Source organism: Vipera berus (genome assembly GCF_964194415.1).
Source record: "Vipera berus genome assembly, chromosome: 14".
In the NCBI taxonomy this organism is placed as follows: domain Eukaryota; kingdom Metazoa; phylum Chordata; class Lepidosauria; order Squamata; family Viperidae; genus Vipera; species Vipera berus.
In genome coordinates, this window is record NC_138217.1 from 10,552,817 (window position 1) to 10,689,834 (window position 137,018).

The 137,018-nt window shown below is 45.7% G+C and overlaps 1 protein-coding gene across 7 annotated transcripts; it reads left to right on the top strand.

The window, feature by feature from the left end:
• The first annotated feature begins 38,360 nt into the window (after positions 1–38,360).
• RBM19 (RNA binding motif protein 19) lies at positions 38,361–115,835 on the top strand. 7 transcript variants are annotated; one of them, XR_014027858.1, is made up of 26 exons: positions 38,361–38,538; positions 39,724–39,906; positions 40,386–40,517; positions 40,700–40,741; positions 41,418–41,598; positions 43,167–43,447; positions 43,961–44,041; positions 44,269–44,347; positions 45,106–45,177; positions 45,937–46,137; positions 46,800–46,930; positions 47,612–47,733; positions 49,485–49,581; positions 50,068–50,178; positions 50,940–51,140; positions 51,498–51,612; positions 51,833–51,969; positions 52,119–52,179; positions 53,038–53,117; positions 54,160–54,215; positions 55,178–55,294; positions 71,165–71,270; positions 77,567–77,687; positions 86,148–86,262; positions 94,157–94,511; positions 115,817–115,835. XR_014027858.1 is itself a non-coding variant. In XM_081338681.1 (25 exons), the coding sequence occupies exons 1-24, from the start codon at positions 38,503–38,505 to the stop codon at positions 86,237–86,239; spliced, it is 2,835 nt and encodes a 944-aa protein (XP_081194807.1). In that variant the 5' UTR covers positions 38,361–38,502; the 3' UTR covers positions 86,240–86,262; positions 94,157–97,208. The 7 variants fall into 7 exon arrangements, 3 of the variants coding, with proteins under 3 accessions (XP_081194807.1, XP_081194808.1, XP_081194809.1); XR_014027859.1 differs by lacking the exon at positions 115,817–115,835 and adding an exon at positions 102,894–103,060; XR_014027860.1 differs by lacking the exon at positions 115,817–115,835 and adding an exon at positions 98,372–100,939.
• Positions 115,836–137,018: the final 21,183 nt, after the last annotated feature.

Below are 137,018 nucleotides of genomic sequence, written 5' to 3' on the forward strand. Positions count from 1 at the left end.
TTGTGCTTTTCAATTTATCTCTGCCCGCAGAGAGACATCAGAGACAGACAGAAGACAGACAGGGAGATATTCTACCAGGGTCTGGAAATGAGTCAAGAAAAGGAGTAGAGTTACTGGTGTCTATGCATAAGCCAGGATGAAAACCACATTAAAATACTAGCTGCATTCTCTTGCGGTCGTAAGAAGGATATGCAGGCCAAACGAGAAGAGGCATGAAGAGGAATTCAACGTGATATTGTGAAGAAAGAAAGAAAGAAAAAAAGGCGGGACGCGAACAGAAGTTTTAGATATTAAAAAAGTGATTGAATGCAAACCCCAAAGACAAATTCACCCCTGGGTTTTGGGGCAAAAAAAATCTGGAAAAAGCAGAAACTGGAAGCACTAAAGCCAAACAGAAATTACCATTTAAAAAAAAAAACCAAAGCAGTCTAACAGTTTTGGATGAAAATAAAATAAAAAAAAATTCTGATCAACTGATCACAAAAGCCTGTATGAGAGAATTCGGCCTCTGTACATATGATGTCTAATCTAAGGAGGCATTGAGTGCTGTTCCTTGCCTCCTCATTAATCTGTGAGAATTAATTGGGGATTTTTTTAAAGAAACAATACAGGTAAGTCCTTGATTTACGACCACAATTGAGCCCAAAATGTGTGCTGCTAAGTGAGACATTTGTCGAGTCACTTTTGCCCCATTTTACGAAGCTTCTTGCCCTCTTTGGGGCAAGAAAAGTCACAAAATGGGGCAAAACTCACCGAAATGTCTCCCTTTAGAAACATACATTTGGGGGTCCGTTGTGGTCTCTACAAGTTTGAGTAAAAAGAAGGGCTGATTGGGGCAGCCGAGTCTCTTCGCTCTTCCTTGAAGGAATCGGAGCTCCTTTACCCAAAATCCAAGTAGGATGGTGTCTATTGGGGGGGGGGGTGAACGAGACAGCAAAAGAGGCAGGTTCCTTAATCTTCCCAGCTAAGTAAAATCATCTGCCTTGGCATCTTCACCAAAAGATGTACAGTTCACTGCCTTGTCAAGCCAGGATATTAAATTAAGCAATTTTCATCAGATAACCCATCTTCTGGTTCATGTAAAATGTCCAGCAAATCATTCAGCTCATAATTCAAGCTGACTGAAAGTGAGCTGTTAATCCATTTCACTTTGCAGATATGCCACTGCATGGCTGAGGGGGCCAGTTCAACCGGTGTGCATATCCTGCTGCAGCGCCGGTAGAGGTTCCTTGGGCATTGCCTCTCCCCTGATCCTTTGATTTTCCTTCTCTCCAGGTCTAGCAGCAACACTGGGTTTGCTCTAGATGGGTTGTGTGATGACCCCCATCCTGGTCTTCTGAAGAACACAAGAACACTCCCGTGTTTCAAAGATGATTTCTTAATCAAATCTACAGTGTATTTTTTTAAGAAAGAGATTGGACAACTTGGTCTGAACAGTCTCCTTCAAAGTCCCGTCCAGCTCTACTTTGACTGACTGATTGATTGATTGATTGATTGATTGATTGCACTCTTTCTAGAGTCTAAATATCTTTTTTATATGGTGGCAGCCAAAACTGGATTTCATATTCCAAGTGTGGTCTTCTCAAGGTCCTTATAGAGCAGTACTAACGCTTCACGTGATTTGATTCTAATCCCTCTCTTGCTGCAGCCTAGGATTACGTGGGCTTTTTCGGCACAGTATGGGACAAGTCGCCACAGCCAATTCGTCTCGGCCAACTCGCCACGGGAAAACTCGTCGTGGGACAATTCAACGATTCAGTTTAGTTATTTAGAATAATTTCTCAACATTATTGTAATTTTTTTTTGTCGTTCCCATTTCATTTTGTCCCTGACATCCTTTCTTTCGAGGTTCTATTCCATTATTTCTTCAATATTAGTATAATTCTGGTCTCGCGGCGACTTGTTCTATCTACGGCAAGTTGTGCACCACACTGCTGGCTCATATTTAAGTGACTGTCCACCAGGAATGCAAGATCCCTCTTGTACCTGCATTGTCCAGTTTTGTTTTTACAATTTGTAAATTGCAAACATGGGGTCTCGAAGACGGCTGTGAATTTGCTAGCTTCATTGGCGGGAAGGGTGGCTTTAGTTCTTTGGTAGGCTTACTTTTCCAAACGCTTCTTCCTCCCCCAATCATGCTGCTGAATTTTAAGGATTTAGCAACTCTAACACACACACACACACACACAGAGAGAGAGAGAGAGAGAGAGAGAGAGAGAGAGAGAAAGCTTGCTTATGACTCCTGCTTTGATTCTGTCTTCTGCGTTCTTTGCCATTTATGCTCTCCAACCTAGGTGACTGCAATGAAATATAGTAATCTGTTGCTGAAACCTTCTGTTGTGTAAAACTTCACAGGGAATTATGTTATCTATACAATTTTCTTGTTTCGCCATCCTTGCTTTCCTCTTTTTCCCCTCTGGTGTCCTTTCTTCGTTCTGCTCAACAGAAGAAAGGCATAGACGTGGACTCACATCCATGGTTTGTTACGCATAAGGCCCCACGACCACACATCATAAATACACGTTTGAGAAAGGAGAACCGCTTAGTGCTCAATGGCTGGCAAGTTTTGAGTCTTTCCAAGCAGTCGTGGGTTTGATGTGCTTCTTTGAGCTAAGCCTTCCTCTGGAGCAGCATTTGCCTCTAAATTCTTTCCAGCTGTGAAGTCGGGGAGAAGCCCTGATAAGCTTTTTCCCCAGTGTGGGAATGAAACATTTACCAGAGGTAGCTGCCGAATGCCCGACTCCATTCATTTCGAAGCATATGGAACATATTGTGGTCTGCGAAGGATATATTTTAAGAATTCCTCCTGTATCTTCTCAAGGCCTGGCATGCTGCAGGTGTCAGCAAAGGTTGCCGAACATCTTGGCTTCCTTTAATCGTAAGGATGGGGAGGGGGGGGAGAGTTCATGAGACCCAAAAGAATCCAGGCAAAGATCCCACCCGTGTTTGGAGATCAGGGGTCTCAGCACAGCTTCTGTAAAAGTTGAGGATCTTAAGTGAAGCTGGGTGCGCTTAACAAGACCGTGCTTGCTTAACGACCAATACAAAAACAAGATTGTAAAACTGAGTGAAGTCTTGTGATGACCCACTTAATGACAATCAAGGCTCAATTATACTCTTTAAGTTGAGGACTAAGGAGATATTTCCTAACAGGGAGAACACTTAACCCGGGGAACAGCTTGCCTCCAGAGGTTGTGGGTGGTCCATCACTTTTAAGAAAAGACTGGACAGCCATTTGTTTGAAATGGTATCTTCTGGTTGAGCAAGGGGTTGGACTAGAAGGCCTCCAAGGGCCCTTCCAACTCTGATGATGATGACTATTTGTAAAAGCGAAGGAACTCTAAAGGAGCTAATTCAACCTACTCCAATTTAACATTTTTCTCTTGACGTTCTCCTTCACACAGACAGCAGAACAGTTCATATGTAAGATGGACACTTTGGTACATTTTTGATGAGCTATCTGCACCTGAGGCAGAACAACAAGCACTGGACGGAAACTCATCAAAGAAAGAAGCAACCTAGAAATAAAGGAGAAATTTCCTGACAATTAGAACAATTATTCAGTGGAACAACTTGCCTTCAGAAGTTGTGGGTGCTCCAACGCTGGAGGTTTTTAAGAAGAGATTGGACAATTATTTGTATGAAACGGTATAGTTTCCTGCTTGAGCAGGGGGTGGGACTAGAAGACCACCAAGGTCCCTTCCAACTCTGTGATTCTGTTAATCAAATTCCTACCACTTCCTACGTTCTTGAGAAATAAGAAGGAGCGAGAACATTGGACACCCGAGTCACTCAACCGGGATAAGTTCTGCCTTGACAGAGATCCTGTCTACAAATCCTTCCCAGTACAATTTCACACAAAGTGGACTTTTAGAAGACTCTTCTTCCAAGAGTTATGCAAGATAAGCATTTGTGCTGGGCATCAATACTTTCCATCTTTAATTACTTTTTTTTAAAAAAAAATAGATTTTGATAGGCTTGAATCGCTCAGCATGAAGCTGCTATGATTTCTGCTGCCTTTCCCAGCAAGGCCTGGAGAGAGGTTTGATGCAGACAAAGCCAACCACGGTGGTCTCCTAGGAACAAGGACACCTGGTGCGTTTTGACAGGGAAGAGGCTATTTTGATGCTAAGGACATAATGTTTGCCTGCTTCTGCATTTGGCTGAGTGGGGATGAACAGCAACCAGGCGCAAGTTACCAACGGGGAAGGTTTCAGTCTTGACCGGCTGCCACAAGTGCTTGGATCAATAAGTCAATCCATTATTGCTTCTCCGGGGTCAGAAGTCAGCTTGGTCCATCTCCTCTGGTCTACCTAAGTGCAGAAGAGATGAGCTGGAAAAAAAATCTGAAGGCCAACTCAACGGAGAGAGCAGGTTGCTGAAATGTTCACATCCCGCTTTCTCCCAAGCTGGTTGATGTTGGCTCAGTGGGAAAAGGAACCATGATGGGAAAAAAGGGGGGGGGGTTGATAGTTTCACACACAACCACACAGGAGTTAGAGGGATGACTATGATTTGTGAACCCAGAATACACAGAGTTAAGTTAGTAATACGGTTGTTAAGTGAATCTGGCTTCCCCATGGACTTTGCTTGTCAGAAGATCTCAAGAGGGGATCACGTGACCCCGGGACACAGCAACCGTCGCAAGTACATGCCAGTTGCCAAGCATCCTAATTTTGATCACGTGACCATGGGGATGCTGCAATGGGTCGTAAATATGAAAACCAGCCCTAAGTTGCTTTTTTCAATGATGTGGCAACTTCGAACGATCACTAAACGAATGGTTGTAAGCCACGGACTACCTGCATTTGAGAGAGAGAGAGAGGGAGAGGGAGAGGGAGAGGGAGAGAGAGAGAGAGAGAGAGAGAGAGAGAGAGAGAGAGAGAGAGAGAGAGAAATAATTTAGTGATAAGAGGTCCTTGGATTTTATTCTCATGATGCTTAAGTAACAGAACAACATAATAATAAGAGTTGGAAGGGCCTTGGAGGTCTTCTAGTTCAATCCCCCTATCAAGCAGGAGATCCTATAGCATTCCAGAGTAGTGGCTGTCCAGTTTCTTCTTAAAAGCCAACAGTGATGGAGCACCCACAACTTCTGGAGGCAAGCCGTTCCACTGATTAATTGTTCTCACTGTTAGGAAAATTCTCCTTATTTCTAGGTTGCATCTTCCCTTGATGCGTTTCCATCCATTGTCTCTTGTCCTGCCTTCTGGTGCTTTGGAGAAGAGGTTGACCTCCTCTTCTTTGTGGCAGCCCCTCAAATATTGAAAGTCCCCCTCTACCATGTCTCCCCTAGTCCTTCTCTCCACTAGACTAGATTTACCCAATTTCAGCAACCTTTCTTCATAAGTTTGTCTAATCATCTTCGTTGCTTTTTTTTTCTGCACTTTTTCCAAACTCACAGTGTTCTGTGACGTGGAGGTGAAAGACCTGCTCCCTTTTATTAGAAGACAGACAGAAAAGGTGAAGGAAGAGCAACATCCATGGAGTCACGTTAGCAAATCCCGTATTGATCTTCCTAAGTGGAGGAAAGAAAACCTGGTGCATTTAAGCCAGGGAAGGGCGAGCGAGCGCATCCACTTTTTGGCCAACATGGTTTTCAATTCCTCCCTTGAGCCTCATGGCCATCGAACCACTCAAGGTAGGAGAGCCATGTTCTTCGATAAATCAATGCAGCTGTCGGCCTGAATTTCACAGGTCTGAACACGAATCACTTGCAACTGTGCTAAGAGAGGGGATATTCACAGCGCGTGCAACATCCAGCGTGGAAATCAAAAATTGGCTCGATGGCTGAGACACCACGGATGGAAGTGTCGGTCCCTGGCCATCCTGGGTTGGGTAGAAATCAGATGTTTGCCTTGCACATTTTGGGGGAAGACACAAATGAGAGTTTGCCTCTCCCCCAAAATGTGCAAGGTGCACATTGGAATTCTACCCAACCCAAGATTTGGAGTGCTTTTCATCTGAAATAGGTGTATGGAGCTTGCAAGGGAAAGCGGGAACAAGTGTGTTTGTCACTGACTTTTTTTTTCCCAGCGTGATCTTGCCAGGCATTTTGTGTCCTGCCAATGCAGTTTTTTTTCCGTTTCTGTCCCCCAGGAGAAATTCTCAGGCTGAGGAACGGTCATGACAAATGAAATTGGAGCAAAACCGTCAACAAATTTCAGCCAGCCCAAATGGCGGTTCACGAAACAGCTGAGACTTCTAAATAATAATAATAATAATGATGATAACCCAAACCGCGCCAGACTGAGCTGGGTTTAAACGATGCAGGCATACGAGGAAATGAAAAAGACTGGGAAGAATCCAAAATAGCACTTTCTGGCACCAAAACGATAACAGGGTGGCATCAGATGGACCTCACTGTTGGGACATGTTCCACATTATTTTAATTGCCTTCCAGGGGCCAAATTTTTCCTACATTGGCTTAAAGGTCTATACAATTTATGATACCTTTTCCTTGGCTGCTTGGGAACAAGCCTTGAGCCTTCAGCTGAAGAGCCATAATTGGAATGAATAAATAAACAGAAAATAAATAAATAAATATAACCTCCATATAAATGCGTTCTGAATAATAAATAAGGTTAGAAATCATTTCTATGAGTTTAGCACCAGCTGTAAAAGTAAAAGGGAAATTGAACCTGACTATGGTGATTTCTTAGAAGCAATGTAGAAGGGGCTTGCCAGTGCCTGCTTCTGGGCTGTTTTTCAACTTTAGCCCTGAGATTACCTTGTGGTCTCCTTTCCGATGTCTAAATCTCAGTTTAAGAATCATGTCGAACTCATCTGCCAAAGATCTTTTTCTAAAGCCAGCTATTGTTTAGAACCATTCCCCCATTTGCTGGCAAATATTGTTACTCTTTAGGGAGCATTGGCTGGACCAAGCTACAAAATAGTCCTCGCCTTACGACTAAAACTGGGACCAGAATTTCCGTTCTTAAGCAAGGCAGTTTTTAAGGGAGTCATGCCTGATTTCACGATCTTGGTTGTTAAACGGATCATTGCATTTGCGAAGGGAAGTACACCGTCGTTAAGCAAAACCAGCTTCCCTCATTGACTTTGCTTGTCGGAAGTCGGCTAGGAAGGTTGCCAATGGGGACCACGTGACCCTTGGAGCCCGCGACCGTCGTAAATACAGGTCGGTTTGCCAAGCAACTAAATTTTGATCATGTGACCCTGGGGATGTTGTGATAGCTGTAAATGAGAGGACCAGTCATAAGTCATTTTTCTCGGTGCTGCTGTAACTTTGAACAGAACAGCTGTAAGCCAGTCAAAGACTACCTGTAAATACACAGCCACAATTGTTTCAATAGGCTCTAACAAACAGCTCCCCCTGGTGGATGCAATTGAACAGGAATTCAGGTCTTTGAACACGACAACCTGGGCAGTTGTTTTTTTCCAAAAGCTTAAATTAAAATGTAATTTTCCCATATTTCAAATTAGCTGTTGGCTGTTTCATGACCAGCTTAAACTAAACTCCGGTCCAAATTGGAGAATTTGCTCATTCCTCAGCCACCCTTTTAAGAGCAGACAATTTTCATCTAAAGCTAAAATGGAAATACAGTACAGCTCCATTTCTCCCCTCCCCCATTCTACCCTAAAATAATTCTTTGAAGATTGCATGCAGGCACCAAAAGATTAAAAAGAGCTCCCCCACCACCACCCATTTCACCCATGCTTCTGTTTTCCCCCATATCATAAAGGTCAGACTGTGGTTTTTATATACAGGTAGTCCTGTACCTTTACCTTTAATTGGCGAAAGGAAGTTCAAAAGGATCGTACAGGTTGGAAAGATGCAGAAGACAGACAAGGGCTAATATGATGATGATGATAAAAAACTATTTATAAATAATTCTTTGCTCCGTTCAGAAAAAAAAACGCCTTCTGTAACTATTAGGTAATTTTGCAGGCAATTTAAACCCCAGCAAAACGGGGGTCTTTAAATAGCTAACTTTCCCTTTTTGCTTCCAAGGGACCTGGTGTTTATACGTGACAGCAAAGTCAAAATGTACACAGAAGAGACAGCTTATATAAATCAAACGGGATCCGCTCCACACCAGGCTGTGCAGATTTTAAGGTGGTGTATCTGAAGCCTTCACCGATGTGGCCTGATCTGAAGGACCTTGGACTTTTTCTTTTGAGGATCCAAGGCATTTTCGATTACGTCCATTGCAGTGGTTAAAAACATGCCAGGAGCCGATTTCTCCTTACTGTTCCTGCTCTAATTCCTCTCACACTAGAAACTTGGGATTTCAGAGGGAGCTTTTCACATGAATGACAATGAACTTAAATGTGCTTCATGCTTAGGAAGGGTCAATGGGAGATAGCTTATTTTTTACAGGGGGACAAAGTTCACAGATGACATCTTTGGAATATATAATGGAGGGTATATACAGGTAGCCCTTGAATTACGACCGCAGTGGGGGCCAGGATTTCCACTGCTAAAAATGGTTGTTAAGTAAGTTATACTATATGTGATTCTGTAACGGCAACTTTGGATGTTGTTATCATTATCGCGATCATCGTCAAGTTCAAACAACTCGATCGACACATGAAGTGTTCAAAGGAATCCTCCCTCTGGCTCGGTCAGTCTATTTTAGACCATCGAAATCTAAGTTTGTATACCACCCAACTCCCAACGGCTCTGGGCAGTTGGGATCAAGCCTTCTACGCATTGGCTAAATTTTAGATGTGGGATCTACTTCCCAGAAAATAATCCACGTGTTATCGCCTTCCTTTTCTTCTTTTCCTTTTTCGCCCCTCTTCTCTGCACACCTCCCTCCCTTCTTTATTCTTTTCTTCCTTGCCTGCCTCCTCTTGACACTGTTATAGGCTGCCTTACCTTCCTTATATTGATAAAATAAGTTCCCAACCGGCCTCCATTTGAGATACTCCAGGCACGGTTTAGGTCAACGTACACAATTTTAAATTCTATGGATTCAAAGAAGATTTTGCATGATTTATGGGCCAGCCCTTTGCAGTGCTTGGGAAGCAAAAAAAAAAAAAAACAACAGCTTCAGAGAGAAAGTCTTCCAGCTTGCAGCAAATAAAAAAAAAGCAGAAAATATTTATTTCCTTTTGGTCTTAGTTCTACAAATGATCAGCCCCTCCCACTAACAATGGGATTTGCTGTTACAACTACAACAATCTCAACTCTCTGGTGCAAAGATCATGAGAAGCTTTCAACCCCCGCTGAGCAAATGCAGAGTCTAGTAGACCAATGGGACTTTTGCAAAAGGATGTTCACAGGTAGACCTCTTTGTAGACCCAAAGGTGCTTTTTTTTAAAAGGCAACTGGATTTTCCTGGTTTTGTCTTTGAAAACATTTTGCTTCTCATCCAATAAGCTTCTTCAGTTGTGAACTGATGAAGACGACTTCTTCTTCTTCTTCTTCTTCTTCTTCTTCTTCTTCTTCTTCTTCTTCTTCTTCTTCTTCTTCTTCTTCCTCCTCCTCCTCCTCCTCCTCCTCCTCCTAAGATGGAAGCAAAGCAATGGCATTGGGTTCTTCTTCTTCTTCTTCTTCTTCTTCTTCTTCTTCTTCTTCTTCTTCTTCCTCCTCCTCCTCCTCCTCCTCCTCCTCCTCCTCCTCCTCCTCCTCCTCCTCCTCCTCCTCCTAAGATGGAAGCAAAGCAATGGCATTGGGTTCTTCTTCTTCTTCTTCTTCTTCTTCTTCTTCTTCTTCTTCTTCTTCTTCTTCTTCTTCTTCTTCTTCTTCTTCTTCTTCTTCTTCTTCTTCTTCTTCTTCCTTCTCCTCCTCTTGGAGAATTGGGGGAGTGAGCTTGAATTTCAACAGTTCCATGTTGGACTTCAGGAAGAATTCTTCTCCTCCTCCTCCTTCTCTCTTCCTCCCTCCCTCCCCTCCCCCCAAATTAGGTACTTGTGTTGAGGAAGGCAGACGGGTGGCAGAATCCATGATGTAAAGCTTGTCAGAATGATCATTTTTAGACCATTTCCTCCCTGTCCCAGGCTTGGATGTCTGGTCTTGAATCTCAACTGCTTTGGGGATGGGGAGACAAGACAGACAGACCCCAATGACTCATCTCACCCAACCCAGCAGCTTCGTGAACTGAGATAGCGCTGGGAAATCGGTTTCTCTTCATTAAAGGGAGAGAGGTTGAAAGTATAGAGATAACTGGTAATCTTTCAAAATAAACAGTTCGTATTTGCTCAGACCCAGCCGAGAACCGCTAAGGCCGGTACAGGGGTGTCCTCGCAGGAGGTGGGGTAGGGGGATGCAAGTTGATGGAAGGGTTATTCTTGTAATATTGCATTCCCAGGAACAAAGGGGGTAAGTTGGGGGGGGGGAGGAGGGACAACGTTAGAAAAGAAAGATTAATGGCACGGCTGAAATTGATGAAGTTGAACCATGGGTCCTATCACTGCATAAGCATTTCCTTTTGCAGTCGCAGAGTGTCCTGGTTGAGGAAGGGAAGGAATGAAAAGCCGGAGGGTTAATTTCCAGGAACGAAAATTGGCCATCAAGCCACACCCTCTACACTTTCAATGCAGGTGGGATAAAACATAGAATGGAAGGGACCCTCCGAGGTCTTCTAGTTCAACCCCCTGCTCAAAGCCGGAGAAACCTCCTTTCAACAGTTCCAAGAGGGCTCCACACCCATTTGCACTATTCAGCTGACCCTGAGGGCACGGCTAAACCTTTGCAGCATCCCCATGACCATGGGATCAAAATTCGGAGGGTCAGCTACTGCTTCACACTTATGACCAGTGCGGTGTCCCCGGGTCAGGTGACCCCTATTTCGTGACCTTTTGGCAAGCAAATCCACATTCACTCAGCAGCCAGGTTACTAACGTATCAACTGCAGGGATTCCCTTAACAAACGTGGCAAAAAAAAGGTCACAACAAGGGGCAAAACTTGGTAGACAAATGTCTCGCTTAACAACGGAAATGTTGGCCTCACTTGTGGTCGTAAGTTGAGGACCTAAGTCAGGCTAAGGCACCCCGAACTTGGGGGAAAAAAAAAGGTAGAGGGAGGGTGGCTGAGGCAGGATGCCGTCATTTAAGTAAGGAGAGCCTGCAGCCAGCAATAAAAATTAATTTTCCCCACTAATATATACAAAGCTTTTCCTTTGGAGACCGATGGCTTCAGATGATCAAAGCCTGTAAGTGGTACTTAGGCTATCAGTTTCACCCCCTTAATGCCTTTCTGTCAAAACAAACTGCTCCAAAAAGCTTTGAGGACGATCATGGAATTATAATGGTTCCTCACCTCTTGCAAAAAGAGGGGGGGAAAAAAACTCTTAAGTATTTGATAATATATACAGAAAGACCTATTAGACGAGAGGGTGTAATCGTACTTACGGCTCAAAGTAAACATTCTTAGGGCTGCAAGATAGAGACTTGATAGAAGCTGTGGGTTCAAATTCAGCCCTCCGCGGCTGGACAGAGAGAGACGTGGGTGTCACAGCTGTGCTTGCGGCGTTCCTTCAGAGCAGGCAGAAGGCATCTGGGAGAAGCAGAGGGAGAAATGGGTTTAGAAAGGATCGGAGCTTGAAACCCGAAACAGCTCGGTTTCATCTTATAGGGCTCTGAGAGTTGAAATGGATTTCTAGGAGGAAAGTGACTTTGAAACGGTCAAGTTGTTTCCACCTAATTTTCCCCTTGCACATGCTCTCTCATTCTGCAGGTGTTTCTATGATAGAAAGATGGAAAGAACAAAGGAAAAGGGAAAAAAGGAAGAAAAAAAGAAAAAGGAAGAAAAAGGAAGAGAAGGAAGGAAGGAAGGAAGGAAGGAAGGAAAGAAAAAGAAGAAAGAAAGAAAGAAAGAAAGAAAGAAAGAAAGAAAGAAAGAAAGAAAGAGAGAAAGAAAGAAAGAAAGAAAGAAGAAGGAAAGAAAGAAAAGGGAAAAGAGGTGAGGGAATGAGGGATGAAGAAATAAATAAATGAATAGAGAGAGAAAGAGAGAAAGAGAAAAAAGAGGGAAGGAGGGAGGGAGAGAAGGAAGGAAGGAAAGAAAGAAAGAAAGAAAGAAAGAAAGAAAGAAAGAAAGAAAGAAAGAAAGAAGGAAGGAAGAAAGAAAGAAAGAAAGAAAGAAAGAAAGAAAGAAAGAAAGAAAGAAAGAAAGAAAGAAAGAAAGAGAAAGAAAGAAAGGGGAAGGAGTTAGCAAAAGAGTTAAGTGAATTCAGCTTCCCCATTGATTTGTTTGTCGGAAGGTCGCAAAATGTGATCACATGAGCCTGGGACACTGCAACCGTCATCAATATAAGTCAGTTGCTAAGCATCTGAATTTTGATCACCATGGGGAAGCTACAATGGTCGTAAGTGCGAAAAACAGTCATTGAAGTCAGTTTTTTCAGTGCCGTTGGACCTTTGAGCGGTCACTAAACGAATTGTTGTAAGTTGAGGACTACCTGTATTTGAGAAGTGTGGCCATCAGACCTTTCCTGGAGAATACCGCATAACAGACCTACAAAAGCAGGGGGCTGGGCTAGAAGGCCTCTAAGGTCCCTTCCAACTCTGTTATTCTGTTCTGTTCAGATTCCCAGCAACTTCAACCTGATCATAACCAAGTCAGTTGACTCAGCTCATGGCGATTAGAGAGATCCAATTGCTGCTCTCAAGCTGGAGCAGCCTACAGATATCACCACAAGCTGGAGGATTGAAGAAAACAACCAAGGGGAAGCTGGGGGCTTTCTGTCGTCTCTTGATGGACTTGGCAGCTTTGTGTCGCAACTGTCAAGTTGTCATCTTGATCTGCAAAAATTCACAAGCGTGGAAGGAGATGTGCGGATTTGCCATGGGCTAAAAGGCTTGGAATAATAAGGCAAGGAGCACCATTAGAAAGGAGAAAATATTATACTGAATGTCCTCTTCACCATCTCCTCCCCTTCGGAAGGAAGGAAGGAAGGAAGGAAGGAAGGAAGGAAGGAAGGAAGGAAGGAAGGAAGGAAGGAAGGAAGGAAGGAAGGAAAGAAAAATGGAGATGTTCCTCTGGGAAGAACAGGGCAACTTTGAAGCCTATCTTGAATACTGGCTGATCATGAGAAATGGGCCCATGGGAAAATGTATTCACCCTTCCCCATTCTCAAGGGAATCTCTTCCAATTCTTTGCACCCACCCCCTACACACACACACACACACACACACACACACACACACACACACACACCCCTGGGTAGATACTTTGGCTTCAGATGCTTGGTTTTATCAGCCTCTTGATGACCTCTAACCTTGTACCAGAAATGCAATGGCTGGGTCATGTCTTGGCTAATCTCTACCGCTGTGATTCGGAGACAAAAAGACCCTTTCTCTAACGCAATCCTGACAGCCAGGTTTCGATTTGGGAAATGTAGGGTTAAGCCAGTTCATCCACATGCCGAATAACTGGGAATTATTCTCCCTATCGCTCTGAAAACCATCACAGATTACAGCAAGAGAGAGGTTTGCCCAGGGATCCCGTCCCCCAGGGAACATCAGACAGATAGCAATGACAGCAGCCTTCTTCGAGAGATGGATGAAGTTGCCAGTTTTGCTTTCCCTCAACATCCTTCTCTTTCTTTCTTTTTCTTTCTTTCTTCCTTCCTTCCTTCCTTTCTTTCTTCCTTCCTTCCTTTCTCTCTTTCTTCCTTCCTTTCTTTCTCTCTTCCTTCCTTTCTTTCTTTCTCTTTCTTTCTCTTCCTTCCTTCCTTTCTTTCTCTCTTTCTTCCTTCCTTCCTTTCTCTCTTTCTTCCTTTCTTTCTCTCTCTCTTCTTTCCTTCCTTCCTTCCTTCCTTCCTTCCTTCCTTCCTTCCTTCCTTCCTTCCTTCCTCAACCTTAAACTCATTTTGACCCCTTTCGGCATCGGTTTGCACACATTTTGTCCTAAAAATCCAAAGGTACATCGCAACACTTCTTGTGCATTTTTCTCATGTCTTCGTTTGCAAACAATAATGTTACAAGTTACATTTGGAATTTGAGACAAAAATTGTGCCAAGAAAGCTTCCCTGTGGCCCTGCAATTGGGGCGTGTGTGTGCACGCGCACTTTTCCAGGATGCTCTCACGTTTATATTCCTCTTTTGTTAGAGAACCCCCCCACTCCAATATTTGGAAAAGTGTGACAGGAAAAGGTTGTGGCCGATGGGTTAAAATGTAGAACCCAGAGGCATGAATTGTGAAGTTGGCCTTCTTGTCAACTTAATCCGTTGAAACCCGACCAGTTTCTCAAGACACCATAACTAGTTAAACAAGAAAACTATGCTTGGTTAAAAATAGCAAGAGCAACAGCACGTAGACTTATATACCGCTCCATAGTGCTTTACAGTCCTGTCTAAGTGATTTATGGTGTCAGCATATTGCCCCCCCATATGGGTCCTCATTTTACCAACTTTAGAAGGATGGAGTCAACCTTGAGCCCATCGGGATCGAACTCCTGGCAGAGCAAAGTTTGCCTGCAATTCTGCATTCTAACCACTGTGCCACCAGGGCGCAGTTAACCCCCATTTACACAGGTTTATTGTGTGCAAAGAGCTGGACCTTCTCTACATAGTCTACCTTACAGGATTTCAGTCTCAAAAGATGTCATAGTTATTGCATTTCTACACTTCCAGAGTTTCCACCTACCAAGTCCTTAAAGGTATCTTGGAGACGTTATGATTGCCTTCAGTCTGCATGAATGGATGGATGGATGGTTGACCATGGATGCATGCATGGATAGATGCACGGGTGGCTATTTTGCTTCTCTTGCATGCAAGCACACCATCAACTTTATTATTTGCCGTCCTCAAATCCCCGAGCTCCCAGTGGCAACAATTCTGTCCCAGTGTTATGCAGAGACCAACCATCCTACTTGGATTTGTGATACAGCCTCAGGAATTTGCCTTATTTTTTTCCTGGTCTCATCCTAATGAACAACAGACTTCTAGCAGCCCAGATGGAACTCCACTTCCATCTGGGAAATCCAGGAACAGAATGTTCCTGTCTCCCAAACACCCTCAGTAATTTTTCCTTTGTGTTTCTACCTAGAAAGAACATTTCATTTGTCTGAAGGGCAAAAAAGCACGTTGGCAACTGAGGTGAAAATGTTGGCACAGCAGCAGCTGTCCTCCTCTCCTTCCTCCTCCTCTGTCGGCTTTCCATCTCATCCATCTTTGCCCAGCACACTGTGTGGGATCCCCTTCCTAATTAACCCTTCATTCAACTGCCCAGAGGATCATCTTCACGTGGGGTGGAACTCAGACAGGACCCATCCCTTCTGGGCGTGTGTGGTCTTGTCACCTGGGGAGGAAGACAAGGGCAAAGTTGTATTTGTCTATCTCCTCCTTGGGCGGTCAGCAGTGATAACCATAACAACTCCAGGAAGGTCATTTGTTCTTCTGGAGATGGAAGGTTAGAAGGCTGTGCTTTGAAATGGGTTGTTCCAGGGAGACAAATGTTTGCTGGGGCTGGAAGGCAGTGACAGGGCCGACACCCACAGCATCAGTTCTGGAGACCTTATGAAATCAAAGAAGCGAGTCAAGGTTAGGTTTGGACTTCGCTGTGGGGGGGGGAGGAGAAGAAGCTTTCAGCTTGACGTGGACATCCCAGGGATTGGGAGAAATACGATCTGTGTAAAGGGATCCTTTTCCAGCAAGCTCTGTATTCGCACAACACACTTCATGAGATCTGCTGTTGCACAGCTAAGTTTGCTGAGTGATTGTGCCTTGTGTGTTAGCGTCTGAGTAACTTCGTGTATTGTGCCAACTCAGCAATGGGCCACCTAGATGAAATGTATTCTACAGATGGGGCCCTTGTCTGCTTCATGGGGCAATAAAGCAGGTAAAAAACCATGGAAGAGAAGACTCGGACTTTCCTCTTGGTGTGACCTTGGCAGGTGCTCAATGGTACAGTCACGCTAGAATGTGGCTGAGAAACCCGGAGGGTTCTTCTGCCCATCCCTGATATTTAGTCACAAATAACCGGTCAACCTTCTGCTCAAGAAGCTGCTCTGATGGTCTTGAAATTGAAACCACTTTGTGAATGGCATTGATTATGCAAAGGGAATTATCACATTGAACTGGGACTGTACACAACTTTGAAAAAGCAAATTTAATTGGCTGGCTTTGATGCTGCAAAGTGTCAGACTGAATCAGCTTGATTTCCAAATTATCAGATCAGACCGAAGTGACCTTCTGAACAAAAACAATCATTTCGGTTGGAATGGAGTTGAGGGAGGGAGGGAGGAAGAAGGAAGGAAGGAAGGGGCATATAATTGACTCTCCTATGCTAGAAACATAGCTGATTGGCTGGCAGCAGCAGTCCCATGGGGCGATGAATCTATACCTCAACACCAAGTTGCAAAACCTTGTTCTCCTAACTAACAGCAACTTGATGAACTAGCTAAATCTCATCCAAACGTTGACCATGTGGCTGGGAAATTCCATAAATCAACTACCTACTGTGTGCAAGCCCATCCTGTAGCTCTCTGAATCTCCTACTGTACTAAGCGTTTTTGTTGGATGTCAGAATGACCCAGATATCTAGCAGGACCAGCAAAGTGGGGGAAGGGGTGACCCTGAGAAGGAGAAGCCTTGCCGTAGCTCTACTTGGAATCCAGTGAGTGGCTATGAATTTATGAGAGCTTTTCACCCAATGACAGCCCACCGCTATGTATAGATGTCTACTTGAAAGAGTTAATTCCCTAGGCAGCCAGCTAAATAGTCAATGGCCCAATAAATTATGCCCCGGATTAATGAGACACAGTCATCATTAGTCACGCCTCATCGGCTGCTTAAAGTTCCTCACAAGAGTTTTATCTCTGGTGCTTCTGTCTGCTGGGTAGCCATATTTCATGGTCTGAAAACAGATGACCCCCGAGGGTCACCCAACTGAAAGCCCCATTCAACAGCTCTGCAAATATCTCAGCATGAAGGAGAAAGGTTGAGGTCAAAACAACAGGGAGATATAGTCAGCAGCTCAGCTGGACCCATGCTGGACTAGACAAGTCCACATGCTTAAGTGACCAAGACCTCTTCCTTCCTCTTGGAATCATCGGAGGCTAGACCAAGTCGGGGAGAGTTTGGGCTTAATTAGATTAGGATATCAGCATTGTCCTTGTACAACACAAGCAGATTCCTCGTCAGAGTACGGGTATACATACAGAATAGCAGTGTTGGAAGGGACCTTGGAGGTCTTCTAGTCCAAATGTCCAATCTCTTCTTAAAAACCTCCAGTATTGGAGAACTCACAACTTCTGAAGGCAAGCCGTTCTGTTGATTTAATTGTTCTTGCTGTCGTGAAATTTCTCCTTAGTTTTAGATTGGATCTCTCTTTAATGATCTTCCATCTCTTACTTTGCTTTGGAGAATAGGTTGACCCCGTCTTCTCTGTGGCAACCCTATAGATATTGGAAGGCTGCTATCATGTCACCCCTGGTCCTTCTCTTTATCAGAGTAGACATACACAGTTACTGCCAGCGTTCACCATATGTTTTAGTCTCCAGACCCCTAATCATCTTTCCTGGTCTTCTCTTCACTCTTTCTAAAGTCTCAACAACTTTTTTGGGGTATTATGGTGACCAAAACTGGATTCAGTATACATCTATCAGCCCTGAAAATGACTCTTTTAAAAAAATCCCATTTATATCCCGCCCTTCTCCGAAAACTCAGGACTTTTGGTGCAGTAGAAGTGATAGCATAAAGCAGGGGTCTTCAAACTTGGCCCTTTTATGACTTGTGGACTTCAACTCCCAGAATTCCTCAGCCAGGCATGAAGACCCCTGGCATAAAGCCTCAATTTTTTTTTACTTTGTACTTTTATTGTATATAATAATATATACTGGCCATTGCCATAAGAACAAACTCATCAGCAAAGCCCAAAATCAAAGTTTCATTTTTTTCCACCTCAAGCCCAAAGTCCAAAAATGGTTTCCACGTAGAAACAAAATTGTGTTCTTTTCTTTAATCAAAACAGTCAATTTAGCCATCTCTGCTAACTCCATCAACTTTTGCAGCCATTCGTCCATTCTGGGAATCAAAAGTGTCCTTCCATTCTTGTGCATGATCTTGCTGCCGTCAAGTATATGACATCAAAATTCTTTTTTTAAAAAAAGCAAAATCTTTATCCATTAAACCTAAAAGAAAAGTCTCTGGTTTTATATTTATTTTAAGAATCTTCTGTATCACGATGTGAATCCTGCTCCGATATTTCTTGCTTTGTTGCCTGTCTACCATAGATGATAAAAAGCTTCTTCTTTATGTTTACATTCCCAACATTCATTTGAGATACCTTTGTATATTTTTGACGGCTCATCCAGTGTGAGATACCAATGATACAGCATCCTGTAGAAGTTTTCCTTTCAATTATAATTTAATGTAAATTTTAGACATTTCATCCATGTATTCTCCCATTGTTGAAGCAGTATATTAAATCCAAAGTTCTTTGCCCACTGAATCAAACAACGGTTTACATACCCATTCTATTCGGTTTCTTGAGGTTCAAATCTCTCCAGGTCTTTGAGCTGAAGATCCTTCCCCCACCCCCAGCAAACTCTAAGCAGAAGTTCTTGCAGACAGTTTTTGTTCGTGAACCTGCCTTTTCTCCGGTACGGTAAATCATAAGCTCTCCAAACTGACTTTTACAGGGCGGGAGTGGAAAGGAGTCAGAGAGACTCCAACAGAAATTACATTCTAATAATGCAGTTGGAAGGAGCTCATTTTTCAATGGCTATTTTTATTTGTGCCTTGGCTGCATGGGAAATTTTAATATAAAGAGATTGGGATATCTGATCCGCCCAGGGCCTTTTTTAATTACAGTTCGGTTGGGCTGCTTAATGCCTCCTCTCCATTGCAAACAGGTGTGGTGTGCTTTTCGCTGGACAGCTGCCACAGAGAATGCCTCGACAGATGTGCAGTGTGGCCTCTCGGAGCTGAGATGTGTGGATCTGTTCCACTGCAAACCATTAATCTGGACCATTGATCCGATAGGATTTCACCATTCAGATTGATCCGGAAAATTACTGGATCTGCTCTGATGTGGGAACTTACTTGTAAGGCTTTTAGGATTTTAAAGTTTTATGGCTGCTGTGAGTGGTCCAGAGTTGTGCTCTTACGATGAGCCGCCACACGGGTCTTTTAAATAAGATTAAAAATAAAATAAAACCACAGCATCCCATTGGAATCAGCTTTTGTGGCGTGGATGAAACCATTTCAAATGAAGGAATTTTATTGGAATCTTCTGAGTTGATTGGATGATTTGACGCAAAGGATCGCTCTGTTTTTCAAAGCCGAATTGATTCAGAGATTGAACAAACTGCAATGAAACTGAACATTCACACTGAATCGCTGGGCAGATTGTCATCTCTAGAAGAAAAAGAAAGGAAGGAAGGAAGGAAGGAAGGAAGGAAGGAAGGAAGGAAGGAAGGAAGGAAGGAAGGAAGGAAGGAAGGAAGGAACGAGATAAATTATTCTGCTACTCTGTAATCTGTAATCTTTGGAGAATCTCTACTGCGTCTTTGATCAAAAAAGGGCAGAGGACCTCCAAACTCTCAAACTATTACTTCACCTCCATCCAGAATTTGTCACCAATTGGTCCCATGTTCTTGTAAAACATCCCTCTCATGGAGAGAGACTTGATTTGTGAGGCTCCATCAGCCTCAGCTGGATACAAGAAGAGGAATGGCAGAATGCCAAATGCTGCCATCTAGAAGACCTCAGTGGTGCCACAATGTCTCTTCCAGGAAGCTGGGCCCTGTAACCTTGAACCAGAGAGAATGGAAAAGAAGATTGCAAGTGGCGAGCAAATGAATATTTTTCACGTGATCCTCATCAGAAAACTGTCCAAGCCTGGGACAATGACCAGATCTTCTTTGTTGTAATGCTGACAGCCGTTTCAGACTTATCATCCCAGCACTATATTAAGGAACCGAGATTAAACTGCTCTTCATTAGGGCAACATCTGTTGGGAATCAGCCAGGAACAGTTATGGCAAGCAAGCCAAGCATATTTTCCTTTCTTCTCTCCCTTCCTCCCAGGGAACGTAGCTTTGAATAGCAAATCTTGGGGGCTCAGTTTCCATCCAGTTTTGGTTATCATATTATATAAAAAAAAGAGGTTGAGACTCTGGAAAGAGTGCAGAAAAGAACAACAAAGATGATTAAGGGGCTGAAAGCTAAAACATATAAAGAACAGTTGTTGGAATTGGGTGTGTCTAGCCTAGGGAAAAGAAGGACTAGGGATGACATGATAGCAGCCTTCCAATACCTCAGGGGCTGCCCCAAAGAAGAGGGAGTCAAGCTATTCTCCAAAGCGCCTGAAGGCAGGACAAGAAGCAACGGATGGAAACTAGTCAAGGAGAGAAGCAACCTAGAACTAAGGAGAAACTTCCTGACAGTCAGAACAATTAACCAGTGGAACAACCTGCCTCCAGAAGCGGTGAATGCTCCAACACTGGAAGTTTTTAAGAAGAGACTGGACAGCCATTTGTCTGAAATGGTATAGGGGTTCCTGCCTGAGCAGGGGGTTGGACTAGATGATCTCCAAGGTCCCTTTCAACTTTATTATTATTATTATTATTATTATTATTATTATTATTATTATTATTATTATTATTATTATTATTATTATTATTATTTATTAAGGAGTGGATGGAAACGTATCAAGGAGAGAAGCAACCTAGAACTAAGGAGAAATTTCGTGGTGGTGAGAACAATTAATCAGTGGAATGACTTGCTTTCCAGACGTTGTGGGTGCTCCATCACTGGAGGTTTTTAAGAAGAGATTGTACAGCCTTTATCTGGAATGAGGAGGGGCTTGGACCCCCAAAGCCCCTTGCAACTCTGTTATGCTTGTTCATTGTTTTATAGCCAGCATATCACTGGAAAGGTAACACCAATCTTTGAGAATACTGTTTTCCTCCCTTCCACAAAACCACAACTTATACACTGCTGCTGGAAAAGAATACAACCAAAATCAATGAGAACATCTGCTAGGCAACCTACCAAATAAACACAGCCTTTTAGCAATGTCTCCTGCCTCTCGGCCTTGTAATTTGAAATAATTTTCTCCTGTTCCTTCTTGAGAAACTTATGGAGCTTCACCAAATGATCTTATAACAGGAAAGAGATAAAACTAAAAATACAACAGGAAAGGGATCCTTGTAAAATATATAACCAACAAGCTATATTTTCCACTGTTATTTCACATAAATCTGACACGGCCTTTGGCTTCCAGAAATAAATACATAACTTGGAGGTTATTGAAGAATATGTTGCTAAAACATTGTTATTAGTGCATTAATAAAACATTGATGCACAGGAAGTAAGTTTTGGCTGTGATCTCAGCAGGTCAGTCCTTCACTTTCCTGAGGGGTGTCTTTGTGTTTTGTATCTGTCTGTTTGTCTGTCTGTCTGTCTCTCTCTCTCTCTCTCTCTTTCTCTCTCTCTGTGTGTGTATAAACTATAGAAAATCTGAGTCACCAATAGTGGGGGGAAAGATCAATGAGATACCTTTGTATATTTTTGACAGCTCAGGCAGGAAACCCTATCCCATTTCAGACAAATAAAAGTCCAGTCTCTTCTTAAAAACTTCCAGTGTTGGAGCATTCACCACTTCTGGAGGCAGGTTGTTCCACTGGTTATTTGTCCTCACTGTCAGGAAGTTTCTCCTTAGTTCTAGGTTGCTTCTCTCCTTGACTGGTTTTCATCCGTTGCTTCTTGTCCTGCCTTCGGGTGCTTTGGAGAATAGCTTGACTCCCTCTTCTTTGGGGCAGCCCCTGAGATATTGGAAGACTGCTATCATGTCACCCCTCACCCTTCTCTTCGTTAAACTACACATACCCAATTCCAGCAACCGTTCCCTCTATGTTTTATGCACCGAATCTTCTATAAAGGATGTCCATAGTCTCATAAGAGCCCACCTCTCCGCAGCAAAGGAATTATGGTTCTTAGACTTAATGAATAAAATGAATTAATTATGCTGCCCATGCGCTGTGCAGATATTAAATATCCACAAAGAAGCACCAGCTCTCAACCTCTCCAACAAATGATTCTTACTGCGCTGTAGCTATTCGACATGCTTACAAACTAGAAACCTCTCCACCCATAAAGGAGAATATTTGTAGCTCGGGGTTGAAATGAGGGCTTTACACGGTTCTTTTTTCATTAGCTCCAGACAACATGCTTAAACTATGATGTGCTTTTCCTGCTTTGGATTTTGCAGTTGTGCGAACACCACCGCTATGTTTATGATTTGGTATACACGTAGAGTTCTGCAGGCATAGCTCTAGCCATTTGTTTTTCCAGTAAACTATGCTTGCAGAAGAGAACCGGTTGTGTGCAGTGGTTTAAAGGCACCAGGTTAGAAACTGGGAAGCCGTGAGTTCTAGTCTCGTCATAGGACTTGAAAGCCGGCTGGGTGACTTTGGACCAACCACCAGAAGACAATGAGTTCTAGTCCCACCTTAGGTGAGAAAACTGGCTGGGTGACTTTGGGACAATCACCAGGAGACGGTGAGTTCTAGTTCCACATTAGGCATGAAAGCCGGCTGGGTGACTTTGGGATAATCACCAGGAGACGGCGAGTTCTAGTCCTGCCTTAAGCACAAAGCTAACTGGGTGATGTCAGAGAAGAGCAGACCCCTTCTAAAGATTTCACCGAGAAAACTGTAAGGACTGGGCCAGGCAGTTGTCAGTAGTCAAGACTGACTTGAAAGCAACAACAAATAAAATTACACAAACCATGCCTTAGCACGTTGTGTGAACACAGCCCTTCCCTTCTCTCAGCCTAACTCTACACTTCACTTTCCTTGTGAATACGAAATTGGGCAGAGGGAGAAATCAAATTTTACCTCCAGCTCTTTTCAGGAATGCAGGACAAACATTTAACAGCTAACGCAGCGAAATGTGCAGATAGGTGAGCTATTTCTAAGATATAAGATATAAATAACTCTGGCTGTGCAATTTTTATCCTCCTGTAAGGCTGAGTCTCAGAACCCAACCCCAGCAAAGTTATAGTCTCTTAGTCGAAAGCATGGAGCTTGCATGTATTTGTGAGTACGCAAAAACAACAGGCGTGGCTGTCATCTGATCTGATCTGTCATCTGATTTTCAAATCTGCCAGCTTTACATTTCCCCTCAATGTATTTTTTTTCTTCCTTCCTTCCTTCCTTCCTTCCTTCCTTCCTTCCTTCCTTCCTTCCTTCCTTCCTTCCTTCCTTCCTTCCTTCCTTTTACATATTGCAAACTTCCTTCCTTCCCCTTCCTTCCTTCCCCTTCTCCTTCCTTCCTTCCTTCCTTCACATATTACAAATTGCCTTCCTTCCCCTTCCCTCCCCCCTCCTTCCTTCCTTTATATATTGCAAACTTCCTTTCTTCCCCTTCCCCATCCCTCGCTCCCTCCCTCCCTCCCTCCCTTCCTTCCTTCCTTCCTTGACATCCTGCAAAATCACCAACACTGTGAACCTGACACTCGAGCAGCCCGCCACTTAGCTGTACACCTTGGCCGGCCGCCCCCCCCCTTCCCAGCGCCATTCCTCCCCTTCCTTTTCAACAACTCTGTTGCCTGCCTCCCCGTCAGCCCAATTGTCTTGGCACACAGGAAGGCACTTTTTTCCCAGCCCTCTAATCTAACATCCCCAGTGGGAATGTTTACAGCAAACTGCCACTTGAAACATCTTATCAAAGCCTTCTTGTATCTCCTGCCACTCAGGGGGCTGATATTCTCTCAGCTGATCCATTTGGAGGGGAGGAGAAGATGGGTGTTTGCAGGGCCAACCCAGGCTTTGAGACAGAGGAGAGAAAGCAGAGACTGCTTGGGCACATTTTGGAAGCACACTAGGATCCGTTTCGCAATTTGCCTTCTGCAGGAACAAGAACAGTGCACCGCTCTGAAGTCCAGATTTGGGACTTGACTGAGAGTCCAGTTACAAAATACAAAAGAATGAACTTGTTGGGCCACTGAGAATGATTTTTCACTTGGCACTGAGAGTCTTTCTTAAGTTATGAAGAGGCTCGCTCTGATTCCATCTTACATCTAGACCAGGGGGTCTCCAAATCTGGCAACGTGAAGATTTGTGGACCTCAGTTCCCAGGATTCCCCAGACAGCTGTGTCTACAAGTCTTACCTGGTCTAGACAGAGAGAAAAAATCCATTAGAATATGAGAACAGAGCTGGAAGGGACCTGGGAGGTCTTCTAGTCCAGCCCCTGCTTAAGCAGGAGAACCTATACCATCTCAGACAAATGACTGTCTAACCTATTTTTAAAAATCTCCAGTGATGGAGCGCCCACGATTTCTGTTCCACTAATTGTCTTCATTGTAAGGAAGTTCCTCCTTAATTCCAGGTTGCTTCTCTCTTTGATCAGTTTCCAACCGTTGTTTCTTGTCCTGCCCTCTGGTGCTTTGGTGAACAAATGACCCCCGCTTCTTTGTGGCAGCCCCTCAAATACTGGAACACTGCTATCATGTCCCCCCTATTTCTTCTTTTCTCTAGACTAGCCAAACCCAAGTCCCGCAGCCGTTCTTCATATGTTTTAGTCTCCAGGCCTTGGATCATCTTAGTTGCTCTTCTCTGAATTTTTTCCCAAACTCTCAACATCTTTTTTGTGCTATGGTGACCAAAATTGGCTGTAGTATTCCAGGTGTGGTCTTACTAGGGTTTTATAAAGTGGTACTAATGCCTCACGTGATCTTGATTCTATGCCTCTGTTTATACAACCCTGGAGGTCGTACAATCAATCCAGAGTTCTCACTTGAGACACAGATGATCAGGCTGAAATGTTCATATTTTTAACCCAAGTTGAGAAGTCTCAGCTTCCTTGAGAGGGCCTTAATGTGGAAGGGAGGAAGAGGATCACACACACACACACACACACACACACACACACACACACACACACACAGTCTTCTTCTTCTTCTTCTTCTTCTTCTTCTTCTTCTTCTTCTTCTTCTTCTTCTTCTTCTTCTTCTCCTTTTCTTCCTCCTCTTCTTCTTCTTCTTCCTCCTCCTCCTCCTCCTCTTCTCCGCAAACCCCACTCCCTTCTAGCACTGATGATGCTACCTAGTTGGGTAATGAAATGTCTGCAAGAAAACAACCAAGCTCAGAGAGCACCAAGAACTCCTTAGTCCCTAACCTTCTCCATTGAAACTATGATTCTGCAAGTCACCATATTAGCTGGTAAGAACATTAGCTTAATATCAAATTCATTTCTTCTTTGCAGCAAGAGTTGCGACAGAGTTCTGTTCAGGTTCTTCCTGGGAAATTTTTATATCTTCAACACTGCTTAGTTTCAGATGGAAGGGAAGGCTAGAGAACATTGAGTCCATATGCCTGAGCAATGCTACAGGTGACCTGGCTTAACTAAGCCCATGTGGTGATTTAGTGTGTGGGGGAGACCTCTAGTGTCTTCTGGTCATAGTGCAAGGAGGAAAGTTAAATGCCCACGCAAGGTATCTATGGAGATTCTCAGTCCTCCAGGTCATGGTTTTCCCAAAGGTGCTTCTTCAAGAGGCAACTGGACTTCCTTCGTTTTTCCTGGAAGACATTTTGCTTCTCATTTAAGAAGCTTCTTCAGTTCTGACTTAGCGGTGAAAGGAAATCAGGCCACCAAAGAATAAAGTGGAGGGGCACCCTCCGGAGCACAAAACAACTCAAGAGATATAATGCAAAATCAGAAGATGGCAAGAGTTGGACACATCTGAATGGATAACATCATCTTCATCATCATCACCATCAATGTTCAGGCTGAGGAACTCAGCACCTGGGTAGCCAAAATGTCAGAGGACTAGATGATCTCCAAAGTCCCTTCCAACTGTTATTCTGCCGGGATCATTTGGCTGCTCAGGTGTAAGCCCCGTTGACTTTAGAAGGGCTGACTTGGGAGGAAATGGTGCCCAGAGCAAAGTTGTCCATCTGTGAAGGGCTGAGTCTCCTTGAGCCCAAGCATGTGCAGAAACTCTCCCAGAGTTCATATGCTTAACCGGTTGGCGGAGATGTTAATCAAGGATGGCATTCCCCTCCCTTAATAAGATGTGACAGTGGCTCCAGCTTTTTAAGATGGAATTAGCAAAGAATGGATCTTCCTGGAGTTTGTCTCTGGTGCGTCTTGCTCCAAGCCTCTCAGTTGCTCGGGAGGTTAAAGGCCATCTCCTGGCTACCAACGAGTTTTCCAGCTAAGCCAACTTTTGCCCTAACTTAGAACATCAAGGCTCATTTAGGCAATTCTCTTCAGAGGGAACACGGGGCTGGGGAATCACATCAACAAGTGCTTGCTAAACTCTGAATAACCTTAACCCTTTCAAATGTGGCTGCCGGGTTGCCATTTTAAAATGTCAGAAGTGGAGGGAGGATTTCTAAACACCCAAGCCTTCGCTGTATTAACTCCATGTCATTAACTCAGTGGAATGTAAAATCACATTAAATCAAAGTTCTTCTCTCTCTCCATGGTTTTGCCCTGGCTCTACCCAGGACGCCACCCAACTAGGGGCTTTGTCTTGCCGCCACCCCCCCCCAAAAGAAAATATTGTGCTTTCCTGATATAAATTCTGAGAACATTAAAAATTAGCTCAAAGGCTGTACAAATCAATCTAGGAAGAGACTGAAGGGTGCAGTTCATTGCTCCTTCTTAATTTGATCTTCCCTGGTGGATTTTCCATCATAATTTCATGCAAAGGGAACCGTCATAAACATGAGTCAGTTGCCAAGAGTCCAAATTTTGACCACGGGGATGCTGCAACGGTAGCAATTGTGAAAAAGGTCATCAAGTCTTTTTTTTTCCAGTGCCCTAACTTTGATCGGTCACTAAATGAATCATTGTAAGCCGAGGAAGGAGTATTTCCAAGGTTTGGTCCAAAAATTAGAACATAAAACCTTGAATTAGAGGGCTGCAAAGGACCTTGAAGGTCTTCTGCTCCAACCCCCTCCACAAGCAAGGAGGCCTTACACCATCAATGTGAAGAAGTCAGGGTGTCAAAATGTTAAGAGGGTGGCCACACAAGTTCTGCCTGCTTTTTAACAAATGGGCAGAGCTTCAATTGCAGCTTCGTGGTCGCCATCTTCAGATTTTGGACTACACTCTGTAGATACCCTTAAACGTCAGAAAAGGCAGCTGCCACTTTCAACGTTTTGACCTTCGGTACCAAGAGGACTAGAATTTTACATATTTTGAGAGGGAAGGAAATCACTTGAGTGGACCTGCTGGAGTCTGTCCGTTTCCCCTCCTTCTCTTGCAGACTTCAGTTTATTTGCTTCCATTCCCCATCCCTGTCTAGGCCTGATGAAGATGGATTGGCAAAAGAGAAAGCAGTTCTGGGACACTTCATTAATAGTGCAAGTTCTCCCCTGTCCAGGAATGCCTCTGCAAGCCACAGCCAAATGGGAAGAAGAGCAGAGAGCAGAGAGCAGTTGGAGCAGTTTCTCTCCTTCCTATATCTGAAGATAAACTGATGCAGTTCCTAATTTTGGACAGACATACAAATGGAATTATCCTCTGACAGGCACTGAAAAAGCAATGCATCTTGTGCATGTTTTAAACAACCGGGAAGATTCCATATCTAGTAATACTAAGGAATAAAAATGCCAAGTCTAGTTTATATAGCTGGCTGACTGTGCAACCAACCACCATCATGGAGCCCCGGTGGCGCAGTGATTAGCATGCAGTATTGCAGGCTAACTCTGCCCACTGCCAAGAGTTCGATCCTGATCAGCTCAAGATTGACTCAGCCTTCCATCCTTCCGAGGTTGGTAAAATGAGGACCCAGATTGTTGGGGTCAATACGCTGGCTACTCCAGGAAGGACTCAATAGCGGACAAAAATGCTAAATCCAATCTAAACATCTGGCTGACAAGGCAACAAATCATAATATCAAACAGATACAATCAAGGCCGGAATTGAAAACTCATCAAATCGAATGATTCAAAGTGAAGATTGTGCAAAGAAGCAGAAGAAACAGTAGATCATATATATTCAACTTGTACAAGATTGCCCAGATGGATGATAAAAAAAATGATTTAACACAGTCAGAGGAAGAGGAGGAGAGGGGAAGGGGGAGTAGGAATAGGAAGAGAAGGGGAAGGAGGAGGAGGAGGAGGAGGAGGAGGAGGAGGAGGAGGAGGAGGATGGAGAAGGAAAAAAACCCAGAAAGGACGGCTCAGCCAGGTTTGTCAAGCCATGCACAAAGCTGCAGAAAGCTCACTTGGGAATCAAGATTGTTTTAACCATCCATCTTTACTTGTGAAAGTACAACCTACCAAGACTCAGGAGATGCTCCAGGATGCAACTGCTCCGGGTTTTACTTTCTGTTAGGCTTTAAATCACTTCGTCAGGTTGCTGCCTGATCCTCTTGCTCCGCTAGTAAGACTTTTCCTTCATCTCAACTTCCTGAACGTTTCTCAGAGAGATTGTGATCTTTTGTTTCCCCACTGCTTTTTTATTTAACAGAATGTTATTTTTTTTGCTGCCCGGCTACCGCCTTCAAGCAGGGAGTGGTACCCAGTGTAACTTGGAAGCTTCTGGAAATCGATGTAATTATCCTAACTCAAGAAAACCAGACCTCTTTCTCTCCCGAAACGTTGTTCCAATTAACTGCACCTTTCAGAGTTTGTTCTCACTGGTTTATTGTTCAGGAAATTTCACCAACCTGGAACTAAGGAGGAATTTCCTGACAGCTAGAAACAATTAACCAGAGGAACGACTTGCCTCCAGAAATTGTGGGTGTTCCAACCCTGGAGGTTTTCAAGAAGAGGCTGGACAACCATTTTGACTAGACCTCCAAGGTCCCATCCAATTCTGTTATTCTGTTACTTTATTCTATTATTCTATTAGAGCCTCATTGAGGTTGACTTTGACCCTGGTGGTTTCCTAGAGAGATCCAAATAGGTTTTTGGCAGCAGCGTAGAAGCCATTTCCCATGGTTTTGTTCTGGCCTGCTATTTTCAACCAATCCATCAGAATAAAACTGGATGGGAGGTTGGGAGGTCTTCTAGTCCAACCCCACCCTTCCCCCCCCCAGCTCAAGCCCTATACCTTTTTTATACCCCGCACCCCTAGAGCGCTTCTGATAATATTCTCGCACCCCTTGCAAAAGTTTGAGATGACGAAGGCAGCGAATAATGCACCCGACACGATAATTTTGAAACCCCAAGTTTTTGCACCCCCTCGATTTCGCACACACCCCCCTCCCTCGAATATCCTCTCGCGCTCCCGGTTGGGAAACCCCTGCCCGGTGCCATTTCAAACAGGTGGCTGCCCAGTCTCTTCTTTAAAAAAACCTCCAGGGTTGGAGCACCAGATTGTTGGGGGCAATAAGCTGACTTTGTAAAAATGCCGCTGGGGGGGGGGCGGGCGCGAAAGCCCTAATAATAAGCAGGCATATACATAGAACGAAGGCTATTGCTAAGCACATCGATTTGCGCTTCTTACAGGGAGTGCAGAATTATTAGGCAAATGAGTATTTTGACCACATCATCCTCTTTATGCATGTTGTCTTACTCCAAGCTGTATAGGCTCAAAAGCCTACTACCAATTAAGCATATTAGGTGATGTGCATCTCTGTAATGAGAAGGGGTGTGGTCTAATGACATCAACACCCTGTATCAGGTGTGCATAATTATTAGGCAACTTCCTTTCCTTTGGCAAAATGGGTCAAAAGAAGGACTTGACAGGCTCAGAAAAGTCAAAAATAGTGAGATATCTTGCAGAGGGATGCAGCACTCTTAAAATTGCAAAGCTTCTGAAGCGTGATCATCGAACAATCAAGCGTTTCATTCAAAATAGTCAACAGGGTCGCAAGAAGCGTGTGGAGAAACCAAGGCGCAAAATAACTGCCCATGAACTGAGAAAAGTCAAGCGTGCAGCTGCCAAGATGCCACTTGCCACCAGTTTGGCCATATTTCAGAGCTGCAACATCACTGGAGTGCCCAAAAGCACAAGGTGTGCAATACTCAGAGACATGGCCAAGGTAAGAAAGGCTGAAAGACGACCACCACTGAACAAGACACACAAGCTGAAACGTCAAGACTGGGCCAAGAAATATCTCAAGACTGATTTTTCTAAGGTTTTATGGACTGATGAAATGAGAGTGAGTCTTGATGGGCCAGATCGATGGGCCCGTGGCTGGATTGGTAAAGGGCAGAGAGCTCCAGTCCGACTCAGACGCCAGCAAGGTGGAGGTGGAGTACTGGTTTGGGCTGGTATCATCAAAGATGAGCTTGTGGGGCCTTTTCGGGTTGAGGATGGAGTCAAGCTCAACTCCCAGTCCTACTGCCAGTTTCTGAAAGACACCTTCTTCAAGCAGTGGTACAGGAAGAAGTCTGCATCCTTCAAGAAAAACATGATTTTCATGCAGGACAATGCTCCATCACACGCGTCCAAGTACTCCACAGCGTGGCTGGCAAGAAAGGGTATAAAAGAAGAAAATCTAATGACATGGCCTCCTTGTTCACCTGATCTGAACCCCATTGAGAACCTGTGGTCCATCATCAAATGTGAGATTTACAAGGAGGGAAAACAGTACACCTCTCTGAACAGTGTCTGGGAGGCTGTGGTTGCTGCTGCACGCAATGTTGATGGTGAACAGATCAAAACACTGACAGAATCCATGGATGGCAGGCTTTTGAGTGTCCTTGCAAAGAAAGGTGGCTATATTGGTCACTTATTTGTTTTTGTTATGTTTTTGAATGTCAGAAATGTATATTTGTGAATGTTGAGATGTTATATTGGTTTCACTGGTAAAAATAAATAATTGAAATGGGTATATATTTGTTTTTTGTTAAGTTGCCTAATAATTATGCACAGTAATAGTCACCTGCACACACAGATATCCCCCTAAAATAGCTATAACTAAAAACAAACTAAAAACTACTTCCAAAAATATTCAGCTTTGATATTAATGAGTTTTTTGGGTTCATTGAGAACATGGTTGTTGTTCAATAATAAAATTAATCCTCAAAAATACAACTTGCCTAATAATTCTGCACTCCCTGTAGATTGTAAGCCGCCCTGAGTCTTCGGAGAAGGGCGGGATATAAATGGGATTAAAATAAAATAAAATATAAATAAATAAAACTTCTGGTGGCAAGTTGTCCCACTGGCCAATTCTTCTGCCTTTGTCTGTTTAGGAAATCTCTCCTTAGTTCTGGGTTGCTTCTCTCCTTGGATTAGTTTCTGGTCCTGCCTTTGGCTGCTTTGGAGAAGAGTTTGACCACCACCACCCTTCTTCACCCTTCAGCCTCATTGTTGGGGGCAATTAAGCTGACTTTGTAATAATGCTGCTTGGGGGGGGGAAAGCCCTAATAAGCAGGCATATACATAGAATGAAGGCTACTGCTAAGCTTGTAAGCCGCCCTGAGTCTTCGGAGAAGGGCGGGATATAAATGGAATCAAAATAAATAAATAAAAAATTTCTGCCTAGCTTCTGGATCCAGGCAAAGCCGGCTAGTTGCTATCTGGGCCGCAGTGCCCCCCCCCCACCCCGTTCCAAACTAAACCAGTTCCTTTAGAAAATAGGGGCTTCTTTTCAGCCTGAGGGAGAAGGGCGGTATACAAATAAAATAAATAAATAATAAATAAATAATAAAAGATTTGAACTCGGTAGCGGGAGCCGTGGGGTTGTGCAATGAGCCAGGATAGGCGGTTAGGCAGGGGTCTTCAATCCTTGGCAACTTTAAGACTCGTGGACTTCAACTCCCAGAATTCCTCAGCCAGCTTTGCTGGCTGAGGAATTCTGGGAGTTGAAGTCCACAAGTCTTACAAGTTGCCAAGGGTGTGGAGACCACCTCCGGGTTATGGGAGAGCGCAGGCGCCTTCGTGAGGCAATCTGCGCTCTGATTGGTCGCTGTGCGCGTGGAGGAGGAGGAGTTTCCCTTTGCTTTCCCGCCTTTTTCTGCTCCGCGCCCGCTGCGTGCTCTGGGATTTACCTCACGAGGCTCTCGTTTGCCTATCTTGTTGGATGTGTGGATGTGTGTACCCACACACCCACAAACACACAGAGGGACACACTTATCTTGTTGGATGTATGTGTGTATGTGCGTGTGTATACAAGACCTATGAAGCTGAGGCTTGAATCCATAGCTTGGTTCTGTAAGGCCTAAGCAGCCAAGAACCGAGCTATAGATTCAATCCATAGCTCGGTTCTGCAAGTCCTATGGAGCCGAGAGCCGAGCCATGGATTGAATCCATAGCTTGGTTCTGTAAGGCCTAAGCAGCCGAGGACCGAGCTATAGATTCAATCCATAGCTCGGTTCTGCAAGTCCTATGGAGCTGAGAGCCGAGCCATGGATTGAATCCATAGCTTGGTTCTGTAAGGCCTAAGCAGCTGAGGACCGAGCTGTAGATTCAATCCATAGCTCGGTTCTGCAAGACTTATGTAGCTGAGAGCCGAGCCATGGATTGAATCCATAGCTTGGTTCTGTAAGGCCTAAGCAGCCGAGGACCGAGCTATAGATTGAAGGAGAATTTATATATGCGTATATACAGACGTATACATATTTTCTTCGATGTATATGTGTGTGTATGCGTGTACACATATTTGATATGTGTGTATGCACATACATATACATATAAACACATCCATATCTTGCTTGATGTATTTGTATGTATACACACACATACATGCATACATATAGCTTGATGTATATGCATGTATGCGTATGTGTGTGTGTAAAATATATTTATATAACAGAACAAGTTTGTCTCAGCCTCTCTGACTTCATTTGGACCCCTGGCATTTGGGCTTCTCCGTGTTGACCCGTGCGTCTTGCCCTATTCGTCTGATGGTCCTTCTGCAGCAAAGGCCATCGATCAAGTCGAAATGCAGACAGAAGAGATCCTTTGCGTTTTAGGATGGAATCAGAGTAATGGATGAGAAACTCGGTGCTTGTGTTAGTTTTGGCTCAGACACCGAATTTCATAGGAAACTACGAACTCCAGCCTAGCCAGAGAGGAGTCAGATGGAAATAAATGTTTAAAGCTTCCAGCCTGACACATTCAGGGCATAGGATGGTAGTTGAAGCTTCTGTTAGTGGAATTCAACAAGGAAGGATTAGCGGACTTGAAAAATACCATCAGTCCTTCATGAAAATGAAGACTGCGAAGGGACAATTTATCATGTTTGGTGGACGTATAATAAAGCCAAGACATTTTTGGATGCAAATACACTCACTTATTCAGAAGATTTTTTAAAGATTAAAGTACAACTGAAAGCAGAGGCTTTTCTTTGTGGATTAATGACAGACAGACAGCTGGGGGAAAAAAGTCATGGAACTGTTTTTGTTAATTACAGCAAGATTATTATGTGCATCACAGTGGAAAGGTTGGATTTTTTTTCCCACAATAGAGGAATGATTGATGAAGATGATGGGACTTGGACATAATTCCTTGATTTTAAAAAAAACCCGACAATATCTACATTTATTGCTGACTGGAAAGCTCTTATAGACTTTTTGCATGAAACTGAAAAAAAATGAACTGATGATTTGTGGATTGGAGGATTAAGAAAAAATAGATAATAAAAAGAGAGTTTTTCTTTTTGGAATCAGTAAGAGATTCTACCTCAAAGGGCTGGCACTAGGATAGGTCCCTGATATCTTAGTTCGCATTCCTTTCTCGTTTCTTTTTGGAGCAGAACCTACTCCAACTCAGTTATTTGCCCTGCCCTTAAAGGTACCCAGATCTTGTACCACAACCTGGTGGTACAACTTTTACCTTGGCACAGTTACCCTCCTTGACTCTTGAAAAAGTGTCTCTCTTGTGTGCGTTTTGAACTGCAAAATCCTAGGACTCAGATTTTATTCCCATAATTAATGAGAGGCAAACCTTCCCCTTGCCTTTATCTTTTAAATATGTTTCTCTTCCTTTTTTTTTAAAAAAAAATGCCATATTTCTTTTAACTCTGATTATGGATGAGTTTGGGTCTTGCAGGGCAACCAGTTCACCATCCATCAACTTAATCTCACAAAGTCTGTTTTTTTTAAAAAAAAAAAAAATGGGCATCCTTCACAGGTTTCAAAGCTGTGAGTCAGCCCCTCCCCCAGCTTTTCTAAGGAAGGCAGAGATAGAAAGAAGGAGAAAGAAAGAAAGAAAGAAAGAAGGAAGGAAAGAGAAAGGGAGGAAAAGATGCAGCCTTTGGGACTTCATGCATTTTATCCATGAAGGCTCCTTTATTTGATAGAGGTATTCCTCGACTTACGATCACAGCTGAGGCCAAAAATTTGTGTTGCTAAGTGGAAAAAAAATTGCCAAGTGAGTTTTGCTCCATTTTAACAACTTTTCTTACCACATTTGTTAAGTGAATCTGCCTTCCCCATTGACTTTCCTTGTCCTGATAGAGCTTCCCTGCTTGAGCAGGGGTTGGACTAGAAGACCTCCAAGGTTCCTTCCAACTCTGTGATCCTGTTATTCAGATTCTACACCCGCCCCCCCCTTTCCTTCCCCCTTCTTCTCTGAAGTGTGACTTCGTGCCCAGCTGATGCAACTTGACTTCTCATGACCGTGAGGAGACTTGGGACCACCATCCTGACCTCCAGGAGGACCTCAGGTGGCTTCAGAAGAAAGTTGTGAAAAAATATCCACTGGCCAATTCGCATGTCTTCTGCAGCCCTGCTGGGCACCCGCTTGCTGGAGTAACAACAGTTCAAGGCAAGATGGTGTCGCCCTCAGAAATTGTTGTGTAAATTGGCCAGTTGTCTCCTTTGCCTAATGTTGACAATGTCTCTTCATTTTCTCAGGCAGGCGTCTTCGTTATTTCTGCAGATCTTTTCAGGTCGAGGCGTGTGTGTGTGTGTTTGTGTGTGTGTGTGTGTGTGTCTGGAGATAAACAAAAGTGATAGAATTACTTCTCACACTTTCTCAGTGCTTCACCTCTGTGCAGTGATGACTGGAAGCAGAGATATAATGCTCATAAAAATAAAGGGAACACTTAAACAACACAATGTACTGTATTTAATAGTAGGATGTCTTATTTTCTGTTCCCTTTATTTTTTTGAGCAGTATATTTGCAACAGGAATCTAATAAATAAATAAATAAATAATGTTGCAAATAACGTGCCATTGAGATTCTCTCTGGCACAGGGCTGAAGATGCCTAGCCCAGCTCCCAGGAGGCTGTGAGTTCCGCTCTTCCCTTAGGCACGAATACCAGTTGGGGGATACAACCGGGTCCCTCTCTCCCTCAGTCCGAGGAAGGCATTTTTGCAAAGGACCCCTGAACTGGGAACCCCGTTTCTCTCCCTTCTCCGTTAGCTGAGTTTGGAGACTGGAGGCGGGGGGGGGGGGAGCAAGAAAAGGAAGACGTGGCTAAGCTTCGGATGGACCCCCTCCTCCCTCCCTCCCTCCCTGTCCCCCTCCCCCACTCAATCAGGCTGTCAGAGGGCTCCAACCTTTGATCAGAGGGCTGGTCTCTGCCGCGCTGGCAAGCCCAGATGTGGGTTTGATCAAAGGCAGCTGTTCCCTGGACTATCCCCAGAGCCCATTCAGGCTCAAGTAGAGAAGGAATCCAGAAGGAAGGAAGAGTACCAGGAGAGTGGGAAGGATCAGGATACCGTCTCTTCTCCAGGCACCTTTCGCGGTGGAGATGCTTGATCCATGCTGGCTAGCTGGATTATTTGTTTGTCTGTTTAGTTAGTATCCTGCCCTTGGTTATTTTTACAAATCGCTCAAGAGGTCGAATATATTCAGCATACAGAGGGGGCCAGGCTGTTCACCAAAGCACCAGAGGGAAGGACGAGAAACAAGGGTTGGAAGCTGATCAAGGAGAGAAGCAACCTGGAACTAAGGAGAAGCTTCCCGACAGGGAGGACAATCAACCAGTGGAACAGCTTGCCACCAGAAATTGTGGGCACTCCATCGCTGGAGGTTTTTAAGAAGAGACTAGACATTCACCTGTCTGAGACGGTTCTCCTGCTTGAGCAGGGGGCTGGACTAGAAGACCTCCAGGGTCCCTTCCAGATTCTATTCTATTCTATTCTATTCTATTCTATTCTATTCTATTCTATTCTATTCTATTCTATTCTATTCTATTCTATACCTTCCTCCTCCTCCTTTCTCCATAACAACAATCCTGTGAGGTGAGTTGGATGGAGCAAGAATGACTAGGGCACTAGGCCAAAATCACCCAACCAGCTTTCATGACTAAGGCAGGACTAGAACTCCCAGTCTCCTGGTGATTGGCCCGAAGTCACCCAAGTGGCTTTCGTGCGTAAGACAGGACTAGAACTCATGGTCTCCTTGCTTTCTAAGCTGGTGCATTAACCAGCAGACCAAACTGGCTGTTATGGAATTCATTTTTGGATTCTTCCAACTACTAGGCTAACTATCACCTGGTTAAGACAGACGTGGTTAGAAGGTGGTTTTTCTGTCTGACGGGGGGGGGGGGGCTCCAGCCATTGCTCTTCCTTGTGGTATATAAACCATTGTCGGCCTTGGGTATCCCCCAACTCATAAATCATGGCTTAATGCGATGTGCCAGACCAATCGCCAAGGGCCAGCAGGAAGGATGTCCCAGCTGGCGTGACCACCCCCTCCCTGCCGTGCCATCCGCAGGAGACCCGCCGGAGCGACTTTGTGTCTTTGGGTCTCTTGTCGTGGGGCTGCAGGCATCCCATAATATTATTTCCTCGCCAGGTGACCTCTGCCCCCCTGGGTTTTGCCATCGTATGTCCAGCTCATTAGATAAGCCAGATGCTTAATGTCACTTGGCAGGTTGATCTGAACGGGACGGGTGGGAGAAAGTCTCTTGTTAGGTAGCATTAGCGGGCTCCAGTTCTTCCCACCACCGTCCTGCCTGCCCGCCCTGGGTTTCTTTTCTTCTTTTTTTTAAAGGTTTTCATTCGATTCAGCCATGGGTTAGACTGCCCCTCTCGCCACAGGGAGGCTGGGCAGCAAACCGAAGATTCCAACCAAAAGGAAGCCACAAGACAATTAATAAACAAATAAAAACAACTAGAAGTGTTCAGAAGAAGAAATGAAAACCATTCTAGGTTTATAATTCAGAAGAAGAAAATGGAGACAAACTCACCAGGAGGAGGAGGAGGAGGAGGAGGAGGAGGAGGAGGAGGTGGAAGAGACGAAGAAGAAGAAGAAGAAGAAAGAGGAGGAAGAAATGAAGAAAGAAAAGAAGGAAGAGGAAGAAGAAGAAGAAGAAAGAGGAGGAGGAGGAGGTTTTAATAGTTATTTTATTAAAGATTATAATTACCCTGGCAGAAATTAATAAAACAAAAAAGGATCAAAAGGAAAAGTCAAAGATACAGAAAAACCAAGAAAAGGGGGGGAGGGAAATAGAAAGAAAAGAAAGCAAAATAAGAATGTAGTAAAAAAGTATATGACGAAATGAGTTTCCATCTTCATCCCAGCCAATATAAACAATGTTAGTATCTTCTCACCTTCTCTTAAAATACAAGAAATAATCTCTCCTTCCCACAATCCATCTCTTATCTCTACAGAAAGCCTTAAAGCCTTGTTTGCTGCAGTCCCGCTCAGCCAAAGTCCATTAGGGTTATCAGAGATAGCAAAATATCTCTTTTTAACTTTGATTAAATAAGCCAACTTAATAATAGAAAACTCTTCCTCACTTCCTCCAGAAGTATAGTAGTGCAGCTCAGGATGAGACTTGGTCGAACCTTTTCCAGCTAATACTTCTTATTAAAAGGCATCAGCTTTGGCGAGCACCAGCCCACGAGACAGGTCTACAGTTTCATTTCAATAATTCTTAAATATTTTGCCAGTGAATAGATTAGAGTAATGCAACTGGAAAAAAAAAGCCACCTTCTGTTTCAAAACTCTTTAAGAGACATGGGACAAAGCAGATCTGGCAATGGAAACGGCCATTTGCCTGAAATGGTATAAGGTTTCCTGCCTGAGCAGGGGGTTGGACTAGATGACCTCCAAGGTCCCTTCCAACTTTATTATTATTATTACTATTAAGTCGAGGACTACCTATAAAACCATGGTTGAACAAAAGTAAGGCTTATCGTGAATCCGCTCTTTTTTGTTGGGTGTCAGGAGCAAAAAAAAATAATAATCATTTTTTTTCCTTGATACTTTTGCTGTAAGAGCCTTATAACTACCGGTAGAGATTCTCGTCCTCTGCCGCCCCCTACTGACCATTTTCAGAATCCTCGAATTAACTCAAGCTACCTGTGCGCATGCCTTGAACAAGTGCTTCGGGCAAAGGACCCGGGCAAAGAGGAAGACGGAGATACAGATGCCTACTGCCGGTTCCCATTCGAACCCGTTTAACGCTTCCAAAGAACATATATATAGATGAAGGGGAGTTTTTATTTTTTTAATTTTTTTTCTAAACTGTAGAAAACGGCTGAAATCCCACGCACAGAGGGGGAAAAAAGCGAGGCCCCCTCAAACTTTTTGCCCCAATCCCCGCATTGAGAACCGGAAGAATCTATAGAAAGCTTCTTTATCGCTCTCTTCCTCTTTGCACATACAAGCACCCGGACGCCTTGAAACAGCTACGAGGAGGCGCTTCTCCGGGCGCGCAGGCGCAGAAGGGCCTTGGAGTCACATGATCTGGCGGCGCGGAGAAAATGGCGGCGCCCGGGCTGAGGCGTGTTTAGCGGGCTCGGCGTTTTCCTGAAGCGGATGCCGGCATGTCGCGGCTGATTGTGAAGAATCTGCCCAACGGGGTGAGAAAGGCGGTGACGAGGGGGTTGCGGTGCGTGTAGAAACCGTTGTTTCTTTGGGCCAAGTCGCTAGGAGACTGGGAGTTCTAGTCCTGCCTGAGGCGTGAAAGCCGGACTGGGTGACTTTGGGCCAGTCACTAGGAGACTGGGAGTTCTAGTCCTGCCTGAGGCGTGAAAGCCGGGCCGGGTGACTTTGGGCCAGTCACTAGGAGACTGGGAGTTCTAGTCCTGCCTGAGGTGTGAAAGCCGGGCTGGGTGACTTTGGGGCAGTCACTAGGAGACTGGGAGTTCTAGTCCAGCCTGAGGCATGAAAGCCAGGCTGGGTGACCTTGGGCCAGTCACTAGGAGACTGGGAGTTCTAGTCCTGCCTGAGGCGTGAAAGCTGGGCTTCATGATTTTGGGCCAGTCACTAAGAGACTGGGAGTTCTAGTCCTGCCTGAGGCGTGAAAGCCGGGCTGGGTGACTTTGGGGCAGTCACTAGGAGACTGGGAGTTCTAGTTCTGCCTGAGGCGTGAAAGCCGGGCTGGGTGACTTTGGGGCAGTCACTAAGAGACTGGGAGTTCTAGTCCTGCCTGAGGTGTGAAAGCCGGGCTGGGTGACTTTGGGGTAGTCACTAGGAGACTGGGAGTTCTAGTCCTGCCTGAGGCGTGAAAGTCGGGCTGGGTGACTTTGGGCCAATCCCTCTCTCTCTCTGCCCTAAGAAGGCAGCCATGTCAAACCACTGCAACTTTACCAAGAGAAGTGCAGGGATTTGTGCAGGCAGTCACCAAGAATTGGACAGGATTGGAAAGATAATAATAATACAAAAGCAACTTGAGAGCAAGTTAGATCTGGTGGTTAAGGCACCCAAGCTTGAAACCGGGAGACTGTGAGTTTTAGTTCCGCCCTGGGGGGGGGGTGAAGTCAGCTGGGTGACTTTGGGGCCGTCCCTCACTCTCAGCCCTAGGATGGAAGCAATAACAAACCGCTTCTGAAAAATATTGTCGAAAAAACTGCAGACCTGCCCAGGCAGCCCCTGAGAATCAGACACCATTGAACCAGAAAAAAAAACCAACAACAACACCCAACTGACTGTGGTAGAAAATGCTTCATCCAGGAGATGACAAGAGGAGGTGACCATGTAACGCGATTCACGTTAGCTTTCTTAGCTCTGCTCCCATGACTTGATTGTGATTGCTTCTCCTACAGATCAAGGAAGAACGCTTTCGCCACCTCTTCGCCGCCTTTGGGACGCTGACCGATTGCTGCTTGAAATTCACCAAGGATGGCAAATTCCGCAAATTTGGCTTTATTGGCTTTCAGTCGGAAGAAGACGCCAAAACCGCCCAGTCTCATTTCAACAAAAGCTTCATAGACACATCCAGAGTCACGGTGAACCATATCTGAAATTTGTTTAGCCTTTGAGGTCGAACCAGCAATTCTGGACATTTTCAGGCTGGTGGGGGGTTTTCTAGGACTTCAAGGTGCAAAATAATGTTAATCCTTCGTCTGTTATTCAGAAACTACAGCATTTGGTTCATCGCTTGATGATGATCTAAGGCAGATGAAGGCACCGTATAATATCTTGATCTTCTGTATAAATTCACTTTCACGAAACGAGTGAGGTTTGGGTGGGCTTATTGTTTTTCTTTGAAAATGTCTCACTTCTCATCCAAGAAGCTTCTTCTGTTCTAACTCTTCTTCAGATAGAAATGAAGAAACTTCTTAGATGAAAAGTGAAACGTTTTCAAGGAAACCCCCACCCAATAAAGTCCAAATGTCACTTGAACAGCATCTTTCCACAACCCTGACTAGGATGACTGAGAATCTCCATAGTCAGCGGGCCTATAAATATCTTTTCCCCCCCCCAGGTTGAAGTATGTAAGTCTTTTGGGGATCCATCAAAGCCTAAAGCTTGGAGCAAACATTCGAATAAGCCCCAACTGTTAAAGGAAACGTCTAAAAAATCCACAAAGAATTCAGACCATGCAAAAATCAAACAAGTAAGAAAAAGAGATTTTTTTTCCCCCTGACAAGCTTTATTGCACGTCAAATTGCCTTTAGGTAAAGACTTTCAGCTATTCTACTTCCTTGTCTCTGCTTCAACCTAGTGACTTTTAAATCCATTTTAACTTTTACACGGAGCATGTGATGTTTTAAAACATTTTTTCCCTATGTTTCCTAGGATGGAACAAAGAAGCAAAACAAAATGGGACAATTGAAAGAGGTAAATCTGAATCTCTTGCATGGAGGATAGAGAGATATCCGTGAACGAAAAGAGTCGTTTTTTGTCAGCATTTGAATTAAGGAGGGGTTGGTGTTTTTTGGTGTTTTTTAGTGTTTTTTTTAACAAAAAACAACACAGGCATTTTGTTTTGGGAGTTAACCGAATTTGTAACATGACTTTTCATTGCTAGCTTATCCCTTTTGTACTTGCATGGATATGGTTGATTTTGCAACTTTTTTAATATGCTACTTTTTATTTTGCTGGCTTTGCTACTTAAATTCTTCTGTTGGTTTATTTTATGGCTCAACTTTCTATGTCACTCCATTCCTTGCATTGCAAAAAAAGGATAGAGAAAAAAAAATACTCGTCGTTTATTTTATTTGTATGCTGCTGAATCAAAAACGTTGGCAGCTAATGAGCAGTGTATTAGCAATTAATGTGGCTGCTCAAACCAGCCTCATTTAAACTTCTCCAAGATTTCTGGCACTGATGGAGATTTTTCTGAATCCTGAGATCCTTCAATTTTTTTCCCCTCATGTCCTTGAAATAACTGCATCCTGAAATAGGGGACATTGTCCTTCAAACTTTGCCCTTGGTGAAGGAATTGCCCCAAATATTGTGATTTTTTTTTAAAAAAACCATGATCCTTTCTAACCATGATCCTGTCTTTGGCCAGTTGGAAGGAGAAGCAGCATTTCAAGACTTCTTGGCAGTACATCAGAAAAGGTCCCAGGTTGCAACTTGGTCCAATGACACAAACATCCAAGACCCCTACCAGGCTGAGGTGGTTGAAGATTATCTGAACTTTGATTACGATGAGGATTCAAGCGAGGAGATGGATGCGGAGGTTCCTCAAAGTAATGGGCCCATTCTGGGGGTTTTTTTTGTGTGATATTTTATCAATAATTTCTTGAGCATTATCCCGAAGGTCCTTGTTCCAAAAGGCAAACGGACTCTCTCAGTGTTGTTCTTTGAAAACCTTTTGATTCTCGCCCAAGAAGCTTCTTCAGTTCCAACTCTCATTCATTCATCCATCCATTCATTCATTTAAACACAATTCAAAAGTACTTATTCAGCAAACGTGTTGCCTGAGTAATCCTTCAATACTACTACTACTACTACTACTACTACTACTACTACTACTACTACTACTAATAATAATAATAATAATAATAATAATAATAATAATAATTTGGAAGGGACCTTGGAGGTCATCTAGTCCAACCCCCTGCTCAGGCAGGAAACCTTATACCATTTCAGACAAATGAGTGTCCAGTCTCTTCTTAAAAATGTCCAGTGTTGGAGCATTCACCACCTCAATACAAATTGAGTTCCTATTCCCTTGTTCTTTTCTCCAGCCATCGATAACATAAGTGCTAAGTTTGAAAGTATCCCGTTTCTTCTTTTTCTTTCAACCTCCAAAGCGCAACTGGAGTTTCTTGGGTGTTTTGCTTTGAAAGCGTTTTGCTTCTCACCCAGGAAGCTTCTTCAGTTCCAGCTCTTCTTCAGCTAGAGCTGGAGGACCTTCTTGCATAAGAAGTGAAACGTTTACCAACCATTCCAAGGTTGGTAAAATGAGGACCCAGATTGTTGTGGGCAATATGCTGACATTGTGAACCACTCGGAGAGGGCTGTAAGTGTTGTGAAGCACTACACAAGTGCTATTGCTATATTTCGGGTCCCTTCCCCCTTTCCGCCTTAAAGCTGGATCCAACATCCGTCTGCGCCCCCCCTTTTTTGTACAAGTTTTATTTTTTAAATTTTACATTCAGATATTTGTGAAGCAATACGGTGGTTGGGTACAAAAGTAAACAATTGCAAATAACAAAATTATTTGTAAATAGCTCAAGGTGCATCAACAAAGATTCCCTCTCCAATTCCCTTAGTTTTGACATAATTGAATTAATACATTTCTAAGTGTGAGATAATCAATTAGAAGAATTTTCAATATATTTTCACTTATGCATATCCATATCCTGTCTGTGCCCTTTTAAAAAAGGTAAAGGTTCCCCTGCACATGCGTGCTAGTTGTTTCCAACTCTAGGGGCCGGTGCTCATCTCCATTTCAAAGCCGAAGAGCCAGCGCTTGTCCGAGGACGTCTCCGTGGTCCTGTGACCGGCATGACTAGACGCCAAAGGCGCACGGAACGGTGTTACCATCCCACCATAGTGGTCCCTATTTTTCTACTTGCATTTTTTACGTGCTTTCGAACTGCTAGGTTGGCAGAAGCTGGGACGAGTAACGCGCTCTCTCTGTTACGCGGCACTCGGGATTTGACCCGCCAAACTGCCGACCTGATTGACAAGCTCAGCGTCCTAACCCACTGAGCCACCGCGTCCCTTCTGCACCCTTTTAGTGACTTCCTAAGTCAAACGGGTCCGCCAGGCAACAGCTGATGCCTTTTTTTTTTGTTTCCCTCCCCAGATAAGGAGGAAAGCTCTCCAAGCAAGGCAGCAGTCCAGCAAGAACTCTCCGATATGGATTATCTGCGATCCAAAGTGGTGAGGGGCGATGAATCCTCGGCAGAGGAGAGCGAGGCCGAGGAGACGGACAGTGAGGCATCTGATGGAGGAGAGGAAGGACAGACGGAAGAGGAGACCATCTGTAAGCCAGGCGCTGCTTCTAACAAAAAGACTAAGCAGGCCGGCAAGGACGGTGTCCGGAATCTCTCTGCAGACACCAAGGCTACAAAAACGACATCGCAGGTACGTCCCAATGGAGGACGCAATCTGTGGTTCAGTTTAGCAGAAGAAGGCAGTTTTTTATACAGGCAGTTCTCGAGTTACGGCAACAATTGAGCCCAAAGTGTAAGTCGCTAAGTGAGAAAATGTGTTTAAAGCCCCATTTTATGGCTTTTCTCGCCCCACTCGTGAAGTGTATCCCTGCAGTTCTTAAATTAGCAACCCGGCCGTTAAACGCACCTAGCTTCCCCCATTTCACTGCTTGTCAGAAGGTCGCAAAAGTGGATCACGTGGGATACTGCAGCCGTCAGAAATGTGAAGAGTCGTCAAGCATCCGAACGTAAATCCCGTGACCCCGGGGATGCTGCAGCGGTCGTCTGTGTGAAAGAAAGAAAGAAACGGTCCTAAGTGACTTTTCCCAGCGCCGTTGTAACTCAGTGAACAGTTGCACGCCAAGAGCTGCCTGCACTACTACATTTCTGAGATTGCTCCAGTTAGAAATAAAAAATACAGATGTTTTTGTATGACTTCTTATAGGAAGACAGGACAGTTCCAGCCAAGGAGCCCACCACAGCATTCACGGTGAAGATGAGAGGTGCCCCATTCAACGTCACGGAGGTAAGCCAGCTTTTAACCCATTTAAAACTTGGTCTGCCAAAGGGGTAAAAAAAAAAAATCGCATCCTTCTTGGAGGGCATTAAACCTGGATTGCTGCTCCCTTCCAAATACATCAGAGTAGGAATCCGATGTCAGATATTGGAGGACTTTTTTCAAGACCACGGCGTCGTGAGTTGGCTCCAGAATTAACCGCTTTTTTCGTGCTTGTCTGTCTTTTATGGGTGCAGCAAAATGTGAAAGAGTTTTTTGTGCCCCTTCGGCCCCTGGCAATCCGGATTGCGAGGAACGCGCATGGGAACAAGACAGGTAAGAAACAATGGGATTTGGCACTGATGCCCTTGGATACACTGTTCTTGTTGCCTTTTGTTTGTTAATGAGAGTGGTTTGCATAGGTCCTAGGTAGGATGGCTTAGCCCCCAGCATTGTTTATGCTGCTTGCAAAGCCAAAAAGAGAGAATATTTTGGCGGGACACCCAAAATGGGAAATCTACAATAGGTAGACTCCTTAAAGGGAGTGGGCTAACACTGGACCATTGCAATGCATAGGGGAGCCTTTGCTTAAGATCATTTAGAGCAGTGTGTTTTCAAACTTGGCAACTTTAAAATATGTGGAGATCAAATTCCAGAATTCCCCAGCTCTTCGTACTCATTCTGGGTTTCTGAATAAAATTGCGGGTCTGTTATTTAGCATTATTGCACATTTAATATTAGCTTCATACAGCTTTCTGTACGATCCCATTTTGAAGTAGGTTACAAGTTCCTCCCTCCCTCCCTTCCTCCCTCCGTCCTTTCCTTCCTTCCTTCCTGTGTATACACACACACACACACACACACACACATATTGGAGATTTGTGTGTGTGTGAGAGAGAGAGAGAGAGAGAGAGAGAGAGAGAGAGAGAGAGAGAGAGAGAGAGAGAGAATGAATCTGAATGAAAAAGGAAAAACATGCTTGTAATCTTGACATCCTAAACTGTGTTTCAAATTGATTGGATGCTATTTCCTCCTTTCCAGCACTCTTTAAGTTATCTAAATAATAAACTATTAATAATTTTCAAATTTTGCAGGGTACGTATTTGTTGATTTTAACACTGAGGAAGAACTACAGAAAGCCCTAAAGAGGAATCGAGAATACATGGGTGAGTCTCCTTCATTTTTTGAACCAAGGAAAGGATCTTTGCGCTAAAAGTGGCTTTTTTCGTTCGCTTCTCGTACGAAGGCGGTGGAGGTGTTGTCTTTTTAAGCACGTATTTAAAACATAACACGCGAAACGTCTTACGTTTACCAACTATAAGGGCACAAAATTAGTTTTGGGAAGTAAAACTTGCCTCTTTTCGGGATGCCCATCTGAGGGCACCCCTGCCCCTGTTTACCAATTGTTTGGCGGGATTTTCTTCAGATTTTAAAACGGACTGGCATGGACGCTGTCTCAGCAGAAGAGCGTCTTTGTCCAGATTTTTCCAAAAAAGTCGCTAATGTTTTTTTCTGCGATGCAGGTCGTCCTTGTCTTAACAACAGTTCATTTAAGGACCGTTCAAAGTTGCAACAGCACTGAAAAAGTGACTTATGACAATTTTTCCCACTTAGGACGACCGTCACAGCAACCCGATGGTCATGCGATTAAAAATTCAGACACTTGTGCAACCGACTCATACTTACGACGGTTGCAGAGTCCCGTGTGTTTGTGACACGTGATCCCCTTTGGCGACCTTATGACAAGCCAAGTCAACAGGGGAAGCCAGATTACCTTCACAGCTGTGTGGCTAACTTAACAACTGGGGCAAGGAAGGTCGTAAAACGGGGCAAAAAAAAAAACCCCTAACAGATGTCTCACTTAACCAGAGAAATGTTGTGGTTGTGAGTCGAGGATTACCTGTGTTTTGCATTTTGCCTGGCAGGCGGCCGGTACATCGAGCTGTTTCCAGAAGAGAAGGGCGCTCGGGTGAAGCCCGCTGGGAAGGGGTCAGGCCAGGCCTGGCAGAGGACCAAAAAGGATGACGAGGAAGAAGAGGATCTTTCGGAGTCTGGGAGGCTGTTTGTGAGAAACCTTCCTTACACCTGCACAGAAGGAGAACTGGAGGCCATTTTTTCCAAATACGGTAAATTCTCCTCCTAGCTCTCCTTTTGTGGGGGGCGGAGCCTCTTTTCCAACATGCTGCTCCTAAAACGGGGAAGGTCCTCTTGGATTTCAACAGAGCTTAACGGCTTGACGGTCGAGGATTCATTACCAAAGTGAGTAACCGCCATGCTAATAAGGGGTGTGGGGTCTGCTGTAGTATATAAAATGAGAGCAAGGCCCACTCCCTTCAAGTACTGATGAGGTTACCTAGTTGGGTGATGAAAGGTCTGCAAGGAAACTACCAAACTCAGAGAGCAGCAAGGACCCCACAGTTTTCTTCCTCCTCCTCCTCCACCTCCTCCTCCTCCTCCTTTCCTCAAACCCCACTCCCTTCTAGCACTGCTGATCTTACTTATTTGGGTCATGAAATGTCTGCAAGAAGACCACCGAGCTCAGAGAGCACCAAAGACCCCACCGTCCTCCTCCTCCACTACGCAAACCCCACTGCCTTCTAGCACGGATAACGTTGCCTAGTTGGGTAATGAAACGTCGACAAGAAAACCCACCCAGCTCAGAGAGCGCCAAAGCTCCTCGCTGTTCAACCCTGAGCGACAAGTATTCTGTTCTATCAAAATGATTCTAGTGTTGCCTAACACCCCCCCCCCCCGCATCCTTTACCCAATGCCTCCTGTCATTCCACAGGCCCCGTCTCCGAGATCCACTTTCCTATTGACGGTCTCACCAAGAGGCCCAAAGGCTTTGCGTTTGTAACCTACATGTTTCCTGAGCATGCCGTGAAGGCTTTTGCAGAAGTGGATGGACAGGTTTTCCAGGTACGAACTGATCGGGGGGGGGGCGTCTCTTTGCCGTAGTTCTTACACAGCTGCTCCCAGGCGCTGGGAGTCTCAAAAGGGGACCACGTGACCCTGCAACCGTCACAAATGTGAGCCAGTTGCCAAGGGTCTGAATTTTGCTCACGTGTCCATGGGGACGCCGCAACCGTCGTAAATGTGAGCCAGTTGCCAAGGGTCTGAATTTTGCTCACGTGTCCATGGGGACGCCGCAACCGTCATAAATGTGAGCCAGTTGCCAAGGGTTTGAATTTTGATCACGTGTCCATGGGGACGCCACAACCGTCATAAATGTGAATCAGTTGCCAAGAGACTGAATTTTGATCACATGATCATGGGGATGCTGCAAAGGTCATAAAGGTGAAAAAAATGATCATACGTCACATTTTTCAGTGGGGCTGTAACTTTGTCACTAAACGGATTGTTGTAACACGACTAATTTTAGTCTGCTTTGATCTGGCAAGATTCTGTCTATAGGCGAGGAATGACCAAGAAAACTGCTCAGAAGAATCTCAGTGTGTCTTTCTTGGCTTTTGAAGCTTGACAGTTGGAGAGGTTTTCCAAGACTAGGGACGCAGGATAACTTTGCGCTTTTCCACTTGCTCTCTTTCCAGGATCGATACTTCAAATGTTCTTTTTGTCGTTCCCCCCCCCCGCTTTTAGGGTCGAATGTTGCACGTGTTGCCTTCCACCATCAAGAAGGAAGAAGCGGAGAGTTCAGATCCTGCGGGATCGTCTTCGTACAAGAAGCAAAAAGCGTCCAAGGATAAAGCCAACAGCCTGAGGTCTGTGCTTCCACAAGCTGTCTTCTTCTCTCTTTTTTTTCTTTACATCGAGAGTTTTCATATAACGGAAGACAAAGTGGGAGGAAAAATATACTTAAAAAGAGTAAGAAAAAAAAGTAAGGAAATGTTTAAACGACTTCTGATCCTCCTTTTCAATGGATAATGTGATTCAGGGTCAGCCTGTGGGTTCGGCAGTTGGGTCGGACGAATCAGAGGAGGAGGGGGGTGTTGAAGACCTTGCTGAGGGGGTTGAAGATCTTGCTGATGATAGCCCTCAGGCAGGCCCCTCCCACTTGGTCACCATGGAGACCCAGCTGTGTGAGCCTGACAGTGTGGATGAAGATGACCCACAGCTGGCCCTGTTCAAGGACGCCCGACGCAGGAGACAGTCAAGTAGGAGTAAACAGAGGAAGGCTGTGGGGCTTCTCGGAAGGAGGCAGAGAGAGGCCACGCCCTGAACTCTTTATAAAGGGAATGTTTGGGGAGGGCTGGTTTGCTGAAAGCAACCGCTCAGATAGTGTTTCAAAGCTCCTGTATCTCGGTTCGTGTCTTGTTTGTTTTTGTAGTAATAAATTTGGCAGACGTAATTCCAGCCTCTTGCCGTTTATAAAGGGGTTGCCTTTCTGCAGGGCCGGTAGCAGGCTGGTACAGAACAGATAATTGCAATCTTATCGTTCCCCCCTCCCTTTCAAATGTTTTGCAAATCTCCTGAAACGCCCCCCCCCCTCACTTAATAATAATAATCTCTAGATCCATCTGCTCATTTTTGTCTTCATTCAGCACGAAGCCCGTATAAGCTTTCTGCCCTTTCAAGACTTGTGTCTCTTCTCTGACCAAACAACAAGCACAAATCCTGAAAGACTGGAAATCTTAACACAGGTAGTCCCTCGGCTCAACGGCCACAATTCAGCCCCAAATGTCGGTCGAAACAGTTGTTAAAAAGTGAATTTTTGCACGATTTCCCAAGCTTTCTTTGCCACACTTGTTAAGCGAGTCACTGCAGTTGTTAAATTAGCGACAAGGTTGTTAAGAAGGTCACAAAAAGGGATCACGTGATTCCTGGACACTGTTACTGTCATGAACTGGTTGCCGAGCCTCTGAATTTCGATCACGTGATTATGGGGATGCTGTGACGTAAGTGTGAAAAACGGTCACAAGTTGCTTTTTTCAGTGCCGTCGCAACTATGAACAGTCACTAAATGAAATGGAAGTCGAGGACTATCAATAATAATAATAATAAAGTTGGAAGGGACCTCGGAGGTCATCTAGTCCAACCCCCTGCTCAGGCAGGAAACCCTATACCATTTCAGACAAATGGCTGTCCAGTCTCTTCTTAAAAACCTAAAACCTTTTTGCTGAACGAAGACCAAAACTGAAACTCATCAAAGAGAGAAGCAACCTAGAACTAAGGAGAAACTTCCTGACAGTTAGAACAATTAACCAGTGGAACAACCTGCCTCCAGAGGTGGTGAATGCTCCAACACTGGAGGTTTTTAAGAAGAGACTGGACAGCTGTTTGTCTGAAAGGGTATAGGGTTTCCTGTCTGAGCAGCGGGTTGGACTAGATGACCTCCAAGGTTCCCTTCCAACTTTACTATTATGATTATGATTATGATGACTGTCTTTTGTTTGTTCTCTGACCAAATTCTGCAAATGCTGACACGTCCGCCCTCAGTTCTTCCACTTCGGGAACATTTATTCTTCCCGTCCTCCCAAACCGCAGAACTCACAGGTGTTTCTCCTCCACCCAGCTCTCACAACTGGAACACCCTGTTCATGGGAACGAATGCCGTGGCAGACGCGGTTGCAGAGAAATACAACGCCACGAAAAGTCAAGTGCTGGATCACGTGAGGTTTTTTTTTCTTTCTCTTCATTTGTTTGTTTGTTTAAATGGATTTTGCCCTTACCATCTTCCAAGTCTAGGCTAAATATTTCCTCTTCCCCTAAATTCCAGGACTTTTCAAATTTGGCAACTTGAGTGTGGGTGGTTATCTGGGGAATTGCAGGTAATCCTCAACTTACAGTGCTGCTGAAAAACGTGATGTCAGTGCTGCAAACGTTGACAAGTTTTTGCACTGACAATATAAGAGACAGCCTGTTACTTTAATTGCTTCACTTGGGAGGGAGGAAATCACCCGGAGTTTGTGTTAAGATTGCAAAAGCCCGCGTACAGAATGGGAAGTGAAACCTCATATTGCAACAACCCTTCCTTGCACATAACAAGCATCGCAAGGTGCCCCCGTGGTGATAACAATTTGGGCACTTGGCAACCGATACGTATTTACGGCCCTAGGGATCTTGAGAACATCCTTTTTTCCCCCCTCTCTTCTCAGGAAGGCAAGGGAAGCGTGGCCGTGAGGGTGGCGCTTGGGGAAACCGAGCTTGTTCAAAACGTGCGCCGGTTCCTGCTCGAAAATGGAGTCAGTCTGGATTCCTTCAGCCAGGTAAGAGAGCCGTGGCTGTTCAAACCCTCATTCCTTCTCACGAAATCTGGGACATCATAGTGTTGAAACTCTCAGAAAAGAGAGTGTGATGGAGCAGGGGTCTGCAACCTTGACAACTTTTTAAGTCTTGTGGACTTCAGTTCCCAGAATACCTCAGCCAGCTGCTGGCTGAGGAATTCTGGGAGCTGAAGTCCACAAGTCTTAAAGGTTTCAAGGTTGCAGACCCCCGTGATAGAGCATGTTTTGTTAAAACATTCTTGTGCTTCCGAAGCTCCTTCTCTGCATCAACCTGGGAAAAAAACCAACCCATGATTTACGCTTTTGAAGATTAGAAAGAATAGATGATAAGAGAGGGAAGAAATACGATGTAGCTTTAGAGAGAGGTTAAAATACATAAAAATACACATCAAATCTATACGTGCCTATATCTGCTGCGAAGAATATCGAAAGGCACTTCCTGCTTGTTTTTTTCCCTCCATCTTGTTTCCTTTCACTTTTTTTTCCTTTTTCTCTGCTTTCTTTCTCTTTTTTTTCCTGTCCCGAGGTTCTGAAGGAAGGAAAGAAAGTTCTCCGTTTCTCTCGTTCTTTCTATTTGCGGGCAGCCCTTCCCGACAGGGAAGTGATCCAATCGGCAAACGCGCTTCCCTTTGGGCTGCCGACGCCTTTGCTTTCCTCGCCTTTTGGATGATCGTAGGGAAGCGGCTCTTCAAACACGCCGTTCGGTTTGCAAGGCGGGCTCTTTTTTCCCCCTTTTCTTCCAGGCTGCCGGAGAACGGAGCAAGACGGTGATTTTGGCGAAGAACTTGCCCGCTGCCACAAAGGCAGAGCAACTGGAGGAGGTGTTCCAGCCTTTCGGGAGCCTCGGGCGGGTCCTGCTTCCGGAAGGAGGCGTGACGGCTCTCGTGGAGTTCCTGGAACCCACAGAAGCGAAAAAGGCCTTTACCAAGTTAGCTTACTCCAAGGTAGGCTGGCAGCCAGGCCCGGCGGTTGGATCCCAGCGATCCTGCAGCGCGCTCCGATGCCCTACCCCAATGTTTCCTCAACCTCGGCAGCTTGGAAGACGTGCGGACTTCAACTCCCAGAATTCCCCAATTCTCCAGTTCTGGGAATTGGAGCCCACACATCTCCAAGCCGCCAAGACTGGGGGGGAAAAAACCCGTCCTACCCACTTTTCAACATTGATTTGGCTCCCTGCCTTCAACAGATCTTGGGGGACTTTTTGTCCTTGCACGGATTTGCGCTGAACGTTTTTTTTTCCCCTTCCCTTGCTGGCTTTAACTTCTCTGCACCGGTTTTCCTTTTTTTTCTTCCTTGCTCAGTTCCAGCATATCCCTCTCTACCTCGAATGGGCACCCATGGGGGTCTTTTCTGGTCCCGGGAGAAAAACAACAGAGGTGGAAGAGCAGAAGGAAGGCGAGGAACAAACCCAGAGAGGTATGTGCTTCAATAAACAACGTGTGCTTTGGGTTGATTTGTTTTGCTTAGTCATACAAGTTCTTCCTCTCTCTCCCGTTTTTCCAGCCGTCGGTGAAAATAAATTCCGTGTTTGAGAATTCTTCTTTTTCTTTGATCTTCCATGTCAACATTCTTGAAAGCCAAGCTGAGTCTAATGTATTTCCTCCCTTGGATTCACTCAGGTTTTGTTCTCTTGCAGGAGTTTCTGGGAAAAGTGATGCTCAGAAGGAAAGGGAGGAGGAGGAAGAAGAAGAAGAAGAAGAAGGAAGTCTTCCAGGCTGTACCATTTTCATAAAAAACCTCAACTTCAGCACTACAGAGGATACTCTGAAAGAGGTGATTTTTTGCCATTTCATGACTGCGCGATGGTCTGTGGGAAAGACCTTGGGAGATGGAATGAAGACAGGCTGCCAAGGGAAGGGTCAGGTAAGAGAGGACAGAGGAGAATAAAACTTAAAAGGGTGCTTATCTTTCTTCTTTCCCAGGTTTTTTCCAAAGCTGGCGTTGTGCGGAGTTGCACGGTCTCAAAGAAGAAAGATAAAGCCGGTGTGTATTTTTCTGAGTTTTTGTCCTTGGAGTTCTTTCGTGCCGTGGGTGTGTGTTAGACCTTAATCCCTGTAAGCCACCGTTGGTTGGCCTTGCAGGCTGTTCTCCTCTTACAATCGTTAATTTGACGACCGTTCAAAATTACAACGGCACTGGGGGAAAAAAGAAAAACCTGACTTACAACCAGTTCTTGCACTTACGGCCATTGTGGCGTTCCCCGCGAGCTGTTCTGTTCCAGCCTACGACCGGCCCTGTTGGATTGTCAGGGACAACCCCTTTTTATAAACAATAGGCTGGAACTAATCCAAGCATATTTATTTGCAAAAGCTAAACGAAAAAGTTCAAACAAAAGTTAAACAAATACAGACCAAGACTTTATCAGAAGCTCTTCAAACGGTTGCCTTCAGCAACCAGCACCTCCCACACCTTCCCCTTTTAAACAGCAGTCTCAAGGCGTGGCTTCTCATTGCCTTCTCCCGAGTTGCCTCATTGCTTTCCTCTGCTCAGTTCTGCTGGATTACCTCCTGCTCCTAGCGTCCCTGAACAGAGCCAGCTGTGGATCGTCTTCCTCCAATCTTTCAGGCTCACACAGCTGGGTCTGAGGAGGAACAAGACGGGAGGGGCCTGGCTGAGAGTTCTGCGGTGCATCAGAACCTTCCTCTGACACCAAAGGCTCTCCAAACCCCTCCTCCTCCTCTTCTTCAGAATTGTCCAACTCAGCTGCCGAATCCACAGGCTGACGCTGAATCACAACACAAGCAAAATTCAAGCGCTTGGCAACTTACAAGGCTGAGGGTCGGTCCCTAAGCTAGGGAAGGAAGTGTTTTAACGTTAATCAGCTTCCGGTGTTCCTCTTAGGCAACCTTCTCTCCATGGGGTTTGGATTTGTCGAGTACAAGAAGCCGGAATATGCCCAGAAAGCTATCAAGCAATTACAGGTAAGAGCACATAATGGTCTTTCGGGAATGACTTTGGGAGACAGGAGGAAGAGCCACAGCTTAAACAATTGTCGTGCAAAGGATGCCTTGGAAGTGTCCTGGTTCCGATAAATGAGATAAATGATGTCAGATGAGCTGGAGCAAGTAGCGGGAGCTCATCCTGTCACATGGTGCTTGGGTCTTGAACCCTGGCTGTCAGCTTTCCACAGCTGACGAGCTCAGAGTCTTTAACCATTGAGCCATTGCAACACACACACACACACACTCACACACACACACACACCCTTCGCTCTGCCTAGGCTATAGCAAATTCCTGGGAATCCTTATCCTACGCCAGGGGTAGGCAACCTCGGCTCTTTTATGACTCGTGGACTTCAACTCCCAGAATTCCTGAGTCACCATAGCTGACTCAGGAATTCTGGGAGTTGAAGTCCACGAGTCATAAAAGAGCCGAGGTTGCCTACTCCTCTCCTAGGCTATAGCAAATTCCTGGGCATCCTTATCATAGGCTATAGCAAATTCCTGGGCATTCACTTGGGCTTTATGTGCCTTTCAAGGTTTCTCCACGAGGCATCCTGAATAATGGACTGAAGTTGAGCTCACGGATGACCCCTTCCACCTCGGAATATTATTTAGCGTAGTAAACATTGATGATCTCATTCTTGCAGCCTCCTTTGCTCCCTTTTCATTGTCAGCTGGCAAGGACCAGCCCTCCTGAACTTGGTGTCCTCCAGCTGTGATGGATTTAAGTCTCATCGGCCACCAATGAACGGGGGACCTCCCAGCTAAGGGAGATTGATTGGTTGGACCCAACAGCCTTCCGGGTTGGGTCTAGTTGATCAGTCATCCACTTGGCCTTTCGCTTAACGGCTTCGCTTTCAAAAGCTTGTGCTGAAATCCTGCCCTCTAATTGGTTAGTCCTGCTTTCCCTCAAGGCGAGAGAGAAGCCGCTTCGGTGGTTGGTTCCACGGGGTACCCCTTGCAGCGTGAAAGGGAGGCTTCCAGTTGTCCCACTGCATCAGCCAAATTTGCTTTCTTTTAGGCTTGCTCCGTGGACGGCCATCAGCTGGAGGTGAAGATCTCTGAAAGAGCCACCAAGTAAGTTTTGGGAAGAGACGTCACTGGGTGGCCTGTTTTGGGAGAAACTCCATCCAAGCATCTGCTGCAGGGTGTAAATGCAACTAAATATTGGGAGGGTCAGAGACCAAGTTCCACCAAGACTTTGTCAGGGATGGAAGCAGCCTTTGTGGTCTCAGATAACTTGCCGGGTATGCGGGAAGACCTCGGGAGACTGGGCGGAGAGATGCTGCCAAGGGTACAATCAGAAAAGGGACAGCTTAGCCCACAGCTGGAAATGGATGGAGAAAGACACTCAGAAGGACACCGCCCCCCCCTCTTTCTAGTTTCTTGGACTGTAAAGGAGACGGGGAGGGATGTTGATGTCGGCCACGCATGATAAACCAGATGGGAATCGCAATCCGAAGAACTAATTCCACTTGATTGAAAAGCTATGTTGACAGAGGAGGTCCCTTGCAGACGTTTCATTAGCCAACTAGGTAACATCATCAGCGTGGCCTGGATGTCGCAATGTGAGGCGATGATGTGGTGTTATTGGTACCGGTAATGTTACCTAGTTGGGTAATGAAATGTCTGCAAGGAAGCAACCAAGCTTGGACCCCATCTGGAGGTACCCTACGTAGCATCTCTTAGTCTTCCTATCTCTCAAGGTACCATTTGCATGTGTGAGACAGAGACTTGTGTGAATCGTGCAATTACAATCTTCCTTTACAGTCCAATAAACTAGGAGGGGGGGTCTTTTCTGAGCCCCTCGCCCTGCCTGCCGTCCAGTTGCAGGCGATGCTGCCTCTTATCTGACTATTCCCAGATGTGAGAATGGTTGCTCCCCGGTGTTAGTCCTGTGTGCAATCCTCAATAGATCTCAGAGCCCCCCCCCCCCTGCTTAAGCTCAGATGCCAACGGACCTGGCTTCAACCTCATGCTTGGCTCAAGAAAACAGCCAGGCTGCATGGCCCTGATGCCCATCTCTCTCGGATCACCAGGTCCACAGTGGCAACCGCACGTAAGAAGCAAGTCGGCAAGAAGCAAGTGAATTCCAAGATTTTGGTGCGGAATATCCCCTTCCAGGCCACGGTGAAAGAGATCCGAGAACTTTTCAGGTAAGGGAAGAGGGCTGCCCCTGATACCCCAAGAATGGGATGTTATGAGGTCTTTGGTACTCTCTTGAGTTTGGTTATTTCATGACCCAGCCGGCTAGCGTTATCCTTGCTAGTGCTGATGATGGAAATAGTCTGCAAGAAAACAACCAAGCTCAAAGACTCATACCAAGGATCCCACAGTTCAACTACAAAGATTCCGTGGGTATCAGCAGCCAGAATTCTGGCCGTTGGAAGTCCACCCATCTTAAAAGTCGCCCAAGTTGGGGGGAAAAAAACTGCTTTAATTTTTCATCAAGTTACATAGTTACGATCAAGCCCTCAGGACAGAGGTCTTCAAGCTTGGCCCTGTTATATGACTTATGGACTTCAACTCCCAGAATTCTAGGAGTTGAAGTCCACAAGTCATAAAGGGGCCAAGTTTGAAGACACCCCCCCCCCCCCCGCCTTAGAATCTGATTTGCCAGCTGGGCTGTTTTTATCTAGCAACTGAAAATCTTGGTGGGATACCTCTCGTTTCTTCTTGGATCTGCAGGGGGCGCTCCTCAGCTTTGCAAAGGGAGGGAGGTGAGCCCTGGGTTGACTTAACCCAATAGAAGCGCTTTTGATAGAAATTGGTAGATACTTGAAGAGATGAAAAAGTCCAGTCGGGGGCCGAGTGGGAAAAATAGAAATAAAAAGATGCCTGCTGTGAGGATGCACGTTCTTTCATAGTCGTATGCAGGAGCGTTTTTTTCCTCCTTCTGCACAGGCCTTTGATCTTCAAACATCGCGTGCTTTCTCGAGCGTGCAAGCCGGTCCTACGAACACAGCACTTGTGCTGCTGAACTCGGGCTGAGAGTGTTGTGCGTAGAGGGGATATCCTGAATTTATTTATTTATTTGTTTAGATTTATATACCGCCCTTTTCCCGAGGGACTCAGGGCGGTTTACAGGGCAAATTAAAACAGTGCAATGTAGAAATTAAAATAAAATTAAATTAATAGCCCCAAAAGAGTTTAAAAATTAAAAATTTAATTTAAGACTTCTCTCCTCCTCTAAAAAGCTAGAGCAGGAGTGAGCACCTGTGGCCGCTTAGGTGGTAACCTTTGGAGAAAAGCGGAGCTGGAACTCGCCGTTTCCTAGTGATGGGCCCAAAGTCACCCAGCCAGCTTTCACGCCTAAAGCTGAACTGGAACTCACCAGCTCCCAGTTCTAGCCGGGAGCCTTCACCGCCAGACCCATTACCAGCTCTCCTTTTAACTTCCTTAAAATATCAGCTATTTCTACTGGATCTGCCTCTCCTCCTCCTGCTTATCCACTTCGGGCCTCATTTCCCCATCAGCAAAATGGGAATAACAGCCCCCTTTTTAGCTTCTTTCTCCACCAGCGACTCTTTTGTTTTTCTCAGGGATTATAAAAGTGTTTTCTCTGCATTGTAAATTCTAAGTAAATATTGCCAGTAGCCAGAGGAAAGGCTTGGTGTGTGTGTGTGCGTGTGTGTGTGTGTGTGTGTGTGTGTGTGTGTCTCCCCATTTCCTCACCTCCCTCTCTGCCCCCTAGTTTTGTATCTCATTTTCGCATTATCATCAAGTCCCCCTCCCCGGACCCCCTTTTCGAGGGCTATTTTGACAGCTTCTGTCGGCTGCCTGCCATCACCTCCTTATTGGCTGCGGGCACCTCTGGCATCGTGCTGAATGCAATTAGAATCTGATTAACAGCATAGAAGCAGAAGCAAAGGGGGTCTCTCTGCACCCCTCCCTCCACAAAGAACCAAAAAACAAAACACCCCCAGCAAAATTTTCTCTTTCCACTAAACTGTTTTGCTGGCCGGCGGGATTGTTTGTATTCCGCGGAGTCTCGGGGCCAACGGAGGAGTAAAACGCTTTGCTTGCCAATAACAAGCTGATTTTTTTTAAAAAAACAAAAAGACATACTCAGATTGAGTGGGAAACACAGCCGAGGAAGCTCATCAGCTGCCGGAGATGGCTTTCCTCTAAAGCTGTCTCTTTGCAATTTATACAGGCCTTCCTTGCAGACTCCAAAAATTCTGGCTGTAGTAACAACGTAGGCACCCCAGAACAGAGGTCCCCAACCTTTTGGGCACTGGGGACCGGTTCTGTGGAGAGAGGTTTTTCCGCAGACCGGAGGGTGCGTGGTTTCGTGTGCTGCCTGCATCCTGCGGATGGCGCTTTGTGCGGACCGGTTGCTAGCATGCCATGGCCTGGTACCGGTCCATGGCCCGGAGGTTGGGGATCCCTGCCCTAGAAGACAGATCCGAGTTCCCCTTTGTTTCTCCTTTACAAGTACTTTCCGTCAAGACAGCATTCCCAGGTCACGCTAAGCTAAGGATTGTTGAACAATGGTTTACTCAAAGGGCACGCAATTGTCTGGATGGGTAGGGCGTGCCAAGGGGATGTCAGCCGGGCGAGGCAAACCAGAACCAAAAAGCAGATGAACGAGTTCCATTTAATTGTAGTGCTACATTGGCAACACCTTGCCAGCCCTAAATTACAATTCCACCCTCTCCCCTTACTCACATGCCCCGGGACACTGCAACCATCCTAATTGGAGTCAGTTCCCAAGTATCTGAATTTAAATCACGTGATCTTGGGGGTGCTGCAACGGTCATTAAGTGTGAAAAACAGCCCTACCTGATTTTTTTTGGCAGTGCTGTTGTAACTTGGAGCTGTTGTAAAAAACGAGCAGTTGTAAAATTGAGGACCAGTCTGAAGTCACACAGGAGGATCTGTCTTACTCTTAAGCCACTTTTTTCAGTGCTGTTGTAAGTTCGACAATGCTTGTAAGCTGAGGACTGGGAAAGAGCGCTAAAACCAATCTACTGGTTCAGGATTAAGAGGCCGAGAAAAAATCTGTCATTTTGTTTTGTCTGTGAGGGAGGAAGAGAAATGGGGACTTCTCCAGCAGAGAGGAGTGGCAAATGTGAAGCGGATTCCTGAATTGCCCTTCCTTAATCCAGAATTTTCTGCAATTTCCTTGCGTTAAAAAGGTAAAGGTAAAGGTTCCCCCCGCACACGCGTGCTAGTCGTTTCCGACTCTAGGGGCCGGTGCTGAACTCCGTTTCAAAGCCGAAGAGCCAGCGCTTGTCCGAGGACGTCTCCGTGGTCACGTGGCCGGCATGACTAGACGCCAAAGGCGCACGGAGCACTGTTACCTTCCCACCGTAGTGGTCCCTATTTCTCTACTTCCATTTTTATGTGCTTTCGAACTGCTAGGTTGGCAGAAGCTGGGACAAGTAACAGGCGCTGACTGTTACGCGGCACTCGGGATTCGACCCGCCAAACTGCTGACCTTCTGATCGACAGGCTCAGCATCCTAACCCACTGAGCCACCGCGTCCCTTGCGTTAGGTAACCCCAATTTTGCGGACATTTATCAAACGTTCGCCAGAAAGAGGTTGGACTGTATTGTTTGCAAATGAGCATTGCACTTAAGCCAGAAACAGCAACAATGCACACTCGTTGCTGATTCTTCCCCCCCCCCCCCCGAAATTAATAACTGGAGCTTGCATGAAGGAAGGCTAGGAAAACAATTCATACCGTTTCGACCTGCAGCGATATTGTAAAGGAGAAAAAGAAGGAACGTTTGCCTAAATGTTGATTAAATTAGGAAAGCTGGCAGATTATTCTTGCATGGTCTTTTCAATGTATTTATTATTCAGACTTATAGCGTATTTCTATACTATATTTATAAATTATATTTATAATTTATATTCTGGGTCAGCTTATGACCAGGAAAACAAATATAAATGGAGCTAAAAAAAGAGAGCAAGGCAACCCTTTAAAACAGGAAACAATAGAATAGTATATTTAAAAAACCACCATAAGGTAAGATAAAACTCATAGCGAGTTCACACCAGTCGTCAAAAAGTTCAGCACAGCCCCTGCGCTGATTTCTTTAAATCACGGTATCAAGATGGTACATTTTGTTCTTTCCGAAGATTACACGTCTAAGAACATCACTGTGTGTGGGTTTTTTTTCCCCCTGGTTGCAAACGGTAAATGAGGAAGTCTTTGAAATGGCTGTTTAGCTCGAAAACAAGATTTTATTTTTTCCTTTCTCTCGAGATAGTTGAGGGGGTGGGGGAAATCTTTTGGCTTCTGTTCCCCTTTTAGCCTCTTGGGAATACTTTTTGATTTTTGAAGGGTCAGAAGAGTCGAGACAGGCACTCCTTCATTTCTAAAGAATTATTTATTTATTTTTTAATTCCAAGACTTCTTCATTTCTTGAACGGAGACCCTTAGTGAGATTTCCCTTCACCTTAGTGGATTTGCATTCATTTGATCTTCTCTGCAAATTCTACTTATTCTCCTCATTAAAGCAATTAATGGACTCTATGCCGTTTGGGGGAATTAGAGAAAGTCAACTTCAAAAGTCTAATAAGTTTGAGATTTAAAAATGTCTTTAAAAAAAAACACTCATTTTTTTTTAAATTCTTGAAGCCAGTTTGGTAACAGTATAATTTGAACCAAAGCAATGTATGTGTGATCAACATGGCACCTGTAGGATTTTCTGTAGTTTATTTCTCTTTCTTTAAAAAACAACAACCCAAAAAACTCTTTTTTCTGATGTTTTGTGCCTCCCTGAAGGGGTGGAAACATGGATGTTGAAGGAGTCTGTTTTCAAGGCACAAAAATCAGGAGGCAGCTTGATTCTCTTGCTCTCCTGTCTTAACCCAATGGGTTTCTAGACCAGGGGTCTTCAAACTTGGCCCTTTTATGACTTGTGGACTTCAACTCCCAGAATTCCTCAGCCAGCATCCACAAGTCATAAAAGGGCCAAGTTTGAAGACCCCTGATCTAGACTGTGGTGTGGCCCCAACCAGGTTGCAAACATGAAAGAGCAACTTTGAGCAATACTAGGAGTACACAAGGGACGCAGTGGCTCAGTGGGTTAGGACGCTGAGCTTGTCGATCAGAAGGTCGGCAGTTTGGCGGGTTGAATCCCGAGTGCCGCGTAGCAGAGTGAGCGCCTGTTACTCGTCCCAGCTTCTGCCAACCTAGCAGTTCGAAAGCAAGTAAAAATGCAAGTAGAAAAATAGGGACCACTCCGGTGGGAAGGTAACAGCACTTCGTGCGCCTTTGGCATCTAGTCACGCCGGCCACATGACCATGGAGACGTCCTCGGACAAGCGCTGGCTTTTCGGCTTTGAAACGGAGATGAGCACCGGCCCCTAGAGTCGGAAACGACTAGCACGCATGTGCGGGGGAACCTTTACCTTTACCTTTAGGAGTACACAAAGTCGGGGTGGTTTGATTCTCCTGCTCCTCTATTTGGACACTTCTGTGCCACCTGAGGGACAATTTTTCCAGCATCCCTGTAAGTTTAGGAATTGGGGTCAGTGAGACCCAACTCCCCATCAGAGAAGGTTGATTCCTTTATGTGAAGTCACCCAGTAAGCTTCTGCTGACCGTCTCCCTCATCCCCTCAGTGGCGAGCTTTCTTCTCCAAGAGCCAGCTCATAAAAGTAAAGGTAAAGGTTCCTCTGCACATGCGTGCTAGTCGTTTCCAACTCTAGGGGCCGGTGCTCATCTCCGTTTCAAAGCTGAAGAGCCAGCGCTTGTCCGAGGACGTCTCCGTGGTCATGTGGCTGGCATGACTAGACGCCAAAGGCGCACGGAACACTGTTACCTTCCCACCGTAGTGGTCCCTATTTTTCTACTTGCATTTTTACGTGCTTTCGAACTGCTAGGTTGGCAGAAGCTGGGATGAGTTAACAGGCACTCACTCTGTTACGCAGCACTCAGGATTCGACCTGCCAAACTGCCGACCTTCTGATCGACAAGCTCAGTGTCCTAACCCACTGAGCCACCGCTCAGTTATGCTCAATTACTGCAATGGTTGTAACACAGCAGCCACACCTTCCCAAATGTGTCATTCTCGTCTCTCCGGCTGCAGTGAGAAGCTGTCAACCAGGAACAATTGGAAGAGGGAGGACAATCGAGAAGCAAGACACTATGGTGCAGATCCATTTCAGCTCTTTTGAGCCTGGTCTTCACCAAGGGAAGTCTTGACAGATAGTCAGATAGTCCTCCATCTCTTCCTCTCTTTTTTTCTTCTTCCTTTTCTTTGGGTACGGAGAGAGATGGGATGAGACTGTGGAGTCCTTGATGCTCTCTGACCTTGTTGGTTTGCTTGCAGATGTTTTGTTACCGGATCCAATCTGTGTCAGTCACTGGGATCAGAGGTTTAGTTTTCTCAGCTTTTAGGCTGGAGCCCATCCTCAGGGAACTTCTCCCTACCAGAATCTGTGCTTTGGGCTATTCTGCGTGGAGTATTTGTGATGTCTGGTTGCGTGTGGCTTTTTAGTTGTTGATGGGGGTGTTGATGGCCGGTTATTAAATTAGCCATTGTTTTCTTGTGCTGCCAAGTCCTCACTCCTTAGTTCCCGATAAGCTTACCACTAGCACTCCTGTTGACTGACAAGGGGCCCGTTTGCCAGGCTTCAATGATTTCCCTGGCTGTTTTTGTACCTGCTCGGCCAACAATCTTAGTAGCTGCAAAATTGAACGTATGTCCTTGTTCATTGCAATGTGAGGCTGGTCTAGGCTGGCACATTTTTCCCAATTGAAACTACAGTTGAATCTGTCTACACGTTGTGAAATTAAAGAATGTTCATCGTGATGGCTAGTTGGTGTTCGTGGATGAGTTCTGCCCGTCTCCTGCCTTGTTTGTCCTACACAACGGTGGTTGAGGTCCTTACAGTTCAATGATGGTCATAAGCAACGTCAAAAGAGAATTAGCGTTGCCTTTTCTTAGCCACATTGCTGGCTCGGCTAGCATTTTTTTTTAATTTTCTTTATTGAGTGTCCCCCCCCAACCTCCCCCCATCTCCTTTTCCTGCTGCTCTAAGAAACTGGTCCCATTAACTAATCTGACTGACTGTTCATATTCCCGGTGAGTTGAAAAGAGACTCAAATCTACACTTCATTTACAAGACCCTCTGCTGTGCATGTTGCTAATGACCGTTCTAATTACGATACCTCGCCGCTGCCTTTTTTTAAAAAAAATCAAGACATTAAACCAATCCCACCTGCCTTGTGACATCTTGCTAAACCAGGAAGGTGTTACAGGGAAAAATCCGAAGCAGGTCAGGATTGGTGCAGAGCGGATGAGCGGGGGAATGAAGCTGGCGCTGTTAAAGCTGTGGCGGCTTTCTTGCCAATAGCGCCGTTCTTCCTGGGGTTCCCCCCCCACCTGTCATTTCTTTGGGGGTGGGGAGGCCTCTTGCAAACAGAGATCCGGCTTCTGTTGCTAGGGTGAGGATGGAGGCCTGATGTTTTTGAGGAATAAGTCCACCATAGAATGGAATGGAATGGAATGAAGAAAATATGGAATAGAATAGAATAGAATAGAATAGAATAGAATAGAATAGAATAGAATAGAATAGAATAGAATAGAATAGAATAGAATAGAATAGAATAGAATAGGGACTAGAAGAATAGAATAGAATAGAATAGAATAGAATAGAATAGAATAGAATAGAATAGAATAGAATAGAAAACAGAACAGAATAGAATAGAATAAGAAATAGAATAGAATAAGGAATGGAATGGAATAGAATAGAATAGAACAGAACAGAGAACAGAACAAAACAGAACAATTAGACTAGACTAGAGTAGAATAGAATAGAATAGAATAGAATAGAATAGAATAGAATAGAATAAGAAATAGAATAGAATAAGGAATAGAATAGAATAAGGAATGGAATGGAATGGAATAGAATAAAAGAAATAGAATAGAATAGGACTTTGGAGGCCTTCTAGTCCAGCCCCCCACTCAAGCAGGAGAACCTATACCATTTTAGATAAGTGACTGTCTTGCCTCTTCTTAAAAATCTCCAGGGATGGAGCACCCACGATTTCTGGAGGCAAAGCTGTTCCACTGGTTCATTGTCCTCACTGTCAGGGACTTTCTCCTTAATTCCAGGTTGCTTCTCTCTTTGATCAGTTTCCAACTATTCCTAGGTATTTCACGTTCCAGGAAAGCTGACAAAAAAAAAAGAAGAAGGTTTAAATTAGCTCTCAGTGATCAGCCCTGGCTGCTAGGAAGCTTGTAATGATGTCTTTAGCTTGAGTTACAAAACACACACACACACACACACACACACACACACACACACCCCGCTTTATTCTAACAGGATTAGCCATAGCAAAGTTGTTGGAAGCAAAAGGGGTGAGGTGAACTTCGTTAGTTCACCCTTCTTTTAAGGCAAGAGGGTGACCGACCATCCCTTAGAGACCCAGGCCCAAAGGATTGGGCCCAACCCTCCGGAGAGCAGGAAAACGGGAGTGATTATCTTCCCTGAATCATCCGTTTGGCGCAAAGCAGAACTGGCCGGGACTAGTTTGGAGAAAAATGCGATTTGGTGGCGACGGAGAGATAGCGGGAGAACTGTGGCAGGTTTTTCCTCTTCTCTCCCCCCCCCCCACCGCCCCCAACTAGCTCCAAGCACAAATTTGTCAGAGCTTTCTTGTTCAGACTTGTGTGATTTGAGAGGGTGTGGAAGGGGGGGGGGTGTTGTCTCCTTCTGAAGGTTTTCTTTGTCTGCAAGAAGCATATTGTAGAATAATTTGGGGGGGCTTCTTTCCTTCGCTCCTTCGCTCCTCTCTTTCCTTCTTCATCTTCTTCCTTCTCTTCTCCCTTTCTCCCTCCTTCCATCCCTTTTCTTTTTTACTTTATTCTTCATTTTCCTTCCTTCCTTCTCTTTCCCCTCCCTCCTTCTCTCTTTCCTTCATCTTCTTCCTTCTCTTTTCCTTCCTTCCTTCCTTCCTTCCTTCCTTCCTTCCTTCCTTCCTTCCTTCCTTCCTTCCTTCCTTCCTTCCTTCCTTCCTTCCTTCCTCTTCTTCCTTCCCTTTTCTTTTTTATTTCATTCTTCATCTTCCTTCCTTCCTCCCCTCCCTCCCTCTTTCTGCTTTAAAGTCACCTGAAAACCTTGCTATAATTGGGAAAGATTTAAAAGTGGATTTTCTTCCTCCTCTTAGCCCAGCCCTTTGGATTCCTGGACCCACAATGGGCCCACAGCTGGACCTCCTCAGTCCTTGCTTTACGACCAGCTGCTTAGCAGCCATTTGAAGTGACGACGGACTCCATAAACCCTACTTACAACCCAGTTTCCAAGTCCCAGGGTTGTCTCCCCAACTGCTGCTGTGGTCCTAGGACTGCATTGTGGGTGCTCAGCCTCCGGGCTGCACTGAGGGCCATTTGTGGCGCAACGGTTTTGCCAGAAACTCGTGTTTACTTCTGCTTTCCGGTAAAAAGCCAACCTGTAGCAAACCACGGTTTCCCTTTGCAACCCCAGCGTTCCCTTAATCACCGCTGGCTAAAAAGGTGTGTAAAAATCAGGTTAGTCACCTGATGACCCGTTTTACCATCATCCCAACAGGCTCAATTATGGCCGTAAGCCGAGGACTGCCTGCCTGCTTGCCTGCCTGGGTTGCGTGTATGTCGCAGGGTTCTCGCAAGGAAGCCAGTCGGCTCTTAGCAAAGGGAGGGAGGTGATAAGAAAACAGCCCAAAATCTCTGACTTCAAGGCTTGCTCGACCCGGAGCATCCTTCAGCGCTGAAGGAAGAAAGTAGCGGCGACACCCAAACCCATTTATTCCGTACGGTAGGGAGGAGAGAAAAAAAAAAGAGAGAGAACAATTTGCGATAGATGAAGACAATTTTCTGGCAGCGCAGAAGAGAAGGATTGAGTTTAAAGGAGGAGGGAGATGGAAAGATTCAAAGCTAAAATGGATCAGCTGTGGTTGTCCAGGTGATTGGAGAAAAGAGTTTAATCTGCTCAAACTCTGAATTAGATCTGGGCGAGGAGGGGGGAAAATGACCCCTCCCAAATGGTCAGTTTGATGTAGTGGTTAAGGCATCAGGCTGGAAACCTGGAGACTGTGAGTTCTAGTCCCACCCTAGCCAGGAAAGCCGGCTGGGTGACCTTGGGCCAATCACCAGGAGACTGTGAGTTCTAGTCCCGCCTTAGCCAGGAAAGCCGGCTGGGTGACTTTTGGGCCAATCACCAGGAGACTGTGAGTTCTAGTCCCGCCTTAGCCAGGAAAGCCGGCTGGGTGACCTTGGGCCAATCATCAGGAGACTGTGAGTTCTAGTACCTTCTTAGTCACGAGAGCCAGCTGGGTGACCAGGGGAATTAGCCCTGATTGATTAAATCGGGGGTCCCCAAACATGCATTATATAAAAATAACTTAATAAATGCTATTTTGATTAATAGTACCATGGATATTAATACTCTTGGAAGAGGTCAATACTGACCCCCCCCCCCTCCCGAACTATATCCTGTTTTTAGATAAACTGCCCTAGGGAAGATTAACCAAAACTCTACAAACATAGTACCAGGCGATTTTCTTTTAAATCTAGAAAAAAGGGGGAAATTGGACATTTTTTTCTCCTTGGGTCTTCCAGTTTTTGGACAAAGTCCTAATGTTTTCCATTTCTGGCTGCAATTGCTGGCTGATCCACTGGAATTAAATTGGATTAAGGGGTGTTGGGTTGGGTTGAGTTGGGTTGGGTTCAGTTCAGTTGAGTTGAGTTGGCAATCCATAGGGAATTCATCCAATCACTGATTTAATCCCTGATCTTGGTGGCTTCTTGCTGTTGCAACGGCCATCAAATTACTTTGGGACTGATGTGTGCAAAAGAGACAGAGATTAAGAAGATATTGTGGGTATTGGTGCTCTGGCCTACCTCTTTGTGTGCGTTGGCTTCTCTTCTATGGCTAATTACTGTTCTTGTTCCTGTTGCCGTCGGTGCATCCAACACAGAATGTTGCGTTATGTTGAACTGCACATAGGTTACAACTACTTGTCCTACCTAGATCCTTACGGAAAGATCGGGGAATCAGGAGGGCCCAATCCATGCAGAACTATCCAGCCCATTGAGTGCAAATTCAGATGCTAATCTTTTGGATCACCAAAAGATCAGCCACATGCCACAAGGGGAAGCTGTGTCTTTCAAAAAGCTGCGGAAGTACAAAGAGTTTGATGTTTCAGTGTCCTCCTGGAAAGCATGTTTTGGCTCGCCCCCCCCCTCCCGCTGGCATGAGCTTGTTCTCCCTGGGGAGAAGAGTCACAACCCCCTCCCCATTTATTCCTTTCGCGCGCGCGCACACACACACATCTGCATACAAATAGGGCTCTCGCACACTCGGGCCACTTGAGGCTGTTGGAGAGAAGCAGAATTCGTCTTGACGGATCCCATCAGGACATCCTGCCTCCCCATTCCTCCTCTTCCCCCTGCTCTCCCCACCACCACAGGCCCACCCTCCCCAACACACACACACACACACCCTCCCCAGACGCCCACGCGGAGCAAACCCCCATCCCGTGCCCCCATAACAAATTAGAAATGTGAGAACTCTCCTTGTTGATCAAAACATAAATTATTCTTCGCAGACAGGGCACCGTCGAGCTCCAGAGAGGGTAATTGGTGCCACCTCCGATTCCTTAAAAGGTGAATATCGTAATTGGAAAAGAGGTGTGAGAGGCTTGCTCGAGCTCGGAGAGAGGGGGGGCATGAAAGCGTTCATTTTCGCAGCTTGGGAGATGTCTATGGCCGTGTTATGGATTCTAATTATCAACACAGCGGGGAAGGGGGGGGCTTGCTCGTCCCAGGTCTGGGAGTCCTTAGTTACCCCATTGTTCTCTCTGACGTGTGGCTCAGCTGCTGAAGGGGGTGGGGGGTGGGGAAGCCTGTTGGAATTCTTGATTTGGGGTGGCTGGGGGCTTGGTGCCCCCATTGTTATTCATCCCCCAGCTGAGATATTTTTAAAATGACTGTGTCTTGATCCTAAGAACTGTGCAGCTTCCTCACGTAAGGCGTCTGGGTGGCGTACAATAACATCTTAAAGGCATAAAAAGCTTTCAGGTAGTCCTTGACTTATGACCAAGATTGGGCCCAAAGTAGTGAGCCCGCAGCACAGTCCTTCTCCTTCTCCTCCTCCTCTCTGCAAACCCCACTCCCGTCTAGCACTGATGATGTTACCTACTTGGGTGACGAAACGTCTACAAGAAAACAGCCAAGCTCGGAGAGCATCAAGGACCCCACAGTCCTCCTCCTCCTCCTCCTCCTCCTCCTCCCCCCTTCTACCACTGCAGACATTACTAGTTGGGTCATGAAATGCCTGCCAGAAAACCACCCAGCTCGGAGAGCACCAAGGACCCCTTAGCAAAGTTTTACAAGATCAGTAAGGGAATTGCTAAGAGCCACCAAGAAAAATTTGGTAGCAGGATATTAACGGTGTAGGTAGGCAGGGGGCCAGGAAAGAAAATGAGAGGAGAAGGATGTTTGAACTGGACACCTGTCAGGTGCCATTGTTTGACAAAGGGACAAAGGTTTCGCTGCTTTGAGCGTCAGGAGCCCCTGTGGTTTTTGCATCGCATCAGGGTTAGTTCAAAAAACTTTCCCAGTTGGCCTGTACGAATGCCTCCCTTTAGGGAGTGGAACATCCAGGTGCTAACATCCCAGTGCTTGTTCTCCTTTGGGCGAGGCACCTGAACAAGACACGATGGATGGGAACTGATCCGAGAGAGAACCAGGCTAGAAATAAGGAGAAATTCCCTGGTTGTGAGAACAGTGACTCAGTGACTTGCCTCCGGAAATGATGGGTGCTTCATCGCTGGAGGCTTTGGAGAAGAGGCCAGACAACCGTTTTTCTGAAATGGTGTAGACTCTCCTGCTGGAGGAGGGGGTTGGACTAGAAGACCTCCAAGCTCCCTCCCAACACTTTTATTCTGAGATGCACAGATTCCCATCAGCCTGGGTGAGCCTGAGAGTTGTGTCCACGCACCTGAGCTCTGTTGCGTCTCGAGGGCACCCTGGGTGCCAATCGAAAGTCGAAAGGGCAAGATGGAAAGCGCAGCTCCTAGCTGGGAGTGGGATGGGGGGTTATTTTAGTGAACAAGCAAACCCACTGCACGGGGTTGTTGTTTTGTGTGTGTGTGTGTGTGTGTGTGTGTCTTCCCTTTTCCTCCCCTTCCTGCAACGTTGCACAGGCCAGATTCCAGCTGGTTTCAGCTGATCTTTCAAGACGGCAACCTACGTCGGCTCCTCCGCTTCACTTTGTTTTGTGTTTGTGTGTGTGTGTGTGTGTGTGTGTGTGTGTCTGGTGACACCCTCTTGGGGAAAGGCGAACGGAGGCCACGAGGAGGGGGCGAGGGAGGGACTCCAAGGGGCGAGGCGTGTGGATTCATGTAGAGGCTTCATCATGTTCCACTTACCCGCCGCACCGCCCCGACGAAATTCAGCAGATGGATGCTTGGTCATGCCGGCAGCGCAGAGGGGTTAACTCCTTGGATTTAGCTCCTATCATTTCACGAGAGCGTTGACAACACTTTACCCTGTTTATTCCCAGATGTGCGTGCTCCGGCCCGGCAGTTTCCCCGAGCCCTGGGCTTTGGCAGGGTAGGGGGGTGGGGGTGGGGTAGGGAGAATGTCGGATAAAATAGTGCACCTTTCCGATCGGAGTGCACATCAAATATTCATGGTCTCCGATTTGCACATTGGGGTTGATAAATGGATCTGACGTGGACTTTGGGCGGGTGGGGGAAACAGCTGCTTCGCTGGGGAATCGGCAGAGGAATTGGGTCAGTTTCCCCTTCTTACAACTATAGAACAGAATGGGAATGGGAACTGAATAGAATAGAATAAGAAATAAATTAAGAAATAGAATAGAATAGCAGAATGGAATGGAATGGAATGGAATGGAATGGAATGGAATAGAATAGAATAGAATAGAATAGAATAGAATAGAATAGAATAGAATAGAATAGAATAGAAGTGAATGATTGTAGAATAGAATAGAATAAAATAAAATAGAATAGAATAGAATAGAATGGAATGGAATAGAATAGAATAGAATAGAATAGAATGGAATGGAATGGAATGGAATGGAATAGAATAGAATAGAGAATGGAATGGAACGGAACAGAACAGAACAGAACAGAACAGAACAGAATAGAATAGAATAGAGGATGGGATGGAGTGGAATGGAATGGAATAGAATATGGAATGGAATGGAGTGGAATAGAATAGAATAGAATAGAATAGAATAGAATAGAATAGAATAGAATAGAATAGAATAGAATAGAATAACAGAATGGAATAGAACAGAATAGAATAAGAAATAGTATAGAATAGAATAACAGAATGGAATGGAATAGAAATAGAAATGGAATAGAATAGAATAGAATAACAGAAAGAATAGAATAGAACATGTGGAATGGAACAGAACAGAACAGAATAAAAACTTTATTGTCGCTTTAAATGTACACTAATCAGCATACATTAAAATGAGATTTCGTTGCATTCAGCTCTCAAACGGTCACCACCTCCAACATTCACATCCATCAGTAGTTCTCGACGTACGACCATAATTGAGTCCCAGGTTTCTGTGGCTGAGCAAGACCGTGGTTAGGCGAGTGGCGCCCCATTCTTTGACCTCAAGTGCCAGGGTGGTTAGGCAAATCCCTGCGGTCCTTAAGCGAATCTTGGCTTCCCCCATTGACTTGGTTTGTCGGACGCCTTGGTGGGAAGGTCACTCTGTGGGCACAGGCCAGTTGCCACGTGCCAAGTCAATTTCGATCACGTGACCCTGGGGATGCTGCGACGGCCGTAAGTGTGAAAACTGGTCGTCAGTCGCTTTCTCATGGGGACTTTGAGTGGCCACTAAACGGATGGTTGTAAGTCGGGGGAGGGGGTGTCTCCTGTACATGAGTGCCTTTCTTCTCAAACAAAAAGGGGGGGAAAATGCAGCAGTGCTGACTTTGCAAGTTCCAGACAAGCCCTTTTGCTCCCGTCTCCCCAGAATGTAATGGCACAGGAAGGGCACGTTTGCTTCCTTTATGGTTCAGTGTGTTGTGCAAACGTAGAAAAAGTAGCTAATTCAGAGATCAGGTCAAGCATGTGTTGCAAACGGGGGAATTGTCACTTGTTCACTTGTCGTTTGTTCATTCTGCGGGATGGGAGGCTAAAACGTGTGAAGAATTGCTGCAGGGTTAGGGTTTGTCTGCTCTAGTGAAAAGAAGGACTAGGGGTTGACATGACAGCAGTCTTCCAATATTATTGTTGTTGTTGTTATTAATAAAGTTGGAAGGGACCTTGCAGGTCATCTAGTCCAACCCCCCCCTCCCCTTGCTCAGGCAGGAAACCCTATCCCATTTCAGACAAATGGCTGTCCAGTCTCTTCTTAAAAACTTCCAGGGTTGGAGCATTCACAGCTTCTGGAGGCAGGTGGTTCCACTGGTCAATTCTTTTAACTGTCAGGAAGTTTCTCCTTAGCTCTAAAGGTTGCTTCTCTCCTTGGTTAGTTTCCATCCGTTGCTTCTTGTCCTGCCTTCGGGTGCTTTGGAGAATAGCTTGACTCCCTCTTCTCTGGGGCAGCCCCTGAGATATTGGAAGGCTGCTATCATGTCACCCCTCACCCTTCTCTTCATTAAACTAGACATACCCAATTACAGCAACTGTTCCTTATATGTTTTAGCCTCCAGTCCCCAGATTTGAGGGGCTGCCACAAAGAAGAGGGGGTGGGGGGGTCAACCTATTTTCCAAAGCTCCAGAAGGCAGGACAAGAAGCAACGGATGGAAACTAATTAAGGAGAGAAGCAACCTGGAACTAAGGAGAAGTTTCCTGACAGTGAGAACAATTCACCAGGGGAACGACCTGCCTCCAGAAGTTGTGGGTGCTCCAACACTGGAGGTTTTGAAGAAGAGATTGGACAACCAGGTGTCTGAAATGGCATAGGGTCTCCTGCCTGAGCAGAGGGTTGGACTAGAAGACCTCCAATTTGGTTATTCCCAAACCTTTGGACTTTCACTTGGAAATTCATCCCTTTTTTCTCCTCCTCCTCCTCCTCCTCCTCCTGCCTCAGCACCTTTGGAGAGCTGAAGACAGTCCGCATGCCGAAGAAAATGTTCGGAACGGGGAAGCATCGCGGCTTTGGGTTTGTGGATTTCCTGACGAAGCAGGATGCCAAGGTGAGCGGACTCCTCCCTTCCTCTTTTATACAGGGTGTCCTCGGCTTGACAACCACAACAGCTCAGTTGTTTGGTGAGTTTTGCCCCATTTTACCACCTTCTGCCAAACCAGCGGGGCGCCAGTTTTCAGCCATTAAGTAAATCATGCGGTTCTTTAAGCAAAGTCAACGAGAGGAGCTGAGTCCGCCTGACGATCACAAGTTCCACTTGACACTTAGAGCAGCGGGGTCTCCAACCTTGGCAACTTCAACTCTTAGAATTCCTCAGCCAGGAATTCTGGGAGTTGAAGTCCACAAGTCTTAAAAGTTGCCAAGGTTGAGGAGCCCTGAGCTAGAGGGTTTTGCTTCACAGTTGGGCCATCAAGGGTCTTAAAATCGGGCTCGTTTAACAACCTCCTCACTTAGCAACGGAAATCCTCCTTTTCATTTGTCGTAAGCTGAGGACTACCTGCAGACAGATCACACCCAAGCTTTCCGGTCTACGTTTGGCTTTTGATTCTAATTTGGATCTGTTGGAAAGCCTCAAGTAGAGAGGTGCCTGATGGGTTAGGGTTAAGGTTAGTGTTAGGGTGCCTGATGGGGTACTGGTGCTTTTTTCTAGGTTTAGTGAAATGTTCAATTTATGTTTCAGCCATTAGGGAGTGCTGGTCTTTCTTCTTCCTTCCCCCTTTTTCTATTCTGAAACCCATTTTGATGTGTTGGGATTCTATCTCCATAAGTTAGCCTTTATTTTTGAGGGGGCAAAATTCAACCGGCGAACCAGTGACTAGCCCCAAGCCAGGATGCTCAGCTGGGCACACCCTAGTACACGATGCACATTCGTGCATAAACAGGCCCCTGTCGGATAGGTCTGTTTCTTGTAGTTTTCTAACTTTGTTGAGAACACGAATTGAAGTGCCTCTGAAACCAGGATTCTTAATTTGTGGTGTGCCAAGGACCCCCTTTGAGAAGCGGTGAAACCTAGAGACCTCAATTAGGCTGAAATACAGATATTGAAATGTGGTTGTTGTTGTTGTTTTTTTAAAAAAGGAGGCGTCACATAGCGAGATCCGTGAAAGAAAAGCTGGAATTTTTGGTTTGCTATTCAAGCTTGCGTTAGAGGATCCACCCTCAAGTATGTTAAAAGAAGAATGCCCAGGCACATAAATTGAGCGTTCCTTTAGATGCCTTTGTGTGCAGCTCCTATTCAGATGAATCGCGTGCACGGAAGCGTGCTTTAGTCTATTGCGATGTCTGTTGTCTTCCTTTTCTGCCGCGCAGAGTGTGCAGGATGGCATTTTAAAAGTCAACTGTTCTTCCCAACCAAAATCCTCCTCCTCATCATAATAGTATCTCCAGCTAGGAATGAATCTTCTCTCTTTTGACAGGAGAGACTCAGCTGCCATGCGTTGGCAATGCCGTCTACTCTCATCATCCTTTGTTTTGGGGGAAAGAATGAGAAATCTATCAACCACCTAATGCTGTCGACTCTTTGTGCCTCACTAATGGTTTTCTCCCCCCCCCCCCAGACTCTCCGAGCTCTGAGCATTTAATAGGACAACAGGGAAAGAGGAGACAGAGTGGCCTCATCCACCAAATTACGAGCGTTTAGATCTGCTGGGCTGGGGGAGCCCCGGGGAGGTGACCTCAGAGGCCTCTTTCCTTGATCTATGGCTCCTGTCATGCTAGTACCCGGACGGTTCCCATCCGGCTTTCATCTGGGTCAACAGCCCACCTGGCCATGCTAGCAAGGCTGTGGCTTGTCTGCCCACTGGTGCTGGTGGCCCCTTTGCTCTCTGTTTATAAGTAACCCTTCGACTTAACAGCCGTTGATATAGAATAGAGTAGGGAAGGGAAGGGAAGGGAAGGGAAGGGAAGGGTAGAGTAGACTTCTTTATTGGCAAAGTGTGGTTGGACACACAAGGAATTTGTTTCCGGTGCATAAGCTCTCAGTGTACATACAAGTAATAGTGATAATCATGATCATACACAACATGAAAATACATTCATCATAAATCGTGAAATACAACACTTGGCTCGTATTTATGATGGCTGCAAGTCATGAGGTCCCCTTTTGCGAATCTTCTCACGAGGAAAGTCAATGAGGAAGCTAGATTAACTTTATCTTGTATCAACCCTTGTTGAGGGCTAGGTTATTTTTCTTCCTGTTTATTTATTTTATTTTATTTTGAAATTCTAAAGATTGCCTTGAGTAGAAAAGAAAGGAAGCTAGTCTTTCTTTCTTTCTTTCTTTCTTTCTTTCTTTCTTTCTTTCTTTCTTTCTTTCTTTCTTTCTTTCTTTCTTTCTTTCTTTCATAAATAAATACATGCCAGTTGCCAAGCACCCTAATCTTGATTACATGACCACAGGTATGCCTGGCTGATCGGTCTTTCCTCCTCCTCCCCCCCCTCCTCTTCTTCTTACCCTCCTCCTCCCCCCCCCTCCTCCTCCTCCTCCATTCGAGAAAACATAAACAAAAACAGATAGTTGAACTTCATTTCACTCATTCACCAGCCTTCTATAACATAAAACACTGTAATACAAAATGAGATCAGTACATAAAAGCAATATGGAATATGAACAAATCAGCCCAACACACCCAAATAAAACTTTCTTAATTAGGCGAACATACTTGGATTCAGAGTATATTGTCTGAAATGATATAGGCTCTCTTGCTTGAGCAGTGGGTTGGACTGGAAGACCTCCAAGGTCCCTTTTGACTCTGATGTTCTATATCCTATGCTCTGTTAGCATGAGGGTCACAGTTAAGCTGTCTTTGGAAAGTAGAAACAGATCAACTGGAGGATTAACAGAATTATTGCTGAATTTTGAGCAAGTTTAACCAAATGTTCCTTAGGAGATCCTGCCAAATGTTGCTGTTTATCAAACAGAACTTGCAATATTATAAGAAAGTGGCTTGCTCTGATCAGTGAAAAGATAATTGAGATAAAAGAAACCAGCATGGCATAGGCCTTGAAGCACTGAGTAAATATGTATGTTGGCTTGGCCATCCATATAATTGCATCTGTGGCAGCCAATTGCAGTGCGAACACCACACGCTCTTGCGTTGCGAACATTTCTGCAGATCCATTTGTACAAAGAGGATCCAACTTAAATTAGGTAAGATCTTGATAGGCCGGCCCCAAACCTCTGGAGACTGTCAACAGATCTGAAATGTCATTCTCCTGGGATAGCTTTTTTGAAGTCCAGCAAGAATTGAAATAGTGATTTCAGATTAGCAAAACGTATCACACTTAAACCCTCTCAAATTGGAAATGTCCCATCCTGATCATTTTGGAAGAGTTCCAAAGTCCAGATGGCTGTTTCAAGTTTGAAGCGTGCTCCGCTGAGCTCAGAATATTTGAAACATTTCACTCCCCAAATAGAGTCTTTTCGATTTGAAATATAAATGTTTTGCACTCCCCTAATCTCACAGTGACTCATGGTTGGTAAACACGACATTGATACACAAATAGCTTTATTACCAACCTCTTAATACTTGCTGGAATAGATCATTTTCTTAGGCTCCCCAGGCTGTGGCTGTTGTAATTATTCATGACATTGAAGCCTGCAGTTGTCAGGTGTGCGTTACACAAAGGTTGCACAATTACACCGGCTCAATGCCAACCGCTAGATGGCAGTTTTACAATCTCTGTTAACTTGGTGCTGCTGTTAAATTGTAGCAGGATCACTGCCAAAGTAATTTGTAAGGCTCTGTTGTGGTTTGACTTTCCGAAACTGAATGCTCCTGAATCCAATCATTGTCCCAACTGAAAACTGAATCAACTCGGCTTGGTGGGTGTGGGTGTGGGTGTGGGTGTTCAATCAGTGACACAATGCAAACAGTTGACTCTATGTGAACAGAGCTGATCTGCACATTTCCTAACAAATCTCGTAGTCTTAGCTGTTAGGTTGCTCTCCAGGGTGCTGAACCCGAATTTTTGTTATATCGGTAGGTACAAATGGCCTTTCTCAAAAGTTCTGAAGTTGTAAGTCCCAAACATATAATATGAGTAGTCTTTGATTTACCATTATTTGTTTAGTGACCATTGGAAGGTAGGATTGAAGGGCAGAATTTAGTTTTAAGTCGGTCTTTTTAAGACGTGGAGATGGGAAAGCCTTCACAAATGCATTGGCCGTCATTTGATCAGCTGGGGGTGGGAATGTACTTCAATATGAAAACAGGTAGCAGTGGGAAGTTCCCATAGAAGAGGCGAGTTGTAGGCCTAACTTGATGCTCTCAAGCAGAGTTTTTCAACTTTGGCAACTTTAAGATGGGTGGACTTCAATGGCCAGAATTCCCATTTTGGTCAACAGAATATTTGTGTTTGAACCACAGGATCCTTGGTATGCGTCTCTGAGCTTGGTTGCTTTCTTGCAGATGTTTCGGTACCCAAGTAGGTAACATCATCAGTGCTAGAAGGAAATGGGGTTTGCAGAGAGGAAGGGGAGCGGGAGGAGAACTATGGGCCCCTTGGTGCTCTCTGAGCTGGGTTGTTTTCTTGCCGATGTTTCATTGTCCAACGAGGTTACATCATCCGTGCTAGAAGAAGTGGATTTTTTCCCCCCTTCTAGCACTGATGATGTTACCTAGTTTGGTCATGAAACGTCTGAAAAGAACAAAGCCATCCTCAGCCTATTCCCAGTTGCGGAACATTCGGGAAACATTGTCCGGGGATCAGCCAGGCTCTATTCTTCCTTCCGGGGAACAGCATTCCCGGAGGCAGAGAGCTTCCCGCTTGGGGGCATTTTGGCTTCCAGCAGGCATCCGGGTTGACCGCAATAAGGGAGAGGATGCAGAATCTGGCAGAGGCTGTTTCAGCGATGTTTGGAGATTTCATCGTCTTCAGAACGATGAATGAATCCGGAGTGCTTCTGAACCTGACGTGACACTCTTGCCTGGGTGAGACCGCAAGAATCTGGTGGTGCCCAGCTGCTAAACAGCTCGAGGTGCCTGCAGGCAGCACACGCAGCTCGTTCTTCGCACAAGTTTCCCTTCCTCTTGTGTGCAGCCCAGGGAAGTGAGAAATTGAAATACAAATTAACAAACGAGAGCCTACAATTAAGAAATGCAGCGATTTGCCAGAGCTCTGTGTGTGTGTGTGTGTGTGTGTGTGTGCGCGTGCGCACGCACGCTTTCTGACAACATAAACAGCCCCCTTCAACTCTTAGCAGTTGACTCCTCCTGGTTGTCTTCCCCCCCCGCCCCCCAACTCCACACCAGTATTTGTTTCAAGCCAAAACATTTCTCTGCTAATTAAGGAATATTGGGTGTGAAAATCTGCATTTAAGGACACACAACAGCAGCAGCAAATGAAAACCATTTCTGCTTCGGGAATTTCAGCTTTAAAAAGAAGCCAACATATAGACACCGCAGGATTCGGTTTGGTTTCTTCTTTCCAACGAGGGTGGAATTGCAAAATTGCAATTGCAAATTTATTATTTTATTTTATTAAATTTATATGCCGCCTGTCCTCCCCTATCCTAGCGGAGTTGGTTCTGGAACACCCGGCTTAAGCGCTCCGAAGCTGTGTCCCCGTGACGGGCCTAGCCGGGTCAATTGAAAGCCCCGCTCCTGCACCGAGATATTCCAAGCTTGCTTCAGTTTGATCTTGATTAGGTTTTGCTTTTCTTCTTTGCAACTCAGCAGGTTGGGGAAATGGGGCCCATTTAATTAGCTGATGCTTCAGTGTAGTTTTCAAACCTAGAAAAAAAAATAATTCGGTGATCAAGTCCAGTGTGTGGTGCCAATGCAAATTCTGTCATGAGGGCAGCCCAGTTCTTTGGAAAAAATGCCACTGCATTCCTTCCTCCCTCCCTCCCTCCTTCCCTTCCTTCCTTCCTTCCTTCCTTCTTTCCTTCCTTCCTTCCTTCCTTCCTTCTTTCCTTCCTTCCTTCCTTCCTTCCCCCTCACTCCCTTCTTTCTTTCCTTCCTTCCTTCCTTCCTTCCTTCCTTCCTTCCTTCCTTCCTTCCTTCCTTCCTTCCTTCCTTCCTTCCTTCCTTCCTTCCTTCCCCCTCACTCCCTCTTTCTGGTTCAAAGTCACCTGTAACCTTTCTATAATTGGAGAGGCTTGACAGGTGGTTTTTCCTCTCCTCCTAGCCCAACACTTTTAATTCCTTGACCCTTGACTTACGGCCAGAGCTCATTGCTATTACTTCCTTCCTTCCTTCCTTCCTCCCTCCCTCCCTCCCTCCCTCCCTCCCTCGGAAGGGGACTCTAAAGTCAGCAGAAGCAAAGGCTGGGTCAAAGTTAAGTTTCCTTGACCGCTTTCTGAAGACGACTCTCCTTTTCTCCCCCCCTCCCCCTCTCCTGCAGAGAGCCTTCCGTGCCCTGTGCCACAGTACCCATCTGTATGGCAGGAGGCTGGTGCTGGAGTGGGCGGATTCGGAGGACACCCTGGAGACGCTGAGAAGGAAGACGGCGGCGCATTTTCACGGTACCTGATCCGAGTCATTCTTCAGCTTTGAATTGTTCGGGGTGGCTTTTAAGATTTGGAATGTGAAAAGGGTATTGGAGCTAAAGGTATGGAACACTCTTGTGCATTAAAATAATTAATAATAATAATAATAATAACAACAACAACAACAACAACAACAACCCTCCAGGGTTGTTTTTTCTTCTCCTCCTTCTCCTCTCTCTCCTTTTCTTTCTCCTCCTCCTCCTCCTCTTCCTCCTCTCCTTTTTTCTCTTTCTTCCCCTTGTCCTTTTTCTTACCTTCCATCTCTTCCCTCTCCTTTTCTGCTTCTCCTCCTCTTTTCCACTCTCCTCCTCCTCCTCCTCCTTTTCTTTCTCCTTCTCTCCCTCTTTTTTCTTCTTCTCCTCCTCTTCTTCCTCCTCCCCCTCTTTTCCTCCCCTCCTCTTCCTCCTTTTGAACAGTGGCAGAAAGAGCGGCCCGTTTTGCTCTCCGCTCCTGCCTGCAAAAGCTTGTCTTAGAAGGCGCCCCCCCCAGCCAGCCAACCTCTCTCTTACACACACACACACACACACACACATATACACACCCACACCCCTTTAGGTTGACTAACCAAAGTTTGCCAGGCCGCTTGGTCTCTCCTTCAGGCAGCAAAGTGCCTTGAGCTCCCCCTGTTCCAAGGAACAGCACGGATGTGGCCAGAGAAAAGGGGGGAAAAAAAAACCCACCCTGGAATATTCCCGGCCACAGAGAAGGCTAATGGCCAGAGAGAGCCTCGTGTCTGTCCACCAAGTCCGTTTGAAAAGAAACCCACGGCGTGTATCTTTCTTTCCCACCCCACCATCCCAGCCACCCATTTTCCCTTTGTTTACCCCGCAAGCCTGCTCCTCACCTTCAAGCATTTCGGGTGTCCCCAGGTCTCAAGCCTGAGGAACTTGGCCGTTATTCTTTTGGAATCAGCGAGGGGGGGGGGGCGAAAAAAGCAAAAGAGAAAAGCCGAAGAGAGGTGTCACTCAAACCACGGGGTGTTTCAAACAGCACGCCCGCAGTAGAAACAGGCTTTTAGTCTTATTTCGTGGCTGCGGTGGCCCGGGAAATACATTGGCGTAAGAGCACCAGTGGTATCTTTTCTTTAAAAAAAATCTCTGTTTGCCGTTCTTCTTCGGCGAGGGAGGGAAATGGGCTATATGTTGGCTTCTGCCTCCTCCTCCCTCTTTTCCCTTTGTTGCTCGTGGGCTGATGGCTACAGAGGGTCTGGCTTCTCCCTCCTTCCTTCCTTCGCAAAGCTGTGTGCATCTGGGACCTCCACAGCCTGTTGTTTTGTCGCTGGTAGCCACCAGCCTGCTTCTTCCTGGAGGAGAAGAGGTAGCCCTCGACTCACGGCCACAACGGACCCCCAACACTCCGGTGGCTAAGCGAGACGTTTGCCGAGTTGAGTTTTGCCCCCGTTTTTTGCGACTTTTCTTGCCCGCAGTGTCACCGTTGTTAAAGTTGGTCGCACCCGGTTGTGTAAGTGAATCTGGCTTCCCTGTTGATTTTACGTTGCAAAAGGGGCTGGTGGTCACGTGACTCTGGGATGCTGCAACCGTCATAAATACGTGGCCAAGCATCCCAAATTTGGGATTCCCGTCACCCCTGGGGTCGGGGTGAGGGTGGGGGCTGCAGCGGTCGTAAGCGTTAAAAGCGGTGCTAGGTCCCTTTTTTTCCACTGGCGTCGTAACTTTGAACGGTCGCTAAGTGGACCGCTGTAAGTTGAGGAACTGCCCGTGCTGTTGAATTAACGGACTGAAAAGGGCCTTCCCGAGAGAAGGTGGGTCAAACAATGGCAAGCAGCCATCGCGGTTCTAGGCTGCGTCAACAGAGGGGTAGTTTCAGAATCGTGCGACCGTGTTAGTACCGCTGAATATTGCCTTGGCAAGGCCACACTTGGAATTCTCTGTCCAGTTTTGGTCACCACGACATAAAAAAAAAGATGTTGAGACTCTGGAAGGAGTGCAGAGAAGAGCAACAAAGATGATCAGGGGGCTGGAGGCTAAAACCTAGAAGAACGGTTGCAGGAATTGGGTATGTCTTGTTTAATGAAAACAATGACTGGGGGGTGACAGGATAGCAGCTTTCCAATATCTCAGGGGCTGCCCCAAAGAAGAGGGAGTCAAGCTGTTCTCCAAAGCCCCTGAAGGCAGGAGAAGAAGCAACGGGTGGAAACTAAGCAAGGAGAGAAGCAACCTAGAACTAAGGAGAAATTTCCTGACAGTGAGCACAATTAACCAGTGGAACGGCTTGCCTCCAGAAGTTGTGGGTGCTCCATCACTGGAGGTTTTAAAGAAGAGATTTGTCTGGCGTGGCATAAGGACTCTCAGCCTAGGACAGGGGTTGGACTAGAAGACCTCCGCGGTTCCTTCCAACTGTTCATCTGCACTCTGTAAAAGAGAAGAAGGAAGTGTAGTTCCCTTTCAAATCTGGGGAAGGAATAGGACAGGGGTAGGCAACCTTGGCTCTTTTGAAGTCTCGTGGACTTCAACCCCCAGAATTCCTGAGCCAGCATGGGGGAACTGTGGCCCCTTCATGTCTCGTGGACTTCAACTCCCAGAATTCCTGAGCCAGCATGGCTCAGGTTGGAAAACTCTCCATTTCTCCTCAGCGTGGCTGGCTCAGGAATTCTGGGAGTTGAAGTCCACGCCAACAATAGGACTGGTGGCAACTGTCTCAGTTTGCTAGAATTTTTTTTAATTAGCCCAAGAGACTTATATATATCCCCACAGAATCTGGAATATCTCAGTGCTTTCTGGATTATCACCCCAGGATCTCCACAGCCCCCCCCTCTACTCCCCTTATTCAAATGAGTTAATATAAAATAAGGAAGCATTTCAAACCTTGGTCCTGCCCCACCCAGGAAGCTGAATTTTGTTTTTCCCTTGCAAATTGTATAATAATAATAATAATAATAATAATAATAATAATAATAATAATAATAATAATAATAATAATAATAATAATAATAATAATATAATGATGATGATGATGATAATGACTCCATTAATTCTGTTCTGATGCAGAAGGGAGAATACATGACTGGTGTGAATGGGGCCAGTTCCTAATTGAAGTCTTAATTTGTGTTTTTTTGGGGGGGAGGAACGGGGCGAGGGGAAAAAAAACCTGGGTCCTGTTCAGGCTGCATTTCTGAAGGACCACAAGGGGAAAAGAGAGCTGGGTGCCTGAATCTTTTGAGAGAATCTTCTGATTCAATTTGCCTGTTTGATTTGGCTTTCCGATTCAATTAAGCCCATCAATTGGAGGCGGAAATTAAATCAAATCTCCTTCAACGAGGATCTCTCCCAATCCACCTTTTTGTGCAGCCCGGCTGAATGCAGCTCGGCAAGACCAGGGCCGCAGGATCCCGAGAGCATGTAAGAACCTCCCAAGATCCCCCCAAGGTGATCAACTCTGTGGCCTCTGGCAACGCCTTCTGGTTGCGTTGACCACAATACTCTCATGTTGTTCATGCTCAAATAGAGGGTTAAACCGAATAACAGAGCCGGGAACATGGAGGTCCTCTAGTCCAACCCCCTGCACAAGCAAGAGACCGTAGACCATCCCCAGTCAAGTGCCCGTCCAATCTGTTTTTTGCAAGCCTGTAGGGATGGAGCACCCGCAACGTCTGGTGGCAAGCCGTTCCACTGGTTAATTGTTCTCCCCGTCCAGAAATTTCTCCTTAGTTCTACCTTATCTCCTTGGTAAGCTTCCATCCCATCGTTTCTTCTCTTGTCTTCTGGCAAGCAAATAGCCCGAGCACCTCTTCTTTAGGGCAGCCCCTCGAAGAAGAGGAGGTCAGCCTAAGAGAAGGTTGGACTAGATGACCTCCAGAGTCCCTCCCAACTCTGTTCTTCTGTTGAACATCTTCTCCAAAGAGCTGTTGGGAGAAACTTCCAGATGGATCCAGGCGGGGCATTTGAGCCAACAGCTTTTGAAAGCTCCATCTCTTTGCTTCCTTTCCCACCCCCACCCCCACCCCTCTCTCTCTCTCTTCCCCCCCTCCCCCCCTCCCACACGCTTCTTGGAGGATTGTTTTGGAAATATTTCCGAGCGAGTCGGTAATAATCCTGCATGCACTTCTGCCTCCCGGGAGCCGCGAGGCGTGCGGTGGAGGGACCTGCTCCCAATCCCGCTAAATTACTATTGACTTGTCTTCCGCGCGCTCCGCAAACATTTCACTCAGCCATCAGCAGCAGGGCTGGGGATCTCCTGCCAGGGGTAACGCGAGAGGCCAGCTGCGCTGGCTTGCGTCTTCCTGCTCTTCCCCATCGATCAAAGAATTAAACTGACAGGAGGAGAATTCTCCCACCAGGATGGGGGGGGGAGCCCAGGGTGGGGGGAGCCAACTCGGAGGCAGAGCCAGCCTTGCAAATAGAAACCTCGGGAGGGTGACGGGAGGGTTAACGAGGAGGAGCCCGGGGTCTCTTACACACCAACGTGGAAAGGATGTCAGTTGGGTTGGCCAGGAGAGATTAATGTGAGTTTGTGGAATGGAGGAGGAGGAGGAGGAGGAGGAGGAGGAGGAGGAGGAGGAGGAGGACTGTGGGATCCTTGGTGCTGTCTGAGCTTGGTGGTTTTCTTGCAGACGTTTCATAACCCAACTAGGGAGCATCATCAGTGCTAGAAGGGAGTCAATGTGCTTTGTGGAGAGGAGGAGGAGGAGGAGGAGGAGGAGGAAGACTATGGGCTCCTTGGTGCTCTCTGAGCTTGGTTATTTTCTTGCAGACGTTTCATTACCTGTCTAGGGAACATCATAAGTGCTGGAAGGGAAATGAGGAGGAGGAGGAGGAGGAGGAGGAGGAGTCTAGGGGAGGTGGACTAGAAGACCTCCAAGGTCCCTTCCAACTCTGTTCTTCTGTTAAACCCAAAGAAAGGAAGCAAGCTTTCTATGTTTGCATGGCATACCGAACCCCCAGCAAACCATCTTATGGCGTCATGCTAGGACATGATTTGCCCAGTGGGTGAGTTTGTAAAACACACTAAACGCAACTCAATCTTAGCTTCTGCCAATGTATTGTATCACACACACACACACACACACACACACACACACACACACACACACACCTCTAATATCTTTGCAACATTCCTCTTTTCTCCCCCATCCAATTCGGTTAGCGTGTGCTGTGCCCCGAGAATCTAATGAACGAAAAATTGCTATAGCAAGAATAGAGTAACGTTCGGGCTGCTCTCTTGTTTTTATTTTTATACTCTTGCGTTTTATCGGCTTCATCTACTTTATTCTAAGCCACCTAGAGTCACGTATGTGAGGTGGGCGACTATATAAACCCAATAAATAACGAAAGTCAAGCAACGAGGCAGTGGAGGCGAGCTACGACATGTGAGCAAAGCCGGGATCTTCTCTAGAAACCCAACATTTTTATAATTTCCTGTGTGTTCTTCAAAGATACCAAGCGCTCCTGTACGGTACGAAATGAAACCTCGGCGTGATCAAGGCCTGTTTGCTGCAGTTTCAGACACGACGTGCAATTGTAACAAAAAGATAGGCCTACCTACCAAATAACATCCAACGCTATAAAATGCATACGAATTTTGCATCTAGCTTGGCGAATGCAGTGACTTTCCACATCTTCTTTCAGTGACCATTCAGAGTTACAACAGCACTGGAAAAATAAAGTGACTTAACGACCATTTTTCACATTTACGGCTGTCCCAGCCTCCCCACGATCCAAGTTCAGACGCTCGGCAACTGACTCGTGTTGACGACGGTTGCGGTCTCCAGAGGTCAGGTGATTTCCCCCTTTTGCGACCGTCTGACCAGCGAAGTCAACGGGGGAAGCCGGATCCCTCCCCTTAACAACTGTGTTGCTAACCGAACAACTTGACACATGTGGCGAGAAAGGTCGTAAAATGGGGCAAGACAGATTTTAACAACTGTCTTGCTTAACAAGGTCTTAGCAAGGCATTATGAAGTGGTGCTAACCCTTCACGCGATCTTGATTCTGTCCACCTGTTAGTGCTTGGCTGAAGCGTCGTAACTCAAGGATTAGCGATAAGAGGACTGTACCATATTCCTAAATGAAATTAGCAATATTCTACCGGCGCCTTTTCTGACTCCGAATCCGGCCAAGGCTGGCTGGTGCATTAGGGGAACTGCGCCCAACCCCTGCCTTGTCTTCTTTTGCTTAGCAGTACATTATTGGATTCTTGAAGCCTTCACTTCTGGGACCAAACGAATGTGTCAGCTTTCCACCCCACCTTTTTTTTTTATATCCCTACCCTACCCTTGCTCTTTCTGGCTCCAGTAATTGCTCAGAAAAAAAGAAAATGAAGCCAGGTTTAGAGAAAGTGCAAAAAGCTACAAGAAAAGCAATCAACGCTTTCTCTCCTCCCCACCCACCCACCCCCCGCCCTCCCCTCCAACGAATCTGAGCAAAATTCTTTTGTTGATCTAAGCTAAAAGTTGCAGGAGGGTCGAGGAGGGGTAGCTGTATCAGCTGGTCAGCCTCGGAGGAGATCCATAGCGAGGACTTTCTGCGGCCTTTGAGGGCGCGAGATGGATCAGATCAGGAACACCAAGGAGGAGGAGAATTTCCCCTTTTCCTCCTGGACCATTCCAGTCCTGCCTCAAGCCGGAAAGTTGGCTGGCTGACTAAGTGCCAATCACTAGGAGACTGGGAGTTCTAGTCGTGCCTTAAGGATGACAGCCAGCTGGGTGACTTTGGGCACCACCAGGAGACAGTGAGTTCTAGTTCCACCTGAGGCCTGAAAACCAGCTGATAACTTTGGACCAATCACCAGGAGACTGTGAGTTCTAGTTCCACCTTAGGCATGAAAGCCAACTGGGTGACTTTGGGCCAATCTTACTGCTAAGCTTGTGAGCCGCCCTGAGTCTTCGGAGAAGGGCGGGATATAAATGGAATTTAAAAAAAAAATCACCAGGAGACCGTGAGTTCTTAGTCCCGCCGTAGTCATAGAAGCCAGCTGGGTGACTTTGGGCCAATCACCAGGAGACTGTGAGTTCTAGTCCTGCCTTAGGCATGAAAGCCAGTTGGGTGACTTTGGACCAATCACCAGGAGACAATGAATTCTAGTTCCGCTTCAGGCCTGAAAGCCAGCCGGGTGACTTTGGACCAGTCCCCCCACTAGACTGTGAGTTCTAGTCCCGCCTTAGACATGAAAGCCAACTGGGTGACCTTGGGCCAGTCCCCCCCCTTCCTCTCAGCCCAGCCCACCTCATATAGGAGGGAGGAAATAGCAGGAGGAATGTGTGTTGGATATGTTCACCATCTTGGGTAGTTTATAAAAATAATTCATACAAATAAATAAGAGAAAACCTAGAGATTATTCTTTGAATATTAAAAAAGAAAGTGCAACCACAGTCTCCTGAACTCAACCTTCTCCCAACAATATGGCCCCTTTTCGCTCCAAAGTTCTGACTCTTAACCTCACTGATGAAGCTATATGTGGAAATTGGGGGGGGGGGGAGAGATAGAGAGATTAAGAGTGTTCCTGGCTCTTTCCACCCCCTCCAAACTCCCCCTCCCCTTATTTCTCCCCCCCCCTTTCTGTCTCCCTCGACAATCGTTAAAAACATAGGAGCACAAGCGCCACCATCTTGGCTTTCTGACAAGGAATTAATTGAAAAATAAAATCATTGGTGTTTGTGTGTGGGGGGGCGCAGGCTGGACTCCCAAAATGCAGGACCGTTTGGTTGGGAATGGGGAATGGGGAAAAGAAAAAAAAAAGCTAAAAGATTTTGGGGAGGTGAGTTCGGGGTGGGTGGGGGCGGGATGGGGGAAAATCCGGCTCTTGTCAGATTAATTTCCCTTATATTGATGTTTCCCCCCCCCCCCTTACATTTATTTGCTGTTTATCTCGGGAAGCAGCTGTAACGCTGGGAGAAAAGGCAGCAGCTTGATCTGCCTGTTTATTTTACACCCTTTTCCCCGAGTCCTGGAGAAAAAAAGTACATTTATTTGTTTGTCGGAGACGGGGCGATTTGATGGGGAAGATTGGGATTTGAACAGCTGTTCTCCACACGGAGAGAGCGAGCTGCTTTCTGAAAAGAAGGGAAAACGCAGGGAGGGGGGGTCACGGGACCATCATAAGAAATAGCTGCCGGTTGCCAGGAGTCTGAGTTTTGATTATGTGACCCTGAGGGCTGCTGCTCCAAGGCTTACAAGTGTGAAAAACCGGCCCAAAGTCATTTTTCCAGTGTCGTCGTAACTTCGAACGGTCGCTGAGTAAAAAGTTGCAAGTTAAGGATTACCTGTATAAAATGTATGGAAAGGGGACAGATGTAGATCGGCTTATGAGATTAATGGCATGGCGGGAGAATGGAATGGAATTAGAGTAGAGTAGAGTAGAGTAGAGTAGAGTAGAGTAGAGTAGAGTAGAGTAGAGTAGAGTGGAATAGAATTAGAATAGAATGGAATGGAATGGTTACCCTGCCTTTTCCACTCAAGAGTATCCCTTCATCTTACCCAGATCCCCCTGTCAAGAAACGGCGGACAGCCATTTTGGAAGAGATGTTGGAGAAGCTAGCAGATGATGAAGAAGACCATGAGGAGAATAACTAGAATCCTCACTTCAACACTGAAAGGTATGTTAAGTTCTCTGTTTCTAAAGAATTGGCTGCAGTCTTCACTCGATCCTCATTAACCCAGTTGACTTCCTTACAGATAGCTGTGATAGTCTTCATCCTCCTCCTCCTCCTCCTCCTCCTCCTCTTCTCCTCCTCCTCCTCCTCCTCCTCCTCCTCCTCCTCCTCTTCTTCTTCTTCTCCTCCTCCTCCTCCTCCTCTTCTTCTTCTTCTTCTTCTTCTCCTCCTCCTCCTCCTCTTCTCCTTCTCCTCCTCCTCCTCCTCCTCCTCCTTCTCCTCCTCCTCCTCCTCCTCCTCCTCCTCTATAACAGTGTTTCTGCAATAAGTACCAGGTCCAGTGGTATTCATTTATCCCTCTGCAAGACCATCCTTTCCTGGAGCCTCTAGGTCCATTCTCAGCATGAATGGAGTGGAGAATAAAAGAGGGTAGTTAGCAGTTAATCCTATCTAAAGCAAGTGTTAAATTCCAGCACAGGTGCCTGTAGGATGAAGACCCCGCCCCCCTCCAACTCCCGGGAAAGTCAGAGATTAAGAGAAGAAAAGCAGAAAGTGGAGGGTTAGAATGACCAAGCCTTCCCTTAAATCCTTCAGGATTTGGGAATAACACAAATCTTTCAGAGTCTGTAAGAGGCAAGAGAGAAGAAAAGTACAGTCAAATTTTGCAGCCCTCCCGCCTTCAAATAGTGGATTGAGAAGAGGGGGGTTGAAGCATAAAGATCCGTGGCCAAGTCTTAGGATATTTACTGTCGGTGGTGGGATTTTGAAGCCGGGATGATAGCAACCAGAGGTCCTTTTGTGGTGGCTCAAATGCCACTGCTGAAAGCCGTGAAGGTGGATCCCTCGCTTGGGACCAATACAGGAGAACATTTGTAGCTCAAGGTTGAAATGACGGATCCTTGGTGCTCTCTGAGCTTGGTGGCTTTCTTGCAGATGTTTCATTACCCAACTAGGTAACATCATCAGCGCATCCACACCTCTGGAACATCAGGTGGGAGAAGACCTTGTCTAAGCACAAAGAGATTAAATCGGTTGATCTAAAAAAAAAAGAAGAAAGAGCAAATTCTCCATGCTTTTGTGTTTCCGACCCAGATCATAGTCTCAAATCCCTGGTGAGACTGAGGATAAATTTAGGTTTTGATTTAAGTTTCAGGGACCAACCCATTGAGAGTTACACTTTTTCCTCCCCCCCCTGATTTCAGTTGCTTAATTAAGTCCAGATAAATAAGGATGCCAGCCCTTATAAACTAAAGCTCTTGAAAACAGCTGTTAAAAATGAGTAGAGCTGTTTTCAAGCACTTTCAATTGTGTGACTGGATATTGTTGGCAAACTGGACCTAATTCAGTGGGATTCATTATATTCTCATTGTACTTTTTTTTTAAAAAATGTGAAGATTCCCCCCTTCAGAATAATATAACTAAGCCTTTTCTAGTCTGGTGTCCTTCAAATGAATTTGGGGGGAAGGGGGGGGGGAGAGAAGAGGAAACCAATCACACAATTTACATCATCTACACAATTGCATTCTGATGGATGTGACATCACTGTGGATTCCACTAGATGTCATTGTTTTATTCTGGTTTCAGACCAGTGTCAAAGATGCTGTTAATACAGAACAGATCATGCAAGCGAGGACCACTGGCTTTCAAGGTTTCTACATTTTCTGGTCCTCGTACCCAAAAAGTCTTCCAAAAAAAGAATACGGCAACTCACCGGAATGTTTTTGTAATCTTTACCTGTAATTAACTTACATGAAAGTTATCTGGAAATTTTCAGACGAAAGACTTTCAGTTAGGCCACCCCGCCTTCCCTAAGTGGGTAGGGTGATCAGCAACAGTCGTAAGTGTGAAAAACAGTAATAAGTCGCCTTTTTCAGCGCCGTGATAACTTCAAACGGTCACTAAACTGTTGTAAGTTGAGGAGTGTCTGCAGGTCATCCTCGACTTACAACAGTTTAGCGACCGTTCAAAGTTACAACAGGGCTGAAAAAAAGTCACTTGTGAAAGTGTTTCATGCTTATGACCGTTGTAGCATCCCTGTGATCACGTGATCAAAATCCAGACATTTGGCTACTAAATCATATTGATGACAGTCACAGTGTCCCGGGGTCATCTGATCCTCTTTTGCGACCTTCTGACAAGCAACGTCAGTGGGGCAGCCAGATTCACTTAACCACCATGTTGCTAATTTAACAGCTGCAGTGATTCACTTAACAAACGTGGCAAGTAAGGTCATACAGTGGGACAAAGCTCACTTACAATGGTTCCGCTTAGCAACGGAAATTTGGGCTCAGTTGTGGACGCAAGTTGAGGATACACAAGAATCCAGTCAACTAAAGTGCAAATCTGAATGAGTGCCAGATAAGAGTCAACAGAATTCAAGAGGTGTTAGAATTGCACAGTTTGTGGCAATGTAAGGATTCTAAGCTGATGGCAAGTTTAATTCCACCACCTCCTCCTCCAGTTTTGCCTGCTCTTCTACATCTAGCAGCAAAACACCTGTGGGGAGAGCCACCAAGTTCAAAGGACATCGAGAAGCCAGCCAACAAGAGTTTGGGAGGTCTCTGCTACTTGTAGTTGGGTGTTGTCCCCTCCCCAGCCCTCTCCCTCCCCATGGTTTTTTTTCCACAGCAAGCCAAGTTCACCCCCGCAGACGCTTGTGTGCTCTGCAGCATCCGGGAAAGGATTAGCGCGAGCAGAGGAGGTAGGCTTTGGCAAACACGACCCAGCTTGGGTTTCAACATCTAATTCAATTTGTTCTGCTGGGATTGAAATGTGAAATACTTGCCAGTCAGATGTTCAGGGTTACCAAGGGGTTGAGAAATGGGGAGGGGATAGCTGGGGTGGGTGGGCAGGGGGAAGAAGAGAAGGGAGCAGAGACTTTCCTAAAAAATCTTCGAATTCTGTGAAAATTGTTTTAACCCTTGGGTTTTTTGTTTTGTTTTTTACGCCTTCTCTTCCTAGAACTTCCTCTTTCCCACCACCCACCACCCCTTTAGGGCCTTGGAGACCTTCCCCTCATGTAATTGAAAAGAATTTGCTTGGGGCTAGGGTCTTCCCACGCCTTAGTTTACCGAAATCTCTCTTGGTGAGGATGTACACGTTGCTGCGAAGTTATCGGAAGGTAGTCCAGATAGGAAACCCAAACCGCAAATAATAACGCCGCCTTTATTGAGATACTTTCTCCACGCCCATTGCTCCTCTAGACTCAGGTTTTCTCTATCCAGACGCTTGTCTAGGCCGCAACTCAGTCTCCCACGGTCCTTCTCACAGCCCATGATAGGAGAGAGAGAGGGAGGGAGATGAGAGAGAGAGGGAGGGAGGGAGGGGAGGGGAGAGAGGGAGGGAAGCAAGGAAAGAGTCTGCAAAAAAACAACTTAAGCTCTGAGAGCACCAAGGACCGCATAGCCTTCCTCCTCCCCCTCCTCCTCCTCCTGCTCTTCCTCCCCCTTCTACTCCTCCTCCTTCTGCCCCTCTTCCTCCTGCTCCTCCCCCTCCTCCCCTTTTACTTCTTCCTCTCCTCCTCCTCCTCCTCCTCCATGTAAGGAGATTTGCATTTTATCTCCCTAACAAGAGACCTTGTGGAATAGGTTGGGCTAAGGCTAGAACTCTGTTTTAATAGATTTATTGTTTTTAAATATTCTGGGTGGGGGGTGGGGGGAGAGAGAGAGAGAGGGATTTTTTGGTTGTGTGCTTTTGTTTTTTAACTCTGTAACAGCAAGTGTCACCCAGCACTGAGTCACAGCGATGAGATAGGTGGCCATCCAACGGTCCTCAACCCAGGACTGGTGGGAATCCCAGATTTGCGAGGATTTCCACTCTTTTCTCGGCTCCAGTCGGGTTGAAAATAAGTCAGGAAGCTACACAGGTCTCTGCGTCAGCTGAAAGGATTTGCTGCAGAGTTCTCCGGGCGATTGATTTGACAGACTTTTCCCTCCAGAGGAGAAGGACAAAGGAAGGGAAGAATTGCAATCCAAGATGTGTTAATTGGATTAGCAGCTTCCCGTCCTAGCTGGAGAAAAGATCATCTCCCTTCCGAACCCAGCATTACATGAAGGAACTCCTGGTTTGTTTGCTGCCAACATAGGGGATGCCAGACTGTTTGGGTGCCGCTTTTTGGCACGTCACGCCCGTGGGGTAAACAGCGTTGTCGGCCAGGCTGACATCCTTTCTCAGCCGCTGGTGTGTTTGTGGTATCAGCATCCAAGCGATGGTGTTGTCCACGGCCTTCTGTTTTCCCTTAAATATATTCATTTCGGGAGCCGGAAAGAGGATGGGGGGGGGAACACGAGAAACAGCCTAACAGAGAGCTGAGATTTCAGATTTATCCATTCATGAATAATAATCAGGCTGAGTAATTCACAGTAAATGGGTATCCAAATTGGCTAATAAGGAAGGCTTTCACCTCAAACTGGAATTGGGCAAGGGACCGAGAATATCAACAGACGTTGGCTACGGCTTGCGTGGGAACGGGATGTGACCTGAATCGGCGAAATATGCAAACCAGCGTCCGTGTGCCAGCAAAATAATAGGCAGCTCCGTTAACAGATGAACGGAAGAGAGGAGAACTGGGTTAGGGTTGGCAGCTTCGCAGCTTTCCGTCGGGGCTTCCCGTTGGCAGAGCCGCCTTGGTTAACCGCTTCAGGCCGGGGGTCGAAGATGGGGGCAAAATCTAGATGTTCTGGTAGAAGAATGGAATGGAATGGAAAATTGGGATGGAATGGAATGGAATGGAATGGAAAATTGGGATGGAATGGAATGGAATGGAATGGAATGAAATAGAATAGAATAGAATAGAATAGAATAGAATAGAATAGAATAGAATAGAATAGAATAGAATAGAATAGAATAGAATAGAATAGAATAGAATAGAATAGAATAATGGAATGAAGAATAGAATAGAAAATATAGATTGAATAGAATAGAATAGAATAGAATAGAATAGAATAGAATAGAATAGAATAGAAAATATGGAATAGAATAGAATAGAAAATATGGAATGGAATAGAATAGAAAATATGGAATGGAATAGAATAGAAAATATGGAATAGAATAGAATAGAAAATATGGAATGGAATAGAATAGAAAATATGGAATGGAATAGAATTAGAATAGAATAATGGAATGAATAGAATAGAATAATGGAATATAGAATAGAATAGAAAATATGGAATGGAATGGAATAGAATAGAAAATATGGAATGGAATAGTATTAGAATAGAATAATGGAATGAATAGAATAGAATAATGGAATATAGAATAGAATAGAAAATATGGAATGGAATGGAATAGAATAGAAAATATGGAATGGAATAGTATTAGAATAGAATAATGGAATGAATAGAATAGAATAATGGAATATAGAATAGAATAGAAAATATGGAATGGAATGGAATAGAATAGAAAATATGGAATGGAATAGAATTAGAATAGAATAATGGAATGAAGAATAGAATAGAATAATGGAATGAAGAATAGAATAGAAAATATGGAATGGAATAGAATTAGAATAGAATAATGGAATGAAGAATAGAATAGAATAATGGAATGAAGAATAGAATAGAAAATATGGAATGGAATAGAATAGAATAATGGAATGAAGAATAGAATAAAATAGAAAATATGGAATAGAATGGAATGGAATGGAATAGGATAGAACAGAACAAGAGTTGGAAGGGACCTTGGAGGTCTTCTAGTCCAACCCCCTGCTTGAACAGGAGGCCTTATACCATTTCAAACAAATGGTTGTCTAGTTTTTTTGTTTGTTTGTTTTTGCAAGCCTCCAACGGTGGAGCCCCCACAACTTCTGAAGGCAAGCCATTCCCATCCGTTGATTGCTCTCACTGTTAGGAAGCTTCTCCTTAGTTCTAGGCTGCTTCTCTCCTGGGTGAGTTTCCAAGGGGGAGGACCTTGTTGCAAGTCCCCTTTTTTCAGTGCCGTAACTTCAAAATGCTCACTAAATAAATGGTTGCAAGTGGAGGGTTGGGTGGGTGGGTGGGGTGTCAACCGGTACAAGGAAAATCACGGCCAGAATTCTTAAAACTCAAGATCTGATTGTGTCACTAAAGCAGGGTTAAGGTGGGGGGAGGGGGGCTCAGGGGTCAGAAACAGAGATTTTTACTTCCTAGCCCCGATTGCTCCGGTCTCCCCCTTCCATAAAGGTCTTTATTTTGCTTGTGGATCCTGACAAACTCAGTTCGCAGCTGCATTCTAGGCTGCTCCAACTTGTTACGACCTTGTGCAGATCGATCCTGGGGCTTCTGTTCCAAATTTCTGCTTCCGTTTTAGTAGCTCCTTTGGCCACCAGGGGGCGCAGCCAGCACAATAGACAAGGAACGGCCAGAACAGAGGGGAGAAATCCCCAATTCCAGGCAGGTCCTCGAGTTACAACCATTCATTTAGTGACCATTCAAAGTTACCCTGGCACTGAAAAAAAAGTGACTTAGGATCATTTTTCCACACTTAACAACCATTGGCAGCATCCCCACGGTCACCTGATTTTCGTTCAGGTGCTTGACAACTGACTCACATTTATGACGGTCGCAGTGATCATGTGATCCCCCCCCTTTTGCGACCTTCGGGCAAGCAAAATCCACGGGGTGGGGGACAAGCGGATCTACTTAACGACCGTGTTACCAATTTCACAACCGCAGTCGTTCATGTGACAAACGGGCAAGAAAAGTGGTAAAACGGGGCCAGCTCCCTTAGCAAATGTCTCACTTAGCAGCACCAATTTTGAGCTCAATGGCGGTCGTAAGATGAGGACTGCCCGTATTTCTTGCTAGCTTAAGTGATTTGTTTAAGAGCAGAATTTTCAAGAGGAAAACCAAAAGCAAAGCTTCGGTTTGATATTTATTTTAAGAGGGAGGAGAGACTGGGCCCTGCGGCCGTAAAAGTTAGTCACACGGTCGTTAAGTGGGTCCGGCTTCCCCAGGGGCTAGCTTGTCTTGTCAGAAAGTCACAGAAGGGGGTCACGCGACCCTGGGACCCTGCAACCGTCACAGAGACATGCCAGTTGCCAAGCCTCTTGAGTTCTGATCACGTGACCAGGGGGATGCTGCAACCGTCATAATTTTTAACTGTTGTAAGTCAAGGACTATCTGTAGCTCAGGAAATTAGGCAGGAATGAATGCGTTGGACTGCCAGGGGGAGTGTGGAGGGAGCCGGTTCCTGGGGAACGAACCAGGTATGTGAGGAGGCGGAAACCGCATTTGCATGCAGCCCGGACGCAACGCCTTGCAGCGATAAGAAGCCGGAGGATGGCCAAAGGCCAAAGAGGCTGGATTTGTTGAGAATGCTGAGCAGTTTGTCTGATGGCTGAGCGTGATTGACACTTACAAATTACCAGCCTGGAGTGTCAAGTCTTTGACCCCTGAGTAACATCTTCGGCAAGCTTGAGATTTGCCAGCATTTTGTCATCTAATTACTACAAATCCCTTGGAAATTCACTGGCTGCTGAATGCTTAAGGCTGGGTGCAGATTTGGCAGCTTGGTCTCTCCTCCTTCTTCCTCCTCCTCCTATTTCTTCCTCCTCCTCCTTTCTCTTCCTCCTCCTCCTTCCTCTTTCTCCTCCTCCTTCCTCCTCCTCTTCCTCCTCCTTTTTTAAACTCTTGTGTCCTTCCTGGGACGAACAAATGCTGTAGGATGTTGGCCTGGCTTCAGGGATGTCACCACCATGTCCGTGCGTGGAGAGTGATGTCTGCCTGCAGTCCAGATGGTTTCTTAGTTCTTGCATCAGCAACATCTTGGTGGGACGTCATAATTGTGTTCGTTACTTTGAGACATTTGATGTTAGGAGATCCTGGTTATTGGTTCCTCCGGAGGGATAAAATGCAGATTTGTAACCATCTCTCTCTCTCTCTCTTTCTCTCCCTCCCTCTCCCTCTCTCTTTTCCCCCAGTCTCTTCCTCTGTTTTTCCCTCTCTCTCTCTCCTTCCCTCTCCCTCCCCTCTCTCCCTCCCTTCCCCTTTTGTTTACTCCCTCTCCTTCCCTCTCTCTCTTTCTCTCTCTCTCTCTCCCTCCCTCCCTCCTTCATTTCAGAACCAAACGACAGTCAACAGGAAGACCACAAATATTTTAAATTCCAAGTAGACCTCTGAACTCAGAACCCACAAAGAAAAGATGCCTCAGGACCAATAGCCAGAAAGAAACCATCGCAGTGCTTTGAATTTCCCCTTGTCGCCTGCCCATCTAGGAAACCAGCATTGGATACCACCCCGTAAAAGCAAAACTTCGTAACCATCTAGCAGAAAACAGTTTGAGTATTCCTCCCCTTCCACTCCTTTCTTAATAATGCGTACGGTGTTTTTTTTGGGGGGGGTGGAGAAAAAAAATGTACATAATTGCTCTTTAAAAATGTTGTGAATAGGCCCCTCTGAAAAATAATCTCAAATAAGAATTCCTTTCTTTTTTTGATGTCTGGTTTCTCTGCATTCGTCACTGGAGGCTTTTAAAAAGAAACCGGACAACCAGTTTGTCTGAAATGGTATAGGGTTTCCTGCCTGAGCAGCGGTTTGGACTAGATGACCTCCAGGGTCCCTTCCAACTCTGTTAATTGTCTTCAAGTAAAAACAAAGAAAGTCTTTTTGAAAAAAGCACCTTTGGGTTAAGCCCTTTAGGATCTTCACATTAAGACACTAAATATTGTATTTATCTTGACAATCCGTTTAAGCTTTTGTGCTAGGACACCATGGGAAGCTAAGATTTTGCCTTAACAAGAACACTTTTTTAAAAAAAAACTAGGGGTACATCTGTAGCTTGCAACTCCTGGGTCAATTTGAGCCTCTGTTTTTATTTATTTTTCCTCCCAAACAACATATTTTGATGAAGAGCTGAGCCTGGGCAGTAGGTCAAAACATTTCAATGTGGACACATTATTTTCAACGCTGGAGTTGGGTAGACGTGGAAAGCTCCCTCTGGACCAACCCCCCCCCCCAAACTAGAGAGGAACTAATGTCACTTTTCTGACGGCTACTGAGAATTATTCTGTACTTCCTGTAGGTAGTGATCCTTGATTCTCATGAGAGTGTGTTTGTTGGTCCATTGCACGTCCATCTTGAAATCACAGGGTCTGCCAGTTGCCACAGGGAACCCCAAGAAGAAGACTGCAGACGAAACCATTCCCACACAGAGAGACAGCTTTCTCGGGGTTTAATAGCTCTAGTATGGTGTGACATTTTGAGTTTTACTCACTGGAGAAAGAAGCACTAATTAGTTCTTGGTTTCACTGCCGTAAAAGCAAAACTCAATGTTTTATGAAGTGCTAAAAGACATCTGTGGCAGAGTTCTTTGGGAAGTCCAACTTGGAAACCTTGAAATTCAACCTCACTCCCCCAATTCTTCTACAAGAGCTTCTGGAGGAGGAGGAGGAGGAGGAGGAGGAGGAGGAGGAGGAGGAGGAGGAGAAGAAGAAGAAGAAGAAGAAGAAGAAGAAGAAGAAGAAGAAGAAGAAGAAGAAGAAGAAGAAGAAGAAGAAGAAGAAGAGGAAGAGGAAGAAGAAGAAGGAAGAAGAAAGACTGATCTGCCAGTCATTCCGGTGGTCACGTGATCAAGATTAGGGTTGGACTAGAAGACCTCCAAGGTCCCTTCCAACTCTATTCTGAAATCTATATAAAGCACGAGTCCTTTTTCAAAAAGGAACCGACTGCGGGATTGGTGCTCCCTAGGGAACAATGCCAGCCGGTTCTGCTCCAGCACGCCGGAATGGCTTTGTCGATCCGCTGGGAGAACGATGCTCCATCGGCGGCCGAAGCGGCCTGTGATGTTCCCTCAGCCATCTTGCTCCTCCTTCGGCTGAGAGGGAGGCCAGGGCTGTGTTTCATCTCCGCCCGCTGCTGACTCCAAGGGCAATTTACAGCCGCCGTCACTGCCCTCGTGCCATCTTCCCCAGCTTTATGGAAAGAGCCTTGGGGGCACGTGCTTGCTCCATCACTCACGAGGACCTCCGCGAAGCCACCGCGGCTGCCATGGCAACGGGGCAAGTCGCTGGTCCTGCAGGATGATAAGTAGCCTTTCCAGCAAAGGGAAAGGAGAAATTGCGGGCAAGGTGAAGAGAATTGTGGTGAGAACGGGCCGCTGGGCTTAGCATGTGGGGCTTCGTTTGGGTTGGGCTTTGTCTGGAAATGCAGCTGTCCCCCAGTAGCTTGGAGGGTCTTCTTTTTGTGGCTTAAAGCACCTAATTTGAAAGCTTTTGGCCTGCTCAAAAGCAGTGCAAGCTTCCTCACGTGACTGGGAAAAGGAGAAGCTTGACTTTGTGTTTGTAGTGGCGTGTGAGAAAGACCTTGGGAGACTGGGTGAAGACAGGCTGTCAAGGGAATAATAAACAGATAAGAGATGGCGTAGCCCACAGCTGAATGGTGGGTGGGACAAGAGGGGGACAGGAGGGACCCTCCTTAGTTTCTCAGGTTTGAAAGGGTGCATACAGAATAACAAAAGAGTTGGAAGGGACCTTGGAGGTCTTCTAGTCCAACCCCCTGCTCGAACATGGAGACCCTATGCTATTCTGGACAAATGGCTGTCCAGCCTCTCTTATCAGAGAAAGAAATGATAGATGAGACAGAGACACTTGACAGATGAGAGATCAGAGAGAGATGATAGAGAAAAATGATATAGTTGACAGATGAGAAATTAGATGAGATAGTTGACAGATGAAAGAGGAAGGAAAGAAGGAAACAAGCAAGCTGAGAGAGTACCAAAGATCCCTCATTTCAACTCTGAGCTACAAATATTCTGATAGATAGATGATAGATAGATAGATAGATAGATAGATAGATAGATAGATAGATAGATAGATAGATAGATAGATAGATAAAAAACAAGCTCAGAGAGCATCAAGGACCCTTCATTTCAACCCTGAGCTACAAATATTCTGATAGATGATAGATAGATAGATAGATAGATAGATAGATAGATAGATAGATAGATAGATAGATAGATAGATAGATAGATAGATAGATAGATAAAAAACAAGCTCAGAGAGCATCAAGGACCCTTCATTTCAACCCTGAGCTACAAATATTCTGATAGACAGACAGACAGACCCTCCCCATCTTCTAGCCAACATCTGAACAAGCCTTGTTCAACAGAACTCGCCTCCTCCTAAGAGAAGAGCTAGCATGGGGATTTCACCTCTCCTCTTGAATTTACCCTCTGGTCACTTTAAAGCCCTTCCCTATTAGCGGCAAGGCAGATGGAGGCAGACAAGACCCCACCAGCCTTCCTCCTTGGGCTCTTTAACAAGCAGAAGCGAGCGAATGTCCAATCAATCATATTTAAACAAAAGCCACTCTGGCCCTAGGGCCTTTTAAAAAGCTGCTTATTTAATTAAAAGTCCCATTTCCCCATATTTATGGCTCTTGATTCGGTTAAATATTAACTGCCTGGGCCAGGATGGGTTTATCCTGTCTAGGAAGCAGGCTAGGAGCGGGGAAGATTCATTTGGGGTGCTCGCATTCCATCAGAACCAGAGAGAGACAATCCCACCCCCCCTTTTTTTTACCGAAGGCGATGGGGACATTGGTGTGCTTTCTTTGTAGACGTGCAGACAGGAATTGGGTCCGTCTAGTTCAGGGGTAGGCAACCTGGGCTCTTTTGTGACTCGTGGACTTCAGCTCCCAGAATTCCTGAGTCAGCGTGGCTCAGCTTGGAAACCTCTCCATTTCTCCTCCGCATGGCTGGCTCAGGAATTCTGGAAGTTGAAGTCCTTGAGTCATGAAGGGGCCACAGTTCCCCCCTTGCTGGCTCAGGAATTCTGGGAGTTGAAGTCTATTGCCCTAATTCAGGGGTAGGCAACCTTGGCTCTTTTATAACTCGCAGACTTCAACTCCCAGAATTCCCAAGCCAACATGGCTAAGCATGAAAACCTCTCCCTTTGCCCTCAGCGTGGCTGGCTCAGGAATTCTGGGAGTTGAAGTCCACAAATCACCAAAGGGCCGAGGTTGCCTACCCCTGGTCTAGTTTAATGAAAAGGAGGTCAAAACTCACTTCACAAATGCCTCGCTTACCGAGAGAAATTTAGCTGTAAGTCAAGAACTCCCTGTGGTGCGAACATGTTTGGCTCTCTCTTTAACAACCTTCCCACCCATTAACTTCTTGTCCTTCCCTCTGGTGCTGTCAGGATAGAAATGTGAAAAAACATAAAGGAGGAAGATGTTGAGACGTTGGAAATAGTGCAAAGAAGAGCAACTAAGATGATTAAAGGCCTAGGAACTAAAACATAGGAAGAACGGTTGCAGGATTTGGGAATAGCCAGTCTAGAGAAGAGAAAGACTAGGGGTGGACATGATAGCAGCATTCCAGTATTTGAGGGGCTGCCACAAAGAAGCGGGGGTCAACTTTGTGCTTAGATTGTAAGCCGCCCTGAGTCTTCGGAGAAGGGCGGGATATAAATGGGATTAAAAAATAAACTTATTTTTCAAAGCACCAGAAGGCAAAACGAGAAGCAACGGATGGGAACTAATCAAGGAGAGAAGCAAGTTAGAACTAAGAAGAAATTTCCTAACGGTGAGAGCAATTAATCGATGGAACGACTTACCTTCAGAAGTTGTGGGTCCTCCAACCCTGGAGGTTTTTAAGAAGAGACTGGACAGCCATTTGTCAAGAGTGGTATAAGGTCTCCTGTTGAACGGGGTGGAACTAGAAGACCTCCAAGGTCCCGTCCAACTCTGTCCTATATTCTGTAAAAATCTTGCTGAATCTAACACACTCAACATTCTGTGTCATCTGATGAATTCAGGGACATTTTGAATATTGGAGCCCTCAGCGCGATACCTCATGGACTTCTTCAATATCTGGAAATACTGAATTTATCAGACCAAAACACCCTAATTTTTACAGAAACCACCCTTCTTGAACAGCCTATATTTTCTCGGATGCTAATTTAATCATTCTTAGCTCCTCAGTTAGGGCTTGAATTATTAAGTTTCTAGCAGTCTTAGTCTGTGAATCTTAACTGCAGTTATTTACACTTATTTTATTTTATTGCCTCTTTTTAAAAATCTAATTTTAAGTATCTTTAATATTTAACTAAAAATAAATTAAACTATCTTAATTTAAATATCTTTTAACATCTCTGTCAAAGCAGGGCTGCCCAGGTCAAAAAAGTCAAAATGGCAGTCTGGGTTGAAGCCCAAAATGTCATTATTATTTTTTCCCCGATTGCAGATGCCCCTGTTTGGAGAGAAAATAATTTTGAGGTTCTTGCTTTGTTTTGTGGGGGTTTTTTCCTTAAAAAAAACACAAGAAAAGATAATAATGCCTTCCCCGTTCCCCATAAATAACGATTCTTCATAGGAGAACCACGGCTATTCCCTTAGGAATGTGTCTGTATGTATAACCATGCACGCGAAAGAGACCCCCTGTTTCCATTCTTTATATTCAATTGGTGAAACACAAATCGAATGAATTGAGCTTTAATGAATTCTTTTCAGTCCGTGCTTATCTGTTGCCAACAGTCAAACACTTGAAAGCTTTGTTATCACCTCATTCACTTGTTGGGCCATCAGTGACCTTGGCACTTGGGATGCCGAATGTCAACATTTCTCTGAGTGTATGGCTAAATGTCTATGGAGATGCTCAGTCATCCAGGTCATACTAGTCTCAAATGTGGCTTTTCAAGACAATAGAACTGTTTTTTCCTTGAGGAAGGAGGAGGAGGAGAAGGAGAGGAGGAGGAGGAGGAGGAGGAAGAAGAAGAAGAAGAAGAAGAAGAAGAAGAAGAAGAAGAAGAAGAAGAAGAAGAAGAAGAAGAAGAAGAAGAAGAGGAGGAGGAGGAGGAGGAGGAGGAGGAGGAGGAGGAGGAGGAGGAAGAGAAGAAGGAGGAGGAGGAGGAGGTTTATCCAGAAATAATGTCTTCCTCAAGGAAAAAAAACAGTCCAATTTGCCTTTTGGGAAAAAACCCCCACCATTTCTCTCCAAACAAGAAGTTAAAGAGTTCAGCTTCCTGTTTTCACTAACTTGATGCCTCGTTCTGTGTTTTGACATTTAATTCATCGTCAGTCTTGTCTGCTCCTAAAGAAGCCGTAGACCTGGGTCAGTTTTAGATGGGAGGCCACAAGGAAATTCCAGGTCAGTGGATTAGCTGGAAAAAATAGCCTAGAAAAAAAAGGCAAATAGATTCTGGATCGTTGCTAGAATAAAAATAAAAAAACAATAACCCAACCAACCGGACGTGTTCATAAAGACCTCAGAAGCCCGAGTTTAATTTTAAGGCCGACTTTATTACTGGTTTTCCTCGACTTAGGATCACCGCCAAAGCTAGAATCTCAGTTGCTAAGCAAGGTGGTTATTAAGGTGCCCCATTCTACACTCTTGTTTGCCGTGGTTGCAATCGCTGCGGTTGTTAAGCGAATCTGGATTTCCACGCTGCATGACCTCCCATCTGATGGAGGGAGGGAAGGAAGGAAGGATTGATTATTGGAGGAAATGAAATGTCATTTGTTGTCCAAATTGCACGAAGCAGACTTCAAAAAGCGGGGGGCCTTCCTTGGGGCCCGATGAGGAGATCCACAGGGCTCCACGGAGGACCTGGAAAGGCCAAAAAGTCCTCGCCAGGCCCTGCAATTCTCAAGCCAGCCCTGCGGCCTTGAGTGCAAGAGTTCTTTTTTTCCCACGGCGGAGTCTTCTTCAAAACGTTCCTTTTCCTTTCGCGCATCTCGGCATTTCGATAAATAAATCACTGGCAGCCTTCCCTGCCCCAAGCCCCCTCTTTCTTCCCCCCCCCCGTCTCATCCCCAAAGGGTGGGGGGCGGAGGGTGGGATGGTAGAGACAGGCCCTCCAAGCTGTAACCATATCAAAACAGCCCAGTCCCGGAGAGACTTGTCGAAACAACCGGGTCCCTTTTTCATCCCAGGCCCAAAAAATAAAAATAAAATCTCTTGTCTCATTTTCATGACGAGTGAAGTGAAGTGACACCAGCGGACCCCAATTCCAGCACCCCCCCAGAAGCGGGACGGGCTGTGTGTGTGTGTGAGAGAGAGAGATGGAGAGCTGGGGTGGACGCCGAGACCTTGTGTGTGCATGCACACTGGTGCGTAAAGGATGGAGGACAACAGAGGCAGAGTCGGTGGACAGGTCATCCCACGGAGCTGGTGGGTTTTTCTCCTGGGATGGGATAGAAGGCTGGAAGGGAGCGAAAAACCGGTTAGAGAAAGTGGGAGGGGGGGCAGGGGGAAAGGAGGGGGGGGGAAAGAGAGAGAGAGAGAGAGACCAGGTTATCAGAGAAGTGTGAAGACAATAACACAATCTGACATTTCTGAAATGAGACCCCCCTGGTTGCCTTGGCAACGGCTCACGTGGGAACCGTTCCCAGGAGACGGGCGGCGAGATGTACTATAAATGATGTTTGATTAGAATTTAAATCATTTAGGTGGAGAGAAGATAGGCCTTTTGTCAGCAAGGGGGCTGGGGGGGAGGGGGGGGTCAGCTGCCAGGCAGCTGGGCTCAAGTGTATTAGCCCGGGCATGTATAACGCTGGAGAAGGGGGAAAAGGTCACCGGGGGGGGGCGTTGATTACTTTCGTCCCCTCCATCCTGTCACTTACAGGGACCTCTCCATTCAGCACGGTGGTGCTTGGGGGGGGCAGCATCAGGGAGGAAGCGCGGCGTAACCCCCTACGCGCAACACTCCCTCCTGAGACAAGGGGGGGGGCTACCCATGGGGGTCACCAAAGTCAAAATTGCCAAGCCCAGGGGAGGGGGCAAAGCCCCCTTCCATGCCACCACCAGTGCCATCTTGACTTTTTTGGACCTGGCCTGCTCTCAGCCCCACTAGGTGTGGAGATTTGGGGTCAAACGTTTGCTTAGCCTACTTTTCCTATTTTCTTTCTGTCCTTCCTTCGAGTCTCTCCTTCTTCCCTCCCTCCCTCTCCTACCTTTCCTTTCTTCCTTCCTCCCTCTCTCCTTTCCTTCCTTCCTCCCTCCCTCTCTCCTTTCCTTCCTACTTCCCTCCCTTCCTCCCTCTCTTCCTTCCTCCCTCTCCTTCCTTTCCTTTCCTCCCCTCCCACCCTCTCCTTCCTTTCCTTCCTTCCTTCCTTTCTTCCTCCCCATCCCTCCCTCCCTCCCTTCCTTCCAAATTAGGAATGTACAACAGTCACAGCTTTGTAAACACACACAGATTAGAAACATCAGTTGGGCAATTTTGCTTCCTAAGAGCATTTCATCTATAAGAAGCACCTAAATCAGAAAGGCTGAGCTGGTTCTTTCCACGGCTAAACTGGACCTATATGTGTATCCTTGGTGTGTCAGATATTTCCTTTGCATTTACTCGGAGGGATCCATTCTAACCTTTAAAGGAGACTATTTGTAGCTCGGGATTGAAATGAGGGGTCCTTGGTGCTCTCTGAGCTGCGTGGTTTTCTTGCAGACGTTTCATGACCCAACTAGGTAACATCATCAGTGCTAGAAGGGAGGGGGGTTTGTGGAGAGGAGGAGGAGGAAGAGGAGGACTGTGGGGTCCTTGGTGCTCTCTGAGCTGCGCGGTTTTCTTGCAGACGTTTCATGACCCAACTAGGTAACATCATCAGTGCTAGAAGGGAGTGCTAAAATCAGCTCTCTAGTGAGTAGATAACCTGGAAGACCAAATAATGAAACGCAACTTGGGGCCACCCGTACGTTGCCCCCTCTTTGCTTTGTGCCTGTAGATCATCTCAAGATGTCAAATTTGCAAAGTGGAGCCAGTCAGAAGGAAGAGATGCTCTTGGCTGGGAAGTGGGGAAATGAGTGAGTGTGAGAAACAATTCTGGACATGCCCACTGTCCCAGTCTTCCCGGACTCAGCTGTCTTTTCCTTCAGAGCGAGAGCCTTTTAATTGGACGCTTGATAAAACTGCAAAGCAGTCGCAGGTGTGGGCTTGCAGCCTGCTGGGCAGACACGGCCTTGGGGCTGTGGGAAGACTGTTTAACAGCCCTCCATCCTGATGGAAACTCCATTAGCGCTGGAGCAAAATATTCCAGAGCTGGCAAGCAAAGAGCTAAGGATCTCTGTTTACCGCAACAGAGCTTCCTTGCATCCGTGGCACAAGGGGAGAACATGGCAAAGTGCTTGTGCTTTCCTGGGGTTGGAGATTGTGCGTGTTTGCAGGATCCAATCTGGGTTGGTCGCAGGGACCAGAAACTGTCTTCCGAGCCTTCGGATATGTGCTGGAGCCCATCCTCGGGGAACTTCTCTCTAGCAGATTGTGTGCTGTTCTGTGTGTGGTATTTATATGGTGTCTGTTCTGTGTGGCTTTTTAGATGTTGATTGGGGTGTGTCAATGGCTGGTTTTTAAGTCATTAGCTGTCCTTTGCTTGTGCGGCCCAGCCCTCGCCTTCTAAGTCCTTGATAGGCTGGTGGTAAATCAACCCTCCTGTTGATTGATGAGGGTCCTGTTTCCTAGGCTTCAATCCCTTCCCTGGCTGTTTTTGTCCCTGCCCATCCAACAATCTTAGGTTTTCTCAGAAATTTTGTGGATGATGTGACTGTGTTGTTCTTCAAAACATTTATCTCAGATAGCCAACTCGCCATGGAACAATTCGCCATGGTCAAGTCACTGTGGGGCAAAAGTTACACTAATATTGAAGAAATGGTGGAACAGAATCATAAAAGGAAGGATGCCAAAGGAGGGACAGAAGGAAATTTGAATGCCAAAAATTAAAATACGTTTAAAACTTTTGTAAAAAATGGAATTGTTATATTGTCCTGTGGCGAATTGGCTGTGGTGAATTGTCCGGTCCGGACCTTGGGAAACCACAGATGGGTGTTTTGTGGTGCACCAGGTAAGCTAAGAAAGTCATTTCAGCAGGTGTATCTTTGGAGCAAGGCAGCCCTTGCCTGCTGACAAAAGTTCCAGCCAGCTGTCTTGTTTCCCAGCATGCCCAAATATTTATTTTTGCTTTTTCCTGCCACCCTTGAAAAGGTGACAAAGAACAAAGTAACCAGACTGAGTTGAGCAGGTGCCGATTTACCCATAGAGGAGAACACGGTCCTGTGTTCTGCCTTTTTTCCTTAATTCTAAATTTGAATTCTTTTATTCTGGTTTTTAACCGGTTTTGTCACACTGTATAGTCAGCGGAAAAGGGACGCGGTGGCTCAGTGGGTTAGGATGCTGAGCCTGTCGATCAGAAGGTCGGCAGTTTGGCGGGTCGAATCCCGAGTGCCGCGTAACAGAGTGAGCGCCTGTTACTTCTCCCAGCTTCTGCCAACCTGGCAGTTCGAAAGCATGTAAAAAATGCAAGTAGAAAAATAGGGACCACTACGGTGGGAAGGTAACAGCATTCCGTGCGCCTTTGGCGTCCAGTCATGCCGGCCACATGACCACAGAGACGTCCTTGGACAAGCGCTGGCTCTTCGGCTTTGAAACAGAGATGAGCACCAGCCTCTAGAGTTGGAAACGACTAGCACGCATGTGCGGGGCAACCTTTACCTTTACCTTATAGTCAGCGGAGTCTGCCCAGTTGTCTGTGGAGATTCTCAGTCATCTGGGTCATTCTTTTTCATGAGGCAACTAGACTTTCTTGATGATGGTGGTGATGGTGATGGTGATGATCAGGGGTCTCCAAGCTTGGTATTGGCAATCCTGGCTTAAAGCTTGAACCAGAGTCAATCGGGAACACCAAATGCTAGCGGACAGCCAATAAATAGGAAGACACAGGCAGATATGGTGAATTAATTCTAAGCAGGTCTACTTAGGAGCTGGCGGTGAGAATCAGAGTTGATGAGTGTTTGGCTGAATTTAGGAAGAGATCGGAGCTATCTCCTTATATCTCTCTATGTAAGGAGATGCTTTCAGGTTAGAGCAGCAATAATTCTTATTTACAGTTCAGTCTTTTTTATCAGTCTTCCCGCTCTGTAGCTTGTTTTAATTATTTTTTTTAAAAAAAACCAAACACCTTTCTCTTCTTGTCTGAATGACACGATCAGCTTATCTCTTGGACCTTGGCGATGAGTCAAAATTCTAATTTCCGTTGACTTTGAATTCTGTTTCATGACTAGAAGCCAGCCTAGTCTATAATTTGGATTGCTAGCTGACGAATCCAGCCAGACGGGCCAAAACAATGTCCCCCTTGGCACTTTCTTAACCTGGTTTGAATGGTTAAGAGAATATGCTCTAGTCAATTTCGTTCATTCTTGGTTGATTCCTAAATGTATCCAGGGTTTTTTTTTGGGGGGGGCGGGTGGTGCTGGTTTAATACGTACTCTTCCCTATCCATATCCCGTAAGTGAAATAGATAACAAGAGAAGCTTGAACCTGGTTCTTTACAAAAAATGGTCTCCTTGGATCTTTACCAGTCTGAAAAAACAAGCCATGAAACAGAGAAATCAGAACAGTAAAGTTGGATGGGACCTCGGGAGGTCTTGTAGCCCAAGTTCTAGGCTTGCTTCTCTCCTTAATTGGTTTCCATCCATTCTTTCTTGTCTTGACTCCTGCTGCTTTGGAATCTCCCTTTGCAAAATGCAATAGGATGCTTCTTTCCTCTTCGTTTGCCTACCAGTTTCTGAATATTTCTTTCAAGGCCATCTATCTCATTTGTCCGGGATGATATAAGCTTTCCTGCCTTGAAGGAAAGGTTGGACTAGAAGAGGTTGGACTAGAAGACCTCCAAGGTCCCTTCCAGCTGTATTATCCTACGTTTCTCTGGCTGCCTAGGTCCAGCTGATGAAGCTGATTTGCAATAAGAAAAGCTAGCCAGACGTCCAATCAGCGTCTCTTAAGATTCCTGATTTAACCCTTGCAACAACAACAACAAAAGCAACAACAACCCCTTATCCAAATCTTACTGTTTTGGGGCTGGAAGGTTGAAAAGGCCTTGAGCTAAGCTCCTCCTCTCCCTCCTTCCCCACATCACAACCTTCTTCCCAGCGGTATGAGCGTGTCTGATAACAGCAGATACAAAATCCTCATTTAAAATTGCCCGGAAGGCTGCAAATTAACACTGGATACTCCAGAGCATTGTGGAAAATGAGTCAAGTGTCCCCTGGCGTTATGGAGCTGGCTTCTGCAGGGGAGGGATTGCCTAAGCAGAGATCGCAAAGTGCTGACACAAGCTTTACTTCTCTCCAATCCTTCGAGGAACTGGTCAAATGACACAAATTAATAGGGATAGGATAGGATAGGATAGAATAGAATAGAATAGAATAGAATAGAATAGAATAGAATAGAATAGAATAGAATAGAATAATGGAATGAAGTAGAAGAATAGAATAGAATAGAATAGAATAGAATAGAATAGAATAGAATAGAATAGAATAGAATAGAATAGAATAGAATAGAATAGAATAATGGAATGAAGTAGAAGAATAGAATAGAATAGAATAGAATAGAATAGAATAGAATAGAATAGAATAGAATAGAATAGAATAGAATAGAATAGAATATTACAGAATAGAATAGCAGAATGACTAGAGAAAGAATAGAATAGAATAGAATAGAACAGAACAGAGTAGAGAAAGAATAGAATAGAATAGAATAGAATAGAATAGAATAGAATAGAATAGAATAGAATAGAATAGAATAGAATAGAATAGAATAGAATAGAGAAAGAATAGAATAGAGAAAGAATAGAATAGAGAAAGAATAGAATAGAATAGAATAGAATAGAATAGAATAGAATAGAATAGAATAGAATAGAATAGAATAGAATAGAATAGAATAGAATAGAGCTGGAAGGGACCTCAGAGGTCTTCTAGTCCAGCTCCCTGCTCAAGCAGGAGAACCTATATCATCTCAGACAAGTGACTGTCCAGTCTCTTCTTAAAAACCTCCAGTGATGGAGCGCCCACGATTTCTGGAGGCAAGCTGTTCCACTGGCTAATTGTCCTCCCTGTCAGGAAGTTTCTCCTTAATTCCATGTCATCAGCCTCAACTCCCTTCGCACCCACAAAGGACCTCTGTCCCGTCCACCTCGAATTCTGTTCACTCTGATCTACTGCCAGTTTGCCTGGACCGTGAGTCGCTCAGATTCTTGTCAAAGCACTAGCTCCCCATATCCATCACGGTGTACAAATGGACGCGTCCCGCAAAGTATTGAGTGGCTGTTGTTTGGAAGACAGCACGGGGGTGTTCCCACCACTTCCTGGGTCTTTTGTCTGGATGGGGAGGGGGAAGAGCAGTAACCCCGTCTCATTGGTGGTCCCTGCTCCCATCCTCTCGTCAAGTCCTCCTTCATTTGCCTGTTGTTGTTAGCTGCGAAGTCGTTTCCGACCCATCGCGACCCTATGGACAACGCTCCTTCAGGCCTTCCTGTCTTCTACCATCTTCTGGAGTCCATTTAAGCTCACGCCTCCTGCTTCAGTGACTCCATCCAGCCACCTCGTTCTCTGTCATCCCGTTCTTCTCTTGCCCTCAATCTTTCCCAGCATGAGGCTCTTCTCCAGTGAGTCCTTCCTTCTCATGAGGTGGCCAAAGTATTTTGAGTTTTAGCTTCCTCCAGCATCCTATATAATTAATTTCCCATGCTGCGGGAGATTATGAGGTTAGAGCTTGCTTAGGTGCCTCTGGAAAACAAAAGGCCAAGGAGATAAGCGCATTATTGCTCGTGAGCAAGGTGGGCCCTCCCATTAGGCATAAGGAGGCAGGTACTCCGGTGTACAGAACGCAAAGATAACCTTGGAGAAGCTTTGACACACTCGCTGGTGTAAAAGGGAGGGATGAAGCACAGCCAGGTTTTCAAGGATCTGTTGTTATAACCTCTGTCAATGAAGTGGCCGTTCTAGAATGTGTTGTGATGTCTTTCCTGACCTGGTCTACTTGAGGGACTAACATCAATCATTCCTCTCTTGCAAAAGAGAGTTAAAACAGAGCTGTTTTTGAGATTTCCCCCCCCCCCAATGGCTTCTTGTCTGCCCAGTCTTAGCTCATGTTTCGCTAAGGCTCTCTGCATATCTTCTCCAAGGCCAGCTCTCTATAAAAGCCTAGTGACAGCACACCTGGAATACTGCAACCAATGTTGGCCACCGTATTAAAAAAAAAAGTTGAAAAAATTCGCAGAAGACCCACTAAGAGGATCAAAGGCCCGGAGACTAACACGTACGAAGAACGGCTGCGGGACTTGGGTCTGGCTAGTCTAAAGAAAAGAAGAAACAGGGGTGATGTGATAGCAGCGTTCCGGTGTTTGAGGGGCTGCCCCAAGGAAGAGGGGGTCGAATTATTCTCCAAAGCACCTGAAGGCAGGACAAGAAGCAACGGATGGAAACTCATCAAGGAGAGAAGCAACCTGGAACTAAGGAGGAATTTCCTGACAGTGAGGACAATTAATCAGTGGAAAGACTTGCCTCCAGAAGCTGTGAATGCTCCAACACTGAAAGTTTTTAAGAAGACACTGGACCACTATTTGTCTGAAATGGTATAGGGTTTCCAGCCTGAGCAGGGGGTTGGACTAGATGACCTCCAAGGTCCCTTCCAACTCTTCTTTATTCTAGTCTAGTCGTCTACGTTCTGTTCTGTTCTGTTCTATTCTATTCTATTCTATTCTATTCTATTCTATTCTATTCTATTCTATTCTATTCTATTCTATTCTATTCTATTCTATTCTATTCTATTCTACATTCTGTTCTGTTCTATTCTATTCTATTCCTGTTCTATTCTATTCTATTCTATTCTATTCTATTCTATTCTATTCTATTCTATTCTATTCTATTCTATTCTATTCTATTCTATTCTACATTCTGTTCTATTCTACCTACATTCTGTTCTGTTCTGTTCTGTTCTGTTCTATTCTTGTGTCCCTCCAAAAGAAGGCAAATGACCATCTCTCTGCAAGCAATATCAATCCTTCCATTCCCCACCATTCAGTCAGAGCTGAAGATGCTTCTCGGATGAAAAGCGAAACGTCTTCAAAAAAAACCCCAAAACCTCAAGGAAGTCCAGTTGCCCCTTGAAAAAGCGCTCTCTCCCCCCCCTCCATTTCTCCTTTTCTCCTGACCGCCGTTGCCATTCTCTCCTTCTGCACCCTTCCTCTCCTCTGCCTGAGAGAGGGAAAAACACAGAACTCTCCCATGAAATATATACAGTGTAAATATATAAAAAGCCAGCATTTGCCTGCTGCTTATGCATTCATGAAATAGTAAATAAATTTTATGGGATAATGTGAAGGCTGCCAAAGAACCGGGAGATGGAAACCGGCCCCTAATGAGACTCCGTGTCAGACTCCTGCTTTCGGCACTGATCTGGCCAAGGTGGAGAAGGAGGGTGCCCGCCTCTCCTTCTGCCTTTTAGCAAAGCGGTCGTTAAGCGAATCCGGCTTCCTTCCCCTCCCCCCCCCCGTGGACTTTTGCTCATCGCAAGGCCGCCCAAGGGGATCACGTGACCCAGCCGGGACGCTCCGACCGTCATAAATAGGAGCCCGTTGCCGAGCATCCCAATGTAAATCACGTGACCTCGGGAGGCTGCCGCGGTCGTAAGGGTGAGGAGGGTTCCTGAGTCACTTTCTTCCGTGCCGTTGTAACTTGAAATGGTCACTAAACGAACCATTGTTGAGTCGAGGATTGCCTGTCATGGGAATAGCCAGGACTTTTTTTTTCCCCTTCCCTGTTGCTGCACTCCACCAGCAGGAGAGATCTTCCATGAAAGAATATCGGCATTGCAATATTTCCGATACCGGAAATCTGGTTATTTCTCTTTCCTCCCTCCCATTCACGCCCCCCCCAACCCCTCCTCCCCTATCCTATTTTATGGACATCGCGAGATGGAAAAGTAAAAATTATTAACCCCGGGGTCAGCCACTGTCGCTCCGTTTCTCTCTTTAGCTTAGAGCACGGGTTTTTCCCCCCTTCATCTGCTTCGCAGGCAGTCGTGTACAGCTCAATACATTTGCATACGTTTATTGCCTTTTATGTGTGTGTGTGTGTCTCTGTGTGTGTGTGTGTGTGTGTGTGTATGTAGATCTTTGGTCATTCGGGTTTTTTCCCACGTAGAATTGGAGGTATCAGGGCAACGTTTCGACAAAATCTCATCCGTCATCGTCAGGCTGGTGGCTTCAGCTTCGTTCTTCTGGGAGAAGTGTGTTACATATATCTACATACAAACACCTGCGAAAACCTCAGAAAACATATATATATATATCCCCTTCCTTTTTCTCTTCTCTTCTCTTCTCTTCTCTTCTCTTCTCTTCTCTTCTCTTCTCTTCTCTTCTCTTCTCTTCTCTTCTCTTCTCTTCTCTTCTCTTCTCTTCTCTTCTCTTCTCTTCCCTTCCCTTCCCTTCCCTTCCCTTCCCTTCCCTTCCCTTCTCTTCTCTTGGACTCAATTGTGGTCGTAAGTCGAGGAACAGCAGTATTGTGGGGCAGGAGCCCCTTCAAGGAGCATTTGAGCCTTCCTGAGACCACTCCCCCATTGGTAGCTCCGCCCAGCTGCCCTTTTGCAGGTGGACTATTTAAAACCCCTCCTAGTGGCTAAGTTTTATTCTGTACTAACCCACGGAGTCAAGGGGGCTGCCCCCTCGCTTTCCTCCCATCCTTCCCCCTTGATCCTTCCGCCTCACATCCCCACCTTTGCTCTCCCTCCCCGCCCCCCCCATCTAAAACTACCTGCCAGCCCCTTTAATTGGCACCTTTCCCCTCTCCTTTGTATTAATCACCCCCCCTCCTTGCATTAATGGTGTGGCGAAGATTAAAATAATGCAACACATTAAAGATGTAATTTAAAATTAATAACTCATAATTATTTATCATGGTGTATCTGCGGAGCTATGAATTTCTCTGCTCACCAGGCACTTGGTGCCTCTTACACTCCCCAACCCTTCGCTGCTTCCTTCATGTCATTAAGAAACCTCCGTTAAGGCCGGGGAGATGTTCCTGTTCACTCATCTGGCATTAATTGGGACCAACCATCACTTACAGAAGGCGATTTATTCCAAGGGACAAACGGTGATGGTTTAATCAAAGCTTGGCCGCAGCAAGGCTGGAGGGAGGGAGGGAGGGAGGGCAAAAATGAAATACAGTTGGCTTTCCTTGAAGAAAGACAGGATCCATGCAAAGTCTTCTTTGAAAGTACAATCTTGTGGCTTTTGAAATTAAGCAGGCTGTCGATTCTGGGGTTTGAGCAACAAAGGGGGCTGGCAGCCATGACTCAATGGACCCGTGTTTTGAGCGGTCATGACAGAACACAGCTGAGCAAGGACAGAATTTTTGAAATCCTATAGCCAACTATAGATGGGCAAAGAAAAGATATTCTCTCTGAAATCTAAAAGAGGGAGACGTTTTCTCATAACAATCCCGGGCATTAAAACAGGGTAAAACCATCACCATGCACACCCCTATGAACTTCTGTAATTCTGAAAAGAAAGAAATTAAAAGGGAAGGAAGGAAGGAAGGCTAAATTCTCTGCCATGAAATTTCACGAGACTGGTAAAAACAAAAAATTAAAATCAAAGAGGTTTTCTGTCCAGAAGCAGCTAAAAAGACTGGCAAGGATTAAAAGCTGAAATCATACAAGAAATAAGTCAAACAAACCTCAATTAATATGGCACAACATTTCCCCAACTCTTCTTTTCCTGTGATGAAAACGTTAGGTTTTTTTTTTACCTCGTTTTCAGGATGCTTTAGAATTTCCTTTGGATTTCTCTCTTTGCAAATCTACATACTTAGCAGATAGACCCTTAGTAGACCTGGCTGTGAATTTTAAATGTTTATCCTTACTCCTCGCATACCCGGGTTATCATGACCCAGTGAACAGTGGACCCGCAGCTAATTCAGTCCTAGCAAAGTGCAAAAAAAATTTTTTGAGGTTCAAATGTTGCAACCTCATTCAGCCCACAAAGCAAACTCGGAATTGCTATGTTGAAAATAGAACATAGAATAATGGAGGTCAGAAACTGCCCCAGTTCATTTGTAGGCTTGATTTGGTAATCTGAATCCAGAGATGAAGCCGAACTACACTGCCAAATCAAACATTTGCATGGCCTAATATTGCCTTCCTAAGCTGGTGACTTCTCAAATTCAGCATTCAGATTAAATTATTCATAGAATTGTACAGATGGGAGGGGCTATACCAATCATCTTCTAGTCCAACACACACACACACACACACACACACACACACACACACACGGGGGGGGGGGAGAGAGAGACCAAATATTTTTTAATTTTTCCTATTATTCTCACAGAGCCAAGTTGTGTGTGTGGGGAGGGGGTAATCTTCAAACCAAAATACAAGTCAACTTCAATTTGAATGGAAGTGCTTTTGATTCAGAATGTCGACTCAATCACCAGCGTGTGGCAGCAGTCAAAGAATCAAGAGCATGTGAAGTATTAGTACTGCTTTATAAAGCCTTAGTAGGATCACATCTGGAACACTGCATCAACTTATTTCCCAAGGCACCAGAAGGCAAGAAAAGAAACAGTGGATGGAAACGAATCTAGCAGAGAAGCAACCTAGAACTAAGGAGAAATTTCCTTGACAGTGAGAACAGTTAACCCGTGGAACAGCTTGCCTCCAGAAGTTGTGGGTGCTCCAACATGGGAGCTTTTTAAGAAGAGATTGGACAACGGCTTGTCTGAAATGGTATACAGTCCCCTGTTGAGGAGGGTCAGACTAGAAGGCCTCCAAGGCCCCTTCCAACTCTGTTATTCTGTTCTGACCCAATGTGACCCTCGGAGCTGGTTAAAGCCCCAACCCATCTGATGTCCCCCAAAAAAGGCCTTCCATCTGTTTTTTGCCAAACTGCATTCTGTCTGGAGACGCCGTTGAATGAGACCCCCCACACACACACAGAGAGAGAGAGAGAGAGAGAGAGAATTGAAGCTTGGCCCGGTTTGAAAGACGATGTTGGTCCTTGCTTCTCCCCTTGCCACCGTGCTGCTCCGTCCGTTAACGTCTTTGTCCTTCCTCGCTGGTGCTGCCTTCCTTCTCTTTGGAGCTGGCAGCCCTCGCCTACCCTCTGCCTGCCTGCCTGCCTGCCTGCCTGTGATGGAATTAAGCGTTGTCAGCTTGCCCCGTGGCATTCCCCTTCTCATAATTATCGGCCTGGCGTTGGGCAGCCAGCGAGGGATGCTCGGCTGCACCCCGGAGACGGTTGCCTTGCAGCCGTGAGTTGTGATGGAGGACGGGGCGGCAGCCACCAACTCAAGTCTTTTCAGCAGGAGGCCAAGCGCCTTCCGACAGAGCCGCTGATGGCTTCCTCTCCTCTCAGCCAAGGCCTCAGCAGGAGCGGTTTGTGCTTTAAGTCACAAACAAGGGAATCCAGCCAGTTCTGACGACTGTCAAGACAAGCCGGGGAAGAGCAAGTGGGCCTTTTTTGGCTGGCCTGTCTCTGGATTTGCTGGGGGGTGGGAGGGAATTTGGGGAGGAATGGAGCCGTCACTCAGGATCAGTGAAAATTATGCGTGTCGAACTGACAGCCGGGCGCGCTCCGGCTTCACCCTCATCCGGTGCCGACTGGCAAGAGCGGATCTGCTGTGGCTGAGGTTTTGCGTCCACCTCCGCCTCTTCTCTTGGCCAGCTTTCCCGGATTTAAGTGGATGGAATCCGTCCAGGTTTCCAGCAGCGGAAGAGGCTGAGGGGGGAGGCAGGTGAACAGCAGGGCTGGCTCCGGTGGGCCTTGGTTGCTGGACCCGTCCTCCGGTTGGTCCAGGAGAACGTGCCAACAATGGGGTGCCGGGCACCCCTCCAAAACTCAGGAACCTAAGAAGCCTACAAAACTGCCGTGCACGTTCCACACACACACACACACCCAAAGAAAAATGAAGAAAGAAGGGATCCTGTTCCACTTTGGCTATCTCCCTTCCTTGAGGCCTTGCACGACTTTCTTTTCTTTTTCTTTCTCTTTCTTTCATTCTTTCTTTCTTTGCTTCCTTTCTCCATCCCTCCCTCCTTCCTTCTCTCCTTTCTCTCTTTCCCTCTCTTTCATTCCTCCCTCCATCCCTTCCTTCCTTCCTTCCTTCCTTCCTTCCTTCCTTCCTTCCTTCCTTTCTTTTTCTTTCTTTCTTTCTTTCTTTCTTTCTTTCTTTCTTTCTTTCTTTCTTTCTTTCTTTCTTTCTTTCTTTCTTTCTTTCTCTATTCCTCCCTCCTTTCTTCTCTCCTTTCTCTTACTCCCTCTCTTTCTTTCCTCCCTCCATCCCTACCTTTCTCTCTCTCTCTCTCTCTCTCTTTCTTTCTTTGTCTTTCTTCCTTCCTTCCTCCCTCCTCCCTCCCTCCCTCCCTCCCTCCCTCCCTTTATATCCCACCTTTATTATTTTTTACTAAACAACTCAAGGAGGCAAACATATCTATTCCTCCCCATAACAACAAGCCTTTCAGCTGAGTTGGGCCAAGGGGGACGGGCCCAGCCATCTTTCACGCATAAGGCAGGTCTAGAATTCACTTGTCTCCTGGTGATTGGCCCAAAGTCACCCAGCTGGAATACATCACTAGGGCGGGACTAAAACTCACAGTCTCTTGGTGATTGGCCCAAAGTCACCCAGCCAACTTTCATGCTAGAGACAGGACTAGAACTCACCGTCTCCTGGTGATCGGCCCAAAGTCACCCAGCCCGGCTTGCAGGCCTAAGGCGGGACTAGAACTCACTGCCTCCCGGGGATGCCAGCTGGCTGTCATCCTTAAGGCGGGACTAGAACTCCCATTCGCCTAGTGACTGGCACATAGTCCGCCCGCTAACCTTTTGGCTAAAGGCAGGACCTGAACTTAGGGCCTTCCCCTTTGTAGCCTGGTTCCTTAAGCGATAAGACCAAACAGACTCTTTTTAGGCTCGCCGTGCAATCAATACCATTTTAAGAAGCTGATGAAAGAGAGTAAGCTACAAACTGGAACCAGACACTTTTCTTTTAGGTTGGATGGACAAACAGATTGGCGGGGGGCGGGGGGGGGAGCCATAGGACTTTGTTTTTCTATATGACGACAGCAGTGAGGCTCCTCTGTGTGCAGAGACAGAAGGACTCCCACAGACCCACAATGGAAGAATAGCTGGGAAATTAATGGAGGTGGCGGAGACGGGGAAATGGACGGCTTTGATTAAAAGGAAAGACTTCAACTGGCTTCCTTTCTGCTTGGAAGCCACTCTATTATCATTATTATTATTATTATTATTATTATTATTATTATTATTATTATTATTATTATTATTATTATTATTATTATTATTTATTTATTATTTTGCTGGCTTCCTTTCTGCTTGGAAGCCACTCTATTATCATTATTATTATTATTATTATTATTATTATTATTATTATTATTATTATTATTATTATTTATTTATTTATTATTTTGCTGGAAACTGAAAGAAAAGGAAATGTTAACCTTGGGGTTTGATGATTAGACTTGTTTATGACAGAAGAGCTGTCTGTCGCGTTTTATTCCAGTTCAAAAAGGTTGTTAGTTTTTTACGCTTTCGTCTGCGTTAAAGTCGGACGTTCTCCCTTTTTCCTAGGGTGTTTTTTCCCCCTTTTGTTTGCACTTCCCGATTTTGCCTTTTCTCACCCTTTTGACACTTTATTTGCTTTTTTTTTGTATTTTATGCTCTTTGAAATTTAACAGCTTCCTTCTTCCCTCCCTCCCTCCCTCCCTCCCTCCCTCTTCCTTCTTTCTTTCTTTCCTTTTCCTTCCTTCCTCCCTTCCTTCCTCTCTTCCCTCTTTCCCCCCTCTCTTGCTCGTTTGCAGAAGCTGACCCGGTTTTGGTTCAGGGCAAATCAATAAATAAATCACAATCAACGAAGCCAAACGAATCTGGGAGCCTTCATCTAGACTTTTAGTTGGAAGAAGGAAAGATGGGAGGTTACCCCCAAAAAAAAGACCGGGCCGCAGAAGCTTCTTGGATGAGAAGTGAAACGTCTTCGAAGAAAAAAAAAATACCAAGGCAGTCCAGTCGCCTCCTGAAAAAGCATCTTTGGGATTGGTGACTTCCGTATTCGGGGAATCAATGGGACCAAAGCGATGGGGAAATAGCCTTAAGCTAGGCCGTAACGTGTGCGCTGGCAAAGCAGGCACGAAGCGGCGAGTGTTCGGTGCCAGCCGGTGCCATCAGGATCCATCAGGGGTGTCTGCTGTTTGTTTACCTCGAAGGCATCGCTAGATGGGTGCTGTGTGTTTGTTTATACAGTGACAGAAGGCGTTCTCAGAGGGAAAGGCAAGCGCACACATGCGCATAGGCACACAAACGGGGGGGGGGGGGGAGAGAGCGGGAAGGGAAGGCTTGTACTCCCTACTTAATGCTGCGTGGCAGGCACAGTTGTATAATTACGAGACAGGAAGACACTCATCCTCTGGTGAGCTGAGAGGAGGACCAACGGTTGTAGGAATTGGGGACGTCTAGCTTAGTGGAGAGAAGGATGAAGGGTGACATGACAGCAGTCTTCCAATGTCTGAGGGGCTGCCACAAAGAAGGGGGCTGGTGTCAAGCTGTTCTCCAAAGGACCTGAAGACAGAACAAGAAGCAACGGATGGAAACTAATCAAGGAGAGAAGCAACCTGGAACTAAGGAGGAGTTTCCAACAGTGAGAACAATTAATCAGTGGAAAGACTTGCCTCCAGAAGTTGTGAATGCTCCAACACTGGAAGTTTTTAAGAAAAGATTGGACAACTATTTGTCTGAAATGGTATAGGGTTTCCTGCCTGAGCAGGGGGTTGGACTAGAAGACCTCCAAAGTCCCTTCCAACTATTCTATTCTATTCTATTCTATTCTATTCTATTCTATTCTATTCTATTCTATTCTATTCTATTCTATTCTATTCTATTCTATTCTATTCTATTCTATTCTACTCTTCTCTACTCTACTCTACTCTACTCTACTCTACTCTACTCTACTCTACTCTACCTTCGCTCCTTCCGGCGCGATTTAAAAACCTATCTATTTGAACAATCCGGCCTGGTCTGATGGGTTTGGGGTTTGGATTTGGTTTTAACATTGTTTTAATTATTGTATTATATTGGGCATAATTATTTAATCTTTTTTAACTTTTGTATGTATATTTTGATATTTATTGCCCTGTACACCACCCTGAGTCCTTCGGGAGAAGGGCGGTATAAAAAATTTAATAAATATAAATATAAATAAATACTCTACTCTACTCTACTCTACTCTACTCTATTCTTTCTGTTATTCTAGTCTAGTCTAGTCTATTCTTGTTGCCATACCTTGGGGGAAAGTGATAGGGACCCTGTCTAAGATAGGAGACTTTAAGCCATACACATCTGGAGCAGGGTTGTATAACTTGAAAAGTAACCCTTTGAATTAGATTGGACATTTATCCAAGACTAGTGGAAGTGAGATGGGGGTGAGCCATTATTTTTCCTAAGTTAAATTGCTACAGATCTGTTTCTCTCTCTCTCCAAATTCTTCCCATTCTTCATATCTGTGCCTGAGAGTGCAAAAGGCCTTGATTCAAATGCTCTACATAGGATCCTTCCACCCGCTAACACCACCAGCCAAGCCATATTGCAAAAGGCAGAAAGGAAAGCTGTGGATTCCTGCCAGAAGGCCCTTAAGTCCCTGAAATGTAGGGGACTTTCAAATAGGAGCAGGCCTCTTTGTGCCCTGCTGGACCACCTTCCAATCTGAGCCGGCAATGAATTGCTCTTCCATCAGCTAATAGGCATACATGTTTCATCGACATCCATAGACCCCTTGTTTCATTGGCTGGCTAACGATATGGAACCACCCCCCACCGTCTGCCAATTAGAGGGCAAGGGGGTAAAACTGCACGGCACACTTAGGCTGCTACGAAATTGGCCTTTGTTTGATGATACCCCACCATGTGTGAGAAGACCCCCGCTGAGGTTAAATCATTGCTGGCCTAAGCACAGGGAAATCGTTTGCAATTGTTAAGGAAGCTTCCGTGCCACTCAGAACGTCAGCTAGCAAGTCTGGGGGGTCTCCCTGGGTAGCTGATCTCGGGGAACCTCGTCTGCTCGGCAAACCCTCCCCAAATCTCTGAACCGAGTCAAGGTCACTCCGAAGGTCTTCCAGCTGATCGGAAAGAGCAGGAAGCGGAAAGAAGAGGAGATAATAGAGTAGCAGAGTTGGAAGGGACCTTGCAGGTCATCCAGTCCAACCCCCCCCCTTCTCGCTCAAGCAGGAGACCCTGCACCATTTCTGACAGATGGCCGTCCAGTCTCTTTTGAAAGCTGCCAGCGATGAAGTTCCCCCGGCTTCTGAAGGCCGTCTGTTCCATCGGCTGATTGTTCTCACTGTCGGAAAATTTCTCCTTAATTCTTCGTTGCTTCTCTCCTTGATCAGTTTCCATCCGGTCTGGTGCTTTGGAAAATAGGTTGGACCCCCCCCACCCTCCTCTTCTCTGTGACAGCTCTTCAAATATTGGAAGACTGCTATCATGTCTCCCGTGGTCCTTCTCTTCACTAGACTAGCCGTGCCCAATTCCTGCAACCGTTCTTCATATATTTTAGCCTCCAGTCCTCTAATCATCTTTGTTGCTCTTCTCTGCACTCTTTCCAGAGTCTCAACATTTTGTTTTGACCAAAAGTGGATGCAGTATTCTAGGTGTGGTCTTACTAAGGCTTTATAGAGCGAAGGAGAAGAAGCTTGAGTGAAGCCAAGTTCTTTCTTAGCAGCCATGGGAGATCACAGCCTCCCAAAACAAAGCGAGGGCAAATGATCGGTGGACAATGGACAATGGGAGGTCCAGCAGGGGAGAAAAGGGAAAATTTTCTTATGCTGTTTGTGCACAAAATCATCGGAAGTGGCTTTTCTACATCTGTACCCATAGGGAGTCTTCAGTCAAATTACACTTGGCTGTAACCATTGTGAGACAGGAGTAGAGTAGAGTAGAGTAGAGTAGAGTAGAGTAGAGTAGAGTAGAATAGAATAGAATAGAATAGAATAGAATAGAATAGAATAGAATAGAATAGAATAGAATAGAATAGAATAGAATAATATGGAAAGAATGGAATGGAATGGAATGGAATGGAATGGAATGGAATGGAATAGAATAGAATAGAATAGAATAGAATAGAATAATATGGAAAGAATGGAATGGGATGGAATGGAATAGAATAGAATAGAATAGAATAGAATAGAATAGAATAGAATAGAATAGAATAGAATAGAATAACAGAAAGAATAGAATAGAATAGAATAGAATAGAATAGAATAGAATAGAATAGAATAGAATAGAATAGAATAGAATAGAATAGAATAGAATAGAATAGAATAGAATAGAATAGAATCTGGAAGGGACCTTGGAGGTCGTCTAGTCCAGCCCCCTGCTCAAGCAGGAGGACCTATAGCAGAATGTCCATGGAGATTCTCAGTCCTCCAGGTCACGGTTGTCCCAAAGGAGCTTTTTCAGGAGGCAACTGGGCTTTCTTGTTTTTCTTTGAAGACGTTTCGCTTCTCATCCCAGAAGCTTCTTCTTCCAGCTCTGGCTGGATGGTGGATGATGGTCATGGGCCAGCTGTCTGCAAGGAATATAAACCCTAACCCTTCCTCACCATCCAGGCAGAGCTGAAGCAGCTTCTCGGATGAGAAGCAAAAGGTCTTCAAGGCAAAACAAAGAAAGCCCAGTTGCCTCCTGGGGAAAAAAGCACCTTTGTGAGACTCCTGAGCAGAATAACCAAAGCGAGGAATAGACCCAGCGGCAGGCAGCCTGGACTAAAAATAGCTTCCGAAATGACAGCCCTTCTGTTCGGGGGAGGAGCCGGTTTGCTGTGAAGGGGTGGGGAGACGGGGGTCCTTTGCCCTCTTCCACGCAGAGGGCGATTTTGAGCTTAAAAATGACTGGCAGCAAAGTTGAAGGCAACTCCCAAGAGCCTCACGGCATCCTCGCACTCAGCCTGGCAGCCTGCAACTGGGGCTTGAAAGGGGTTGAAGTGGGCTGTTCCCCCCAACCCGTCTCACACTGGAAAAAAGAAATGGGTTGGGGGAAAGGATTTACCAAAGGGTGTGTGTGTGTGTGTGTGTGTGTGTGTGGGGAGGGGGGGGGAAATAAACCGCCAAAGGCTTGCCTTTTCTTTGCCCCATGAAATCTGAAGGGAAAGCCTTGAGATGGGAGAGGTTCCAACCAGGGAATTAGGGGCGGACAAGAGATACTGGGATGATGGGAAGATTGATAAAGGAGAATATTTGCAGCTCAAGGTTGAAAGGGGAAGAGGGCCCTCGGTGCTGCTCTGTCGGCCGGGTGGTTTTCTTGCAGACATTTCACTACCCAAACTAGGTAACTTCTTCAGTGCTAGGAGGGAGCGGGGTTTGCATGGAAGAGGAGGAGGAGGAGGAGCAGCAGCAGCAGCAAACACTAGCCTAGAGCAACCCCCCCCTCCCTTCTAAGATCACCCCAGGATTAGCCACTGGAATATAAACTGGCAGCAAACTGCACTCCTTGCTAACACTGATGATGTTACCTAGCTGGGTAATGAAATGTCTGCAAGAAACCTACCAAGTTCAGAGAGCACCAAGGACTCCTCAATCCTCCTCCTCCTCCTCCTCCTCCTCCTCCTCCTCCTCTTCCCCCCCAAACCCCTCATTTTTAGGATTGCTTCCTCTATTTTTTCCAAAGAAATCTACTGCTAGTCACTTTTTGAGCCTTTAAATAATGGTGCCCATCAAAAGGGTAAGGAATTGTGGCCAGCAGCGCAAGTCACAATTTTGTCTGCAAGGTGCAGGTTGCTTCGACCCGCACCCCAAATTCAGATCCATCATTCAGAAGAGAGCCGGAAGGGACCTTGGAGGTCTTCTAGTCCAACCCCCTGCTCAAGTAGAAGACCCTATGCCATTCCAGACAAGTGACTGTCCTCTCTCTTCTTAAAAGCCTCCCGGGATGGAGCGCCCACCACTTCTGAAGGGAAGCTGCTCGGCTGGTTGATTAATTGTCCTCGCTGTTAGGGAGTTTCTCCTTAATTCCAAGTTGCTTCTCTCCTTGATGAGTTTCCATCCGTTGTTTCTTGTCTTGCCTTCTGGTGCTTTGGGAAATACGTTGACCCCCCCCCTTCTTCTTTGTGGCAGCCCCTCAAATAGTGGACTACTGCTATCATGTCACCCCTGGTCCTTCTTTTCTCTAGACTAAAAGGTAAAGGTTCCCCCGCACACGCGTGCTAGTCGTTTCCGACTCTAGGGGCCGGTGCTCATCTCCGTTTCAAAGCCGAAGAGCCAGCAAGGACGTCTCCGTGGTCATGTGGCTGGCATGACTAGATGCCAAAGGCGCACGGAACGCTGTTACCTTCCCACCGGAGTGGTCCCTATTTTTCTACTTGCATTTTTACGTGCTTTCGAACTGCCAGGTTGGCAGAAGCTGGGACGAGTAACAGGCGCTCACTCTGCTACGCGGCACTCGGGATTCAACCCGCCAAACTGCCGACCTTCCGATCGACAAGTTCAGCGTCCTAACCCACTGAGCCACCGCGTCCCTTTTTCTCTAGACTAGCCATGCCCAAATCCTGCCACCATTCTTCCTATGTGGATATTTTTATTTATTTCATTAGATTTGTATACCGCCCTTTCCCGAAGGACTCAGGGCGGTTTACAGGGTAATTAAAACAAGAAATACAAAAGTTAAAAACAATTTAAAAAAATTACAACAGTCCCTGAAAAAGTAAAAGCCCCCAATTAAAATTAAAATTAAAATTCTCAGCCTGGGCCAGAGAGCTCGAAGAGACAGGTCTTCAGGTCCCGGCGGAATGAACGGAGGTTGGGGGGCAGTCCTCAGCTCCACGGGCAGCTGGTTCCAGAGGATATGTGTATCTTCATAGGTGGGTTTGTGGATAGATGGACATCCTTCACCATCTGTTCCCCAAAACATCTCTTTCCCGCTCTCTTTGGCAGTTTATCCAGCTACGGGAGGGCATATGGGCTGGCCGAGCAGCTGCGGGAGGGGAGGGGGGAAGCAGGTTGAAAAATGACGAGAGGGTCCAGCAATGGCTGAACTTCCTCTCTCTCTTCCCAATTCGCCTATCGGGTAGAAGACAGGAAGCGATTCCTGCTCCGCGCCACAAATATTAATTATCTACTAATTGCTCTCCAGGTAGCCATTACATCTCTGCTCGCTGACAGCTGTCGGCTCCGACCAAGCCCAGGAACCTGCCATGGTTGGGAAGGAAGAAAACAGAAAACCTGGATGTATCGAAGGGAATGCCAAAAAAAAAGAAAAGAAACAAAAGCTTCGTTACTGGGACCACTGGAAGATCCGGACATAGGATGGCCTTAAACCCAACTAGGAGAGAAGGAGAGAACAGAATGGATTTGTCTACAGAGCAGAAAATATTGATTTATCCCTATCTGACTTCTGCTCACTTCTTCTTCCTTCACTGGAGATTTTTAAGAAGAGACTGGACAGTCACTTGTCTGAAAGGGTATAGGTTCTTCTGCTTGAGCAGGGGGCTGGACTAGAAGACCTCCAAGGTCCCTTCCAGCTTCTATCCTATCCTATCCTGTCCTGTCCTGTTCTGTTCTGTTTTGTTCTGTTCCATTCCATATATTCTATTCTATTCTATTCTATTCTATTCTATTCTATTCTATTCTATTCTATTCTATTCTATTCTATTCTATTCTATTCTATTCTATTCTATTCTATTCTCCTTCTGTTCTATATACCATTCCATTCCATTCCATTCCATTCCATTCCATTCCATTCTATTCTATTCTATTCTATTCTATTCTATTCTATTCTATTCTATTCTATTCTATTCTATTCTATTCTATTCTATTCTATTCTATTCTATTCTCCTTCTGTTCTATATACCATTCCATTCCATTCCATTCTATTCTATTCTATTATTCTATTCTATTCTATTCTATTCTATTCTATTCTATTCTATTCTATTCTATTCTATTCTATTCTATTCTATTCTATTCTATTCTATTCTATTCTATTCTATTCTATTCTATTCCTCCTGTCTTGGTCTAAACGGTAATTTGCTACTATCTGAGTGAATGTGACACAGGTAGTCCCTGACATACAATGGTTCATATATTGACTGTTCAAAGTTACAACGGCACTGAGAAATATTGGAACACTGCTATCCTGTCACCCCTACTCCTTCTTTTCATTAAACTGGACAAACCCAATTCCAGCAACCGTTCTTTACATCTCGTGCAAGTTACCTGATTTCACCCACCCTACAAAGTCAGCTACGATGTTGCCCTTCTTCTTCACAGCCTTTTTTTCCCCCCAACTCAAAGAGCCGGTTGCATCATCCAGCCCTGAAGGCTGAAATGACCACGCTGGAGAAAGACCCATCAGTCACGTTAACTTAAATGAATGAGCAAGGTAGGAAGGTAGACCCACCTCTGAATAATCTCTCGGAGAAATCATTTTCACCATTCCATATTTTAGTGGGTATCCTTTCAATTACTGCTCAGCCTCCCTTTGCTCTGGGCTCACTGGCAAGGAGGGAGGGAGGGAGGGGGGGTACCTACCCACCCTCCCCACTGAGCTCCTTGAGGCTGAACATGCAAAGCGAACAGCGCCTCCACGCATGATTTCTCTCCAGCCGTGCTGGAAAACGGGGTGTAAATCATCAATATTGCATCTGTGGCCAGCAAATTAATCCTGTTTCCTTCCCCCTTTAAGGGTGTCCTTTGGCCTGCGCATGACTGCCCCAAACCTAGGACCCATGGAGTTTCTTGCAACCCTCTAAATCTCTTTTTATTGTCTTCCACCCAACAGAAAAATGGGAAAGTCCTTGTCCAAAGGGGCTCTTGGTTCGAGCAGCAAGATAACTCCTGGCTCAGGAATTCTGGGAGTTGATGTCCGCGAGTCATAAGAGAGCCCAGGTTGCCTACCCCTGGCTTAGAACATGATCAGTTGTCCATTCTAGGTGTATCTTCTGATGGCCATGCAGCCTGCTCCATTTTGTGATTCACCTAACGATGTTGGCGAGAAAGGTTTTACAATGGGGCAAAATGCACTGAACAATTCTGTTGGTTCCAAAGCAGAACATCCGGATTCAGTCACGGCTTTTTTATCCATACAGTATTAACCTTGTGAACTCTCAAGCTTCCTCCTTCCACTATGTATCCAAGATGGACAGTGATTAATATATAGCGCTTGTCCGAGGACATCTCCATGGTCATGTGGCCGGCATGACTAGACGCCAAAGGCGCATGGAACGCTGTTACCTTCCCACCATAGTGGTCCCTATTTTTCTACTTGCATTTTTACGTGCTTTCGAACTGCTAGGTTGGCACAAGCTGGGACGCGTAACAGGCGCTCACTCTGTGATTTATATGCAAGGGTGTAGGTTTGTACGTATGTCGTGTACAGCGTGTTTATATGTGCATGGTGTACGTGCACGCTTTTGAGAGCTGGCAAAAGAATTTCATTTTTAATGGGTGCCAGTAAAAAAAAAGACAACACAGGCTATCATATCTTAACTTAGCTTGCTTAGCAATGGGCCCAGTTGCCGTCATAAGTCAAGGACTGACTACCTGTATTCATTTTTTACGTAATAAAGTTGCCATGGTAGCAAGGCCACATTGGAGTTTCCCCAAAGACCTTCAGCTGAGGAAGATCCTACCTATCTTATGAGTAACTCTGCTTCTGCTCCTCTCGTTTGGGGTTAGGAAAAGAGGGATCTGAAAGCCGGTAACCAAGAAAGTGGCACATCCAAAGGGTTAGTTTGCCTTTGCCAACAGCAAACCTGGTTAAAAAGTGCAAAGCGTGCATTCAAAGTTCTCCCCTCTTTTAGAGGTGTGTATGTGATGGAGACGGAATTTAAATTATGCTGCAGATGAAATTTGGTCTTCCAGAGAGTCGGGAGAAGCTTATCTTAGACTTTGCTCTTCCCCCCCCACCCCCCACTTTCTGGGAAATGAATGTTTTTCTTTTTTCTTCTTTTTTTTTTAAAAAAAATCCCTTTACAGCAGTAACTGCGACAGGCTGAGAGACTCCAAGTGCTATTTAACATGCACTGTTAAAAACTAGATAAACATGGAGCGTCACTGGGAGACGAGCTCTTTGCAGGACTCAGTGATTTATTTAGAAGATTCCTTCTCCCTGTTTCTCCCCCTCCCCCCTCCCCTCTCTTCCCCCCTAATTCTACATTCCTTGGCTAAGAAGGTATTCATCAGGAATTAAAGGCAGATGGAAAGGAAAAGAAGCACGAGAAGAATGGAATTGGAAACACAGTGGGAACAAGGGAAGAGAGAGGAAGGAAGGGAGGAGGAGGAGGAGGAGGAGGAGAAGAAGGAGGAGGAGGAGGAGAAGGAGAAGGAGAAGGAGAAGGAGAAGGAGGAGGAGAAGGAGAAGGAGAAGGAGAAGGAGAAGGAGAAAGAGAAGGAGAAGAAGAAGAAGGAAGAAGAAGAAGAAGAAGAAGAAGAAGAAGAAGAAGAAGAAGAAGAAGAAGAAGAAGAAGAAGAAGAAGAAGAAGAAGAAGAAGAAGAAGGAAGAAGAAAGAAGAAGAAAGGAAAGAGGAAGGAAGGTGAAAGAAGAAAAGATGGAAAGGAGAAGGAAGGAAGGAAGGAAGGAAGGAAGGAAGGAAGGAAGGAAGGAAGGAAGGATCCTACAAAGAAAAGAATATTTGTGGTGGAGCTATCATGATGATTTCAGGGAACCATAAAGGAATGGAAAAAAGTACAGGAAAGGTTGGAAATAGAAGGAAATAATGAAAGACAGAATCAGAGATAAAAGAATGCAAACAGGAAAAGGGGGAGTGACACCAATGAAGAGAAAATAATCCAGAACAGCAACAGAAAGAGGCAAGGAGCAGGGGGGGAAAGATCTTGCTGACACGAAAGAAGAAGGATAAAAGCAAAGTTTGATGTTGAAAAGGAGAAGAGGGGAGGAAATAGATGAGAGTTGGAATGGAGGTGATCAGAAGAGATGTAAAAAATTAAGTATACTTTTCAAAGCCAGCTGGGAGACTTGGGCCCAGTGGGTTAGGACGCTGAGCTTGTCGATCAGAAGGTCGGCAGTTTGGCGGGTCGAATCCCGAGTGCCGCGTAGCAGAGTGAGCGCCTGTTACTCGTCCCAGCTTCTGCCAACCTAGCAGTTCGAAAGCACATAAAAATGCAAGTAGAAAAATAGGGACCGCTCCGGTGGGAAGGTAATGGCGTTCCGTGCGCCTTTGGCATCTAGTCAAGCCGGCCACAGGACCACGGAGACGTCCTCGGACAAGCGCTGGCTCTTCGGCTATGAAACGGAGATGAGCACCGGCCCCTAGAGTCGGAAACGACTAGCACGCATGTGCGGGGGAACCTTTACCTTTACCTTTACCTAGTCCTACCTTAGCATGAAAGCCAGTCCCTCTGTCTCAGCCCAACCCACCTCACAAGGTTGTTCTTTGGGAAAAAGAAGGAAGGCATGTGTGTTGTACACGTTTGCTGATTTGGCTTATTTGTAAAAATAATTATAGCAGTAAATGAATAAACAAAACTGAGTATTTGGCCCTATAATGCCATTCTCCACCTCTTCAATATCTTCCTTATCAGTTCGAAGCCTTAAAGAAATGTGACTCCGACGGGAGCTGTCCAGGGTCCTACTCCCAGGCCTCGACTTCATTCAGGAATGAGATGTGTCCAAAACAGGGGTCTGTCTCCAAACTTGGCAACTTTAAGACTCGTGAACTTCAAATCCCAGAATTCCTCAGCCCCTCATGCTTGCTTGGGGAGTTCTGGGAGTTAAAGTCCACATGTTTTTAAAGTTGTCAAGTTTGGAAAACCTTGGTCTAAGACAGGGGTAGGCAACCTTGGCTCTTTTATGACTCGTGGACTTCCACTCCCAGAATTCCTGAACCAGCCATGTTGACTCAGGAATTCTGGGAGTTGAAGTCCACGAGTCATAAAAGAGCCAAGGTTGCCTACCCCAAGTTTTCCAACCTTGGCCACTTGAAGATGTGTGGACCTCAGCTCCCAGAATTCCTCAGCTAGCGTGACGTATAAGATTCGTTCACAGACCACAATAAGCCTGCATACAGAGTTAACTCTTTTTTTTGTGTGTCTGCATGATGTGTTGAATCATAAAGTAACTTCATGCTTGCTTTACAGACCTAAGCAAGGTCAATACTAACTGAGCTTACTTTTTTTTCTGAATGCATTGGCTAGATTTCTACTTGATCAGCTAAGTGTTTTGTACTGCACAGTGCTAAGAATGAGAAAAAGGTTTAAGTGCCTCCATATAAGTGCTATTTCACTCTAAATTTCCCCATCCTAGAGTAATGGAGTTATTATCTCTTTCATTGTGGCAGTTGATATGCTTCCTCAGTAACTTTGCTACTCCTGTGGTAGTTTTGTTTGGATCCCAGTAGATTCAGTCCATTTTATGATCCACTATTTTTATTTATTTATTTTCCAGTTATGACCAGCTCCTGGAGAGTCACACAGATACATTCCTGGAAAGATGTCGGCAAAGGACAGAAATGGAATTTCTTTGTCCAGTTACAGCCCAAGACTTCAGCCTAAGTAGGACTATATTCTAGCTTGTATTTGTCTTTATTGATTTCATGTTTAAACCATATCCATCTCATATTTTTTTTCCTTACACCGATGCTTCTGGCTACTTATACTAATGCTTCTGGCCACAACATTTATGAATCTGTGGTTTTGAGTACACATGCAATAGCGATAGCAATAGCACTTAGATTTATCTAATGCTTCGTAGTGCTTTTATAGCTTCTTTAAGCAGTTTACCGAGTCAGCACCTTACACTTAACAATCTGTATCACCATTTTACTGACCTCAGAAGGATGGAAGGCTGAGTCAACCTTGAGCCGGTCAGGATCGAACTACTGGCAATGAGCAGAATAGGAAGGAAGGAAGGAAGGAAGGAAGGAAGGAAGGAAGGAAGGAAGGAAGGAAGGAAGGGCAATAGCAATAGCACTTAGAGTTATATACTGCTTCACAATGGTTTACAGCCCTCTGTAAGGGTTTTACAGAGTCGGCCTCTTGCCCCCCAACAATCTGGGTCCTCATTTTACCAACCTCAGAAGGATGGAAGGCTGAGTCTACATGAGCCAGTCAGGATCGAACTCCAGGCTGTGGGCAGAGTTTACCTGCAATACTGCATTCTAACCACTAAGGCTAAGCCATCACGGCTCATACAAGTTTGTTAAATTTCCCTGAAGCCTTCTTTTCACCTAAAATTTGTTTTTAAAGTTCATTTTCTCAATGCAAGGGACAAGCAAGAAACAAGCAAGGGAGAGAGGGAGGAAGCAAGCAAGGAAGGAAGAGGGAGGAAGCAAGGAAGGAAATTGGAAAGATTATTTCAAGACAATATGTCTTTTCATCTCTCTGTAGTGTAGATCACAACTGTAGCTGGTGATTCATAAACTACAACTAGTTCATTATCCTTGCAGATCACAAACAAGGATTGGGCCTCAGATTTTTCTGGTTGCAAAACAGTACAGCCTACTAAAATCACCATTTTCTAATAACAGCAGCAAGTGTCTCGCACTAAGCGAGAATAGCAGCGTTGGACGAGAGGGGGGACCTGGTCAGGAGGCTGTCGATGCTATTATTTTTCCCTCGGAGAGTGCAAAGTGAGTGTGTCACAGCTCGATATGCGCCAGACTTCCATTTCTCAGAGGAACTTCTCGCCGCAACACTGGAACCACTGATGGCTGTTGTGACTTTCCAAAAAGAAGAACTTATTTCGAGAACATTTGGCTGCTTAGGAGAGAAACGGAAGGAAGGAGAACTCCTCTTTGAGGCTTAGGTCTCTGTGAAAGAGTGATCCCCATTCCTCAGACAGTTCAAAGGGATGTTTCAATTAAAAAGGTAAAGGTTCCCCCGCACATGCGTGCTAGTCGTTTCCGACTCTAGGGGATGGTGCTCATCTCCGTTTCAAAGCCGAAGAGAGCCGACGCTTGTCCAAGGACGTCTCCGTGGTCATGTGGCCGGCATGACTGGACGCCAAAGGCGCACGGAACGCTGTTACCTTCCCACCGTAGTGGTCCCTATTTTTCTACTTGAATTTTTACGTGCTTTCGAACTGCTAGGTTGGCAGAAGCTGGGATGAGTTGACAGGCGCTCACTCTGTTACGCGGCACTCGGGATTCGACCCGCCAAACTGCCGACCTTCTGATCGACAAGCTCAGCGTCCTAACCCACTGAGCCACTGCGTCCCATATTGCACTTTTGCTAAAGCAAAATGCCCCCTTGAAATTTCCATGGAGGAGGAGGAGGAGGAGGAGGAGGAGGAGGAGGAGGAAAGAAGTAGAAAAGGAAGAAGAAATAACAATGATCACAATGCTAAAATAATTAGCATTATTTTGCTTTTCTCAGTGTAATCATTTCACTCTGGGATGATCTTTTTTTCCTAAACTTTCTGTCACCTCCATCTCCTTCCTACCCTCTCACTGTCCTCCCTCCCTTTCCCCCCCCCCTTCCTTTCCTTTCTCTGTCCCTTCCTTCCCTCCTTCCCTCCCTCCCTTCCCTGCAGGTGCTAAGGACAAGGATTCCAGCTTATTCTTTTTTTTTTTGCTCCCCTGGCTTTCTGATCTCATGAATGGACTTTGCAAGCTTCTTCGCTCATTAAAGACGCCTGCCTGCCCCCCCCCCGCCTCTCCTGGTTAATGCAGGGATAAAAAGGCGAAGCAGGCCTGCGGGATTGAAAAAGGAAGTGTCCCTTTGGCAGGATAGGTGCCGCTGCATCCTGGCCCTCCTCTTTTATCTGGAGAGATAAGCAGGCCTTGTGGCTGAGGCCTACACCGATAAGAAGATTAGCCTGGCTTGGTTGAGCCCTTCTGGGATTCTCCCGCCGGGAGAGATTCTTCTGTCTATAGATCAACCAGAAGGTTATCTAAATAGGGTAAGATCAAACCAACATGCAGCAAGTTCCCTCTGGGACATTACCATACATGCAGAAACAGAACAAAGACAGCAGGCACAGCTTCGTTGAACAGTGGCTAGGCGGGATGAGTCAGTGGCCTGACAGCGTCATCTCCCTAGCCAGATTCAAAGGTTACTCAAGGTTTACTCGTGATTTAGGATCTTTGGGTCGGGCTTGTCTCCTTATTTCAGTGGGCACGGGCAATCCGGAAACTTCACCGCGCAATTTCAGTTGTGAAAGATTGACAGCGAAAGGAGAAGGGGACGGCAGAGGACGGGACGGTTAAGTAGCGTCATCGAGGAAAAGAATATGATGCGGAGCAGATTCTGGGAGACAACGGAGGACAAGGGGGAACCTGGCGTGCTGTGGTCCGTGGGGTTACACAAAGTTGAACATGCCTTAGAAACCCAACAACAACAACATGAAATTCTCACAAGGAAAACCTGGAAAGGTAGCACTTTCGTTTTGTAAACAAAAAATTCCCAGGATTCAAGGAGGACCATGAAAATAACTATGGCATAGAAAAATCACACATTCTGGTAGAATCCTGACCTCATTCAAGCAGGACCTTCAAGGACGGCTCTTCCCCTGAACTTGTAGGATGTGAGTTTCTTGGTGTTGCTGTCCTTGTTCCAGATGTTTGCTTTGTATAATTTCAGGATAGGGTAGCCCTTGACGTACGACCATAATTGAGCCCAAACTTTCTATGGCTAAGCAAGACAGTTGTTACTACGTTTTGCCCCATTTTATGACCCTTCTTGCAACAGTCGTAAGTGTTTTCAGTGCCGTCGTAACTTCAAATGGTCCCTCAAAGAACTGGTGTAAATCAAGGGCCACCTGTGTATGCCTTGGGTCTCCTGTAGCCCCTTCCCAAGTGGGTGTAAATCAAGGGCCACCTGTGTATGCCTTGGGTCTCCTGTAGCCCCTTCCCAAGTGGGTGTAAATCAAGGGCCACCTGTGTATGCGTTGGGTCTCCTGTAGCCCCTTCCCAAGTGGGTGTAAATCAAGGGCCACCTGTGTATGCGTTGGGTCTCCTGTAGCCCCTTCCCAAGTGGGTGTAAATCAAGGGCCACCTGTGTCTGCCTTGGGTCTCCTGTAGCCCCTTCCCAAGTGGGTGTAAATCAAGGGCCACCTGTGTATGCCTTGGGTCTCCTGTAGCCCCTTCCCAAGTGGGTGTAAATCAAGGGCCACCTGTGTCTGCCTTGGGTCTCCTGTAGCCCCTTCCCAAGTGGGTGTAAATCAAGGGCCACCTGTGTCTGCCTTGGGTCTCCTGTAGCCCCTTCCCAAGTGGGTGTAAATCAAGGGCCACCTGTGTATGCCTTGGGTCTCCTGTAGCCCCTTCCCAAGTGGGTGTAAATCAAGGGCCACCTGTGTATGCCTTGGGTCTCCTGTAGCCCCTTCCCAAGTGGGTGTAAATCAAGGGCCACCTGTGTATGCGTTGGGTCTCCTGTAGCCCCTTCCCAAGTGGGTGTAAATCAAGGGCCACCTGTGTCTGCCTTGGGTCTCCTGTAGCCCCTTCCCAAGTGGGTGTAAATCAAGGGCCACCTGTGTATGCCTTGGGTCTCCTGTAGCCCCTTCCCAAGTGGGTGTAAATCAAGGGCCACCTGTGTCTGCCTTGGGTCTCCTGTAGCCCCTTCCCAAGTGGGTGTAAATCAAGGGCCACCTGTGTATGCGTTGGGTCTCCTGTAGCCCCTTCCCAAGTGGGTGTAAATCAAGGGCCACCTGTGTCTGCCTTGGGTCTCCTGTAGCCCCTTCCCAAGTGGGTGTAAATCAAGGGCCACCTGTGTATGCCTTGGGTCTCCTGTAGCCCCTTCCCAAGTGGGTGTAAATCAAGGGCCACCTGTGTATGCCTTGGGTCTCCTGTAGCCCCTTCCCAAGTGGGTGTAAATCAAGGGCCACCTGTGTATGCCTTGGGTCTCCTGTAGCCCCTTCCCAAGTGGGTGTAAATCAAGGGCCACCTGTGTCTGCCTTGGGTCTCCTGTAGCCCCTTCCCAAGTGGGTGTAAATCAAGGGCCACCTGTGTATGCCTTGGGTCTCCTGTAGCCCCTTCCCAAGCGGGTCCAGCAGAAATAAAACCTCGGCACACCCTCGGCTTACTCCCAGCAAGAAATCATGCGTTTTGTCCGGTTCTGACACATGTACGCTGAGACACCAGGGACAGGCGAAGGCAGAGACACGCAAGTAGAGATACAGGCCAAGATACAAAGCCCGGCACAATATCCCACCCCCGGCTGCCTGATAGCCTCCTTCTTGTTAAGGCTTATCTAGCGGGAGATACCACAAAGTCTGAAACGGTTTCCTTTCTCCTCTCCCTTCCTTCTGCACCACAGCCTTGTCACCCCTCTGCGCCATTCCTGCTTTCTCCCCCTTTGCCACTGCTCAAAAATGCTCCCCGTCAACTGACAGGCCCCCCCACCACCACCCCCATTGGCGTTTCCCTTTCTTTCTCTCTCTCTCTCCCCCTCCCCCCCCAGAGTTCCCACACACACCGCCAGGACCCTCCCTCCTTCCTCCCCCTCTCCAATTCTCCTTTCTTCTTCCTCTTCTTTATTTTATCTCGATTTGCCACAAATCTGTTGTTCCACAAAGCAGCTGCCATCTTTGTTTCTTCCCATTATCGCTGGAAGCACACAGCCCCGGCTGGGCTGGCTGGCAGACAATCACTGCCTAATAGACTGTCTGAGAGCTATTGTAGGGTTTGTCCAAGGCAGATCTATCACGGAGTCCTATCAGCCGTGCGGTTCTGACACCCAAGGAGCAAGGGACACACACACACACACACACACACACACACACACAGAGAGAGAGAGAGGCAACCACACATGTCCAATTTTCCTCTGCTGAAACATTCACCAAGTGGAGTACATGTGCAACCAAACTGCCACCCCAGCACCTCCCAGTGTCCCCATCTGCTGAAAAGAGAGAGAGAGAGAAGAGAGAGAGAAGAGAGAGAGACAGAGAGAGAGAGAGAGAGAGAGAGAAGAGAGAGAGAGAGAGAAGAGAGAGACAGAGACAGAGAGAGAGAGAAGAGAGAGAGAAGAGAGAGAGAGAGATTAGAGAGAGAGAGAGAGAGAGAGAAGAGAGAGACAGAGACAGAGACAGAGAGAGAAGAGAGAGAGAAGAGAGAGAGACAGAGAGAGAGAGAGAGAGAGAAGAGAGAGAGAAGAGAGAGAGACAGAGAGAGAGAGAGAGAGAAGAGAGAGAGAGAGAGAAGAGAGAGACAGAGACAGAGAGAGAGAGAAGAGAGAGAGAAGAGAGAGAGAGAGATTAGAGAGAGAGAGAGAGAGAGAGAGAGAAGAGAGAGACAGAGACAGAGAGAGAGAGAGAAGAGAGAGAAGAGAGAGAGAAGAGAGAGAGAGGAGAGAGAGAGAGATTATAGAGAGAGAGAGAGAGAGAGATAAATAGAGAGAGAGATAGAGAGATAAATAGAGAGATAGGGAGATGAGAGAGAGAGACAGAGAGAGAGAGAGAGAGAAGAGAGAGAGAAGAGAGAGAGAGATAAATAGAGAGAGAGAGAGAGAGAGAGATAAATAGAGAGAGATAGGGAGATGAGAGAGAGAGAGAGAGAAGAGAGAGAGATAGAGAGAGAGAAAGAAAGAAAGAGAGATGGGTTTCTTTCTGGGGTTAACTCATGAACAAAGGTACATTCTGGAGCTCAAGAAGCAGAGAGCGTAAAGCTCCAGCGGGCAGAGATTTAGGATGTCGTTTGAGATGTGGGTTGGTCATTTCTGGCCGCTAAGGCTGAATCTCCTGGAAAACACTAATGCAGGTGACTCAGTGAAATGGGGAAAAAAAACAGAAAGCAAGAAAGGGAGGGAGGGAGGGAGGGAAGAGAAAGAAGGAAAGGAGAGAAGAAGGGAGGGAGGAAAGAAGGAAGGAAGGGAGGGAGGGACAGGGAGGGAGGAAGGAGAAAGGAAAGGAGAGAAGAAGGGAGGGAGGAAAGAAGGAAGGAAGGGAGGGAGGGACAGGGAGGGAGGAAGGAGAAAGGAAAGGAGAGAAGAAGGAAAAGGAAGAGAGGAAAGGAAGAAGGAAGGAAAGTAAAAAAGGGAGGGAGGAAGGAAGAAATGAAGGAGGGAGGGAAGAAACGAAGGAAGGATAATCAAGGTATGCAGATCTCTCAAGATCCAGCTTGTTACTGATTTTACTTCAATTAATTGTCTGTTTATTAGAACAATTTATTTGATTCAGGAAGTCAAACGGAGCTGATTAGTATGATCAGATTGTCCTGTTGAATCAGTTTAATTTCAATGGTCTCCAGTCTCATCTGGAGGAAAGCCAGATTAGCAGTAAATATATCAATAGGTAGAGAGGTAGAAACACAGATAAGGCGTCCAGTCTGATTCGGACCATTGATTTAGTGTGATTCAATTTAATGAATTGAGTCCGTCCGATTCAATGCATGTCGTCCGAGTGGATTCATTCAGGATTGATTGCGAAGTGCCCATTTCGATGCATCAAGTTAATTGAGGGACTTGAGTTGAAAGTTGAGTTCAAAGTGTGAGACAATTGGATTGCCTTTAACGGGGCACCCTTTGAACGCAATTCAGATAGTCCCCAACTTACAACAGTTCATTTAGCGACCGTTCAAAGTTGCGACATCGTCAAAGAACGTGACTTTATGACCATTTTTCAGACCGAACGGCCGTTGCAGCACCCCTGTAGTTCCATGATCAAAATTCAGGCGCCCGGCAACTGACTCGTATTTACGATGGTCGCGGTGTCTCAAGGTCACGTGATTTCCCCTTTCGCGACCTTCTGACAAGCAAAGTCAATGGGGGAAAGCCGGATTCACTTAACGACCGAGTTCCTAACTTAACAATTGCAGTGATTCGTGATTGTGGCAAGTAAGATGGGGCAAAACTCACGTAACAAATGTCTCACTTCGCAACGGAAATTTTGGGCTCCATTGCGGTCGTATGTTGAGGACTACCTGTATTCTCTCAGGATAGACAGACCGGGAAGTTGGGGTGGGGGGGTAAGGATAATTACTGTATTTTACTCCTTGGGTGGAGTTCAATGAATCGGCAGCCAACTTTTCCGATTGTTGCAAGAATATTTTCAACGTTGAGGAAGGGACGGATGGAGTTTGGACATGAGGAGAAATGCAAGGTAGAATCCGGAATAAAAAGTAGAATTTACCGGTGCCCCTTTTTTAGGGTGTACACTATATAGGCGTTCATGAACCTAGTCAAGCTTTTTTGGCCTGTGGAGGAGTGTGCAAGAATCCCACTGCACAACGCGGCAGTTGGCAATTTACATCGTAAAAGCTCTTGGTGTAAGAAATAATAGATGGCGCTCCTCTTGATTTTTTTGTTTTTTGTTTTCCAAATCTAGTATTTGTCCAATCTCGGCCACTTGACGTTGCGTGGACTTCAAAACTCCCAGAATTCCTGCTGGAGATTCAAAGAGCGAGAGAAACCGAATCGGAACAAATTTTTACAAACTGGGCTCCTGAGAGCAACGGCAATTTCACCTCCTATCCCTTCTATCTTCCAGATAAAGGCCCAGAGGGAGAAAAGAGAGCATTTGAGACGCTTCTGAATAAGCAACCCATAACCAGAAAGCAACTTTTAAACCAACACAAAAGCAACCCACAATGCTAGGGGTCGCGTGGCGGCTGTGCACCAGCTCGCCGATCTCCACCCAAGAGCTGCAGGGCGGAAAGAGGGAGAAGAAGACGGGAAGGAAGGTTTTATTCCCGTCTATTCCTCTCTCTTTTTTTCCCCTTAAAAAAAAAAACAACAACAGCCCTCTCTGTGTTTACTGATCTGTGCACGGGCTCGCAAGGTAGAGAGAGATGAATGGTTAATTTCCCCACGGATTTTGTTCCTGCCCGCCACAAAACTAGCGAACAAAATGATCGTCCATGCATTGGACTGGCTTACACAATTCCCCATATGGAAATGGAGATAATCCAGAATACTGCTTTGTACCGGCTGATAGAATGGGAGAAGCTTGCAGGCAGGAGGGGGATTCCTCTGTGTGTGTGTGTGTGTGTGTGTGTGTGTGTTGGGGGGCAGGAGAGGGAGGGAAGGAAGGAGGCAGGGCGGGCACCGCAGAGCGCCTTTGAACTAAAGAGGGGGGGGGCAGCCTGGGACTTGGGGAGTCGGAGAAGCGGACTGGAATTTCTTTCCCTTTATTTCTCTCTCCGGCCCCATTGTGCCTCTTCACCTCTCTCTCTTTCTCTCTTTCTCTCTCCCCCATTTCCCCCTGCATGGTTGGGTGTGTGTGTGTGGGGGGGTGCCTCCTCGTATGTCGTTGGTTTTTTTTAGAGGTGTGCAATTGTGGGACGAGGACTCCAAAGGAAGGGCCAGGACAAAAAAAGGAAGCTGGGATTATAGCAGTGGTCAGAGGTCAGAGGTGGATTAAATCAAGGCAGCCCCCCCCCCCGCTTTTCTTTTTTTAGGAAGTTCGTCTTAATTGATGGGGCCTCTTTCTCTCCACTCTTCCCTTTTCCTGCCTTCTCTTCCCGCTCATGTTTTTGTCTCTTTCCCTGCTGCACACATGAGGGAGGGTTGGAGCCTTCACTGAGTACAAGCACGAGGCATCTTCATTTTTAAGGCTCTAATGCCGTTATTATTACTATTACTATTATTATTATTATTATTATTATTATTATTATTATTATTATTATTATTATCATCATCATCATCATTATCATCATTATTATTATTATTATTATTATTATTATTATTATTATTATTATTATTAATCGCACAGTCAGCCAGGTGTTCAGACTGGATTTGGGATTTTTGTCTACCTATCAAGGCCTTACCAAGGACCTGGGATAGGCACATCTGGATATAATCATCATCATCATCATCATCATCGTCATCATCATCATCATCAAATTTTGAGCCAAAAGTTCAGACTGGGTTTGGAATGTTTGTCTACCTATCAAGGCCTTACCAAGGACCTGGGATAGGCAGATCTGGAAATAATAATAATAATAATAATAATAATAATAATAATAATAATAATAATAATAATAATAATAATAATAATAATAATAATAATAATAATAATAATAATAATAATAATAATAATTATTATTATTATTATTATTATTATTATTATTATTATTATTATTATTTTGAGCCAAAAGTTCAGACTGGGTTTGGAATGTTTGTCTACCTATCAAGGCCTTACC

What these genes read in the sequence shown, in the direction of transcription:
- RBM19 (XM_081338681.1), top strand. Translation starts at nt 38,503, where the DNA reads ATGTCGCGGCTGATTGTGAAGAATCTGCCCAACGGG. An exon ending in TAGACACATCCAGAGTCACG is followed by an intron (nt 39,907 to 40,385) that starts GTGAACCATATC and finishes TCCCCCCCCCAG; the next exon opens with GTTGAAGTATGTAAGTCTTT. An exon ending in AAAGTCAAGTGCTGGATCAC is followed by an intron (nt 49,582 to 50,067) that starts GTGAGGTTTTTT and finishes CTCTCTTCTCAG; the next exon opens with GAAGGCAAGGGAAGCGTGGC.